At 50.5% G+C, this 135,025-nt stretch overlaps 12 protein-coding genes across 20 annotated transcripts in view; 5 read left to right on the top strand and 7 right to left on the bottom strand.

Moving 5' to 3' along the window:
- The window catches only part of C15H5orf58 (chromosome 15 C5orf58 homolog), a 2,348-nt gene extending 1,932 nt beyond the window's left edge, over positions 1-416 (top strand). The window contains exon 4 of the mRNA XM_064671369.1: positions 237-416. Within this exon, the coding sequence (XP_064527439.1) occupies positions 237-343 (107 nt within the window). The 3' untranslated portion in view covers positions 344-416. The remainder of the gene's footprint in view (positions 1-236) is intronic.
- An 853-nt stretch (positions 417-1,269) lies between these two features.
- On the bottom strand, positions 1,270-28,867 carry LCP2 (lymphocyte cytosolic protein 2). Its single transcript, XM_064671558.1, has 20 exons — positions 28,546-28,867; positions 25,767-25,829; positions 24,583-24,629; positions 18,343-18,408; positions 17,464-17,495; positions 16,679-16,713; positions 15,407-15,611; positions 15,175-15,275; positions 13,895-13,964; positions 13,611-13,694; positions 12,811-12,836; positions 12,715-12,734; positions 12,504-12,608; positions 11,589-11,630; positions 10,078-10,200; positions 7,390-7,439; positions 6,485-6,588; positions 5,574-5,651; positions 3,834-3,989; positions 1,270-3,163 (listed from the first exon to the last, which is right to left on the bottom strand). Exons 1-20 carry the CDS (start codon positions 28,621-28,623, stop codon positions 3,041-3,043), a joined length of 1,608 nt encoding a protein of 535 aa, XP_064527628.1. The 5' UTR covers positions 28,624-28,867; the 3' UTR covers positions 1,270-3,040.
- Positions 28,868-45,406: 16,539 nt separating this feature from the next.
- Positions 45,407-48,026, top strand: DND1 (DND microRNA-mediated repression inhibitor 1). 3 transcript variants are annotated; one of them, XM_064671557.1, is made up of 4 exons: positions 45,407-45,592; positions 45,724-46,185; positions 46,781-47,179; positions 47,441-48,026. In XM_064671557.1, the coding sequence occupies exons 1-4, from the start codon at positions 45,418-45,420 to the stop codon at positions 47,455-47,457; spliced, it is 1,053 nt and encodes a 350-aa protein (XP_064527627.1). In that variant the 5' UTR covers positions 45,407-45,417; the 3' UTR covers positions 47,458-48,026. The 3 variants fall into 3 exon arrangements, with proteins under 3 accessions (XP_064527627.1, XP_064527626.1, XP_064527625.1); XM_064671556.1 differs by having other exon boundaries at positions 47,438-48,026; XM_064671555.1 differs by having other exon boundaries at positions 46,781-47,190; positions 47,438-48,026.
- A 1,863-nt stretch (positions 48,027-49,889) lies between these two features.
- WDR55 (WD repeat domain 55) lies at positions 49,890-52,629 on the bottom strand. Of its 2 annotated transcripts, XM_064671552.1 has the most exons (8): positions 52,572-52,629; positions 52,349-52,494; positions 52,155-52,255; positions 51,997-52,084; positions 51,679-51,858; positions 51,497-51,596; positions 51,243-51,412; positions 49,890-50,758 (listed from the first exon to the last, which is right to left on the bottom strand). In XM_064671552.1, the coding sequence occupies exons 1-8, from the start codon at positions 52,590-52,592 to the stop codon at positions 50,434-50,436; spliced, it is 1,131 nt and encodes a 376-aa protein (XP_064527622.1). In that variant the 5' UTR covers positions 52,593-52,629; the 3' UTR covers positions 49,890-50,433. The 2 variants fall into 2 exon arrangements, with proteins under 2 accessions (XP_064527622.1, XP_064527621.1); XM_064671551.1 differs by lacking the exon at positions 52,572-52,629 and having other exon boundaries at positions 52,349-52,557.
- A 769-nt stretch (positions 52,630-53,398) lies between these two features.
- IK (IK cytokine) lies at positions 53,399-61,747 on the bottom strand. The gene is made up of 20 exons (XM_064671554.1): positions 61,631-61,747; positions 60,967-61,033; positions 60,641-60,733; positions 60,155-60,214; positions 59,454-59,621; positions 59,259-59,373; positions 59,007-59,077; positions 58,843-58,889; positions 58,466-58,629; positions 58,253-58,361; positions 57,829-57,868; positions 57,221-57,440; positions 56,870-56,888; positions 56,107-56,184; positions 55,762-55,843; positions 55,152-55,209; positions 54,828-54,916; positions 54,420-54,528; positions 53,793-53,827; positions 53,399-53,623 (listed from the first exon to the last, which is right to left on the bottom strand). The coding sequence occupies exons 1-20, from the start codon at positions 61,644-61,646 to the stop codon at positions 53,596-53,598; spliced, it is 1,668 nt and encodes a 555-aa protein (XP_064527624.1). The 5' UTR covers positions 61,647-61,747; the 3' UTR covers positions 53,399-53,595.
- Positions 61,748-61,803: 56 nt separating this feature from the next.
- On the top strand, positions 61,804-63,554 carry NDUFA2 (NADH:ubiquinone oxidoreductase subunit A2). The gene is made up of 3 exons (XM_064671553.1): positions 61,804-61,958; positions 62,083-62,189; positions 63,358-63,554. The coding sequence occupies exons 1-3, from the start codon at positions 61,855-61,857 to the stop codon at positions 63,447-63,449; spliced, it is 303 nt and encodes a 100-aa protein (XP_064527623.1). The 5' UTR covers positions 61,804-61,854; the 3' UTR covers positions 63,450-63,554.
- TMCO6 (transmembrane and coiled-coil domains 6) lies at positions 63,475-70,665 on the bottom strand. Its single transcript, XM_064671550.1, has 12 exons — positions 70,560-70,665; positions 69,592-69,716; positions 69,245-69,354; positions 68,950-69,133; positions 68,123-68,227; positions 67,513-67,598; positions 66,832-66,948; positions 66,067-66,178; positions 65,812-65,977; positions 65,637-65,731; positions 64,634-64,801; positions 63,475-63,966 (listed from the first exon to the last, which is right to left on the bottom strand). Exons 1-12 carry the CDS (start codon positions 70,639-70,641, stop codon positions 63,808-63,810), a joined length of 1,509 nt encoding a protein of 502 aa, XP_064527620.1. The 5' UTR covers positions 70,642-70,665; the 3' UTR covers positions 63,475-63,807.
- Positions 70,666-71,632: 967 nt separating this feature from the next.
- Positions 71,633-76,825, top strand: LOC135422425 (toll-like receptor 2). Its single transcript, XM_064671548.1, has 2 exons — positions 71,633-72,645; positions 73,596-76,825. The coding sequence occupies exon 2, from the start codon at positions 73,606-73,608 to the stop codon at positions 75,022-75,024; it is 1,419 nt and encodes a 472-aa protein (XP_064527618.1). The 5' UTR covers positions 71,633-72,645; positions 73,596-73,605; the 3' UTR covers positions 75,025-76,825.
- A 5,948-nt stretch (positions 76,826-82,773) lies between these two features.
- On the bottom strand, positions 82,774-84,573 carry SLC35A4 (solute carrier family 35 member A4). The gene has a single exon (XM_064671546.1). It carries the CDS (start codon positions 84,571-84,573, stop codon positions 83,644-83,646), a length of 930 nt encoding a protein of 309 aa, XP_064527616.1. The 3' UTR covers positions 82,774-83,643.
- A 55-nt stretch (positions 84,574-84,628) lies between these two features.
- On the bottom strand, positions 84,629-85,655 carry LOC135422424 (SLC35A4 upstream open reading frame protein). Its single transcript, XM_064671547.1, has 3 exons — positions 85,576-85,655; positions 85,406-85,504; positions 84,629-85,287 (listed from the first exon to the last, which is right to left on the bottom strand). The coding sequence occupies exons 1-3, from the start codon at positions 85,588-85,590 to the stop codon at positions 85,090-85,092; spliced, it is 312 nt and encodes a 103-aa protein (XP_064527617.1). The 5' UTR covers positions 85,591-85,655; the 3' UTR covers positions 84,629-85,089.
- Positions 85,656-89,851: 4,196 nt separating this feature from the next.
- On the bottom strand, positions 89,852-97,360 carry STING1 (stimulator of interferon response cGAMP interactor 1). 4 transcript variants are annotated; one of them, XM_064671542.1, is made up of 7 exons: positions 96,303-96,995; positions 95,795-96,085; positions 95,078-95,255; positions 94,134-94,242; positions 93,738-93,976; positions 91,740-91,926; positions 89,852-90,312 (listed from the first exon to the last, which is right to left on the bottom strand). In XM_064671542.1, exons 2-7 carry the CDS (start codon positions 96,037-96,039, stop codon positions 90,119-90,121), a joined length of 1,152 nt encoding a protein of 383 aa, XP_064527612.1. In that variant the 5' UTR covers positions 96,040-96,085; positions 96,303-96,995; the 3' UTR covers positions 89,852-90,118. The 4 variants fall into 4 exon arrangements, with proteins under 4 accessions (XP_064527612.1, XP_064527615.1, XP_064527613.1 ...); XM_064671545.1 differs by lacking the exon at positions 91,740-91,926 and having other exon boundaries at positions 96,303-97,275; XM_064671543.1 differs by lacking the exon at positions 96,303-96,995 and having other exon boundaries at positions 95,795-96,217.
- A 6,056-nt stretch (positions 97,361-103,416) lies between these two features.
- UBE2D2 (ubiquitin conjugating enzyme E2 D2) lies at positions 103,417-130,763 on the top strand. Of its 3 annotated transcripts, none has more exons than XM_064671539.1 (7): positions 103,417-103,882; positions 112,406-112,469; positions 117,329-117,360; positions 117,452-117,529; positions 117,621-117,726; positions 127,440-127,533; positions 129,075-130,763. In XM_064671539.1, the coding sequence occupies exons 1-7, from the start codon at positions 103,859-103,861 to the stop codon at positions 129,118-129,120; spliced, it is 444 nt and encodes a 147-aa protein (XP_064527609.1). In that variant the 5' UTR covers positions 103,417-103,858; the 3' UTR covers positions 129,121-130,763. The 3 variants fall into 3 exon arrangements, with proteins under 3 accessions (XP_064527609.1, XP_064527611.1, XP_064527610.1); XM_064671541.1 differs by lacking the exon at positions 103,417-103,882 and adding an exon at positions 104,224-104,269; XM_064671540.1 differs by lacking the exon at positions 103,417-103,882 and adding an exon at positions 104,766-104,865.
- Positions 130,764-135,025: the final 4,262 nt, after the last annotated feature.

The raw sequence follows: 135,025 nt of genomic DNA, 5'->3' as shown, positions 1-135,025 counted from the left end.
CGTCAAACCTGTCGGATAGTCAGAAGCCATTCCTTTGCAGGAACACTGGTAGTTTTCTAATACGAATAGTTCTAATTTTAATTTAAATGTCTTGAAGTAAATAAAACAAGGCGAGCCATTAAATCTGTGAATGAGTCGACAGACGAACACTTCAAAAAGTGCTTGTGTAGATGCCCTTCACTGAGCAGCTGCCATTGCCTAAACACCGTGCTGATAAACTCTCCTTTGTCTTTTAGTGGAAAGCCAGCTCCTGCTTTGTGACCTTATTCTGAATTTCAACCATCCTATAAAGGCCAAAGGCTTAAGAGAAGCTGAAGAAAAGACGTGGAGTTTGACAGATTAAACATCCATTTTCTTGTGTTGTCTTCTGTTCATACTGCTGAAGTTTCTTTTTTTTTCTTTTTCTCTTTCTTTTTCTTTTCTCTTTCTTTTTCTTTTCTCTTTCTTTTTCTTCTTCCTTTTTCTTTTTCTTTTTCTTTTTCTTTTTCTTCCTTTTTCTTTTTCTTTCTTTTTCTCTTTTTCTTTTTCTTCTCTTTTTCATTTCTTTTTCTCTCTTCTTTTTCTTTTTTTTCTTCTTCTGTTCTTCTTCTTTTTCTACCTCTTCTTCCTCTTCTGCTTCTACTCTTTCTTCTTCTTCTTTCTCCTTCTTCTTCTTTTCTTCCTCTTCCCTCAAAAGACTGAAGGTTGGACTGTACAATGATAGTATGGCTCCCTACACTCAGACTATTTTTATTTTAAACAGAAAATGTGGAATGCAAAAAGCCGCAAGCAGGTTACTGATTTTTGAGAGGGTTTTTTAGCCCACATTGCCCAAATTAAGCCCCCCAGGGCTGGAAAGACTGATGTAATTAATTAATTAATTAATTATAAAGGTCAAGAAACTGGGCATGAAGTTTTTCACATGTGGTTGTCTCCTTTTAAACAGAGACATGTTGGACAAGCACCAAAGATTTGAAATTACTACAAGTCAAGTCATTCCTCTTTTATCTCAGTTGTGCTCTGGAAAAGGGGATAAGAAACAGTTGGTGAAAGAGGAACTGCAACTGGGCATTTGAGCTGCCTTCCTCCTTCGAAAATAAGTGTCAGAGGGCAGATTACTGGAAAACCAAAAGTGCTTTTGCTTTTAGTTTCTGTAGTGACTCCCTAATGCACTTGGCTACAAAAAAAGGGCCTAAATACTCCACCCTGAACTCTTCTTGGCCCAAAATTTGAGCAGCCACTCTTTTCATGTAGTTCATTCCAACTGATATTCAATCATACTTTACTTGTGGACATCTTTGAGTGTTTGAACGTTTGGTGTATTTTTTTTTTCTTTTAGCAAATATATTTATGTGAATAATAAAACTGTGATTTATTCTCCTGGAAAAAATGTGCAGTGTTAGAATTTGTTATGGTGGTATAAATTTTGTTTCTCTTTCACTTGTGAGATGATTTAAAATTAATAAAACACAATTCCACAGGAGGTACTTCTAAGTTTCTTGATCCATTTTTTTCAAGGCAATGCAGTGGAATAAAATTACAGCCTCCAATTCACTGTCAGTGGTTATATGGGAGATGTTGTTCTGAATTTTAGCATTTTTTAAAAAACATAGATTAGAATTGATTCTCCTTTCACCAGATTAAAAAATATTGAGCCAGAAACAGCTTTTCTCAGCTGAAGAATTTTTAAAATTTTATTTTTCTTCTTTATTTCTGGACCCACGGCTGCATGGAAATGAAATTCGCTAACTTTGAACTCCGAATATTTTAGAGAGACAGATAACATTTATAAAACACATCTATTTAAACTGTTCATGAAATCTAATTGTTACGTCTGAGAAGCTCTGCAGATTTTATGGGAAGTATTTGTCTACCTTGAATTTCGATTCCAGTATTTCAAGACACAAATGGCTTTAAAGGAAAAAACATGTGAGGAATCTACCATGTCAAACCAAGGTTTGTCAGAACACAAAAGTCATCAGAAAACTGAGGCAAGGAGTTGGATAAATCCCACTTAACAAAGGTGAGGGGAAAACTCCTGGTGCTTCAATGGTCATCACTTGCAAGTTATATTTTAGATCTGGGAACATTTTCTTTTAAAAACTCAGTACAACAGAGGGCAGTGGTGTAAGAGGAACTAAGTTTAGGCTGCTGCCTGTGCTTTCTAAGAGCTTTGGGTGTGTTCTGCCAGCCAGGAATCACATGATGATGGGATAAACTCGTGGACGTGCTTCCTGTAAAATGCAATTGCTGGATTTAATCAGGAAGACACAGCCGAAGGAAGGTCCTTGTTAAAGGGGAAAAGCTTGTTCTGACTCAGGTTAGAGGATGCCAGGAGACACCTAATTCCAGCGTGTGGGATAAGGCATGGGATCCTCAGTGGTGGGGCAGAAAGTGGTGTCTGTAGGTGTGGGAGTTCTCTAGAAAACTGGGAAAAATCCAGTTTCATCCCTGAGTAACCCAGACACAAACCCCGACAGGCACCTGCACATCTGGGGTAGGAGAGATTTTTGGTGTCCCTGAAACCCGTGTGCCCTTCAGATCCAGGCTGGAGCCACAGCCTTTTCAGGGAAGTGGACACAGTTAGATTTATTGGGGAATAAATAGGCTTCTGTTGTCTTTTGTTCACTCCTCAGCTTTGACAAGGTTTGGGTCTACCTTGTATCACATGAAGAAACATAATTGCTGCTGCAGTTCTCATCCAAAAAAAAAGAGCTTACATTTTTATTCTCCTATGACAGCAGAGATTTGTGTGCATGTTTATTCCTGGATCCTCTAATTTGCTGTGGAAATAATTTCAAGAGGATATACACGTCTTGGAAAATAAAAAAATTCTCAGGTACTGTATGATTAGTGGACAGTAACAAACACATCGTAGGAAAATCACATTTAGAGCATACTGCATTTAAGGCGTAATTAAAAAATAACATAATCCTTTTTCCTTGAAATGAGGTGATTTTTAATGACTTCATGAGTTTAGTTTGCTGAAAAAGGAAGTATCTTCAAGTTTATAAACTTCACTAGGCTTTGATACAATGTGTGATCTTCATTAAGATCTTATTTAAATATGTCCTGCAGCATATTTTAACATGCACTGGTTTCTGGAACCTCTGTCTTTTCCATCAATCAGAAGAAGGGGTGTCCTTTGGAAGTGGTCAATGATATCTGCCACAGAAGAAAAATCCTGTGGGATGGAAAAAATGAGAAGGCTATGGCAAAAATGTCAGAATTATCAGTGATCAGTACAACCAAAAGGGGTTTTTTAAACTCTAAATATTTAGCAGTCTTACAAAAAGCACAGAAGGTCCAGTAAATACTGTCAGATCAACTGTTCTCCTTCCTGCCATCATCTGTAGCTCAATAACTGTGTGTACAAGCTATAATTAATTCGTGCAGTCTGTTTAATACATGATGGTGCCATTCTGCTTGATGTGATGACTGTACTTGGAAGTTCAAAGAGATAAATTCGGAGTGTTTTGGCTCAATCAGAACTGCAGTGTCAGGCTCACTGGGCTCACTGGTGCCAGTAAATCCACACAGAGCTGCTGGTGCAGCTGAGCCACCAGTCTGAGAGCACAGTAAAATTTGCTCTCAGCTCTGTATTTATTTCCCTCATCCGGTGCATTAGTGGTAAATAAACATTCCCTAACCAGGTGTGTGGATTTCTAATGGCCATATTCTAAGTTATCTCTTCATTCCCTGAGTGCAAACAGGAGAATCTGATTTTACCTCCAGCACTAACAATATTCTACCAGGAATAACTCTAAGAATTCCACCCCAGGAAAACCTGACAGTCAGGAACAAGAGAGGAGATCCCTCACAATGAAGAGAATTAGTGTGAAAACACAGAGTACCTCTTTTCCTTTTAAGCCAGTTCCCAACAGGTACAAGTGCTCTTGCTCCTGGTAGCGGATCTGGATGTTGTACACTTTGTCCCTGTACAGCACCATCAGCACATAGGGGTGAGTGACAGTTTTCCTTGAGCTGTCTCTCACCAGGAATGTTCCATCCTGAAAGGTGAAAAAATGACAGATGACAAATAGGAGTCACTCCTGGGTTTGGTCAGTGTAACAACCTCCACTAGGGCGCCCCTTCTAAGTGTTTGTTCTTTCTGAAATCTTTCTCCTTCTGCTAAGAGAAGCTGCACCGTGAGAGAGTTTGTGTCACTCAGCAAATGTGCTGTCTTGCAAATTTGCTACTTAACGCTTCCTGCCTGTTACAAAAGCAGATTTTTAGGGAAGGAAGGAAGGAAGGATGTTCTATGAGGGAGAGATTCCATTAAAGGAGGAAGTAAAATATCAAAGGCCAGCCCTGACATCACATGAACCAGAAAAGAAGTTCATTTCTGCTGAGTGCCAGTCAAGGTTCCTGTGTGGTGCATTTACAGACAGCCTAAAATACTGACAGTGGCTGTGTAATTTAGGCAAAGGCAGTGACACTGTACCACTCTCTCTCTGCTTTTCTTCATTTCAGATCTGGCTTGACAAGTCTTCCATTGAAATCCCTTTCTTAAGGGCACTGAATGTGATCCCATAAGCTGGGCCTTACTCCAAGTGATTGGGATGTTGTACATGTCACCCTCAGCTCATGGCAATAGTGGAGTAGCCACACCTCCCTCAGTGATGGAATATTATTTCATTTATATTTATAATTTTAATTTATCTCCACATGCACAGATAAGCCTGGGTTTGACCTGTCTGAATCTGTGCTTCATTTTGCTGGTCAGTATGGCCTAGGAAAGGGTGGGATCTTGTAATTCAAGCTGCCTAAATATTGGAATTTGGGACAAACTCCTCACTGATGACAGAAAACTATTTCCAGAGAACAAGTCACTCCTCCTAAGATGGGCAAGGTCAAACTGCTTTCTGGAGACACATAATTTGTTCTCTTGGATTTTGGCAAACAACAGCCTTTGTGGGTGGTTTAGACCCGGTGTGAAACTTTTCTGTGGGGAAAGGCTCAAGATGAATCCTTCACTCTGAGCACCTACATTGGTGCTGCAACCTCTCTGTTTTATTGACCTGCACTCCTCCCATGGGAGCACAAGGACACCTGGTGAAGGGGTGGGAGGATCCCCTGCATGAGAAATAAAAACACAGGTTTTTATATGAATATCATATCATTTATATCATGAAGTTGTAAGATATCCAAGTTCCAAGACCTGAACTTGGGTATCAGGGTCTCTTTTGGTGGGATAAGGGAAATGAGAAAATTCTTAAAAATTAAACCTTTTGGGGCCATTTTGTACACGAGGTTCCTTTTCTCTTTGGGCTAAGAACAAAGATCCATCACCTCTGACAGGGGATGGCTTGCAGCCAATTGGGAAAAAGGGAAAGCCCCTTTTCAGAGAAAAGAAACCTTTTTAGGTAAAGATGAATACATTAAAACTTATCTGAAAAGGGTGGGATTCTGTGAAACTATAAAATGCATGAAATTTAAACCCAAGGGGTCTTTTCCCCCGGAAACTCGGTGAGAGAAAGACCCAACACATTGAAGAAATTCTTCCTTGTTCCTTTGTTCCCAAAGTTCAGTTCCCTTTCCCTTTTTAAATTTAAGGAGAGGGATATTTCCCACCCCTGCCACTCCCAGAGTACCTTGTTGATTTTCCGAAGCGCTGCCTCTGCCTCGGGCCGGCTCACAAAGGCCACGTACCACTCGTGGTTCAGGGAGCCCTAAGGGATGGTTTGGGGGAGAGAGAAGAAAAGAGAAACTCAGCTGTCAGTGACTGAGTCTGCAATTCGAGCAACACACAGGGAAGCAGAGAGAAATCTCGGTGTGAGGGATATTTGGGTTTATGTGCAGAATCTCTGAAGGTTTCGGGGTATTTGTTACAGTCTGGTGAAGAGGCACTGAGGGATTTTAAATTATTGGCTCACTCTGATAAGTTTGAAAATATTGCAGACTATAATACATCTGCAATTAAGCCAAATAAACAGATATTTCCAAATATTTTCAGTACAATATTTTAAATGGCATTTTCTCTTTTGTCCACCTGGACGCTGGCATCCTTTGCCCTTTCTTGTTTGTTTGTTTTTAAATTAATATTTTTTTCATTTTGTAACTATCATCTGAGACCATAATGCTATAAATGCTGTGAATATAACACCTATGGTTGCCCAGCAGCGTTATGACCAGGAGTTTGTTCTCAACTTGTTCTATTTAAAGAAATGTGAAACAAAAAATGCACTTACAAAGCTGAGTTCTTTACTCATCAAACTTTTGTGGAAGGAGAACTGAATATGTAATATTATTTGAAGGCAATTGTGCCAAACAAGTAATCCAGCAAACAAGGGTTTTTCTTGTTTTGTTCTGTCAGGGGTTTGCTGTTGTTGGTTTTTTTCAGTGAAGACAAAACAAGGCGTTGAAATTTAACCCAGAAAAGAAAACTGAAAGCACTTATTGGCGACCTGAGGACGGCTACTGCCCAGAAAAACAACTCTAAAAGATGTTCCCTCTCGAAACCAGAGAATTTGCTGTGTTTAACAGCATTTGTAATGTTTTGTACCTCATCTTCCTCGGGGTTTGTTTGGTGGACAGTCTGTCTGCCGGGGATTGGCAGTGGAGGTCTCACATCAGCTGGGCCTCTCGAGGGGGATCTGCTGTTGTTGCCTTCAAAGATAGAAAAATAGAAAAAAAATGTTCAAGCCAGGAGAATAATTTCATCTGTGCAGGATCTTGGTTTTACAGGGCATGACGTGTTTGGGGTTGATTTGAAATCAGATTCAGGCTTCTCCATCAGCACCACGTTCTCTGCCTAATTTCACCCCCTGGTGCACAGACAGGGACTTTTATGAACTCTTGCATTTCCATAAAACCAGATGAACTTGAAATAGAGGCGACACCTTTTTAGTTTCTGGACCACAGTTACTCAGTTGAGAGCATCTTGGTTTCTTTAGAGACAGAAGAAACGTTGTCTCTCTGCAATCTTTGCCTTCTTAGCAATTAGAAAGTAAAAACTGTCACTGTAGGACATTGGCAGCTGTTACCATAGGTGAAAAATTACCTGCAAAACAATCAATTTCTAAATTTTCTTTATATTTTACTTGCTATTACAAGATAAATAAGCAGTGTTTTCACATGGGAAGTGTTTTCTCCCTTTTCTGAGAGCATTAGCACACCTCAGCTCTCAGTACTGTTCGCTGGACTGAAAAAGGTGGTTGTATCAAATTGTGACACTGGTTTAACCAGGCAGGGAGCCCAAGCTTTGTGGGAAAGAAAACCCAAAAGACCAAGTAAGTTGCACAAGATGCCTTTCAGGAACTTGATAGTTTTCTGTTCACAGCCCAACCAGAAACATCCACAGAAAAAAAAATATTATATATTAACTGCACTGAAACCACTGAAACCACTTTTTAACTTTCAGTCATGTTCTTACAATAAAAAAAAAAGGAAGGAATGCAGGATACAGACCTAGATGTAAGCGAGGTGGTAGTGAGCCAGTTGAAGACAGGTTTCTAGCACTGTTTAAAAAACAAAAGTAGTCAGTACAAATACATTTCTATGCAACATTTCTGTGCTCTGAACGTCTGGTTGGGACTTTGTGCCTGTTTTACAGAATGACTCGTGCAGGATGAGGAAAGTTTTCTCCTTCTTTTTGGTTTTTTAATCTTCTCTGGGTAGGTGGATCCACCTTGAACTTTACCTGGAGCTCGGATCTGGGAATAAGGAGGGAATCAGTAATGGCCACCGAGACTTTTGGATTGGGATCAATGCAGAAAAGTACTCCAGCTTGTTGAGTGTTCTCAGGGAATGACTCCTTTATTCCCCTAAAGCAGGAAGCACAGGGAACACCTTGACAGACAGCCAGGGTCACAGAGTCATATCTTTTTTGTGGCTTCTCTAAAACTATTCATCAACGTTGTTGATGAAAATGCCATTTCTCATTAATGTTGCAGGCTGGGAAGGGCCAGCAATAAAAGGAACTGGAGCATCCCACATGTGAGGAAAGGCTGAGGGAGCTGGGGCTGTTCAGCCTGGAAAAGAGAAAGCCTGGGAGGGATCCCCTTATTAAAGCTCATAAATATCTGAAAGGAGAGCCAGGCTCTGGGCAGTGGTGCCCAGTGATGAGACAGAGGCCGTGGGCACAAACTGAAACTCCAGAGGCTCCCTCTGAACGGGAAACACTTCACTGTGAGGGCAACCAAGCACTGGAGCAGGTTGCCAAGAAAGCTGAGTCGTCTCTGGTCTTGGAGACACTCAAATGCCACCTGGATGTGGCCCCCTGGTCAAGGTGACCTTGTTTGGGTTGGGGCTTGGACCAGAAGACATCCAGGGGTCCCTGCCAACCTCTGCCCACACCCAAAACTCCTCAAAACTGAGTCCCAACCTTCAGTGTTTGTTATTATTTTTGTTTCTTCAGCCTGCCCTCTTTGTCCTTTACAGTTCATGTTTCTCTTCTGCTTAAATGGGCTGTTGAAAAGGCTCTGAGATGAAAATGCTAATTATGTTTGCAGAACAAAAACACCCCATCACGGCCTGATTAATGGGAGAGAATCTGTCAAATGGGGGCCTCCACTGCAGCAGTGCTGGGCATGTTGTTTGAATATAACCAGAAGTGTTCATCATAGGAACAGTTCCATTTGCATACGACCTCGCTATTGCTACTGCAATATTTGTGCTGCTGGGGTGTCAGCAGTTCCAGAGAATGATGGCAAATTGGAGGAATTCATCAAAGAGCCATTAAAAAAAAATACAGAGATTAGAAAATGTGCCTCAGACGTGGACTCGAGGAGCCCAGTCTAACTCAGCAAAGCCTAAGATTCCCAGAATTCAGATTATCAGGAATGAAAGCTTAATTAAGGGCTCCTCCACCTAGCAAATGAAGACAGAGCAATTAAATATTTGTAGGCTGAAAACAGGAAAAAAATTTGAAGCCGGGTTCACAATTTTAAACAGGGATTATCAACCATTAGGGTAAGACTTAGTAAAGGGCTGGTGAAATTCTTTCTGATTCAATTCCAGACGACTGAGGTTGTGGGGTTTTTAGTTTTGAAATGAATCAGTGGTCACAGCTTTAGCACTTGGGCTCCTGGAGTGTGCGAGGGCCTCTTTGACCTCCACCCTGCACAGTTTTGGAGAAAACTATGGAGCATTTTTTTGTAGAAAGCCTTTTCATTCCTATGGATCCTACAGATCCATAAGGGAGAGATGTCTCAAGAATCAAAATATTTCCTTACCATAAAACTGAGAGGAATTTGGAGATATTTTGGGGATGATTTTGTGTGGAATTGGGGTGAATTTGATGGATTTTGGTGGTATATTTGTGGATTTTGGGTGACTTTTGATGGATCTTGGTGGTCTATGTGTGGATTTCCATTGATTTTGATGGATTTGAGGAATTTAGGAATATTTTGGGATATTTTGGGGGTGATTCTGTGTGGATTTGGGTCTATTTTGGGGTGCTTTAATTTTGGGGCTATTTTACTGGGATTTTGATGGAATTTGGGGGAATTTGGAGATATTCTGGGGACAATTTTTTGTGGCTTTTAGGTGATTTCCAATGGAATTTGGTGGCATGTGTGGGGATTTTCATTGATTTTGATTGATTTGAAGAATTTAGGAATATTTGGGGATCTTCTGGGATATTTTGGGGGTGATTCTGTGTGGACTTGGGTGTATTTTGGGGAACTTTAGTGTGATTTTGGGCTGTTTTACTGGGATTTTAACTGGATTTTGGGGAATTTGGGGGTATTTTGGGGATGATTTTATGAGGATTCTGGGTGACTATCGATGAATTTTGGTGATATATGTGTGGATTTGGGTCGCTTTTTGTGGGATTTCAATGGATTGGGGTTGCTTTTTGTGGGATTTTGATGGATTTGGGTTGCTTTTTGTGGGATTTCCATGGATTTGAGGAACTTTGGAATATTTTGGGATCTTCTGGGACATTTTGGGGGTGATTCTGTGCGGATTTGGGTCTATTTGGGGGTATTTCAGTGCGATTTTGGGCTGTTTTACTGGATACAGCCTAAGGGAGGAACTACTCCTCATGGTTGCCTTGGGTGCCTGAGATCCCTGTAGCTCCACACAGTGTGTTATTTGCTGGATTGCCAAGGGATTGAGATCCAAGAGGAACAACAAAACAAGGGAGAAACCAACCTTTCTGCCCCAGGCAGGTTGTTGGATCCTGGCTTGGGTGGAGGTTTGAGAGGTTTGGCTGGGAGGGAGCTGGAGCTGTAGGGGGGCAGGCACAGCTGTGGCACTGCCCTCTGGGGTGCAGCTGTGGAGAAGGGAGAGAAGGCAACTGAAATCTTGTGGGGGACAGCCTTAAACGAAGAAATTCTGTCCCATAACTGCTGCTTAATTGGGTAAACATCCCGGAGTAAACAGCCTGTAAACAGCCCGTGATGTGTCAGTCACAGGTTGTAAACTCAGATGGTCGGCTGAGCTTCAAATTGAGTCTTAAAATGAAAAATAAACTGGCACGGGCTTGAGCAACACTTACATTCCCCAACTTCTGTTTTGGATAAGCCACAGCTCAGGTGCTTTCCCTGCAGCAGAGCTGAAGGTGGTGCAGAACCAAGTGTTCTCTGTTGCATTGCTTCTAAACAGCAGATTTGAGTCAGCTTTTGAACCCCATTCCTTTGTGAGATTTCTCCCGGCAGAAAATAAAACATTTTCTTTCTGCAGTGGCCTCAGACCTGAACTTCCAGTAAGAGGGAACAGGTAACTGAGCTCTGCACAGCTCAGATTTCTCATGGAGGCTCAGAGGCTGTGATAATTCACAGAGACCTGGTCAAACCCTCTGCTTCTCTTGTGGAGTCACTTTGCCAACTTAACTCTAGAATTTAGCATTACAAATACTGTTGTTACATGAAAGAAGTTCTGCTTCTGCTCATGGAAGTGAATAACATTACACAGAGAGTGGCACCAGATACAACCTGGCTTCTGAAATGGCTCTAAAGAAACAACTCTAAGTTGTTTTGGGTTTTTTTTTAACAGAACTAAGGCAAAGAAAGACCTTAAGCTTGAAAAATCACTGTAGAAATACTTACTGTCTTCTTCTTCCTGGGGAGCCAAAAGAAAATAAACATTAGCAACATAATACAGCAGAGTTCTTAGGAGTGTTTTACAGAACAAAACAAGGATGTTGGTGGATTTTGGTTATACAAGGACTGTAACACTTGCAACACTGGACTGTAACAACTTGTTAAAGGTCTTGCATTAATTAATTAATTGTTTACAAATAAGCAATAAGTCCCATAATGGTTCTTGACCCAAAGCACTCAGAAACTCTCAGCAGGTACAAACTTTCCTCATTCCTCCAAGTGCAGGCTCTCAAGAGTTATCTGAGAGTGAAACTTTCAGGTCACCTTAAGCTGAACAAAATCCCCTAAAGCCCCAGATTTAGTGTAAGCAAAATCACTTCTCCCATGTTCTATGTATAAAAAAAAATAATCTGGTTTTATTCTTCCCTTATCTAAGATAAAGTACTCAGGGAATATGAGCTTGACACAGAAAAACTGCTTAAAAACACCTGTGTGCTGTGAAAGATGCAGGAGTGTTCTTTACAACTGATAAAAGAAACAAGGTTACCTTGTCCAGAATTATTAGTTAATACAGGCACTTAATTTTATTGGAGTCCGTATATTTTAAATATATGCTTTGAGACTACACTTACTTCATTTTTTTTGTGTGGTGGCCAACTCTGCCTGAAATGAAAACAAAACACTCATCACAGGTGGAACACTACCCATTCATTCATGTGCATCATTTTCAACTAGAATATGAATTTATAGTAAGTTTGAAAGGCCCAGTGAGTGCCAAACCTTTTTTTTTTTCCTCATAAAAATATCTAAAATTCTAATTTCAACCCTAACCTGAGGCACTATGCTTGTCCTTAGCCCAGCTTGAGTCTATCAACAAGGAAAACTGATGCATTGATTATGAGATCAGAGCTTAAAACAAGTTTTTGCAATGATGAAACATTAGTCTTCAAGTCTTGAACTCACTTCTAACACCTGGCAACATTGCTGGAGCTCAGCATTAGACTTCCAGGCTTTGTTTCTCTGCTAAATTATTCTGGCTGATTAGCAGACCTTAATTACTTTCTTCACTTGTTTTAAGCTCAGTCCCAGTGTCCAGCCCCCAGTTTATCTATAAAATGCTGGAGAATGATCTAGTTCTGCTGGAGAATGCTGGCTATTAAGAAGGAGGTTTGCAGGCTAAGTAAAGGTTTCTTTTCCTAACACTTAAAAAAACCCCAGCAATAGAACTTATGAAATAATGTTCCCTAGAGCAAGAACCTGAGCTGGTGGAAAAAACAGGGATCATGGATTTCTTTGCCCAGCTTGGCAGTGAGTCCTGCCCCGTGTGCTGGGGCTGTTTCAGACAGGACTGGAGAGAGAGGTTTTCCTGCATTCACACTTTCCTGCAGTTTAACACATCCATCAGCCAAAATCCTTAATATCCACAGCCCCTGCTGTCAGGCAGGACCTGTAAATTGTACCACCTTGTGTTGCTTGTCCATATCTTTGTTAAATTTAATTTATCCTTCATTAAATTCCAGTGAAATGAGCACTTACTTTCCAGGGCTTTGCTTCCTTAAGGGAGGGGGGTTCCCTCTTTCATATCTGTCACTTGGTGGGACAGGAGGTTTGGGCATCTTTGCCAGCTGTTCCCCCAGGGACCTAAAGCAGGAGCAAGATGATGAAATAAAGGCAAAAAGCTGCTTATTGAGAACTAACTGGGGAATATTGGCACTGAGGGGACCATTTCCAGAGGAAAAACTCTTACCTTAGCTGTGAAACCAGAGGCTGGAAAACAACAGGGAGAAGTTGAATGTGTGTCAAAACAGGCAAAAAACCTCAATAAGCACAAAAAAAATCTTACCTTTTCAGGAATGCTTGGCTTCTTCCCTGAAAATAGTAAAAGCTTACATTTAGAAAAAATGAAAGCTAATTAATCAAGCTGTCTATGAAACCTGTGAGTTTTGAACAGTTAGAAGTTAATTTTGTAAGTTGAAGCCCTCAGCCCCCTGAGATGTAAAGCAGAAAAATATTCTGGCTTTGTGAGTGATGGTAAAATTGCAATATCTCTTTTCAAAGGCATATTTAACCATTTTCAAGGTGGCATGTTTTACAATCATATTTTCTAGGGTTCAGCTTTGAATTACTGGATACTTTTCTGCCATTGTAAAACAGATGAAAGAGTTCAGACAATAAATAAAAATCATAGAGTCATATCTTCAGATTCTTTGTGTAATGTGGTTTTCAGGTCTGAAACAAATGTGATTTTTCTTTTATGTCTTACTAGTTCTCAGCATTCTTTTAAGTCTGTTTAAGTTGCAACCTTACACCCAGTAGTGTGTGCAGAGTTAGCTCTCTATTTCTCCTTTAACCTACTAAATATCTCCTTGTTCATTCACTTAAGTGTCACCCCAAACCTTTGTTGCACAGGGATCTCATCAAGTCTTTCTGTTCACCTGTCTGACCCTGGGTTGCTGTTTCCTAAATACAATTTCTCCCTCACTTTACAAGTCCTGCTCACAACATTTATTCACAGATTACCTTGCCTGGGACTGGATTAGAGTACATCTGGTTGAGCCCTGATCTTTTGCATCAATTATATACAAAGTGATAATTTTCAACAATTAAAACAATCACATTTATATGAATAAAGCCAACACTGACCTGCTGCTGGGCTCTCTCTTTCAAAGGGGGGAGCAAGGCGGTCCAGGGAGGGCTTTGTGCTTCTGTCTATAGAAGGAGCTGGGGCTAAACACAACAGCTGTGTGAGACAATGTGCTGGGATAGGTTAATATAGCTTTATTTTGTGCAGCCATGAACTGGTGTGACTTAGAATAACAAGAGAGACTTCTGTGTGAGAGTAGAAGAGAGTGGAAGTGAGGAGATGGAGGCAGGAGCTCCACAGCCCACGGGAAAAGCTTTACAAGGACAGCACCAGCTCTACTTACATTTCAAAGGCTTCATGTTCCTGTCTCTGCCCAGGTCGTTGTTGCTCGGTGGAGGAGGGAAAGCTGGCAGCTGAAACAGATAATTCACATGTGGTTAAAATGCTGTCCTCACCTTTCTGTTTTAGTTTCAGTGTGTTAACCCCAGCACACACATCTGCCCGTCCCTGTGCAGCACAGCAGATCCCAGCTCCCTGCAAAAGGACAGGAGCCAGGGGCTCTCCTGAGGAATGCCCCACGTGCTTGGCTTCTGGTTGGATGCAGAATTGCTTCCACCTGTTTTGTCTCACAAGGGATACTCCAGCGGGCTGTATTTTGGGGGAGGATGGTGTTTATTGCCAAAGGAAAGAAACAGGAGCTTCAACAGCACTGCTGTGGGTTTGCCCCTCCAGGGCAGCAGGTGTTGGGTTTGTAAATGTGTTGAAAGGAGTGGATGTGCATTTGAAGAGGAGAAACATGTAATAAGTCACTGACTGGTGACTGAGGCAGGGGGAGAATGGGCTGTTCTCTGCTCCTGGGAGAGCTGGGGTCAAACAGCATTTTGTTGTCAGCAGCCAAACCTGGATTTCTCCAGACACCTGCCTTCCAAAGCTCATCCTCAGCCTGAGTTTAGGACACTTTTGAGAGCTCAGGACACCCAATAGTCCTCTGTGTTTTCTACATATGAACTGTGTCACTGGGTCAGACCAAAAATCCTTCTATCACATCCTAGAATTACCTTGTGTACATGGTAGGTCTAATGCACATCTGTCCTGGCAAACATTGAACTTATTATAGTGCCAGCTGTCAACAGCACAAGAGCTTTCAGTTTTGAAGGATTCACAGCAGCAAAAAAAATAAAAGGAGTCAAATCTGGGTCATCAAGGTTCCCATTGTACAGTCTCTCACACTTCTATGTGGTTTTAATTCAACTGGACAACAGCTGCATGAATAGATTGGGAAGAATTAATCTTTTTCTTTATTTTACAAATATCACTAAAGAAACAGAGAGGCATCTCTTACAAATATATAATTTATATGTTAGAGACATTCACAGGTAGGTATAAATTTCCAGTGTAGGGAACACCCAAGTAATAAAATATACTACCCAAGTAATTTAACATATTTGTCCCATGAAATTGAATTTCTTGGAAAAACGGTCACCCTGGAACAGAGTTCAAATCTGTTTTGATGGCTGAAATTCTCCCTCTATGTGCAGTAGCTGATTAAAAACGGCATTACACTTGGACTTTTAAAAAGTTACTGGCATGGGAAATAGGTAAAATATTAGGAAAGGAACATACAGAAGCACCTCTTGCCCCAAATGGGGCTGGTCCTGGGGACGGGCCAGGTCTCTGGGGTGGCACTGGAGGCTGATGTGATGATCTGGTTGTTGGAGGTCTGTCTAAAGAAAACAAAAATCCCAAACTAAACACCCACACAGAGTTTGGTCATTTAATACCTATTAGATCCTTTGGGCAAAGAGCCCTTGCAAGAACCTGGATGCATTGACAGCACTTCATTTTCAGTAATTACCTATATAATCAGTGTTGCTTGGAAGTGACTTGGCAGGAAATATGACATTGTGATGAGCTTCATCGTTGTTGGATGGAGGGGGCTCGTAGCCATCACTGTCATGTTCTGCCTCTCCAGGTTCTTCTGTTGGGGATTCATAGTCAGCCTCGTCTTCCTTCTCCTGGTCTTCATCAGGGCTTTCATAGTCATCATCATCCTCATCCTCCTGGCAAATGAGCATAAAAAGTGGGGGCTGTAACAGAGCACTGAACACTCCAGGGCAGTTTCCTTGTGGCCTTTCCCTGTGGTATTTTTCCCTCTGGAGGACCTCAAGGTTTTACAACGAGTTTGAGGGGAAAAAAATCCATTGAAAGAAAATGGGGAAAGGAGGTAACACTGATATTAATGGAGGGAGCACTGAACAGCTTCAGAGAGGACACAAGTATCATTTTATAGCAGTGCAGTGGAGGGTCAGGATAAGGTGAGAGCTCACCAAAATGCACAGTGCCTTTGTTTGGGGACAAGGCTCCAGTGGAACACACGATCCAGTGTTCCCAAAAACACACTGGAGCAGCAGCTGATGCCTGTTGATGTCCATTCTTGCTGACTAACACATATTCTACAGCCTGCAAGCCAGCTTTTAAAAATGCTTCAGGAAAAATGAGATCTTTGATTTAGGTCTTGGTGTCCTCCACTGGCCAGACCCAAACCAGCTCGGTGGGACTTGCAGGAGCTCGTGAGATCACTGTGCCAGTGTGGTCAGTGCACATATCAGTGCCCACCAGAAAAAAACTCTCCATTGGTGTCTTGGCTGCAAATTTCCAGAGCCCTCTGTATTGGCACAGAGCCCAAGTGCTCTGTAGGAGAATATTTTTATCTTCCATGCTCCTAAAATAGCAGCAAATCTCCTGTGAACTGAGTAACAAGTGGTTTGGTTGGTTTTTTTTTTAAATGTCTCTCCATTTTTTAAAAAAAATTAGCACTGGTTAACTTTAGAGATCTTCATGAACCCAGCCTGTGCATCAGCAGCTGAGGTGTAATGATGTTTGCCAAAATGCCAAGAGGCAAAAGAAACTTTTGCAGTCTGCTTGGATTAAAACAAATTATTCATCAGCAGATCAACTCTAAAGAGTAAAATGGCACAGATTTGCCACTGAAAAACACAGCAACATTTCGTTTACTGGCCACCTCTTTTAAGAGCTTGAAATGGGTAAATAAAATTCGGGTGGGGTTCTCTGGGAGCTGAGCAGACAAGACATTGAACCAGGGGGGGTTGTCAGTGCCAATACTCACAAATGAAGACCAGCCCCCGTCATCCTGAGTGTACCCTGAGGAAAGAAGCAGAGCCACAGACTTCTTAGTGTGCAGAAAGATGGAATAACTCGACAAAAAAAAGGACACAAGGAACCCCAGGAGAGCTCTGAACCTCAGTAGAAGGTCATGGGGATGAGCTGGTGTTTCAAAGGCAGCCCAGCAGCCACAGAGGGTGTCAGGAATGACACTGACTGCAAACCAAGAGCAAAGTCCCCCTTGGGGGAGATGATTTCTGTGCTGGCACTTCAAGTTTGTCCTGCACTTCCAGTTCTAAATACAATTTGAAGCAGAATGCCTTCAGAATGAGCCCAGACTTCTTATTCCTCTGTTTAAGACTATTTTAGCTCTCAGAGCAGAAGGCTTTTTAATTTCAGTTTCCCTCTCCAACAGTGTGTCCTGCTGGGAGTGAGGGCAGGGGCAGAGGTGTTGGAACAGAGATATATAAACACTGATACTGAGCATTGGGTTAAAGAAAGACAGTCGGGGCATTCTCCTGTAAATGTCTCTGCTCTTGCCTTCCTTCACCACCTTTTCTTCTTAAAAGCACTTTTTCTTGTTTGTTCTCCTGTATCTACTCCTTACTTTTTTCTTAAACTCCTTTATGCTCTCATATTTCTATTTGTTGTTTTGGATTTTTGGCTCCCACCCTCACTCGCCTCGATGGACTCTGCCCTGAAAGTATTAACTTAATATTTTAAAAACTTCTTGTTTAAAATTTTTTAACACTTATTGTTGTCAGAGGCTCTCTGCCAGTACACACTTACCTGGGTTTTCAGGACTTCTTTGTGTTTGGGCCCTACAACAAAGACACAAAAAAAGTAAATTCCTTCTCTTTGCAATTCTCGAATATTTGATGCTTTTATTTTTATAATATTTAGCTACAACAATAGAATGAAGCTTATTTGGATGAGTTTAACTCTGTTCAAAATGCCAAAACCACATTATTTCATATTTCACATACAGGAACCTACTGTAACTAAACTGTCTGGAAAAGAATTCAAGTCAGAGGTCAAGTGCTTTGAAGCAAAGAGACTCAGTAAATACATTTATCAGGGGTCCAGTCCTGAAAATAGAAGCTTTCTTTACTAATTCAGATCAAGGGGTTGAAAGTCAAGTTCACAAATATTTGTGACACTGAGAAATGTTTTTATGGTTTTCAATTCTAGTTTTGGACTCCAGTTAATGGAAAGGTGTAAAATCATGTGATCAGACAATGCAAAACTATGTTATGTAGAGTGGACTTGGGTTTTCATCGTGTAGGAACACAAATTGTTCTTTTCTCATGCAATGTTCTTGCAATTTTTGCTCATTTTCTATTGCAGGAATATTCTATTCAGTGACAAGTCATTAAGAATTAAAAGTTGTAATGATGTGTGGTCTGTGAAATGCATTAATGATGATTTATTAGTGCAATAACATGTGTCTGGACTTTGTAGGCTTCCTAAAGATTGATGTGCTCGGGGTGGAAAATTGTATGAAATGTGCATGTTACTTGTTCTGGACAGGGCAGAAGCACCTGAGGTGTTCATGGGCTCAGGTTTTGCTTTTCTTCACAGCCAATATTAACTAAACAGAGCTTTATTTTAGGTAATAAAATATCTATCTGAAAGCTTTGAAAAAGAAAACCAAATTGTTTTACTTACCATTTTGAAAGGAAAGAGAGCCTCCCTTCGTTTTTGTTTATTTCTTGACTTAATTTACTTACGATTCTATTTAAAAGAAACACAAAAACGGTTTAAAAAAACTCCTCGAAACCTGTCACTTGTCAAAGCAGCCAAGTCATTTTCTCAGCTGCTTTCCCTCAGTATTTACTAAATTAAAACTAAATTGTTTATTATGTGGTAAGAACACTGACTTTACCGTCTTATTGCAAAGTAGCACCACAGCACATCCAATCGAAAAACAGACTTTTTTTACCCAGATAAAAGCCCATGTTGCTGTGCCATGTTTAAAAACCTCAAAGCCAGGAAGCCTCAGAATCTCTGGGTGTTACAGACATCAGAACACTGTTTGAAATAATGGCCATGGCATCTGTTGGATTTTGGGTGGAAAAATCAAGTAATACTTCAGGAAACAGAGCTTAGGGTTACAAAAGTAGGGATTAAATATACCCTGTGTCCTCTCTAGTCTTTTTGTGTTCCTTCCTCTGCAACCAAGTTATACTTAATCCAGGATCCCTCCAGGGCACCCCCAGCCAGCCCAGATATCTAGGATTGGGAATTCTGATATTAAACGAGTCCCTGAGAGAGTCTCTGAGGGTACAGCACAGTCATTACTGACATTCACAGGATTATCTCCACTGAGAGGACAGTAAAGAAGTTTTCCTCTATGATAATTCTGCTTCTAAGAAAGCTTATGATGAGCCATGCTCTGATTCTCAGTTCTCCTTATTTCTTTGTTTGAGGAATGTCTGACCAAGGAAGTCCTGTGACAGCCAAAGCAGACTCTTTACATACAACTGGTTAGAAATGTTGTTTAGGTCTGTCAGAGGCAGTAACTGTGGAAATAAAAGCAGTATGAAAAAAAAATCAGGAACTTAACATGTCTGTTTGCCTCAGGTTCTGAATTCTGTAAAATCCTAACTTCCTTCTTAGTGTAGAATTCTTTCCCAATGTCTCAGATTGGGTCAATCAAACCTGATATCAATATTGTAAAATATTTGTTTGTGGCCAGGCAGTTTCCACTCTATTTTGTTTTTCTTCTCCTTTTCTGACTTTTTCTGCTGCTCAGCAATAACAGTCCCCCTAGTTTTTTTCCAAATGACCTAATTTGTGCATCTTTTATGTGTAACTGCTCTTCTGGGCTGGGACAGGAGGCAGACAAGCTTTCAAGCAATGTAAGGTTAAAAACAAGCCAATAAACCCAAGCCATTTCAGGTCTGAAAAGGAGGCAGACGAGGGTGAGGAGTTGAGGATATGTACTGAAGGATCCAACTATGAAAATACAGAGGAATAATGTAGTTTGGGGTTGTTTTTTTAAGGCAGTGCTTTGCAATCTTCTGATTTGAAGCCAATATTGTCCCACTTGCCCCTTTTTAAATACACACAAGTACAAGTGTTAATAATTTCAGAAGGATTACAACTGTCTAAATCTGACCTAGCTACCCAAGTAAATTGTATAGAGCAAGAAAAATGCCAGGTTATAGACACAGGGCTCCTCTTGCTCTTCTTTGCCGTGGAACCAGCTCTGCTCTGCACCAGGAATTTCCTTGTGCTGCAGGGGATGAGGAAGTTGCTGTGTGAATAATAAATTCTGTGTGAGCCATCAGGAAACCTTCTGGGCTGAGCAGTGCTCTGTGTGCACCAGTGCTTTGGTCAAGAAGGGGATTATGGAACTTGAGTGTGGCTTGTTCTGTCTTGTAGAAGAGGTAGAGGGAGGATCTTTCATTATATTTAGGGTTTTTTAGTTCAAGAAATAAAATGAAGATCAATGCTTTTAGAGATAATAATTCTTTTAGTTCAGACTTCCCTGGATGTGAATAAGAGCTGAGTCTTTGGAAGCTTTCTGGACTAAACCTGGGCTGCCTGCTGTGGGGGTTTACACCCACTGGTTTTTGAGGAAAAGGCGATGGGAAAAACATACTCATTTTAAAAAAAAATTAATCATTTGCTACTTAAAATACAGCTTCAAGCTTATTTGAGGTGCTCCAAAGCAATGGCTCAGAGGGGTTATTAGAAGGAGGAGAATTTCAGGAGGGTGACACTTCACAAGTAACATTATTACAGGAGGCTGGGGCACTGAGTGTGTCGCCATGGGGGGAAGGAAGTACCAAAACCACAGTGCTCTCCGAGCTGTGGGAGTGGATGATGGGAGAGGATAAGGCAGCAGCACTTGCAGAAAATGTTACTCAGACTTCTCTTTCTGCCTCCTCCACCAGTTGCTAAACTTAAAACTGGCAGGAAGTTGAAGCTTAAAGAAACCCACACAGCCAGCCCCCAAAGCTGCCCTCCAAAAATGGCTTTTGTGCACTTAGCTGCAGATCCTGGTGTCAGGAGTAGGGTCCACTCTACGTGTGTTGGGATGAAGGACTTAAGATGGGTAGGAGAGATGGAATACAAAGTCCTCAGGGCCAGGAAGTTGCATAGTTACATATTGAGCCCTGTCAAGAGCTTAGTTGGTGATAAAAGTCGTTTTGGCTTTTGAGAAGAGTCTGTTGGGCAGATGCAATGTGTTACATTGGCTTTAAAACTGATTATCAGCTATGTTCTAAACCTTGCAACAACCTTTGGCATCCCAGCTGAGGGAATTTAAAAAGAGAAAACTTAAATTTTCTCATTTAAAAAGAGAAAGGCTGCACAGATTCCTTAATTTTTTTGGTTTGTACTTCGACTCTTCTGGAAGTAGCACAACTTTCAGACTGTGCAATGTTTGTAGGTTCTGAATGTGTCCCACTCAGAGCTCAGCTCACTGACTGAGCTGGCACATGCCAGGAATGCAATGATGCTCTTCCTGTCGCTGGAAATTTTCAGGAGAGCTGTGGGACATAGTTTTGAGAGCTGTGGGACATAGTTTTGAGTGCTGTGGGATACAGTTTTGAGTGCCACAGGATATAGTTTGGGTGTTATGGCCTATGGCTTTCTGAGCAAGGCTGAAAATTCCAAATCTCAGGTTGGCCAGCAGCTTGACACAGAACAGTCAAAGGGATCAACAGCCTGCCTTGACCTCCTGAAAACCTGGAAATCTTTCCTCTAAGACAGGAAACAATAGGAGTGGCAAAGACCAACTTCAGCGTTTATGTCATGTATCAACCCACCACCAGCATTGTTTTTAATTTTTAATGAGATCTTTGCTTTTTCTTCTTCATTAATTCTGACCACATTAAGTAAGGCACATTCTGTTGAATTCTGAATGAGCTTTAAAATATTTTTCAAGACTCTCATTTGTTATCCACAAGTTGAAACCTTTATGACCCTCTGTGACTGCCAATAGTGTTAATGAGCAACAGGAAAACTTTATATGTCCCTTAAGCTGTATATTGGCTTCTTGTTTCATTAGATTTATTATCAAAACATTATTAACACCCTCATGATTAAGTCTGAGTTTCATTTAAAGCTTAGGGCAGATATTCCATGCCTGCTCTGTGCAGAATATGCCATATCCTCTCCCAGTTTAACCAATATCCCTCTCACTCTTTCAGGACAAAGTGTGTTGTTTGTGAGGCTTCAGGTGTGTCTTTTAACTGAATGGTATTAAAATACTGATTTTCCTAGCAAAGTTTTCTACGAAGAGTTCAGCCCTTTTAATGGAGAATTCTAAACATTTTAAGGATTTTAATTTTCAAAGCAGTGCTTAAATCCTTTCCTTTGCTTCATTTGGTTTTTAAAAACAAGCCAAAACTTTTGTGAAGATGTGCACCCATAACAGGGCTGGTGGAGATTAACTTCCAAATTAATAAGTCTCTTAGTAATAACAGAAGACTGTGGAGTTTTTTAATTAGCTTCAGGAAATGACCTATCATACTCTGCAATGGCAACTCTTAGCTGCTTTGTCTCCTTAAAAGCCACAGAATCATCCCCAAATAATGAACTATTCAGGATCTGAGCAGCAGGTTTGCTCAAACATAATTTTCTATTGAAACCACACACCCAGCTCGGGAGGTCTGTGCAGAGGGAGGCTGTGGTTTGCAAACCTTGCATGGTTGCAGCACTGGGTTCTGTTCTCACCCCTGCAGCTCAGTCAAACCCTGCCAAAGCTACAGGAACAACCTCTTCTACAAGGACCTTTTATTCATTTCCTCACTGGCCAGCACTGGGAGTGTAACATTTGCTATTTAAATGAAGCTTTTTTTACAGAATGTGCTCAGATTTCAGCACTGCTCTTAAATATCAGGCACTGTAATTATAATATGCTGATGCTCTTTCAGCTTGTAGAAAAACTCTTCCTCCTAGTTGAGGTTTGTACTATGACAGAAAAGAAAACTGAATATGTTCTAGTGGAAATCAACAGCAAGGACTTTCTGTTTGGGTGAGAATAGGGAGGTTCTGGAGTAATGAAATTAATGGTAAAATAAATGGCAAGTTCTTCTACCCATGAATTTTTTCCTGGGGTTTTGTTTTGGGTTTTGGCAGCTTGGGGGTTTTTTTTCCCTTTTGAATTGATTTTTTGTTCATTTGTTTGTTTTTTCTTGGTGGTACTGTTGTTGTTGTTGTTGTCACTGTTGTTGGTTTGGTTGTTGTTGGTTTGGTTTTTTTTTTTTTTTGTGGGAACCAGTTCTCTTCCCTATTACAGCTCTAAAGTCTTGTTTTAAACAGTGGCTTTACATGGAGGACTCCCCATGACACCACCCTTTTTGCATGTATATTCACAATAATCTAGTGAATTTTTTTCCTTGTTTGTAAGTGTGGAGAAATCTGAGAACAGGGGTCTTAGTTCCAGAGCTTTCCTTCAGATTTAATGATTTATTTATTTATTCAGTCCCTCAAGTTGGGCACCAAGCTTCACTCTTCTTTTAAAGCTCTTATTCTTTCAAGTTCTCATTCAGAAACACAAAAAACCTCACTAGAAAAGGCTGTTCATTTTCTTTGACAAGGTAAATGGACTGGGAAAATCAAATTTTCAAAGCATTGTTGGGACAGATGAGGAGATAGGAGAAACTCCACATTAATAGATATCATTTTATCTCTTCATCTATGGCATCAATATCTCTTGTGTGTGTGGGTTTATTAGAACACCCTCTGACCACTTTTGACTCAGGAATTTGAAGGGAAATCACCAAAAGTTCTCAAAATTGTAAGCTCAAACAATAAGAACATGAGGCTATTTTGCCAAAGGACTGTTAAGGAGGGACAAAATATCAGACAATTACAAGCAATGTGCTTTACAGGAGGGTAAAATGAGTTTTTCACAATCTGGTCTCTCAGTATCAGTAACATTAAGTGTTGCTTTTAATTGACAGTGAGTTCAAAAATTCTGAGACATCAGGGCATTTTTTTTTATAACATCTGGACCCTCTTCCTAACATTTCATACCCCACCAATGCCTGTTATTGGGATATCTATTGTGTGAAAATATAGATCTGATTTTAAGAAACTTGTGATGTTTGAGGCTCTCAGGTTCAAGTCCTTGCCTATGTGATCAAAAATGAGCAACAAAGAAACAGCTATGTTGGAAAAGCTTGAATTCCCCTTTTTTTTTTAACCTCCTTGTTTCTTTAGAAGACCATGAGGAGCTCCAGGTGTCTCATGGTCAGGAACCTCCTGACCTCCAGCTTAAATATATAGCAGAGAACTCACAGCAAAATAACCCCCTTGGTTTTTTTTCACCATGAAATATCAGAAAAAAACTGATTTCTGTGTTTCTGACTATTGGCTTAATGAGATTATTGTTCTTCATTTAGTAAGTTCCATGAAACTCTGAAAGGTACTCATATGAATGGAGAACTTCCTCAAGGCCTAAAGGAGCCAAGGAAAGCTGTTTAACACCCAATCACATGTTCCAGACTGATTTATCTTGAACACCTACCTAGAGCAAAACCACATGATGAAAACCCTTTGAACTCCTCAACTCTCGTGGACTGGGCCTGACTTGTTTTTTTCCCCTTTGAGTCCAAGTCAACAGTTAAGCAGTGAACAGTTAAATCACACTTCAAAGGGAAAGCTTGCAAGAAAAGTTCAACCTTTGTGTAGTTGCTCTCAGTCAAAGAACTTATGCACAAGTTCTTTTGAACATCCCCCAGACAGCCTTTTTGTATGGTATCATCCTGCTTGAGCAGTCATGACAACACTCCTTGTATTTTGGAATATTCTGCTTTTGCTCTCAGCACACTCCAATAAACAGGTCTCTGACCAACCGCTTGCAAACCATTTGCCTGATATTTCCTGTGAGTTTTCACTGCAAACCAGCTGAAATGATTTTAAATATTGAAGTGGTTTGGCTTTACTTACGGCACTCTGAGTTTGGGAAACTTCTGAATGTCGTTTTCAGACATGTTCTGAAAAGGAAACACACGGCACACATCACAAAACTGCCCACGGAACACCCTGAGACTTACAGAAGTTTGCATATAAGAGCTCATTAATTACCATTCACATAGTATTTAAGTGACTTCAGAAGCAGATATATTGAATCCCTTCACGTCTGTGTCGTGAAATCAGGCAAGACTGTGCATGATTGCAAATTTTAAGATAGAGAACCACTGGCTGGAGTTTTGTTCTAAGATCTGTAACATCAAGACATGTAGCTGGAAAATTCCTTGGACTTCAGAGGAGCCTTGGCAGCCTAAGAAAAATCATTCTAGAAACTGGGATGGGGAGGGGGAGAGTGTTTCTTCCCCTTTGAACCATCACACAGCAGTGGGATTGGGATCACTCCCAACTGTTCCAGAGCTTTGCTGATGCTCCTGCACAGTCACCCCTCTCTTCTTCCAGCACGAGCAGCTTCACCTTTAGGGCACATTCAGGCCTTGTGAAAACTTTGGATTTAGTTGATTCAGTGTTTTGTTTAGTTAATTACAAGCTTCACAAATTCTCTTTGGAGCATGGGGGATAGTTTGGTCCTTTCCATCTTTTTTACTGGCAACAATAAGTTTCTAATCACACATCGATTCACAATGGAACAACGTTGATTTAAACCCCCTGGGTCTTTGCTTACTGGTTTTGATGCTCTTAAACTTCACTGATTTTGTGTATTGCTACAGAAGAAATCTAATTTTGTCTCCAGAGGAATGAAGGAGTGATTACAATGCAAGGCCAGTCATTCTGAACAGGCCTTTTCTTCTTTGGTATGAGAGGACAATTAACAAATGTGGGGCTTCTGTAGTTAATACTTGAAAATGTGAACTTCCTATAAAGGAAGAGATGAATTCAAGACAAGGTCATGGTTTTAAAACTTGTCAGTTTGAAAAATACTAAAAAAATATGCATATTGAACAACATGCTTGGGTTCCCAGCTTTCCATATTTAAAGCAAGATGTCTGGCTGATTTTAGCCAAAGCATTTACTTCCCAAATTTCCACCTCAGTAGCCACCTGGGATATGAGTGCTCTGTATCAGCCAATGCAAAATAAGGAGGAGACAAAACAGTCACTTGATTGGGATTTTACAGGAAGGAATTTTATAACTCCACTTACCAGAAACCTTTGTCCATTTATGCTGTGCTTCCTCACGACTTTCTCACAGTCCTTGTACTTTAGCTGTCAATGAAAAGAAGATGATTATTGCACCCCTAATTGTAAGTATCAATTGAGACACTTAAATACATGGCTGGCTTTGAGTAGATGCTTCAAGCTACCCTTTTGTGTGTTATGACCTGTCTAAATGGCTCATTTGGTTCCACAAACGTGGATTTTTATGGCAGAGATTCTTCAGTGGACTTGAGGATTTTCATCCATTTAGAAAGATGTAATTCCTCACATTTACCAACCATCTCACAGTAGCCTGGCCCCAAGAGATATTTAGAAAATGGATATTTTGGTACTGACAGGGATGAGCAGTTGCAGAAAACAAGAATTACAGCAAAAACCTGCAATACTAAAGGCCTGACCCTAGTCACAGAATTCACTGTTGTGGTTGAAAGGCCTCCAATTCCAGATGGAAATCCCACTTGTTAATCCTGGAAATTACTTATAATATTTGGGAAGCTTTTCCACGATATTGTTTTACAATAATATTTAGGACAAGGGCTGGTCATGCACAGGTTGATGATGTAGCTTTAAACATTTCCAGTAGATGTCTTAAGTTGTTTGGGTTTTTTTTTTTCTTTATTTGAACAGTAACAGCACAATATAAGAACACAACTAATATTTTTGGTCTGGCTAGAATGCATTTTTCCATTTCAAGTTGATTGGGTCCAAGGCAGAAGGAACCCAAAGAGCAGGCAGATAAAGTGATTTTTGGAGGCTTCAAGGCAGAAGAATGGCCCTTGTCCTGCCTGAAACTTTAGTTGGTGAAAGTTATGGAGGCAAATGATTCTGTGCTGCTGGGATAATTCCCCTAAAGCAGAGAACATCTTACACAGAACGTTGTCCTTTCGTAGTTCTATCCCAATTTTTCTGTTTAAGGAGTAATCTTGGTGTGAGAATGGATCCTGAAAACATCTAAACAGCAGAGAGAATATTTTTAAGAGCCAACTCTGCTAAATATTTCAGGATACAGATTAAGATTTTGTGCAGGCTGAGGACTTAAACCTGTGAGTAATTTCTTTCACACAATAAGCACTATTTCTTTAGTACAATAAGCACTATCATGGCATTGTCAGCACAAGTCTGTGCAGGGGGAGCAACTGCAACACTTGGGACTGAGACCTAAACTCATTCTTAAACGAGTTGATGGAAAATACTGTTTAGCTATTAAAAATAACCTTTGGGATATTCCAAATATGAACATTTTTGCTTTTTCTAAAAAGAAAAAAAAAAAAAAGACTTTGGAAATTATTTGAAAATTTGGGGGTTTGTTGGTTCTTCCCTCTTTTGAATGCGTGGTTTGATTTAACACAGGCTTTAAGTTAACACACCTAGAATGATGAATTAGATGTTATTATTGATAAGAATGAAGAATTTGTATTTGACAGACAGTGAGGACTTTATTCATGCCCTAATACATCACAGTATTGTCAGACAAACTCCTGGTGTGTGTGCTGGCTGAATTTTGCTCATGTGAAGGAGTAAGGCAACAATGAATTGGTGAAAATCGTGCCCTGTGTCATGAGTAAATCACGTCAGGTGATAGAAAATTGGGAGGTGATTGTCCTGTGAATATTATTCCACAATTAGCTTATTTGAGAAGGAGAAAAAAATGCTTTTTCCTCTTGGAGTTGAATCCTGGCCTTTGAGCAATTTTAGTGATATGTGTAAAGGAAATTATATGAGTTTATCAGGGGAGATCTGGTCACTTATGACAGGTGAATTAGGCTGAATTAGGGTGACATTGTTGTCTTACCCAGATCTCTTAGATGATTTAAAGCAGCTTGTGCCCTGATTCACTTCTCCAAATGTGGACTGCCAAGATTATCTCTGTCCTGGGGGGGTATCTCAATCAGTAAAAGACAGCTACTAAACAATAAATGTAACCACGTACATTCACTTATGGTAGAACTGACAGTTAACCCGTTTATCTCTGTTCAGAATATCAAGATCAGCTCTTTCAGGAAGCCACTTCCCTTCTTAATTTCTTGGAAATGGGGATATAACCCCCCTCACTGCCTCAGAGTTGTAATGTTTTTCGTATTTGTCTGAAGTTACCTGTTGATAATGATCTCATCTGTTCCATCTCCAGTTTTTGGTTTCACTTTCCTGTGCCACCAACCCCTGCCCGCTAAAATTAGGGGTTTGTAAGTAGCTGGCAGTTTTACTTCTCTGTGTTTGATCTGCTTCAGTTTTGCATTCTAGTGTCAAACCTGCCTCAGCTCCCCCAAATAAAACTCTCTTTACAGAGTTAAAGGAGCTGCTGAAAAAATAAACTTCAGGTGATCCCAAAATGAAGCCCAAAGTGTCCCAGGTTTTACAAGTCCAGCCATGGATGCCATTAGCAAAGACATTGAGGCTCATTTGTGACCTGGAGCAATTTGGGGGAAAAAAAGCTCTCTTCTGAAAATCACTGATGATGCCACAGAAAACTTGTAATCTTCACACCTTAATGCCTTCCACAGCTGTTAATGTTACACCAACAAGCAATAACATAGCTGCAAAGTGTAAAGCCACCAGTTTCTCTTATACCCAATTTAAAAAGCACTTTCAAGCTTCATTTATAGATTTCACTGCCCAGTTTGGCTCAGCTTTTTTATCTGACAGCAGTTTTGCTTTCGGTGTGGCTGCAAGCTGTGCCCGTTGTCAAAGACCTAAATCTGGCACAGGCAATGTCACAGGAGCTTCCTCCTGGGTCACATGAAGGCAAAACCCCAGTTCAACTCACCGTCCTAAAATACTCTGCCAGGTCATCCGCGTTCCAGGTCACCACGTCCGAGCGGTAGGGAACGTTCCGCAGGTCCATGCTGAGTTTTTCCTCCTCTGGGTGCTCAGAGGGGGTTCATAGCAGTGCTATCAATGAACCAGCCATGGATTCCCTCTGTGTGAGCCCTTCCAGCCTGCCCAGGAGTTCCTGGTTCTGCCAAAGTCCTGCCCTTTCTGCTTCAGGGCTCCGTTGTTAGGACGTTCCAGAGAGAGATGCTGCTGCTTCCTCTGACACAAAATGGTCTCTTCTCAGAAAAGTTGCAGCCAGTCAGCCTCACCACTTCCTTTCTCTGAGTATAAATAAGTAAACAAGGAAGCACAGCAAAGTGGTGAGAATGTTCTGCCTGTTACATATAAGTCAGCTCCTATGGACCCTGTGTGCTTGGAATTGCAAATATAAATGTTCTTGGATTTACAGACTCTGTACAGCATAAAAATATTGCTGTGTTATCTGCATAGACCTGGGTTACTCCCTGTGCAAGTTTACCCCTCCAAAGAAGAAAGTGGTCAATTAAGAGAAATTTCTAGTATTTACCTCACTATCTGAAGTGTCCAGTACATTTCTTTGATTTGTACTGCAATAAAATATTGTTGGAGTTGTACAAGAGGAATTCAGGACTCATGGAATTATGGTCAGAATTCCTTCAACTAAGGAATCACTCAGTGAAACTAAAAAAAAATAATGGACAGGTTTAGATGGCAAATTATTACATTGCCATTGTTCCAATGCTTCATTTTTCAGCTACCTCTTATGAGCATTTCTGTGCCTGAAAAAGAATCTACAAAACCATAAAATTATCAGAGGGACACGAGAGACTTTCATCTGTCATGTACAGCCAATTCAGGCACCTTCCTGTCTGGAGGTCCTTTTGGTGAGATTACACTGAGTAATTACAACAGGTCTGGTTTTTAAAAACAGAATATTCATTCTCTCTTTTCCTCTTGTGATGGTGAGAATGCTCAGATCACTACTAACAAGTGCTCCACTAGGCTGCACAAAAGGTGATAATCTGTGCCCTGTACTAGTTACAATAGGTGCATAGTCCTAAAACACTGGAAAATTTCTCTTCTTTCTATAATGATCAAAGAAATGCTTATTAGATGCTCCCTTGCTTCCAGTCCCTGAGGACCTTCTAACCCTGGATCTGTAATCTGCAACTACATTGCATATGAGTGCACATATTTGAGATTAGATCTTCATGGTATTCAAATAAGAGCTGATATAAAGTAGCTTACTTCTTTTTCTGGAGGTATTTTGGTCCCAGCTGTTCCCAGCAGTGCAGCATTTCTCAGCCACGTGACACAGCCGTGTTTTCTGGGTTCTTATCTGAAGTGATGTGAATCATCTGAGGCGTGGCCTGACAGTATCACAGAAATATCATCACCTCCAGGTCTGGGGGTGAAACAGGACTAAATGAACTCCTGTCAAAGAATCCTGAAAGGAGAAGGTGCTCTCCTGGTGCATTGTCAGCAGTGGTGAGGGGGAGGTTACACGACTCCATCTCGGACATCCCAACACATCCTCTGCATTTCAGAGAGAGACAAGTTTCTTACAGCACGGGGACAGGAAGAAGCCTGTGCTATAATTTCTAATTGTTCATTCTAATACAGTGTTTCATTACCTTTAATCTGATTTCTATCCCAAATTGTCTTAGTTTAACAAGATTACAACTCAGAAACTAAGAAACTTCGGGTGGAAGTGTGGAAAAAGGAAAAGAAACAGCTTTTTATTAACAAAATCTGAATAAACAACAAATGGTGCAATCAAAAACTTTCAGGAGAAACAAAACAAAGTCCCAATTCCCCAGGTGGGGGAGGAAACCCTTGGCAAGCTGGGGAAGGGGTGGGGGAAAGGCAGGACTGTCCCAGCAGTTCAAAAGCCGCTCTCAGCCACGTGTGCTCGCAATGAAAGAGTCTTTTTTCCCACAGGCAGACTTGAAAGCAGAATCCCTCACTCTGAGATGGGTTGGTCTCTCTCTCTCAGTTGTCCTCCACGAGAAGGAGTGTCATTTGTACTAATATAAAACTCATTAGCCTGGCCAAAATTTATTCTGGTGACGTTATAGAGGAATTGCAGCATCGTTTATTCTGATGCTGAGCAAGGAGAAAAGCAGTCACCTCTAAAGTCAATCTAGTCCAGAGAGCAGCTAACACAGAAGTTCTAACACGTGCATCTCCTCTCATTGTTTGCTTGGATCCTGTCTCTGCCCCGTGAGTACATTACAGCCACATGCACATTCCATGCAGCTTGCAAAGCCCAGCTGCACATGCACTTGAGCTTTGTCTTTCTCTGCAACTTCTTTTGCAATGTTACAAACACATCAGATGTGGTGGCCAACTTCTGAGGAAACACTTGAAACACCCCTACATTTGAATTTGCAGCGATACTCCCAGACCAGTGTAACCACTTTAAACTGCACTTCCAGCCCATGTGTGTGCTTGAAGATGCCAATGGAAAATGTTCAACTCACCATGCATGAGTGACGACCCCCAATCCCAACCAGACTGCTCTTTTCTCTTTTATTTGCTCCTCTGTTCACTCTTCTCACTTGTTTGTTATTCCTCTTTCTCTCTTCACTGCTGTTACCTCCAGAATTATCCCGTTCTCCCACATGTTCCTGTTTCCCCCTCAGCTTGGAGAGGCAATTTCAGCACAGCTGGTCCCTGAGAAAGGACATCAAGAGAGAAACAGCTGAATGTCCACAATTGTGTCAGAATGTTTAGTCAGATTTGGGTGGGAGTGTAAGGGAGGATGTCTGGGAAGCCACCACAAGTGATTTGTTTGGAGGAAGACAGGTAGACTTGAGCACTGGGGCAATTAATGAACCCCAGCCAAGCAGACAGGGCCACTGAGGGTTCCTGGGGCAGAATGTCAGGTTTGACAGGACACATGCAGAAATTTGGTGATGATAAGAGGAAATCCTAACTGTCTGCTGGGACTGATCACATGCTTTGAATCTTAGGAGTTCAATTTTATATTTCAAGAAATGAAATAGGCAGCACAAGACACATCTGTTCTATAACATAATTTGTTATATAATTCAGTTGGCAATCTCATCAAGTGGGTTTTAAACTCTTAGATTTTCAAATGCTGAGAAACACTGATATTACAGCTATTATCAGGTGCATACATTTCCACTGAGACCTTTTTTTTTGCACTCTCTTTACAAAGTTGGTGTTTTAAAGGCGTTTTATACCCTGCAGTGGCACAACCTTCACATAAAAAAATGTGTCTCCTCGACAGCAGCTGCCAATGGTACAGTTCTTCTGATGCAGTGATGGTCTGGTGACTGATGTTTGAAAATGTGAGAGTCAAACCATTTTAGGCAACGCAGGGGGGAAATTCACACTGCTCACATTCTGCTGCCTTCAAACAGCAACGATGTTTCTCAGTTTCTCTCACCTCTTTCTGGCGGTGTTCTGCCCCTGTTTTAAGTGGAGTCAAGGGCTTGCTCTGAACAGCTTTCAGAATGGTTTATTTTTCTAGAATAACTCAGGTTATGTGTCTGTTTCCCCGCTATTTGCTGTAAAAATAAGATAAGTAGTTACAGATATTCTAAAAAGAGTATTGTTTTCCCTGGTATATGACTTATTCACTCTGTTGGGGTCATAAACGGCATAATGTGTCTAGTTTGTTTAAAGATGCTGCCAAAAAATGCAGAGAACCCCCAGCAAACCTCAGCAAAGACGTCTACTGAGGAAAGACTGAACAAACCCTTTGCTCAGTGTGAGAAAGGGAAGCTGGAGATGAGGGAAGGAAAAAGGAGGCAAACTTGGTGACTCTGGGGGACAGCAATGAGCTGCTCTTGTGACCTGTGAAAGGCTGTGCTCCCAGGAAAGCTGCTGAAGCTTGAGAAGGAGGAACTGTGGACTGAGGAATTCTCCTGCCCAGAGCCTGGGCTGGTCAGTGCAGCTCAGCTCGGTTCATCCAGTGCCAGCTGTGCTGTGACACTGAAGGGGCCAAAAGCACAGCTGGAAAGGAGGTTGTGTTTTGGATACGAGACTTCTCTGCTAATACAGGATTTGCCAGGCACAGAACTCCACCAGTGAACACACTGGCTTTGGATTTGAGTGTGTGAGTTTGACAGAGTTAAGGGTGAAGATGAAGAAAGTTAAAACCACACCCCTTAGTCTGGAGTAACTGCTCCGATCCTCCCTGCCTGGCACAAAGCACAGGATTCCTCCTGCCAGCTCCAGGAAAGACTCTGCCAAGGGGGCAGTTGGCAAGACCTTGGCCCTGCAAGGCTCCAGTTACCCCCAGGGCTCTTATCCACTGGCCCAGCTCCCTTTTGCCATAAAGCTCCTGCTTTAGCTCCCAGCTGGCCCCTGGCGCTGCTGTGTCCCTCAGAATTGGGCTCTGCTGGAAATCAGCATCCCTGGGAGCTGCTATTCCCAGATGGAGCTGAAGCCCAAGGTATTCCCATTCAGTGCTTCCACAGCAAGCTTTGCCTTCCATCTGCTTTGCCTTCTTTTATTTTCTGGTGGGTTTTTTTTTTTTTTGGTATGTGTTTATTGAAGCAACCCAAAAAACCCCAAAACTGTTCTTTTGCAGCAAAGACAACTGGACAGCAATAAAAATGGCGATTTTTATTTCATCAAAGTTTTTTAAAAAGCAGTATTTCAAGTCTATCCACCTATTCTTACAGCTAAAGAAATCATGATTATTTTAACTCAGCCCGTTTTTTGATATTTTCATCAAATGAACTATGGATGCCCATGAGCAGCTTCTTGGCTCTGACATTCAGACTGTAAATGATCTTTTTATTTAAACAGGCAGTTGTTTTAACCCAAACAAAGCCAGCTCTATAGAAATTGCAGAGTTACACTGTAAACTGGTCAACAAGGTGGGATTTTGGCCATTGTACCCATCACAAGGAAGGCTTGTGGAGTGAATGTTGCAGTTGCAGGGCATCTTGTCCATAAACAAACTCAGAGTGGATTCTGATCCTAGCAGGATATTTCCAATTCTCTAAATATTTCAACAGCTTACTGACCAATGAAAAAAGCATTTGTGATTTTGCAATGCTGAGACAAAGGAAAAAAGCTCCAGCAGCTTTTATGTTGCCGTGCTCATTTCAGACCTTCACGGGTAAAGATTTTGCCAATCCCGAAAGTTTTTGAGAGCGAATTTCACAGATCAGAAAATAGATGTCTGGGAGGAAAACAAGCTGCTGGTAACCAGCATCGCCTGGGGTACAGTTTTGTTTTTAATGTTAGTTTAGTTTTCAATATTTATGTTCCTCTCTGTGACTGGCTCAGAGTTTCCAAGGAGCTGAATTCTTGAACATCCCATGCTTCTCAAATTTTCGGGGTCACCTTGTGTTCAAAATGTGTATTCATAAGTGTATTCATAATAGGAGATATTTTTTTCTCAGAAACATGGATTTTGCAGATATTTTAAATTGTACACATGTATTGTACTTATGAATGGACTTCCAGCAATCCCAGAGTTCTGCTCAAGGTCCAGTTAATTTGTTCCTCTTTAATGTTTTAACACTTTGGGTAGACTCTGATTTGTATGTGTGCTCTTCCTGTATGATCGAATTTCCAGGTGAAATATGACATTCTCGAAATGCAGAGTTGCTGTTTCTTCTTAATGATTATTCATTGCATGAAAATAATTGGTTTTGTTTCAAAATACCAGGATTTAAAACAAAAAAACATGCATGTCAATCTCAAGGGAAATTCATCGTCAATTACTAAATATTGTTTACTTTTTTGTTATGCTACGAAAGAACTAGATAAATATTTTATACTTATATTTTAGATGGTTTATTTTCCAAAGCACATGTAGAATTTTTTTACAAGAGAGAGAGGAGGCAGAGGTGGGTTTGAATCCAGGGAGAACAACTGAGCCAGAAGTGTTTTGAGAAAATGAACTGTGGTAACTGATAGAAGAAATAGAACCTTTACTCGAAGTACCCCGGAATGCCCAAACAAAGAACTTAGAGAAGTCCCAGAAAATTCGCTAGGGATGTACTCAGACAAAGAAGATGTCAACTAAATAAAGATAAAAATAAAGAACAAAATAAAATAAAGAACAAGATAAAATAAAGAACAAACGTAACAGTTTTGGGTGGTGGAACACAACGATGCTGTCCCTGCTCAAGAACTGAGGTCAAGACGATGAAGACGCCCCAGAAAGACCAAAGAAGGACTTCCAGGGGTGTAGCTATGTAAACAACCTCATGAATATGTATAAAGGAAGCCAGAATATCTATTGAATATGTAAAGAGTGTGTGTAATAAAAAGCTCTGTCCATCTGTCACTTGGCATGTTTTATTAGAAGAGCTCTCCTCCCAGTGTCCCACATAAAGAAGAATTCCATTTTTAACATCTACGAATTGGCATTAAGAAGCTTGTTTCTGGTTAAGAAGTTTGTTTCTGGTATCATTTTTGGCCTCCCAGATGGGACAGCTCTGCCTGACCTGCCATGGATCTGAGGGACCTCTGGATCTTCCTGCCAGCACCAGGACTTCCCTGGAGAAGACCAAGATCCCTGGAGCAGTCTGGGACACAGGTAAGATCCCAGCTGACAATAAGGCATTTTTTGGGGAATCCTGCCCATATAAGACGTGTGGATTTTCCAGCACATTGGGTGGGTTCTTTGGTGTTTGGCTTTGTTTTATTGATTGATATTGTTTTGCATTTGTATTTGTTTCTGTACTGTAACATTTTGGGTCTGCTGTTCAGAGACGGGTAGCGGACAATCCGAAGGGGACATTTTGAAAAAGTCCCCACTTGGCTGCATTTTAGGAAGACTGATGAACCCCCCGGGGAACAGCTACCAGGGAGAAATGAATTAAGTATTGTAATCAAAGGTAGCCATTATGGAACATTGGTTCCCACCTTAAAAACAGCATTCATTGTAACAATGTGTGTTATAATTCAAAGTGGGATGAGGTTATGGGTGCTGACATGGTTTTCACTTTGCAGAACCATCTGGAATGGCAGTAAGATTGTGGTGTGAATCCAGCCCCCTCGGACCCATTGGTGTGAGCCCTGGAAAAGGAGAATCAAGGGAAGCAGTTAAAATGTTGTTTTTCAACGCGTGGAACAGGAAAAATTTGTTCTAAGCATCTCCCTGATAAGGAGGACGAGTTAGATCTCATGGTTGGCCCCCCTCGTAGGTTGAGTGGGGGAACAGATAATCAAGATGCAGAAACCAACCTTGCAAGGGAACTGGCATGTGAAGAGGCAGATTTAGCATGTCCAGAAGAAAAGGTAGAGAGAATGTGTCAGAGAGAGAAGAGAATTTCAGTCCGGTTGCAGGAAGAACCAGAGCTAGACAAGGAGGGGTGGTAGTGGCTCCCCCTCTGTGAAATAACCCAGACTAAATGGCAAAAGCATTCAAAATGATGACTAAAACCCAGGCTCTGGACTAGAAGGATATTGATGCTGTGTTAGAGGTGTTGTTTGATAGTATAGAGAAAGAAATGGTTGTTAAAACTAGGAGGAGTTTTTTGGAAGAGCAGATTTTGATGGGTAACATACAGATTATGCTGGACACTAAAGTGGTTCACAGTGTTAGGTTTGAAAAATGCCTTTATCAGTATCCCTTTGAGTTCTGAAAGTCAAGAGCTTTTTGCTTTTGAATGGGAAAACTCAAACACAGGGAGGAAAAACCAGTTGACTTGAATGGTCTTCCCACAGGGTGGGGGGGGGTAAAAGAGCCCCACAATACTTTGGAAATCAATTGGCAAAAGAACTGGAGGACTGGACAACTCAAAATCCTGGTGGAGCCTTGTTACAGTAGGTGGATGACATTTTGACAGGCACCGAAACTAAACAGCAGCGTTGGGATCAGGCTGTGGCAGCACTGAATTCCCCCGGGATGGAGTGGATACAGGGTATCAAACCCCAGAGCGTGGGTAGCTGAGAGCACAGTAACCTACCCCGGGGTTTGGAAACCCTCCAGGGGCAACGGAAGCTGGGATGGGAACAGAAAGAAACAATCCCTCAACCACAGCCACAGAGGGGGAGAGAATTGTGGGCATTTCTCAGGATGGCTGGGAAATGTCCACCGTGGGTCTGCCATTAGGGGTTGCCAGTACAGCCACTGACAGCTCAGAAGGACTGTAAATGAACTAATTAATATGTGCTAAGAATATCTAATGAATATGTAGACAGGGTGTGTACTAGAAAGCCCTGTTCACCTGTCATTTGATTAGAGGAGCTCTTCTCCAAACCTCCAGCACGCTGAATAAAGAAAAATTCCCTTTTTAACATCTACAAATCAGTGTTAAGAAGTTTGTTTCTGTTGCTTTTCAGTAACTGGAGGCTTTTTTCTTTTTTCCTTTTTTTTTTTTTTTTTTTTTTTAATTTGTTTGTGGGGACTTTTTGTTTATTTTGATTTATTTGGGTCTGGGTTTTTTTTTTTTTTTTCTGTTCTGTACTGGCTGATGGGTCACGAACTACTTCATGTTTCAGATTTAAACTTTCAGAATTAAAATTACATCTTCCAGAGAAAGCTGAGCACTTTTTATGTGTTTCTTCCTGTCTGACTGTTATCCCCTGTATAATGTAACACATTGTGATGTTCAGACATTAGTTTCAGGTAGTTTTATTACAAGTGATTTATAAATAGCAAGGTGTGACACTGAAAGAAATGTGAAGACAGACACTGAAGTGTCTGAACCGTGTGCTCTGAAAATTTCCTACAACTGCCTATTTTTGACTGTTCTGCAGAACTCCCACTTGTTTCCCCATCCCATATCACTCTTTAATTTATCCAGGTTCAATAAAGCCTTTGAGCTCCTGGACATTTGTGTGAACCAGATATAAGACACCAAGTCTGGGAAGAAACAGAACAGCTCTTTATTATAATTGTTTGTCTTTCACCCGGTTTGGTCAGTTGGTTGAGTTTTGTTTGGTTTTGTTATGGAAGGGTGCAGATGTCACTGAGCTGAGGTTCTGGGAGCAGATTTTCTTTCTCAGTGTCCATGTACTGTTCTGTTGGACATCTCTGGGTCGTGAAGTTCTGCTGATTACAAACCTCTCACATTCAGAGAGGCAAAATGCAGAACGCCTGCTGTCTTCAACACAGGGAGCTGTTCATCCAAACACCATTTATAAGCTGCCTCTGTAAGCACATTGATTCAGAACACATTTTTTAAAGTTACCAAAATCAGGAGAGAGGCTTAATTTTGGAATTAACAAAACGTGGTAGACTATTAAGTTGGAAGCATGAAAAAATTGCCATTTAGAGCTCTGGACATGGCACATTTTCAATCTCTGAATGAGAGGGGAACTAGAGAAAGGGGATCTCCAGAATTTATTCATTTACTAATGAAACATTGAGGACTAGAAATAGGAATAAGAAAAAGACTTTTTATATGGGCAAAACCTGAAACTGTTTTATGCTTGTTCCTGAACTATTGTGCAGCAAACACACAACTTTGCGTGATCCAGAACTGATTTTGTCAAAAGTCTTGATTCTTCTACCTCCCTCTTACTGACAAATAACATGACTGAAGGGTCATGTCCAAGATGCCCTGATGGGTCACACAAACCCTGTCTCTCTGTGCTCACGTGTGTACTCTGGGTACAACTGTGCTGGCCTTGGCTTCTGGAGATGTTGCATGGGTGTGTTTTGACCCTCCAAAAAATTAATATATTAACAGTGTCAGTCAGCTCTTTGTCCCAAAAATATTCTGCCCCATTTAGTAACTTAATCAGTTGGGGGGGGGCATATAATCCTGATTACAGAGTTATTTTTTCCCCTTTAGAAAAAAACAGCTGTTGTCCAGCATCAGCTGAAAAACACTTTTTCAGTTCACTTCATTAACATCTTCATGCAATTACTAATCAGAATAAGAGCCTTAGGCAGTGCTTATGGCTCTGGGCTCAGTTCTGACAATTGAGCCTTGCCTAGACAGGCACGTGTGGTACAAACTGATGGGTCAGCACAGGGGGGAACTTGTTTTCTGCACCACCTGTTTAATGAAATTATTCTTTCAGGTGGTTTGAGAAGCAAAAAATATCTGGTTTGGTATTAAGAGATATGAACTGAAAATTTCTATGAAGGAAGTTATAAACCTTTATATAATCAGGGTGAGCATGAGGAAAAAGAGAAACTCTGCCTAATTATAATAAGATGGGGGAAATCGTGAATGTTGCAAGATTCCAAAGATGCTTTAAAATGGACGAATGGAAAATGGGAAATTCCCTTTCATGCAGTAGAATACCTGCAGCTGTTACTGTTGTCCAAATAAATATCAGAGGATTAAAATCGATACAAATATATTTATGTATTTCTCTTTTATCTCCACCCCGTGAATAAAATTGGAGATCATGCAGAAGATTCAGTCTCATTTTGCCATCTAGTGGCAACACTTCGGTTTGCTGAGATACATTTCAGAAAAGCAAGAGGGTGTTAGATAGAAGGGTAAGAGCCACTAATTTCTTGGAATAATCAGTTATTGGTCAAGATATTCAAAAGCCTAATTACATTTTATAGCAGCAGTGCACAAACAGGCACATTGCTAATGTGGATTTCCACTTGAAGGTACCATTTTTTGAGGTAATCCAGGTGTGTTTCTTCATATCTTTATGAATCTGGACCACTAGTGAATTTTTGCCTCGTGGATGTGAATCATTAATTTCCCCTTCCACTTTTTCTTGGATTTTTACCAAGATGGTGGTGTAGCTAAACATCTTACCTTTAGAAATATAAAGGACAACTCGAGGCAGACTGGCTGGACAACCTATTGTTTTCTCCCTAGGGAAAAAGGACAAAACTTTTAAACTTTTCTTTTTAAATTATTATTATAATTATAATTTTGTATTCAATTTACATTTCATTGGTATTATTTTTTTTGTGTGTGTCTGTACTTCAAGGTTTATAGTATTAATTTTTTTCCTCTTCCCATAGTTCTGTGAGATATTGTTCATTGTCTGGACCTCGAAGATCCCATGGTACTGCTTCTTCATGTTTTTCTATGAAGAAAAGCAGGAATAATAAAGCAGTCTGAAGACTTTTAGGATCACATTGATCTGCACCATCCTTTTGCCTCCTTCCAAAGTGAATCCTACAGGCTGTTTGTTGATCTCTCCTCATTGCAAGAGCTTTGAGAGCTGATCTGTTACTTGCAGGAGCTCAGCAAGGAAACACAAAAGCTGCTTTGGATTGTGTATTTCGGATTGTGGAATGTCAGAGAAGATGCAGAGCCTGTATAAGGGGCAATATGGAATAATTCAGTATAGCCCAGCAAGTGACAGTGTTGTGAAGGGTTTGGAATTGTTCTTTGAGGTCCTGGACAGTGGGGCTGAATTCCTCTGCTAGAAATAAATAACACTGTCCCTGAAGATGAGGGTAACCCAGGTTCTTGTTAATAGATCCCTTGGGTCGGATTAGAGTGAAACAGCACTGAACGACCAATCTTTATAAAAATATAAATTTATAATATATATAAATTTGTAGGGTTTATTTTAGAACAGTTTGGTTGCAGTGGAAAGCAGGTATGTAGCCACTTCGGTTATTAGCTATAGTAATGCAGCAATATAAACATATAAAAATAACGCTTAAGAACATGTATAAGGAAAAGAAAGAGGGAGGGGAAGAGTAGAAGGATCTCACCGCACGTGTACCCAGTGAGGACACTTGATCGTAGTTTCGATGTCTGTGCGTCACAGTGATGGTCACAGTCCTGATGCACCGGAGACGGGAGAAAGCCCACGAAACGCAAAGCTTAGCTCGTTAATTTACGTTTGGGTTTAGGAGGAGGGGAGGGGAGTTTTGTACTGCGCCTCACTGGCAGCACTCATGGCCCATCAAAGGGGATGATAACGGCCCTACTGCAAATACGACTGTCCTGTGTGAATGCAGCGCTCCTGGGGAGGTGAAGAGATCATCAGCACGATAAAACTGTCCCAGCTCTCACCCTCGACCCCACTACCGGCCAATTTGTTTGGAGTTTGCCGTCATCAGCCTTAACAGTTCCATGTCTCTCACACACACCCGTGCTCTTAACCCTCGTTTTAATATGCAGCAGAGATTTAGAGCAATGCACTCTCCTGCGCATCGGGAAAGTTTGACCCGCCAAAATTAGTCTCTCTTAGTAGGTACTGGAAGAAGCAGCAAGAAGCCTTCCAGCTGTCAATGCGAATAGTTTCAAACCCGGAGTATCTTTTTGGGACATTTTTATCTGGGGTCTAATGACTGGGCTGATGATCCTGTTATGACGTTCGGTGGTACTGCTGGACCTCTTGCAGGAACTCCTTGCCTTCCCCTTTGGCCCCCGCCTTGCCTTGCCTTGAGTACAAGTAGAAAAGACAGGCATGACAAAGGAGGGAAAGGCAGGGAAAGCAAGAGCAAGAGGGGAAGGAGGCAGAGGGAAAGCAAGCCCCCCAGGCCCGCCCGGGGTGGAGCGGCGCGGGAGGGCGGTGCTGTGCCCTCTCAGATCACAGGGCAGGTGTAGGGAGAGGGCGGGAGGAACAGACAAGCGGCGGCGATGGAGAGGGAGGTGAGCGCCGTCGGGGCGGCCGGGACTGCGGCGGGCGGGGGGAGCGCGGTGCGGGCACAGCTCACCCTGGGGTGACCCTTCCCGCGGGGACTGGAGCCCCCGAGTCCCAGCTGGGAGCTCAGAGGGAATGGGCTCCAGTCCCGCTCCTGGAGTCATCATATCCCACACCTTCCCCCGGGGTGAGCCGGAGCCGGCGGGGTGCCCGACAGCCCCGTTATCACCGAGTGCTGAGGGGGAGAGCCGGGTCCTGCCTCTCCCTGCGACCCCACGCAGCCGACCTCTTGGCATTCACCGTTAGCGAGCGACCCTTTCCATCCGGAGTATCTTTTTGGGACATTTTTATCTGCGGTCTAATGACTGGGCTGATGATTATGTTATGACGTTCGGTGGTGTTGCTGTACCTCTTGCAGGAACTCCTTTCCCATTCTATATCTATATTCTATCTATTCCCATTCTATTCTATATCTATATCTCCCTTCCCATTCTATATCTATAGATATATATCTATATCTATCCATCGGTTAGTTCCTAAAGCTTGTAAGAAATCACTTGTTACCGAGTTTATTTTGGTTGCTGGGACTTCAGCATCCCTGCTGTTTAATACCAGCCACATCTGTCCTTGATGGTTTTGGGGAGGTGAGGGGACCATCCATGACAGTGTAGGATGTAGACAGGAGTGGTGAGCAGGAAGTTTAATTGCGATATTACCCTGCATTCATAATTCCACTCGTTTGAGGGACTATGAAGGACTAAACAGCACTTGCTGCTGGCTGATATATTTCAGGAGCCTGGGAGGAGCATTGTGACGTGTATGCTAGTTTTTGTTGTGCAAATATAATATTAGACCACTTACCCTCCACTAATTGCAGACTGAGTAAGTAAATTCCCTTTCTTTGGTTGGAGGTTGTGTTTCACGTATTATAGTTATATTTCCCTCTGCCAAATTCATGCTATTAGGTGGAGCTCCTAAAAAGTAAAATAATACAAGTCAGGGTGGGACTAGCCCGGACCGGTTACCCCATTAAAAAGAAGGGAAAATCCACCACGCACTAATCCTGTGTTTTGTACCGCTGCTGTCAGGAGTTTCCCAAGCAAGTGGGCCACAAGGTTTAGTCAAAGTCAGAGGCACCGTTCCAATTTGGGGTAATTTTACCACAACAGATTGCACTGGTTGCAATGCTGTCCGATGTTCCCTTTTAATGGAAGGAGGAGCACCTGATGCAGGTTTTGGAAAGACAGCTCGGCTCACGGGGCTCCATGTGACTCCACACCGATTATTTAGTCGCTGAAGTGCTCTGGGGAGTCCAACATCCCACTCAGCCCCTGTAGTTTAACGATCAGTCCCTGTAGTGTCCCAGTTTAACATCAGTCCTCAGTCCCTGTAGTTTAATGCTTTGTTAAACTCCCTTTGTGATCCCTTTCTCTGATTCCATTTGCATGGGGACAATTCCACTGAATTTCTTCCACTGAATTCATCCGCACATGGCCCATTCACGAACCTCTTTACATGACAAATTAGAGCCACTATCACTTGGGATGGAATCAGGAGACCTCAGCCACTGTCTTTCCATCCTGGCCTTTGGGTATCCTGAGCAGGCCAGAGACCCCTTCTCCCCCGGGAGGGTGGATTGTGTCCTGCAGAGGGAGGGTGGATTGTGTCCTGCAGAGGGCCTGAGCGGCCCCATGGAATCCATTTGCCATGGAGATCATAAAGCTTTTCTTTTCCTGACATATAGGGGTGATGCTTTAGCAGGGTGATCTAATTATAATTCTAATCTACACTGAGGACATTCTGTGAGAACAGTGTCACAAGTTTTCCTGTTTAGGGGCCACCCTTTGCTCTGTGCAGCAAAATAAATGGCTTCTTCATCAGCATGACCACATTTCTGATGTAACCATTCTCCCAATTGATACCATTTCTGATTTAGGGAGTCTTCTGTCTTTATGTCCCTGATTTTAGTTAATCCACCAATCTTTTGATTCCAGTTTATGGCTGGTTTGTTATCCTTGGCATGGGATTTAACCCATCCTATCTTGACCAGTATTTTCCTGGCTATATTCAATAATAATTGCCAGTCTTGAGATCTCCAAATGGGAGATCTGTTTAATTCCCAATTCAGGGATTCCCACTGGCAAAGCCACTGTGTGGCTCCAGCCCAAACAGCACAGGAGCCCACAGAGATAATTTTTGCTCCGTTCTGAGCTGTTAGAAAAACTGCTCTTAACCCTCCTACTCATCCCTTCGCCTTCTTCTGCTGTTTGTTTGTGTTGATGTTTAATGCAACAGCCTTGTATTTTCATTTACCATTTACCCTTTTTGCTGAGGCATCAGTGAACCACATATCTTCTGTTGGCATCCCCTCAGCCAGGGGAGGTGCACCTAAAATTGGTGAAGGTTTAACAGGTTGCTGTAATGCCAATGGATGTGCATTTATAGTCATTTGTAATTTAGAAACTTTAGTAGGTCCTTCTGTTAATTCCATTCCTTCTGCAACTGCCTTTAGGTAGGAATTCATTTCCTGACTGTAGAGCTTTGTGCAACTCTTCTGGGGGAGCAGAGCCCTTTAAAATATATTCCAGCCAATTAAATTATCCTCTGTTTTGTACAGGCTGTTCCTGGTGTATTTTTCTAAGCTTGTTCTGCTGCTTGGACTAGAGAAGAAGGTCTCTTTTTCCATCAGAATATCTCTATTCTGTCACTTCAAATGCAGGGAAACTAAATAGTAAAGGTCTCTTTGGTCCCTCGGGCCCAGTTTAAAACAGGTCACAGGAGGTCCCACGCTCTGCAAACCCCCCTTCTGCTATAATGAGATTTTGGGGTGCACTGGTCCCAGTGATTGAGATGGTTTTTAATTCCAGTATTAGGGTCTTGACTCATGTTCTCCTCATGTTCTGAGTTCCACCATTTTCCCTTTTGTAACAGTGAGTACAGTGGGTGAGCAATGATAGAAAATCCAGGTACTCCAATATCCTAAAGTTCCCATAGGCATTGTAATTCATCAGAGAATTTAGGATTTGAACTTATTCCATGCTTTTTTAAGTGGTCAGTGACATCACTTGCCATCCTGCTGACTATTTGTTGTGAATGAGTGTTTTAAGAGTGCTTAAAGAATCACCAGCAAAAGTTTTGGCAAAAAACAGGCTTAATATAATCTAAATTTAATATAAAACAGCATGACAAAGTTTGTTGGCAACATTCACTCTACTACTTACCAGGTGGTTAAAGGACACCGAGAAAAAGCAAGCAAAAATTCAAAATTGATCAATCCAAACCAAAATAACCCCAAAAACTATCTGTGTGGAGACTGGGAGTAGGGAGAAAATGATAGAAAAGGGTAAGGATAAAAAGGAATATGGAGGATCCTGCTGTTGAGTCATAAGGTTTAAAGTAGACCCCTGTAGTCCAGGACAGCTCAAAGGGTCTCACTTTGGACCACTGTTTATAGGGCCAACAGACAGTGGGCTTTAGTCATAGGAATTTTCCATCCTGGCCCCAATTCAGGTCACTATCCTTCTTTGAAAGTTTGATAACAAAAATATTATTCCATTTCAATTGTTATTCGGGCAAGAAAAATATGTTTCCAAGTTTCCAAGGCTGTTTGTTAGACAGCACCAGTTCCTGGGAACACACAGTGTTTCTGATAAGCTCAAAAGGAGCTTATCCCAGGTGCTGTTTGTCCAGGCCAAGGCCTAATGAACATTTCTCAGGTCATAGTGTGTCCTAGCGTGGTGTCTCTAGACTCTCCTTAATGTTCTCAGAAGCCTGAGGGGATGCTGGGAGAAGAGAGTTGGCTTTCTGGGGCCCCAGTCTGGATTCTGGATTCCAGAATCATGGAATGCTTTGGGTTGGAAGGGACCTTAAAGCTCAGCTCATTCCACCCCCCTGCCATGGGCAGGGACACCTTCCACTAGCCCAGCTTGCTCCAAGCCCCGTCCAACCTGGCCTTGGACACTTCCAGGGATGGGGCAGCCACAGCTTCTCTGGGAAACCTGTGCCAGGACCTCATCACCCTCACAGGGAAGAATTTCTTCCCAATATCCAATGTAACCTACTCTCTTTCAGTTTAAATCTGCTATGGTGCAGTGGGTTACCTTGGCTCTGTGCTCCAGCTCCCTCTTGCAGCACCAGCTGCTGCCTGTGTGGCTTCCCAAGCCCTTGCAGGGCTGTAGGGGACTGTTGGTGACCTTGGGGTCTAACGAAGTTGCTGGACTGAGTCATGTGGAGCAGGCTGGGACAGGGGGCAGGGCCGTGTTGCTGTGTTGCAATGGCCGTGTTGCTCTCACCAGTTTCCTGAGAGCAGAGGGGTTCATTTTCTCCACCATGCATTGGCTGGCACCGGGTTGGCTGTTCCCTCCCTCCTGGGGTTGGGATGCTCCCAGCTGGGAGGCTGGAAACATTTCGCTCTGACAATCATCTCCCTCCTCAGAAGTGGACCAACAGCATCAACCAGGACAGAAAGACGTCCCTGCTCGCCTGGAAGAAGGAGACCGGCATCGAGCTGGTGCAGATCAACGGGCAGCGGCGCTACGGAGGGCCACCCCCAGGTACGTGAGGGGGCCTCCCCCAGGTACGTGAGGGGGCCACCCCCAGGTACGTGAGGGGGGCAGCTCAGTGCCCTGGTGCCCCGTGGGCACGGCAGCTCTCCCCACGGGCCCCCCCGGCTGTGTGCCCGCAGGCTGGGTGGGTGACCCGCCGCCCGCCGGCACCGAGGTGTACATCGGGAAGCTGCCACAGGACTTGTACGAGGACGTCCTGATCCCGCTCTTCCAGAGCGTGGGGAAGCTCTACGAGTTCCGCCTCATGATGACCTTCAGCGGCCTCAACCGGGGCTTCGCCTACGCCAAGTACAGCAGCCCCCGCGGCGCCAGGGACGCCATCGCCGCCCTCAACCACTACCCGGTGCGCCAGGGCTGCACCATCGTGGTGTGCTGGAGCACGCAGAAGCGGGAGCTGAGTGTGGACGGCCTGGCCGCCTCGGTGAGCCAGCAGGAGCTGGAGGCCACGCTGCAGAGGGCCACCCAGGGCATCCTCAGCGTCACCCTGCACGCCAGCCCCTGCCAGAGACAGGCCAAGCTCGCTGTGCTCAAGTACAGCTCGCACCAGGCTGCTGCCCTGGCCAAGAAAGCCCTGATGGAAGGTGAGTGGTGCCGTGGGATGCAGCTGGGGCTGGGCTTCCTGGTGTCCCTAAGGAAGGGTTGATCCCACCTCCAGGCTTGGCTGCAAGGTAACTTCAGCCTTGAGACACCCCTTGTGTCTTGTGGGATACCAGCTGCTCTTGGTGTGGTTGATCCCTTATATCTACAAGTCCTAGTGGTGGTGGGATGAAGAGGCTGCTGGAGGTCTTCAAAAAGTTGCCTGCTCAGAGCGGGAACATCACCAGTGCCATTCCAGGGTATCCAGAGTGTTGACCAAGTTATTAAACCCTCCCAATGGAGCTACCCTATCCCTCAGTATCCCTTAAACCCTCCTGATGGAGCTGCCCAACCCCCTCAGAGCTCCATCCCATGATTGCACTGGGACACCCTTCCCAGACATTCAACTGGGACCTTAGACCTCCAGAGTCCTGTTTTGTACCCGTTTGTGCCCCAGCTGAGAAGCATTTGACTTTGGCATCTTGCACCTTGTCCCTAAAGCCAGGCTGCCCCTAAAATCCTGGGGATCACTGCAGCAGATGCTGAGGGGTGGGATGGGGTGATGCTGGAGGGCAGGTGAGCATGTCCTGTCTCTTGCAGGGAACCTGAGGCTCAGGGGATCGGGGATGAGGGTGGAGTGGCTGCACCCTGACCTGAAGCAGAAGCTGCAGCTGTGGGAAGAGAGGGCACCAGCCAGCCAGGTGCAGGAGAACAAGAGCCTGGTAGCAGCCAAGCCACTGGCCCTGCCTCCAGCGGTGCAGAACATGTTGGACCACCTGAACACCCTGCGCAGGAGGCAATGCCTGGGGATGCCCCTGTTCCTCACTAAGTGCATCCGGGTGAACCCCAACGGGTGGCTGCAGTTCTGGTACCAGGTGCAGATCCCGGGGTACCCCATGCCCTTCAGTGGGTTCACGTGGGTCCGGCAGGATGGGCAGGGCCAGAGCAGGCACGAGGAGGCCAAGGCTGCAGTGGCGCTGCACATGCTCCGTGTCTTAGGTGAGCCTTTGGTGAGTCCTCCTGTGGTGTCTGTGCCAACCCCCCACCTTTCCCAAAGTCCCGGAGTGTCTCCTGGAAGTGTGGAGTGTGTGTCTGGGGGGAGGACTCAGCCTGGCAGGCAGGGCTGAAACACTGCCCACCCCCTGCTAGACGGGCCCCTGCTGGCTCTGAGCTCCGGGTGGGATTCCTGGTTGGAAGCAGAGGGTGCAAGAGGAGGGTTTGGGGTGAGAGCAGAGCCTGACGCTCCCCTCCCCACAGCAGAGTCCCAGCTGGCATAGGGAGCTGCTCTGCCAGAGCCACAACTGAGCCTGAGTCACCGGTGCTGCAGTGCTGCCAGTGTGTCCGAGCCCTGCCGGGGCCTCGGCCCTGTTCCAGCTTTTCTTTGGGTTTGTTTGCATTGGTTTCGGAGCTGGCTCTGGAGGATCAGGGCTGCTGTCCTGGTCCCCAGCAGCCGCCCTGTCCCCAGCCAGCTTTTGCACTGTTTTGGGCATGATGGTTTTTCTGCCCGGTTTGTCTTGTTTTACATTGGTTTATGCTGAGGTGGAGGAGCCCAGTGCATGTCCTGGAGGAGCAGCAGCTGCTTGGAAAGGCTGCCAGTGTTGGATGCCAGCACGGTGGACGTGTGGACGAGGTGAGGACAGGGCCACACAGAGGGACCATCCTGGTGCCCACGGATATTCTGTGGGCTGGAGGAGCTGCTGTCCAAGGGAGTGCCTGTGGGCTGTTTGCTGTTGCACCATGTCCAGGAAGCAGCCGTGGTCATTCCCGGCTGTCCATGAATGATTCCTCAGGACTGGGAGGTCCAGCCACATGTTGTTCATTTGGGATTAAAGAATTCTGTACCAGCTGTGTCACATCATCTTTCCCTCCCGCATCCTCGCCTCCCTGCCTGTCCAGTGTACCTTGGTGCTCTCCCCCCACAGCAGCAAGGACAGGGAAAAGGACAGGGTGGGATTTGGAGCCTCCACAGCCTGGTGGGCTGCTCATCAAACCAGACAGGGTCCCCTCACACCCCCACTTTGGGAGGGGTCCCCCGTACTGGTGCAGTCCTGGCACACAGACAGTGAGGCCAGGGGTCTCCAGGCTGAATTCCACCACTCCCCTGAGTGGGATGGGACAGGTGGCTGCTGGGGGTCCTGGCTCCCCCCTGAATCCCTCCAAGGCCCCACTCACTGCAGGATATGTGCAGTGATGGTGGGGCCAGACCCGTCCTTGAAGCCTTTCCTGCATTCCCAGCCCAGCTCCAGGCAGATGAATCCTGAATGGGGCATGAGGGTGGTGGGAGACCCAGGACACGATGGTGCTGTGCTGCTTCTCCGCAGCCCAGGAGGGACAGCAGGGGTCTGTGTCCCAGGGTGGGGTCCCAGAGCTATCCCAAGGTGTCATCTGTGTGTCCTGAGGGGTCCAGTGTCCATCCTGGAGGGTTCCATATCCATCCTGGGGGGACTCTCTGTCCTTTCTTGAGGGTCTGTGTCTGTCCCAGGGGTCCCGGATCCTCCAGGTCACCACGTTGCCAGTTCCACAGAACTAACATTTAGTGGAATGTTGAGAGAATCAATCAAGAGGCCCAACAGATTTCTGGGGCTCTGTGGCCGCCTTAAGTAACAAATTGTAACACTCTTCTGAATAATTTTATATCCTGGCTAATAGGGTAGTACCTGTATCCCCTGTGCATCCAGGGCCATATTCCAGAGCGGCAGTAAAGCAACACCTGTTCCTCCATTGGTATTAACGAGTTTCGTTTCTGATTTTCAGCTACAGCTCCCCCAGCTCCAGCAGCACCTCTGGCCTTGTCCAGTCCCATCCCAGCAGGTGCAGCCTCAGCTGCAGTCAGATTCCAGTTCTGGAGGTGGTCCTGGTCCCTCTGCCCCCAACCCTCCCCACTCACGGCACATTGTGATGCACATATGGACCTACCAAGTCCCTTTGGCAGCACCCAAGTTCCATCCTCCTTTTTTTTTGGAGACCCCCAGGATCCTCCAAGAGCCTCCTGGTGCACCCTTAGGTGCCTGTTTGTACTCCCTGGAGGTCTGTCTGGCCCTCCTGGGGCAGGACCCTCACCTGCTGAGGCAGAGCAACACCACGGGCACAAGGCGCTGGGAAGTGAAAGGCACTGGGTTTATTTGTAACAGAGAGAATGTCTAAATTAGTTAACAAGGGCTAATTGCCGCCGGGGACAGCAGGGCAGGAAAGGGAGGGACCTGTTTTGCCCAGCCCAGGCACCCCAAGGCCCCAGGTCAGCCCCTCACTCGTGAGAATTGTCCTGCCTCACCCTTCCCCCCCTCCCCCCCCATCCCAGGAGCCCCAAATACACCAGCAAACCCCAGAATTACCACCACCCCCCCCGAGCTGCATCCCCACCAGGGGTACCCAGCCATATCCCCCCATATCTCGGAGCCGCCCCATCCAGCAGGGATCTTCAATCATGACACTTTCCCCCCTAAGCCCCCTCCACTACAGACCCTCAGCCATGTCCTCCATCCCTGGGTTACCCACACCAGGGACTTTGTTGTGACCCCCTCCCCCGAGTCATTCCCACCAGGGACCCCCATCCACATCCCCCCCCCATCTCAGGGCCTCCCCATCCACCAGGAACCCCCAGCCCTGTCCCTCCCCCATATCTCAGAGCTCCCTCATCCACCAGAGACCCCCATCATGACCCTCCACCCCTTCCACCAGGGCTCACATCCTCCCCAGTCCCTCTCACCCCAGCCATGTTCCCCCCTCCCAAGGACCCCCAGCAGGTCCCTCCTATGTCAGGGACACCCCCCTTCTCTTGGGACCCTCAGCCACCCATCCTAAACTTGCCCCCCAGTCTGGGGCCATCCCCGGGGCTCCTTGCACAGGGGCCTCTAAACTCCAAAACCGCATCTGTACCAGGGAATGTTGCCCGCTGCGGGGCAACATTCCCCTGTCCTGTCCTGTCCTGTCCTGTCCTGTCCTGTCCTGTCCTGTCCTGTCCTGTCCTGTCCTGTCCTGTCCTGTCCTGTCCTGTCCTGTCCTGTCCCTGTCCCTGTCCCGTCCCGTCCCGTCCCGTCCCCTCTGCTCCTTTAAGACACCGCCCACCGCCCAACTTGAGTGGCAGCCCTCGCAGCCAATCAGAACGCCCGCGCCCCGCCCACCAACGCTGTACGGTACGCGCTTGGCCGCGCCTGTGGGCGGGCACTCCCGGAGACCGCAGATCTGATTGGCCGCGCAACGCGGAGGGGCGGGGCGGCAGCGCTGAGGGGGCGGCTCCCCCGGCGCGGGGCCATTCAGTCACTGTCGCTGTCACTGTCGTTGTCGCCTCCCCCCGCCGCCGCCTCCTCGGGCTCGTCGCGCAGGTCGGCGAAGAAATCCTCCCCGCTGCCCACCGCCTTGCTGCTGAGGGCCCGCAGCGGCCCGCCCCGCTTCTTCTTGCGGCGATAGTCGTCGACCACGAGCGAGCGCAGCGCGGACACGTCCCAGAACTTCACCTTCTGGTCGTGGGCGCTGCTGGCCAGGAGGGTCCCGCCCGGCCCCACGGCCAGCTGCTCGATGGGCTCGCCCAGGTGCTGCCCCACGCTCCCCACCACGCGGTTCGGCAGCACGTTCACGGCCCTGGCACCGCGGGACGAGGTGAGGGCCGGGCGGGGGGAAATGGGGCACCACGGGCCCATCTCTCCCCCCCCGCGACCTGTGTGCTGGGCAGGGCTGAGCCCGTCATACAGCCTCCCCATCCCCTCCCACCCCATCCCCATCCTGCACCTCCCCATCTCCATCCCACTGCCCACAATCTCTCTCCATCCCATCCCATCCCACCCCCTTCCCATCCTATCCCCATCCCATCACAACCTATCCCACCCCCAATTCCTCCCCACTCCTCCCCATCCCATCCCACCCCCCACAATCCCTCTCCATCTCATCCCACCCCCTCCCCGTCCCACCCCATCTCCATTGCAATCCCCTCACCCCATCTCCATTCCTCCCCCCTTCCCTCCCCATCCCACCCCATCTCCATCCCACCTCTCCGCAATTCCTCCCCATCCCACACCTCCCCATCCCTCTCCATCCCACCCCACCCCGTCTCTCCACTCCCCCTGACCTGATGACTCCGTCCAGGGACCCCACACACACGATGCTGTCCGTGATGGGCACCATGCAGTCGATGGACTCTGCCCTCAGCGCGAAGCGGTCGCTGGCGGCCCCAAACCCGTCCCAGTTGAAGAGGTAAATGGTGCCCTCACTGGAGCCACACGCCACTTTCCTCCCCCTCTGGGCATGTGAGGCAGAACAAGAAACTCAGAGCATGGACATGCATCCATGGGATCCTGCTCCGCGTCAGGGGACAGCGCCAACCTTCAGCAGCACCACGGACGTCAGGTCCCCGTTCTGCGGCTCCGAGAGGAGGTCAAAGCGCCGCCTCTTCACGTTGTACACGCCCAGGGTGCCATCCCCGCTGCGGAAGGGACACACTGTGAGCAGGGGACACGGCACAGGGCGCTGCCTCCAGCGGACACGGGGAGCCCGACCCCCGGTACCTGGCGGTGAGCAGGATCTTCCCGTTGCCATCCACGGCCATGGCACTGATGTATTCCTCCTGCTGCCGGGCCTCCAGGATGGCATCGCCCCTGCGCAGGTCCCACACCTTCACCGCCCCGCCGTCATCGCCCGTGGCAAAGACGTGGTGGTCGATGGGCAGCACACAGTTGAGGGCCGAGCTGCATAGAGCCCACGGTCATGGATCACACAGCGGGATAACCGCTCCCGGGGCACCGGGAACAACGCTCCGGGCTCTGCCTGCCCGCCTCCAGGAGGGAAGGGAAGGGGTCCGGGATGAGCCGCCTGTGCGGACTTACCCGTGGGCTTTGGGGAAGCGCGTTTCCAGCCGCCCCTCCTCCACCGTCAGGATGTGGATGGACTTGTCCTTGGACACGGTGAAAAGCTCTGGGGAGCCGCGTCAGTGCCCCCAGCCCCGCCGTGCCCCCCGGTGCCGCCCCACGCGCCCCGCACTCACTCTGCCCGTCCTGGGAGAACGCCACGTCCCGGCACGACTTGAGGTGATGCCCCGAGGACCAGAGCTGCCGGTTCTCCCCCTCGGTGCAGGAGTACGAGTACCTGCGGGCACGGGGAGTGCTCGCCGGGACCCGCGGGCGGTGCCGAGCGGTGCCCAGGGCCGGGACCCCTCCCCACGCCCCCGGCCCCACTCACAGGTACACATCGCCATCCACGTCCCCAGCGGCGAGCAGCGGCCGCTCTGGGTGCAGGGCGATGGCGTTGGCCGTGGCCTCGAAGCAAATGTCCTCGGGGGTTTCCCGCAGCCGCGGCTCCCGCGCCGCCGGCTCCTCCGAGGAGTCCTGGGGACAGCGGGGCCGTGGGACCGGGGCCGTGGGGCTCGGGGGCATCGGGGTCCCGCAGCCCCACGCGTGCTCACCTCCTCCATGGCGGCCGCCATGGCACCCTGTGTTTTGCATGTCCACGCCCCTCCTTTGAATAACACCGCCTCTTTGTTTATGTAGGACCGCCTGCATTCCTCCGGCGCTGCGTGGACCGGCCCCGGCCCGGCGGGACTGCGGAGTGTCACCGGTTCAGGGTGTCACCAGCTCGGGGTATCGCCAGCCCAGGCTGTGGCCGGCACCCCCCAGCGAGTTCCAGCCCGTGGGCTCTCGTGGCCCCATTTCACCAGGTCTCGCCTCCTCTGCCTCCTTTTTTTCACTGTTCACCAGTGGCAGCCCCACGGGTTCTCCAGTTCACACCACGGGCCTCCTCTCGCTGTGTCCCAGGGGCACTTTGGTTCCTTTCACAGCCCGAGGGGCCCCAGCCCAGCCAGGGGTCACCACCAACACCCCTGCCGTTGTCCAGAGGGGCCATCCCAGCTCCCTGCTGGCCCTGCATGGTGGGGACAAGCTTTGCCTGGTGCTGGCCCCATCACACCCCCCTGCCAGCTGTCAGGGCAGCTTGCACATCCCCTGCTTCAGGCCCTTCCACTTGCTGTACTCCAGTTGAAGGTCCCCTTTCCTCCCCCTGCACTGAGGCACAGGATGTTCAGCTGGGATTATTGCCCCCAGATAGGCTTAATCTGTTAATTTTATCCAGGGGTGCTCCCCCCACCCCAAAAGTCTCCCACAATAAATACCCTTAGCCAGGGTTTGCCCTGTCAGCCCCAAGAGTGCCTGGTAGGTGGAAAAGAAGTCCTGGCATCCCTGCTGCTCCAAGCCCAGCCCAGGCACCTTCTCCTGCCCACACAAACAGAGGCTCGGGCAAACTTATTGTAACTTTATTAAGGGTACAACATTTACACTGCACAGGCTCTACAGCAAAGAGTGGAGAGAGGGGAGAGCCCCCCAGCCCAGAGCAGAAAGTGGGCGGTGTGTGGGGCAAGGAAAGCACACCAGCACACTCTGGGAACAGCACCCAGCAGGATGGGCTTCCAGGAGTGGGAGGAGATGCTGGAGACATCAGTACTTGGGACGTTTCACTTCAACCCTGGAAGACAGAGAGGGGCAGGAGGGTGGTGAGGATGCAGGGCAGGCAGCTCCATCACCCTCCCATCCAGAGTTCAGCACCAGGGACCACAGTTTCACCCCACAGAAGGGTGAGGGGACCCCAAGAGGGCCCCTGCAGCTGAGCCCTGAGCAGACACAACTGTACTGACCCATCAGCCTCCAACTTCTTCCTCTTCTCGATGATCTGCAGAGAAAGCACAAAATCCCATTACCCTCAGGGAATGTGGCTGTTCACAATCTCAGCAGAGGGGCTGGAGGGTCCCAGATACACCCAGATCACTGGATCCAGCCCAGAGCGAGCTGAGCTGAGCTACAGTTGGAGCAGCTTGTTCCCCTTTTGCTCCTTGTTGGCCACCACAGACCATTTGTTCTCATCTTGTCCACCCCATCCCATACTCCTGGGGTGCCATGGCCAGCTCATCCTGCCAGGACAATCCCCAGCTCTGCCAGCTGGCAAACAGGGAGCCACCAAACATGCCCTGTCCCCTCCAAGCCCCTTTGGATGGCTCCAAACTTATAGTTTGGGCACATTCATCTTCTGCACAGCCCAGAGCAAAAAACCCCTGACTGAAGCCCCAAGTATTTGACTTGATGCTCTTGCAAGGAGCAAATCCGACTGCTCGAGAGCCGGCCCTGCTGCACACACACCCCAGCAGTGTGTGGCTGGATCAAAGAGCCATGACTGGGACAGTGAGGGCAGGACTAGCTGGGAGCTGTCCTGGGCTAGACTGGCAGCTTGTGGATAAAGTCCCCAGGCCCCAGCACCAGGCACTCACCGCGCTGATCTTCTTCCACTGCCGGTCCAGCTCTGCCTTGTCATTTGTCTCCTTGAAGCGGCGGGTTTTGCGCCCCTCAGACATCTTGATCCCGTACTGGAACGCTGCCCTGGGGAAGGAGCAGGACAGCTCAGTGCTTGCAGGGAATTCACAGCCTGCCAGAGGAAAGGATGCGTCTCCCCAGCCATAAACACACACTCCAGACCCAGCCTGGGCCCCTGAAATCAGGGCTGGAGTCCTCAAGAGTGATTCCAAGAGCAAAGACAAACCACCAGGCCCTGGACCCACAGCTCCTCCTCAGGGCCTTACCAGGGCACACCCATCTTGTTTAAGTTCCCCCAGCACCCAGGTTGGCCAGCATGGCCACCCCACCCACAGGGGGTGGCCCTTCCCAAGGGCTGCACTCACTTGGGCAGAGCCTCCTTGTTGTTCATGTACTCGCTGTACTCCTCCTGTGTGTCGAAGTCCCAGCGGCCCAGAGGCCCCTTCTTGTTACCCTGCAGGGAGAGCCCGTCATACAGTGGCTGCTGGTCAGGGCTTCTGACACAGCCCTATGTGCCCAGCCACAAGCTCAACCTCCCACCAGCCTTGGCTCTGGATCCTCTCCCTGAAAAGCTCCAGGCAGGAGACATTCAACACCCAGCTCCAGGGTTTTCTCTCTCCCATGGGATCCTCTCAGCCAGCACTAGTGCCCAGTTTGCTGGCTGCTCCTAAAGGCTGGTGACAAAATACCTGATCCATTTTGCTGTAGTCCACTTCTTCATCACTGTCCACGGCCATATCATCCATTCTGGGAAGGAAAAAGCAAGGAAAGGGTTTAGAGTGGGTCCATGGGACATAGATCAGGACTTTGAGCTGGTGGGAGCCCTGTCTTGTGGCCTCAGACCAAATGCACTCAGTTCCCGGACCAGAGAGAAGAACCCCCAGGGCTGCAAGCCCCGCAGGTGAGCTGTACCACAGAGCACTCCAGTGCTCCCAGGATGACTCTACAGGCTGAAAGCTCTTCCTCTTCCACTGAGGGAGGCCAGAGCTCCAGATGGATTACCAGAGAATTCAGCACATTCCCAGCCACTTCAGCCTCTCCCAGGCTGTGAGGAGCTGCAGCTCTGAGCAGCTACGTACAGCAGAGAGCAGCTAAGAAAAGGCCAGGTCTGCCAGAACCAAAGACTGGGGGAACATTTTAACAGTCAACTGTAACCACAGACAAGGCCAGGCCTGCTCCCCCAACAAGCAGTGAGGCTGATGTTCAAGTTCCTGCAGCCAGAGAACAGCAGCCCCCCTGCACACCCTGATCCCCTTTACACACCCCACTGCCACCCCGCAGCCTCCCACTGTTCCTTACGTGGCAGGGTAGCACTCGGCATAGCTGTTGGACATGCCAAAGAAGTCTCCCAGCTGCTTCTTGTCCTCTGGCTTCTTCAAGGTGACAATAGTTAAGGAAAGCACCACCACAAGCCCTACAGCTATAGGCTGAGCACAGCCAGCTGGAAAACCACCTCCTGCCCCAACACCGCCTAATCGGAGGGTGCAGAGCTTACGTTTGGTGTAGGAACAGCAAGGTTTGGGCAGCATTTCCCTGCTCCCAGGTGAGGAAAGACAGTCCCACAGCCATGCAGGGGCAGGGCCTGCCTGCAAGGGCAGCCTGGGCCCACACCCAGGCAGGCTGGCATGGACAGTAAAGGATATGCCTCTGCTCCTTCCCAGCCAGCAGCTCCAGCAAACTTCTCATTGATGGACTTGATGAGCTCCTTGGCTGAGCCAGGTCCTGGGGTAAAGAGAGCAGCAGGTTAAATTCAGGGGGAGGAACAGGTCACTGCAATACACACAGAGCTGGGCAGAACCTCCCTGGGACAGGGTAACAGGCAGGACAGGCTGCAAGTGAGGTAGGAGAGCAGCAGCAAACCAGTCTGGCACAGACTGGGGAGGGCTGATCCCAGGACACCTGGAATGTCAGAACGGTTGGGGTGGAAGGGACCTGAAAGACCATCTCATTCCTCCCCCTACCATGGGCAGGGACACCTTCCACTAGCCCAGCTTGCTCCAAGCCCCATCCACCTGGCCTTGGACACTTCCAGGGATGGGATATCCACAGCTTCTCTGGGCAACCTGTGCCAGGGCATCACCACCCTCACAGGGAAGAATTTCTTCCTAATATCTAGCCTAAATCATCTTTTAGTTTAAGACCATTCCCCCTTGTCCTATTACTTCTCTGCCCACAAAAAAAGCCACTCTCCCTCTTTATAATAAACTTCCTTTAGGCACTGGAAGGCTGCAATGAGCTCTGCCTGGAGCCTTCTCCCTGGAATCCTCCTCAGCTTACAGGCAGCATGAGCTCTGCTCTGCTGCCTCTGCACAGTCCACACACACAGAGGCAATTCCCTCTGTCACAGCAGTTCTGAAATCTCCAACCCTGTACAACGTCTCTCAGGTGTCCACACCACTTGACTCACCTTTGTCAATGTCTGTGGGCTGCAAAGAAGAGAGAGAGAGACACAGTGTCACCCGGGAGGGCTGAAGGCAGGTGAGTGACAGTGCTGCATGATGTGCAGCTCTGCTTTAAGACTGTTCCAAGCCTTCAGAGCTGAACTACAAACACTGCGTTTGTGCTAGTCCTGCCTCAATTGCTGAGAGACAGGACAAGCACCCAGCCACCCACCAACCTCTGGGGACAGACAGAGCTCAGCAAGAGCTGACACTGTCATGTGTAGGGGCTCCCAAAGCCCTCAGGGTGACCCCCCAGCCCCACAGCCACAACCCCCAAAGGGCTCAGGTGGGACTGTCCTTCCTGAACAGAGGCTCACCTCATCATCAGCCTTGGGCTTCTCAAAGTAGCTGTGCCTCTTCTTCTCCTCCTCCCTCTCTCGGTCCCGCTCCCTGTCTCTCTCCCGGTCCCGGTCCCGCTCTCGGTCCCGGTCGCGCTCCCGGTCCCTGTCACGCTCTCTCTCCCGGTACCTCTCCCGTTCCTTGTCCCGTGGCATCTTGGCAGTGGAGGGCACATAATCCCCAATGTCTTCAAAGATGCTACAAGTGGGAAAGAGCCTGTGGTTATGGGTGCTGCAGGACGAGAGGCCACAGTCACCTCCCTGTGACCTGGAACCTGGTAACAGAGCACAAAGCACGAGCACCGAGAGCTAGGGACAGCAGATGTGGAAGTGGCATCCACATACATCAGAGGTATTGCTGCATTTCTGTTCCCTTCTGCTGCTGCATCTCCATCTTGTGGTCCAGAGCAACAGCCCTCACCTGCCTCAAGCCCGAAATCCAAACCAGTGCTTGCCTCCAGCCTTGTCCTACAAACTGCAGGTCCAGCAGCTCCAAACTCAGCCCACTCCAAACGTGGTGGGCCAAAAAGACATTCCCTAAGGCAGAGAGCTATGACCTCACAGCCTGTGGGCAGGGTGACACTTACTTCATATCAGCTTCAGGAGGCTTCTTCTCATCCAGCTTCCCTGCAAGGACACAACAGCAGTGAGAGGCACGTCATCTGCTGCTTCCCTGTCCCCAACCCAGGTTCCAAACCCCTGGAGTGGCAAGCCTGGAGGATGTCACCACATCATATTCAGCCCCCTCAGGAAGCCATTGCATCCCTCCCCAAGAGGGGACATTTCCTAGAGAGCTAGGCCTTCATCAGGAAGTTCAGAGCAGCATGAGGCACCCTCACAGCTCTCATTTCCCAGCAGCCGGGCCTTCAGGACACAGTGCTCAGGAAGTGCTGTTCTCCAAGCCCACTGCCTCACAGAGCAAGGGAATGGCACACCCCAAAACATGTCTCATTCCCTCAGGTTGGGCTCCAAGCACTGAAGTCCTACTACTCAGTTCCCTTCAGCTCCTACCTTTGTCCTTCTTCTTGAGCTTCTTGTTGCGAGTGCCTTGCCTGAGGTAGGAGAGGATCTGCGTGAGCTTGCTGATGACAATGTCGTTGGTGGTCAGGGTGGTCTGAGCCTGAAAGGCAAATCCACGAGGAAGCATCCTGCTCCCTTGGCATGGACCCCCCCCCCAGAAAAACCTGCTCTGGCCCATTCAGACCAGTGAGGCCAGCTGGGTACCTCCATGGTGGGGCAGTCAGCCTTGCTGCGGATCAGCGTGGTCGGGATGTCGGTGTCTGCGTACTCATCGTCCAGATCCACCACGTAGGCCATCCTTCCCGGCAGGAACAGCTCGTTCCGCTCGTAGGTCTTGCTCTTGAACAGAATGCGGTAGATGTTGCGGCCTGGAGAGCAAGGGAAAGTGTGGGAGAGCAGTGGACGAGCCCATGGAGCATGTTCAGTTTATTGCCTCCTAAGCGACACACTTCCTACAGCCCTCAAATCCAGGACTCCTTCCAATGACTGAAGGTTTTCATTCCTCCATTCACCCTCCAGGATTTCTCCCACATTCACGGCACAACAAAAGGTGGGGAACAGCCACACCCACACAGTCTTACCCAGCCGGGTCTTAAATTCAATTTTGTTCTCGGGATCTTCATCTTTCCTGAATGAAAACAGAAACCAAAAGTATTAAGCCAAGCAAACGCCTCCACTGCCTCCTCCTCTCTGTGAGGCAGCTGCAAAATCCTTTTTGAGAAGTCCAAAGTCCTCAACCACTCACTTAGTCTCTTTCTGGGGCTTCTCCATCATTTCTTCCTCCTCCTTCTCCTTGCTGGCGATCTCAGCCCGTACCTGGATGTGGAGACCATCCACGCATTACAGCCACTGCCACCAGTGCCCAGACCCTTCAGCAACCCTTCCCACAAAGGGAAATCCACACTGCCAAGATCAGAGCACCTGGAACTGGAACTACCACCCTCTGCCCATGGGGGAGGGCAGGGTAGAAGAGCAGCCCAGTGGTGTCTGCGCTCACCTTCTGCAACAGCGCGAAGTCCAGACCCTTCACCAAGTGAGTGTGCTCCATGTCACCACCCAAGAACTTGGACTCCTGGATCAACTGCCTCCTCTTCTCCGCAGCAGATTTATCCCTGGGCAGTGAGAATGGAGCCAGTTAGAAGCCAGTTAAGGATCAGGCTGGCGAGCCCAGGCCCCACCACAGCTCACGTACGCCTCGGCCGTGGGCCCCACAGCTCTGTAGTTGGCCGTGGTGCTGATCAGCTCCGTCTCCTCGTAGTCCTTGTTCACTCCATCCCTCCTCTCCTTGGCTCGGTCCCGGTACTTCTCGGCCAGTTCCCTCTCGCGCTCGATCTCCTGCTGCCGCAGCTTTGCATAGTAGCTGGGGGTGGGAAACACCTCCGGGTTAAGAGTGACACGTTCATGTTTTTGGGGTCAGATAACAGCCTCTGAGGCTCCATGTGTCTGTCCTGCTCCCAACCCCCTTCCCAAACCCATAATAAACTGCCATGGGATACAATGTGCATGGAGGACACCAGGCAAGAGGGAAGTGCTGTACTGAGGCCAACTAAAGAGCAGTTCCACTCTCCCTTCCAAAGGGAAGGGGTCCAGCACAGTCCTGCTGTGCAGACAAGCCCCAAAGGACACAGTGACCACTACAGATGCCCCACCACTGCTCTCCTCTGCCAGACACCCACAGACCTCTCCTGCTTCTTCTGGAGGTGAAGCTTCACCCTCATCCTGCTGCTGCCCTCCCACAGCTGTTCCCACAAGCAGTGACAGGCCCTCAGGCTGAGCTCTTCTCCAAAGCTCCAAAATAATCCCTCTTTAAGAGCTCAACAGCTCAGAAGCTCCTTCCATGGGAGGGACACGATGTATAATGACAAGTCCTGATACAATGCTTTCCCCATTTACCTTTTCTTCTTCCTCCTGCGAGCAGCTGGATCTTCATCCTCGTTGTACTCCCGGGGCATCCTGGAAAAGAGTGAGAAAACACATGTGTATTCTGCAGAGCCACAGGGATGGCAGGTGGAGAGAACAGTCCCTCAGACACAGAACGGCACTGAGGAGCTCCAAGATGGAAAAGCACAGTCCCTCTCCCTAATTTCTCCCTAATTCCACTCTGCAGCAGGGAGAGGAGGGGAAAGCACTGATTTTCACCAAACAAAAACCAAATCTGCCTCCTGCACAAAGTGTCTTAACAGCCATGAACTTCATTCTGGTTTTGACAGCAGCCCTGACCCACGTGCTTCCCCACTTCACACACTCATCAGGAAAACCCCCTTTAGATACTCTGCTGCAGAATGCAGGGGAGGGCATGAACTGAGCATGGAGCCCCAGAGAGAAAGCAGGAAAGCAAGCCTGGATTGTCCCATGGTCCTGTGAAACAGTCCTACTCACTCATGGTGGCGAGATTTGGACGGTGGCGCAGATGTCGGCGCAGCCCGCGGGGTCATGAGGAGCTTCCTGAAGTCTTCATTGGTCAGCTTGGATCTGCAAGGGAGAGAGGCAACAGAAACCATCATTCCCAAAGAGCTTTGGTGCAGGACAGCTTCCAAGGAGGCAGTGGCTTTGCCAACAGGTCCTGTGTGGTAGAGATGGGCATGGGGTCTTAAGGATGGCGTGCACCAGCGAGTCCCAGCTTCTAGACGAGCATTGGGCTGGGGTCTCATAGTGCTGGCCCAGTCCCACCCCAGTGCTGCCCAGTGCCCCAGAGCTGTACTCACTGGTGGAAGGAGTGCGAGTCATCCACATCGTGGCCATCAGGGGCCAGGGGGTTGGAAAACGGCTCATCTGAGGAACGAGAGAGAGAGAGCTCAGACTGTGCCTACATGGCACTGACCCTCTGCCCACCCACTCGGCCCAGGAGCAGGGACGGGAGCAGTGCCCACCCGCAGCTCCGAGTGGATCCCAGCCCGCCGCCGCTTGTGCTCGGGACAAAGGCGTCCCGGTGCCACTGCGACACCCCCCGCCCCAACCCCCGCGGCTCCGCGCCCTCCCAGGGGTGTCCCATCCCCGCGCCCCCAAAAACACCCGACACCCCCGCCCCGAGCGCACCGCGGCGTCAGCCTCACCGCGCCCCCGGCCCGCGCCCCGGGGATCTCCTCAGCCCCGGAGGTCCCTTCCTGGCAGTCTCTGCACCCCGTCCCCCCGCAGGGGGGTCCCTCGCACCAGCCCCGGATCCCCCCGACCCCCCTAAAGAGTCCCCCCACTCCCGCAGCCCCGGCTGGGCCTACACCGCTCCCCCTCACACCGGGCCGCCCCGCCCCGCCCCGCGCACCGCAGCACCCCCCGCGCGAGGGCCGGGTGTCCCGTCGCGGGTGCGTCGCGGTGTTCCCGGTGTTCCCGGGTGCGTTGGTGTTCCCGGTGTTCCCAGTGTCCCGCACTCACTGTCGCGGTCCGGCATCGCTGCGCTCGCCGCTCTCTGTCCCGGCCCTGCTCCGCGTCCCCTCTGCCCTGCGCTGCCCTCCCGGCGCACCCTACGCCGCCCGCTCCCATTGGTCGGCGCTACAGTAGTGGCCGCTCCCATTGGCCGGCGCGGCGCGGCGGGTGCTGCGATTGGCCGAGGCGCCCCACGGTCCCGCCCCCCCGTGTTGTTGTGAGGGCAGAACAAGATGGCGGCAGCCGCGGTGAGGGGCATCGGGGGCGGGCTGGGCCTCAGGATGCGGGAGCTCCGCATCCACCTGTGCCAGCGCTCCGCCGGCAGCCAGGGCGTCAGGTCAGCGCGGGGACCCGGGGACAGCTGGGAATGGGGTTCGGGATGCCCTGCTGGGGGGTCTAGCTCAGCCGGGGGACCCCCGGGTTGAGCATCGGGGACCCGCCGCTCCTCCTTTCCCCCGCAGGGAGTTCATCGAGAAGCACTATGTGACCCTGAAGAAGGCGAACCCCGACTTCCCCATCCTGATCCGAGAGTGCTCTGGTGTCCAGCCCAAGCTCTGGGCGCGGTACGGTGAGTGTGGGGTGCCCGCCGGGAGGAGGCATCTGCGGGGAGCCAGAGAGTCGTGGAATCGTCATGGAATGGTTTGGGTTGGAAGGGACTTAAAGGCCATGAAACACTCAAAGGGAGGAGGTGGGTTGGGAAGGGAAAGGCATGGGAAAATGGGGATGGGGAAAATCATAGAATCACAAGACGGTTTAAGTTGGAAGGACCTTAAAAATCATCTTGTTCCACTCCCTGCCATGGGCAGGGACACCTTCCACAAGATCAGGTTGCTCCAAGCCCTGTCCAGCCTGGCCTTGGACACTTCCAGGGATGGGACAGCCACAGCTGCTCTGTGCCAGGGCCTCCCCACCCTCACAGGGAGGAATTCCTTCCCATGGGATACAGCAGTGAGGGTTCAGGGGTTACAGTGAAGGATGTTGGTGGAGAGGGAGCCCTCGGGACAGGAGAGGGATTCACTTCAGGGAAGTGGCCTGGGGGGAGGCAGAAAAGGGCCTTTGGCTCAGCAGGTAGTTTCCAGCCTGTGGCTGTGATCTCCCACCCCCACCCTTCACTGCACAAAAATTTGGCTGGTTTTCCTTTATTTACACTGGATTGTCAGTGAAACACCAAGGAAGGAGCAGAAAAGCCCCTCTGTAAAGGCTTTGTTTTATTCCAAAAACCATTTGGGCTTGACCAAAACAATTTAGAAACTGTCCTTTGAAGAGATGCAATGACTCTTTAAGCACAAATTTCCCGGTGTGAGCACACGGACCAGTGGAGTCTCTTGTCTGTGCGTGACTTTTAGGGAAGTGGAGCCCTGGGCTGGGGCTCCTGTAGGAACAGGGAGTTTTTCAGACTGTTTTACTGAGGTGCTGGTAAGCACCTTGCTGGGAGCAGGCTGAAAGATTGCTCTGGGATGTGTCTCTGCCCAGCCAAAGTTAACAAAGAGGCAGGGAAAGGTGTTTGGCTCCTTTGGCTCGTCTCCAAGGGAAAGGAGGAGAATAAGGAGAAGGTGGCAATGACAACTTGGGCACAGAGGGGGACACTGGGGAGTGGTAGATCTAAAAGGGTGCTGGTGGGAGCCTGGGCTGTGATACCAGTGGCACTGGGGAAGCCCAAGGCAGGGTTTGGGTTGCCCTGGCACCAGAAGAGGGCCAACATCCCTCCCCCATCTCACCCTTTATGTTTCCCACAGAGTTTGGGAAGGAGAAGAGCATCCCACTGAACAACCTGACGGTGGATGAAGTGGCCAAGGCCCTGGAGAGTGCTGTGAAAAGCCAAGCATGAGGACAGACAGTGAATACACACGTGCTGGAGACTTGACTGATGATCTTTAATGTCAGACATGTATCTTTAACTTATCAGTCCATAAACACAACGTGCTTACCCTGAGCTTCACGTGGTGGATGGAAGCCCAAAGGAATGGCTGATCCAGCCCTTCACACCCTCCCTGGCACCAGCAGCAGCTCAGCTCTGCTCCTCTCCAGGCTCTGGGGTGCACTGGGCTGGTGGCTCTGGGGTGGTGACAAGGACCAGCACTCCCCTGCAGCCAGAGCCCTGAGCAGCCCTCGGGAAGCTGGGCATGGGGTGGACAGACAGTTCATTCCCCCTTGGAGCGTGGGGGAGGGCAGGGAGGTGGCAAGGCCTAGGAGAAGGCAGGCAGTGTGGTGTGGCAGGGACTGGGGGCTCCCAGGGGCTGCCTGACCATGTCCAGCAGAGCCTGTGCCCGCTCCTGCAGCTCTGGGGTGTTCTGGTGCTGCTCCAGGGCCTGGTGCCCGCCTTGCCTGGTGAAATCAGCAGCAGCCTGTGCCAGAGGAGAGGGGTGAGAGCTGGCCAGGGGCTACAGCTGATCATGTCTGCCCACAGCCACCACAGCCCAGGGAGCGGGGCTGGAGGAACTCCCCAGAGCCCTCACGGACACCACATTCCCAAGCCAGGTAAATCCCACCATGCTGATGGTTGGTTGGGAAGGATCTTAAAAGACCATCTTGTTCCACCCCCTGCCATGGGCAGGGACACCTTCCACTAGCCCAGGTTGCTCCAAGCCCTGATTAACCCAGCCTTGGACACTTCCAGGGATGGGGCAGCCACAGCTTCTCTGGGCAACCTGTGCCAGGGCCTCCCCACCCTCACAGCCAAGAATTTCTTCCTGTGGTCTTCACTAAATGAAGCAACCACAGTGGAATAAAAAGAATCCACCCCTAATAACCCCAGAGGGTACAAACAACCTGCCCAAACCCCAGTCCTGGTTGATGAAAAGGATCTTCCCAGAGACACAAGAAGGGCTTCCACCTTCTGCATCACAGTTTCCCTTTGGGCAGGGAAGTGCTGAGGGATGGGGGGGTAGTGTGGTGGTGACTGAGGGCAGCATTTTTTAAATTATAATAATCATCCCCCTTCCATAATAATAACCCCCACAATAAGAATTTCCTGACCCTTTATTGTGCCCTGGAGCCCCCCCCAGCTCTCACCTGTGGGCAGTGCAGGAAGAGGAGGTGCAGCAGCTCCAGGCACTGCCCCAGGGCCTCGGGGTCGGGCAGGGCGAGGATGGGCAGGAGCAGGGGCAGGATGGGCTGTTGGAGCAGCCGCTGGCACTGGAACGGTCCCTTCTCCGCGATATTGCACAGCACGGTCAGCACCTGCACGGAGCAGGGAACACCTCGGGGGCAGATTCCTGACAGGCTGGGGAGGGCTGGGAACAACTCCCATGGCATGGAATCACAGCATGGTTTGGGTTGGAAGGGACATTAAAGGTCATCCAGTTCCACACCCATGCCATGAGCAGGGACACCTTCCACTAGCCCAGGTTGCTCCAAGCCCTGTCCAGCCTGGCCTTGGACACTTCCAGGGATGGGGCAGACACAGCTTCTCTGGGCAACCTGTGCCAGGGCCTCACTACCCTCATAGCCAGGAATTCTTTCCCAATATCCCATCTAACCCTGCCCCCTGGAAGTGCGAAGCCATTCCCCCTTGTTCTGTCCCTCCAGACCCTTGTCCAAAGTCTCTCTCCAGCTTTTTTTGTCCTGCCAGGTGCTCGCCCAAAGCCATGTGCCCACCAACCCCCTGGATTTTCAATGCTCTTTACAAGCCCTTTCCATGCCCACCCCAAAGCACTGTTTATCCCCGTGCCAAGCAGACCCAGCTGTGCCACCCACCCCTTGGCAGTGTGTCCTCCCAAGCCTTCTAAAGCTTTGGGGTCCTCCAGAGCAAGGTGTCAGCAGCCTCCCCTGGCTCACTCCAAGTTAGCATCTCCCTTGGAACTGCTCTTGTGCTGGGACAAGGCTCTGCCAGGGGTAAATACAGCTGGATTGGCTTCAGGGGAGGTGGCTGGCGACTGTCACAACAGGAGACCTTCTGCCAAGCTGTCCCTACCGCCCCATCCACCCTCCAACTCCAGCACTGTCAGGGTGGGATTCATGTTCCTGGAACTCCAGTGCTTCCCCACGGTTCCTAAGGCACGAGGTGAGGTCTTACCAACACACTGGCCATCTGGGAGCACTGCAGGAGCTGCAGCAGGGCCGGGAGCAGGTCCAGGGAGAGCAGAGCGGAGCAGAGGAAGGGACTGTCCGCTGGGGGGGCCGAGAAGGGCCGTGTCAGTAAAACTGGGGCAGGTCCCAGCAGTGCTCCGGCTGTGCCAGGGGACACTCACCCGTGAGGTTGTTCAGCAGCCACAGGCACTCCTGGACCAGGAATGGGTGCTGCTGGAGGAAGCATTGCAGGAGGAGGAACAGGGCGATGAGCAGGCGCTCATCCCGCACCTGGCAGCCCGTCTCTGCCAGCAGGTTGCTGAGACACCGCAGCACGGGGCACACGAGCTGTGACAGACAGAGCGACACACACAGCCCTTCAGCTGGACCCAGGAACAGCAATCCCGGGAACAGCCAGCACCCTGCCCGCCTCTCACCAGCTCCAGGCCCTCGGGAGCATCCTGGGGGATTTCGGAAGCCAGGTGGAGCAGGAGCGAGGTGAGGGTGGGCACAGCCCCCAGCCCCAGCAGCACGGTGTTGGATTTGTGCCTGCAAAGGGGAGGGACAGTGGGGTGGCTCTTGGAGCTTGGAGAGTGAAAACTGCCACAGCCCCTTGCCAAACAACAGGGCCCAGAAATTCAGAGCACCCTCCTGAACTACCACAGGGCTTATTTCATGTTGCAATAGCAGGGTTTTTTCTAAGCTTCCGAGAATGTTTAAAAGCCCATAAAAAACAGATTCACTGGAATTATCTGTATGGGTCTGGAAGCAACAGCCCCAACCCTTCTTTGAGTACCCCCACATTCCTTGTCTCCTGTGGCAGGCAGGGATTGCTGGCACAACCAGCCTGGATGGGTGGCACTGAGCCAAGCCCACAAGTGCGAGGATTCAGGGAGCTTGCTTTGGGAAGCGCGGGGGACAACTCCAGACATGAGGAGGAGATCTGGGGGCATTTCAGAGGACCAGAAACAGCCTCCTCAGGTTTATCACCCATTACCACCCCATAAAGGAACTCAGTGATCCTGCAAACAGCCCATGTGTGCCCAGATATGAGGGCAGGATACCCAGGATGGCAGAGGAATTGCTTTCCCAAGGGAAAAGGGCAAGAGGAGGAAATCCAGTCCCCTCACAGGACCATGAGCCTTCATGCCTCTGTTTGGCTGCCCCTGGGGAACTCAAAACAAGGAGAAAAGCACATCTACCTACAAATGATGTAGTGGAGACACCAGGCAAACTCCACGGCTGCTCCCAGCCCAGCCTTGAGGCTGAAGCACACGAGGCGAAGCATGTGCTGGGGGAGGGCAGAGTCCAGGACCTGCCTGGGGTCAGAGAGCAGACTCAATGGAGGCACAGGTAGGACAGACACTGACAGGGAGGCACTGACCCTGGACAGACACTGACAGGGAGGCACTGACCCTGGCCACTGAGCAGGGAGATGCCACACCCCGCACTGGGAGCCACATGCCCCCAGTAAACACCTGGAAGAGACTCTCAGCCAAAGGCTGCAGCCTTGGGCTCTCCCTGTCCATGGCAGGGCCTGGGGGCACTCAGGACACCTTGGCTGAGGTCATATTTTTGGCACTGAGGGCTGTCAATCTGATCTTTTCCTTCACAGGAAGAACACAGCCAGAACTTCCCTGCGAGCCCACCCTGCTCCACACTGGCTTTCACCAAAATACCAGAGCTGTCTGCTTGGATGAGGCTGAGGGAAAGGAGCCAAGCCCTGTGCCACGATCCACACCCAAACCCTCACAATTCAGGTGGGATTCTGCCCTAGATTATTAACATCACTGGGATGGGAAAGGTCCCATGTCCCCGGCACACAAATACCACACTGAGCCCCATGGCCCATCCTGCTGCAGGATTCAGAAGCTCAGACTCACGGGATGATCTCCATGGGTGATTCCTTGGCTTGGAGGAGCTGTGAGAGGACATAACCCACACCTTCCAGCACGGCCTCGTGTGGGGACTGCAATCAAACAGAACAGAGTTGATCCCTCCTGGCAAAGCCAGAGGCCCACAGTGCCAGACCCAACCCAGCAGCTGAGTCCTACTGTGCCCGGAGGAGAGGGGGCACAGAGGGCACTGGGAGGGACACAGGAACCTGTGGCCACACCAAAGCTGAGCCATCCCCCTCCCCACACTCGCTGGGCTGTGGCTGTAGGGGTCTAGGAGCCCAAACGCAGACCTGCAAAGCACTGCCCCAACCCAGGCAGAGGGGAGAGGCCTGCAGCTCCCTGTGTTACACACTGTATCAGCAAGCCACTGGGTGGGAGAGATTCAGCTGGAGAGGAGCACAAGGTGGTGAGCTGAGCCCCAAAAATGGAGTGCAGGAGAGCTCAGGAGTGACCCTCACACTTGAGGGAACAGCTCCCTGCAGAGGGGTCTGTGCCCACAGCCAGGCTGGGAGGAGGGCTGCTCACTCAGGGCTGTCAGCCAGAGAAGTTTCTCTAGGGCAGGGCAGGAGAAGTGTGGCTGAGCTGTTTCACCCACCTGGATGCAGGATGCCAGCACTGGAATGATGCCCTGAGGCAGAAGTTGCTTCCTCACAGCTTCACTTTCTACTACGAGGTTCCCCAGTGTGTACAAACACAGCTCCTGCAACACACCAGAGCAGTGACCCTGCCTGTGCTCCCCTGGGCAAAGCCCAGGTCCCACACCCTCCTCTGAGCAGGGCAGAGCTGAATTCAGACACACAGATACTGCTGGACTCTCCAGCCACCCCATTCCCAGCTGTGTCAGCTTCAGTTGGTTCTATTTCTGTCTGGCTCAGGTTGGGATCTGATCACTTCCACTTTGGAGGGCATTGAAATTGCAACAGTCAAGTCTCATCGCTGGATCCACTGGTGGTGATATCTTTCCTCTCCACTATCTACTCTTATTTTTATTTTCTTTTCCTTATATATTTTCTTAAGTGATATCTTTATACTTTTATATTGTTATATTTCTGTAGATAATAACCAAAACATCTACATACCTCCTTTGCATTGCCATCAAATTGTTCTAAAATAAAGCTGCCATATACATATAAAAATACATATTTATATATATATATATATAAACCCCAGTCATTCAGTGTCATGTCACTCTAATCCCACCCAAGGGGTCTATCATTAACAAGAACCTCAGTTACCACACCTTCAGGGGTGGGTTGTAACACTTGGGCACTGGGAACAGTTCTGCTCCAAGGGGAAGGTTGGACCAGAGGCTTTCCAAAAGGCCCCTTCCCACCAGCACTCCTATGTGAGCCAGGTTTGGCCAAGAGAGGTCAATACCAACAGTTACCAAAGGATCCTCTGGTGGCAGAACACGGATCTCACCGTGAACTCCACGCTGTGCCCCGACAGGTACGTGAGGAGGTAGGAGGTCACGGGCAGACAGGCCTCAGCCACGGTGGGGTCACTGGAGTGGGACAGCTCGTGCAGACAACGGGCTGCCTCCAGCTGCATGTCAGCCAGGCTGCTGGTGAACAGCCCCGTCAGCGTCCGGATGCTGCCGTCCAGCCTGGTGGGACCCAAAGGATGCTGTCACCTCCCACCCTGCTCTCACCCACCCAGCCACCAGGACAAAGGGCCCCTCGGGACATGGTAAGAGCCACACCAGAGCCGGGCTGACCTGACAAACTTCTGCTGAGTGTCCTCGTTCTGCAGAGCCCGGCGGAGGCGGCCGAGAGATCCCTTCCTGTCCTCCGAGCCCCTCTGCACAGCCCTGAGCAGCTCGAGGACCTGGCCACGGAATCAAAACATAGGTGAGCTTTCGGCAGTACCAGCATTAAAATTTCTTCCCATTAATCCTGGAGGCAAAGGAACCCAGGGCATAAAGATGGGCACAGAGAACCTTACTGTGTCTGGCAGCAACTCAGAAACATTCCCAAAGCCACCCCTGCCCAGCCTCCTTCACCTGCTGAGGCTGAGGAAGACCCCTGAGACCCTCATCACCACAGAGAACGTCATGTTCTTCACCTCATCCTCGGAGAGTGGGTCTGGCACGGCGTCTGCTCCATCCTGTCCCCCCTCCTCTGCCGCCCTGTCCTCCCGCAGAAGCCGCTTGCTGACCAACTGCTCCTCCCGCCGGGCTTTCCTGAGAGCTGCAATCGGATCAGGACCCGTCACCACCCACCTAGGGCAGGACGCTTTTCCATCCCACCCAAGAGCCCCTTATTCCTCCCTTAACCCAAGGAGAAACTGTTCGTTCCTCCCTGTGCAGGCCTGGGAGGGATGTGCGAATCCACAGCTGGGATAACGGGCAGGAGCGCCGGACAGAGCTGCAAGGACCAGCAGCAGGGACCCGAGGCTGCTTTTACGAAGGATCATAGAACCAGTAAGGTTGGAAAAGACCTGCAAGATCGTCAAGTCCAACCTCCAGCTCAATACCACTCTGTATTCCAGCTGAATACCCACCAGCTGAACACGGCCCAAGTACCACGTCTACTTGTTTTTTGAGAACAAGTCCAGGCATGGGGACTCCACCACTGCCCTGGGCAGCCCCTTCCAATGCCTGACCACCCTTTTGGTGATGAAATTTTCCCTAATACCCAACCTAAACATCCCCTGGTGCAATTTGAGGCCGTTTTCTCTTGTCTTGTCCTGTCGCTCGTTCCCTGGGACGAGACCCCCGTCCGGTTCCACCCTCCCGTCAGGGTGTTGTAGAGAGCGAGAAGGTCCCCCCTGAGCCTCCTTTTATCCCGTCTGAGACACGGGCGGGATCTTGGAAAACCCAAACCGCGGCAGGATGGCTGACGAAATGTGGAATTGTTGGCGGGATTCAATTTTTAAGCTGTAAAACGCTTCCCGAGCGGGCAGGACCCACCGGTGCCATCACTGCGCGCCCCGCGGGATGCGCGGCCGGACGGAGCGGGAGGGTCTAAGGGGACAAGGCTGAGCTGGGGTGTCCCTCCCACCCACGGGGGGACCCACAAACCCTCCCTGACCTGCCTCTCGCTCCCGCCGCAGGGCCCGCAGCTCCTCCGCACCGCGCCCGGCCCCGCGCCGGCCCCGCCGCCGGCCCCACATCGGGACAGAGGAGGAGGAGGAAGAGAAGGAGGAGGAGCAGGAGGAATAGGCCGTTCCCGGGGCGGTCCGGGGGCGGAGAGATGCGGAACCCGGCCCCCCAGCCCGCCCCGGGCACGGAGAGCTGTGCGTTGCCGGTGCTGGGTGGGATGTCTGTGCTGATGCCAAAAAAAGCCCAAAGATTCGCCAAAAGTGCGAACCAACGAGCCTGGGGGCCCTGGAATCTTCCACCGTGGTGGTGGTGGTGGCTGAGGGGCAGAGGAGCTCGTGCTTCCTCAGGAAAGCGTCTGGGGAATTTGCAGCTGGTGGCCAGAAGCTGACAGAGCTGCCAAAAGGGGCAGTGACAGGAGCTCAGAGGGCAGCGGTGATTTTTCCACGGTGTACACAGCAGCACTTTGATGGAATAACACAATGGTTTGGCATGGAAGGGACATTAAACTCATCTCATTCCACCCCCTGCCATGAGCCAGGACACCTTCCACCAGCCCAGGTTGCTCCAAGCCCCGTCCAACCTGGCCTTGGACACTTCCAGGGATGGGGCAGACACAGCTTCGCTGGACAACCTGTGCCAGGGCCTCCCCACCCTCATAGCCAGGAATTCTTTCCCAATATCCCATCTAACTCTGCCCTCTGTCAATGGGAAGCCATTCCCCCTTGTCCTGTCACTCCATCCCTTATCCACAGTCCCTCTCCAGCTCTCCTGGAGCCCCTTTAGGCAGTGGAAGGGGCTCTGAGGTCTCCCGGAAACTTTCTCTTCTCCAGGTGAACCCCCCCAGCTCTCCCAGCCTGGCTCCAGAGCAGAGGGGCTCCAGCCCTTGGAGCATCTCCGTGACCTCCTCTGGACTCACTCCAGCAGCTCCACATCCTTCCCGTGCAGAGGAGTTTCATGTAACCCAAGGACGGAGAAGAGGAATCATGAAATTGCAGAACTCCTCTGCACAGGAATGCCAGAGAGTGTGAGACAGGCAGCTCCAGCTCCAACTGTTGTGGCACTAATGTGTTATGCCACATTACCAACAAAAACCTGGGAATGGCAGTGTCCAACCATGCAGCTCTGTTGCCTTCCTGAAGCCCTTTCCATATCCAACACAGGCAGAGAAATCCCTGGGAAAGAAAAAAATTCCTGAGAGATCCCAGAATCCCAGAATCACTGATATTGGAAAAGACCTCCAAGATCATCAAGTCTAACCTTTGACCGATCACCACCTTCTCAACCAGACCAGAGCACTGAGTGCCACATCCAGCTGTGTCTTGAACACTTCTGGATCTTTCCAAATGCCTGGTGGTCTCCACTCTTAACCCCTCGGAGCAGGCACAGCCACCAGCTGCCAGAGGAGCACGGGGCAAGTGATACGAGTTCCTTGGCCAAGCTGTCAGCTTGCCTTGGGTGAGGGAGTGCCCTGTACAGCATGGAGCTGGTCCCGTCCCCATCCTATGTGGAACAACCCTGGGGACGGTCTGGATGCCAGCTATGGCAGTCCTGTACCCTTCTCCACTGCCAGTGGGCTCTGAGGCACAGCGATCCCAGAGCATCTGGAAGGAAAGGGCTGATCCTGAGACTGCCTTTGGGGAATCCTGACCACACTCCGCTCCGTGCCCCTTCCCAGGAAAGCGAGCAGCGCTGGCACTCGGACCACAGCCCTGCCCAGCCCGCGGGGCAGCGAAGCAGAGGTGATTCGGGCGGCTGCTGCACGGCGCACTGCTTCCCGTGGCTCAGCCGGCGCTGCCCCGTCAGGAAGTCACGCCGAGGGCGCAGGGGCAGTGCCCGGCAGCCGGTCCCGGGGTGTCCGTCGGTCCCGACCGCGTGGATCCAACCGCGGGCTGCGGGAGCGCCATCGGCGGCTGGAACACCCCCGCAGGCACCGGGGCTCATCCAGCCCGAGGCAGGGGGAGATCAGGTGCCGGAGAGAGCTGAGAACTTGGAGTGCCTGGCCCTGCCTCATCCCTGGATTTGGCAGCGGTTAGAGGAAGCAAACGTGAGGGAAGGAAACATTTCTGAGCCGGTTGGTGAGTCACTGGAAAAACTCACCCTTGATCCCGCTGCCCCCCAAAGTGAGGGGAGCTTGGTGCAGGTGCTGGAGGAGAGTTTCTCCCCGGGAGGGTGGTGCAGCCCCGCGACACAGAGAGGTATGGAGGGATCCATCCTCGGAGGATTTTGGGATGTGGCCAAAAAAAGCTGTGGCTGATCGGGGCTGGTGCCGGCACAGACCTGCTAGAAGCAGGAGGCTGTAGTGGGGACCCCCAAAGACTCCCCATGACTACAAAGCTGAGTCAGCACATTTTCAGGAGCCTTTAATCTCTGCTTGCTGCTTTTTTTTTGCAATCTGGTGACCAGATTCTCGTGTCAGCAGTGCCTGGTGCTGACAGGGACCTGTAGGGACCCTCAGAGGTCATTTTCCACCATCCCTTTGGGGGCTGGTGATGAATCAAATTACTGGCTGAGAAGAGGGAAACCATGAAGCCCTCTGTTGCAATTTCCTGCCCCAGATTAGACAGGAACAAACAGAGCTGGGGTTCTCCCATCCCATGGTCAGACTGACACATCTGGCTTCCCTGTCCGTAACTTGGCATTTCTAGTTTCTCCCGATTCCATGGCATTCCCTGGTCACTTAGGAGCAGGAGCCTGCAACAAGGCAGCCCAGGCAGGACAGTGCAGAGCCTCAGGAGCCACCCTGCTTTTGAGATGGGATGGGACCAGTGCCATTGGCTCCCTGCCACAGAGAGGGTGGCACAGGTGTAGCTCCTGGGTGTTGGCTGCTGGTCTGAGTGTTGCCCCGAGTCACGTAGCCAGTCAGGTAGCCCTCAGTAGCCAGGTGGGTGCCCATGGGGTGTGCAGAAGCAATGAGGACAGTGCCATGTCCCCAAGGGGTGGCTCTGCAGGGCAGAACGTGCCCGAGCCAGGATGGGAGTCCTGCAAGTCCCCTTCCCTGCTGTTCACTGTTCCCCCTCGTTTTCAGGTTGTTCACCATGAGTGTGGCTGTTCTGCTCCTCCTGGGGCTGGGGCTGTTGGGGGCAGAAGGCAGAAGAAACAGGTGTTACTTCAACCGCACCCAGGAGCGCTGTGTGTGCTACAACCTGACCGAGGAGACCGCGGGCAGCCTCATCCAGTGCCTCGCTGCAACTGTGGTGGAGTTTCGGGGGGGAGAGCTGGAGAAATACATAGCCTTCCCCATCAGGGACCTGGACGACTCTGCCATTGAGACTCTGGGCTCCCTCATCATCCAGAAAGTAATTATTGCTGATGTGCTGGTGCCTGAGATCCTCCTGGCCCGTGTGCTGAGGTTTTTCTCCTACACCCACGTGGAGGAGCTGGCGTTTGACAGCTGTGTTTTCCAGGGCACGGGTGACTGGCATGGAATGGATGGCCAGAGCTTGCCCATATTGTCCCTGAGCTTCAACAACGTGACATCTGCCCCGCTGATGGGCAATGAACAGGCCTTCTCCAGCCTGAGCACGTGGCTGGAGACACTGCAGGAGCTGGCTGTCACCAGCTCCAGTGTCACCAGCCTGCCCTGTGCCATTGGAAAGGTGTTCAGAGCTCTGCACACCCTGGACCTGGCACAAAACAGCCTCGGGGATGGGAGCCTGACACCTGCCTTCTGCCAGGGAGCTTTCCCTCAGCTCCAGGTGCTGAGTCTGCAGCACAACAACCTGACGTCCTACCACAGTGTGTGTGAGGGTGTGCAGCTGCTGCAGGGGCTCCAGAACCTCAATCTCAGCCAGAACAAGCTCATGGCAGACCCATCCTCCTCCTGCCAGTGGCCAGCATCCCTCCGGGTCTTTAACCTGTCCCACACTGGCTTGGAGGTAGTGCTGACACCTCTGCCTCCCAACCTGGAGGTGCTGGACATGAGCCACAACCACCTCCGTGCCGTGGACATCTCCCTCAGCTCCCTGAAGAAGCTCTTCCTGAGCCAAAACCTGCTGCAGGCCGTCCCCTCCCTCAGGAATTACCCCGTGCTGGACACCCTCCACCTGGACAACAACTCCATCGCGGAGCTGCCGTGGGACGAGGTGACGCTCCTGGGGCGCCTGCAGGACGTGACTGCGGCCAACAACCCCTTCAACTGCTCGTGCTCTGGGGCTGGGGGGCTGCAGGCACTGGCAGCTATGGGGCACCTGGGGCAGGGCTGGCCACAGGACTACACGTGCCAGTCCCCGCCAGGCTACCAGGGCTGGCGGGTGGTGGCCGTGCCGGTGTCGGTGCTGCGGTGTCACCGCGCCGCCGTGGTCGCCCCGCTCTGCGTGGCCCTGGCCCTGCTGGGCCTGGCAGGGGCCCTCTGCCTGCTCAGGGCCAAGCCCTGCCACAGGGTGAGATGTTGGAGCCTTCCCAGCAGTGCTTCCACACAGGAGCTCCAAGGGAAGGCTCACAGGCCCCCCAAGTGAGGGGCTCTCTCGGTGTCCCCAGCCCGGGCTGCCCTGGGGAATGTTATCCGGCTGTGCCTTTGCCCAGCCAGGTTTTGGGGCACCCCTCACTCAAAGCCCCGTGCCATGCTCTGTCCCAGGGCTGTACCCTCCCTTGTGGCCAGCTCCAGCTCCTCAAACCCAAACATGCCCCCATTGCCCCTGCGATGTCACCTGCCCCAGATAAGAAGAATTCAGCTCCATCATATTCCCACTGGTGGCACTCAGATGCCCCAAAACTCTCTGGGGTCTGGTGTTCCCTGCCCAGACCCCCACAACACCTTGTAGCCCCCCTTCCAGCCATCCTTGGAACCTCTGTGACCCCTCTGCTGGTCCTCCATCTCCTCACCTGGGGCTGTGCCTGGGCCAGGATGTTTGGTCTGTGAAGATGCTGCTTTGCTGCTCTTCAGCACAAGAGAAAACCCACAAAGACAGAAAAATAACTAAATTAAACACCCCCCCACACAAATGCCAACGAGGAGGAGCAGCCAAGACCTGAGATCTGGATGCACCGATGGACACATCCCTCTGGTGTGACCTTGAGGACCTTCAACCAGAAACTTTTTGTGAAAAGAGGAAAATGGGTTTATTCTGGGTTATGCAGAGAATACCTCGTAGTAAAGAGAAAATTGATTATGGGGTGCTGAGGGAGAGCAGAGGAATGCAGGACAATGGGGAATGCTTATGGGAAGGATCAAAAGGAGGGGGTGAGTGGGGAAGGGAAAGGCATGGGAAAATGGGGACTGGGGGAATCACAGGATGGTTTGGATTGGAAGGGACATTAAAGGTCATCTCATTCAACCCTCTGCCATGGGCAGGGACACCTTCCACTAGCCCAGCTTGCTTCAAGGCCCGTCCAGCCTGGCCTAGGACACTCCAGGGATGGGGCATCCACAGCTTCTCTGGGCAACCTGTGCCAGGGCCTCCCCACCCTCACAGAGAAGAGTTCCTTCCCAATATCCCATCTAACCCTGCCCTCTGACAGTGTGAAGCCATTCCCCCTTGACCTGTCCCTCCAGGCCCTTGTTAAAAGAAGGGGCTGGTTGCAGGTTGGCAGAGCTCACCTGGCCAAGCCCTGCTCTTCATCCCCTTGACCTGTCCTGCCTTCTCATTAGGGTCCTGGCTATTTTCTGGGGTGAAGTTCCTGGGTATTTTCTGTGTCCCTCCCTCTCTGCTCTGTTTGTGCACAGGTATGTGTGACCTGTGAGCAAACACGGGCTGGGCTGGCTGGGAATGGAGGAAAACCAGAATGTGGGAAGACCCAAGGCTGGGGCAGGAGGGTGGCTGAACAGGGCCTGGGGTGCAGGCACCCACAGTATTATCCTGCTGTGGCTTTGCCCAGCCAAGTTCTGGGGAACCCCTCAAAGCCCCATGCCATGCTCTGTCCCAGGGCTGCACCCTCCCAGGGGGGTTTTCCCTATGGTCAACTCCAACTGCCCAAGCCCCAACATGCCTCCAGTACTGCTCCCGATGGAGCTCCCAGTGCTGCCTGTTCCATCTGTGTCCACCTGGCATCACCCTCACACCTGAGGCACAGGTGAGGGGGGTTTTGGGGAGGCAGGGCACTGGTTGTCTTCTACATGGGGAATGGTGGCGAAGGGAGGGATCCATGTGCATCTCCTCATCGTGCCTGGTCCTGTCCAAAAGGAGGGGTGGGGCTGTCCTGGGACCTCTCTCCTGTCTCCCACCATCTGTGTTTCCACAGATCACGGAGACCCTCAGCTTTGGCATTTCCTTCTGTGCTCTCTTGCTGTGACTCATCTCCAGTAAATGTGTTTCTGTGGTTTGTGGTCTCTTCCCATGCCTAGAAAACCTTCATGACAGCTCAAGGTCCCTCATCTCCCATACATGACTTGCAGAGATGTCCCTCTTGGAGCCAGGAGCACACCAATGGTGTGAGTGGCTCCAGGCACCCACTTGCCTCCCGTGGTCCTGCTGATTCCTTGGCCAGCAGGGCTCAGCCTCTGGAACATGGTGCCTCTGGGCTGGGTCTGCCTCTGCCCATATGGCTGTGCCTGACTCCCATCAATAATGCAGGAGAACAGGATACCACCCTGTGTAACCCCATCCCCTGCCCTGGCCAAAACAGCAGCTGCTGCTGCTCCTGCTGAGGTGCCCATGGACGCTGGGGAGGTGAGTGCCATGGTGGGGGACATGCCAGGGCAGTTTGGAGGGATCTGTCCCCTGATTTTGGTGTGGTGTGGCCAGGGGCTGCCCAGCTCCCTGGGGGCTCATCCAGTGCCTGGTGGATGCTGAGTGTGTGGGGCAGGACCTGGATCATTCCCCCTCCATCCTGGGGCAGGACCTGGCTCATTCCCCCTCCATCCCAGGGCAGGACCTGGATCATTCCCCCTCCATCCTGGGACAGGACCCAGCTCATTCCCCTCTATCCCAGCAGGCCAAGCAGGATGTCAGTGTGCGAGCGGCCGTGGGACTCCACCAGGCAGCAGGTAGAGCTCAGGACAACCCAGAGCCTTCGCCTCCCACAGCAGAGAACAGGGGACTAGGGTGGTAGCCACAGCTGTGGTGGCAACTGGGACCACTGGCCACGCTGGTGGGCCTGGCCTGGGCTGATGGGGAGGGAGTGTCCTCCCCACCCTGGTGACTCTGAGCCATAGTGGGAGGGCTCACAAATGATGTGAACCCCCCCAGACTGCAAGGGGAGCAGGACAGAGTGTGGGCAGGTAGGGGTAATGCCCACCCCACCCCACACTCAGCGTTTTCAGGGCCGGGGGAGAGCTGGGCGGATGGCATTGAGGACACCCTGCAGCTCCTCTTCGCTGGGAAGGAGCCCCAGGTGAGAGTGGCAGGGACAGGGACATCCCCCAGGGACAGGGACATCCAGGGTATGGGGGGCCCTGGGGGACCAGGTGGGAGCAGGGGGTCTGTCCCACCACCTGCCTCTCCTGGGACCCTGGTGGCTGCTGAGGATTTGGGCAGGTCCTGTCTTACACCCCTGGGGGCTCCTGGGGGTTCCCACACAGCAGGGGAAGGGAGGGGGTCTTCCCTCATCCCTACCCATGCCAGGCCCTCTGTGCCACCCCTGCCATCTCCATCCCAGTGTGCCCAGTTCCTCCTTTACCTTGCACTGGTCATGCTGGGTTGGGGGAAAGCTGAACATTATCCCTTGTGCCAGGAGAGCAGCTTGGCTGTCGATGGTGTTTTCCGCCTGGATGCAGGACAGGTACTGTAAGCCCCAAGTCCTTCTGTGCCAGGGACATGCTGGCCCAAGCCATGGGCTGGGACACCCAGGGGCACTGCCAGCTCCTGGGGGGTCACAGGCACTGCTGGGACACGGGACTTGGTCCCATGGGGGGCTCTGTGGGTGTTTCTCATCCCTTCCCTGTTCCCTCTCGGTGCCGTGCCATGCCATGCCATCCATGCCGTGCTGTGCGTCCACACCATGCCATCCATACTGGGATACCTGTGCTGGGATACCTGTGCCTCATCATGTGTTGCCCTGCCCTGATCCACGCCAATGCCCTCTGTGCCATGCCATCCCTGCTCTGCTGGATATGTCTCTCCTACCAGGAGAAGGTCCTGGAGTTGGCAAGACCCCAGCTGGCCCTGGTTCCCCTTGGCTACAGCGTGTCCCTGCTGCTGTGGGACCCCCACGGCCCTGGGACACAGCTGCCCTTCCAGAGTGTCATCTGGCAGGTGAGGGTACAGGGGAGAGGTGACAGGGAGGGGTGACAGCACAGCTGGGTCACCCAACGGGTCCCAATCCTGCCTGGTGTGAGACCAACAGCTCCCAGCTTGTCCCCAGGTGATTGACACCATCTTCCAAGAACTGGAGGCCTTGGGGGATGATACACAGAGCCTTCAGACAGTCAGCCTGGTCCAGGTATGGCAGGAGCAAGGTAGGATGTCATGGAATGAGGGTCCCATTTCCTCTCTGCAGCTGCCCAGACCCTGCTGTGCCAAGGGCATGTATTACATTATATGTAATATATATTATAGTATTTATTACATACTGGCATCCAGTACCCTCATCCTGAGGAGCTGGAGATCTTTGAATCCCAGGTTTTCTCACCTCTTTCCAGGACCTGCCAGGTGTGGGAAGCCTTGGCTGCCCATGGAGTGTCTCCCAGGCTCCAGCAGCCTAGTGGGATAAGGGGAGCCCTCAAACCCCTTCCTGCCCATCTCATGGCTGGGCTTTTCCTGCCAGTCACTGATCCCTGTGGCCTGAAGGTCACTCTGTGTGACCTTGATTGGCACAGGAGTGATGCCAGCTCCTGCCACCCTGCTGGGCCTTGCCCTTTGGCTCTGGGATGCTGCCAGGGACCTGCCAAGCTCCACACAGGGCATTCCCAGGGCTCTGCCCTTCCCTGGCCCCAGGGACGGAAAAGCTGGGAGTGACTCCAGGATCAGCCCTTCTCAGCCCTCACCTGTGCACAGCCACGAGCAGCCCAGGCCCCTGGGGATTGCAGGATGCCAGCAGCCCCCTCTTCCTGCCCCCCTGCCTTTACACAGCCCCCCTTTCCAGGTCAGTACCCACGACAAAGCCTGGGACCTGCTCCATCCTGATGGCCGAGCCCTGCAAGTGATGGATGTCACACCCCTGGGCCTGTAGGTACCTGATGCCCTGTGGCTGGGCAGGTGCTCCTGAGGGGCTGGAACCCCAGTGTCGAGGGTAGGGCTGGGCAGGGAACACAATGCCCAGGGAGCACATATCCCCCAGGGCATGCAGGGGGTGGGTGCCCATGGCCCTCCTCGCTCACTCTTGTCCCTCTCTGCTTCCAGGATGGTGGAGGAGGCCACGGAAATCGCCGTGCCCGATGCCCAAGCTGCCATCAGTGCCTATGCCAGGGGGCTGGGTGCCATCCCAGCGCTGTTCCAGGGGTGTGCACGGCAGCCCCTCGCAGGCGGGCACCCGGTGCAGGGGTGAGGGCAGGGAAGGATTGAGCTGTGGGGTGCTGGGGTGGCTCTGGAAGCTCTGCTCCCACACTGGGCTCTCCCCAGGGCCGGCAGCCTCTTCACTCTCACCGTGGAGCGGGAGCTGGAGGGTGGCAGGTGCCAGCGCTCGGCCCTCAGGATCCTGGTGTCCCCAGGGGCCACGGGGCCCTGCCCCAGGCTGTACGTACCAGGGCTGAGCCGTGCCCCCCTCCAGCTCCCCATGTGCCTGCTGTGGGCTGCAGGGATTCTGTACCCGGAGGTGAAGCAGGAGAGACCCCGACACCACAGGGAGCCTGTGGCTGGGAGCCAAAGGGGTTGTCACCTCCCCTTGGGGATGTGGGCTCCCTCCCAGTGTGACCAACCCATTCTTGGGCTCCCGTGGGTCAGGGCTCAGCCTGCCTGGCACGTGGATGCCAGTGCCATCCCAGGGTGCCTCTCACTCCACGTGCAGGGAACCTGACTCGGGCTGCCAGCCCTGGATTGTGGAGCGGCTGCTGGAGGGGAACAGCCTGACCTTCCTGCTGCTGTGTGTGTCACTGCCAGGTAGCCCCTGGGACAGGGACACACTTCGGGGTGCCCCCTCCCTGATGTTTCCCCCCATCCTGCCCCATGCCTGGCACTCAGTCCCGGGAACACTTGCGGTCATTGGAAGCCAGACACCGGCTCCACTCATCCCCATCGTACCAGAAGCCCCCGTGCTGGTGTCCCCCCATGGCCCCTACCCAGGGCTTGCTGCTCTCCCAGACACCTCCAGGGAGGAGATCCTGGGAGCCCTGGGGCTGGCTGAGAGGGTGAAGGGGCTGGCCAAGACCATCTCTGCCACGCTCTGGGACCCTGCGGAGGAGATCACGGCGCGCCGGAGGGAGATCCGAGGGCTGCGGATGGAGCTCCTGGCTGGAACTGCCCTCCCAGAGCAGAGGACAGCTGTGGCCCAGCTGCGGAGAGCCCTGAGGGAGCTGCAGGTGGGGGAACACCCCTGGATCCATGTGGGACCAGGATGGCACCGATTCCCCTGCTCGGGTGAGGTCTGGGCTCCATCCTGGTGCCAAGGCCCTTGTCGGGCACTGAGGGCTGGGGCTGGGGCTGCCCAGGGGGTGAGATGGAGGGGTGGGATGTGTCCCAGCAGCTGTGCCAGGCCTGGAGGTCTGCAGCATCCCAGCGAGGACCCCCAGCTCCCTTTTCCAGGTGCTGAAGAGTCAAAGGTGGTAGAAGAAGCAGGCGGCGGCTGAGGTGCTCCAGTCTAGTGAGATGCATCAGCCCAGTGCCAAGGTGGGCAGAGGTCAGGCCAGGCCCCCTCACCCAGGGACAGCCCAGGTGCAGGAGAAGCCCTGAATCGTGGTTGTGTCCCTGTAACATCTTGTCCTGCTCCCACAGGACCATGTCTCTGCAGGGAATACAGCACCAGGCCAGCCTGGGACCCAGACCAGTGCCACCCTGGAGCCAGCAGGTCCGGAGCACGGGGCCAGACACGCATCCCACACCTGGGTGGCGGATATGTGGGCACGGAGCATGGCTCTGCAGGGTGGGAAAGGCCTCCCTCCTCCATTTCAGTGGCTTTGTTCAGCCTCCACGTCACACTCATCCTCCTCCCCTGTCCCCATGCAGGATGGGGTGACAGCGGGAGCAGCCAGGGAGGGGACAGCAGAGCTCCAGCCAGTGCAGGGCAGGAGCTGCTGGAGGAGCTGTCCCAAAGTGAAATGCCACAGCCACGGCCACGGCCTAGGGGTGACACGGTGAGTGGGAGCTCACAGGGTCCCCATGCAGCGCCTGCAGTGCTCTGCACTGGCAGCGCTGGATCTCGGTGCCATCCCAGACCGCTCCACTCTGTGCCAGGTGGGGAGCCAGTGCCAGCCATGCCCATCCCTGGAGGTCCAGCATGCCCTGGCCAGGGCACAGCGGCAGCGGCTGCGGGCTCGGCACTGCCGGCACCTCCAGCAGGAGCTCGGGGCCGGGGCTGGGCCAGCCCGGGAGCACAGCGGGGAGGTGGGCACAGCCACACCCCACCACCCTGCCCTCGGGTCTCCTGCCCTGGTGCTGCTCTCCCGAGGGCAGCTCCAGGGAGCAGGGACACCCCAGAGCTGCCCTGCCCTTGTCCCTGTCCCCCGCAGTGGGACACAGCACGCTGGCAGCAGGAGGTGGCTGTGCTGGGCCTGAGCCTGGAGGCAGCGCTGCGGGAGCGGGAGGCGGCCGAGTGGGACCTGGAGGCCCTGCTGCGGAATCACCAGCGGGAGCTGCAGGGCTGCAGGCAGCACCTGCTGCAGGTGGGCAGGGAGGGCTGGGCACTCACCTCCCGGCGGTGCCAGGGCCGTGCCAGACAGCCCGGGCATCCCGCAGGTGCTGCGGGACCAGCGGCGCCTGGCGGGGGAGCAGCGGGAGGCGCTGGAGCGCCGGCACCGGGCGCTGCTGCAGGAGCTGCTCCGGGACACGCTGGAGCTCGCCGAGCACAGCCCGCACCCGCGGGAGGCCAGACAGCGGTGCCTGGCGGATGCCACCACACAGACCCCCTGAGCCACCTCCCAGGGTGTGGGGACAGCTGGCCTGGCAGCACGAGGGTCACCAGCCCCAGCGGTTACCTGGGCACAGCCTCCCCTCTTGCCCCTCCCCTCCAGCTGCTGCTCCCTGTGGAAACGTGTCCCAGGGAGGGAAAACTGCTCTGTGCCAGGCACTTGACTGGCAATCCCCAGCTGGGACCATGTGGAATAAAGCAGGTGCCCCCACCCATGACTGTCACCAGGCTCGGACACACCCCCAGCCCCCAAACCTCTCCCAGGGGACACAGATCCCCTCCTGCAGGGAGGGCAGACACAGGACAAACACAAGAGACAGACACACGGATGCTGTCAAACTGCAGCTTTAATACCCCGGGTGGGTTCTGCCTGCCAGGAACTCGGTACAAATCCAGGAGGTGTCTCCCTTTTGGGAGCAGGTGAAACAGTTCCCATATCCCCCCTTCCCTGTCTGTTCCACACAGACACTGTGTCCAAGGAGGGGAAGCGGGACCTGAGGACAGCAGGGCTTCAGCCAGGAGCTGGGCTGGAAAACTGTGAAAGTGGGAGAGGCCCCAGGAAGCAGCACCAGGAATGGGGAAGGGGGAAGCAGCATCCATGGGAGCCAAAATGGCACCAGTGCCACTCTGGGCTGGCAGAGGGTGCTGGCAGAGCCAACCGCTGCCGGAGCATTCCCAGGCCACTGTGGTGTGGAGAAGCAGCTTGAGGACATGGGACACAGAATCCCAGAATCACTGAGGTTGGAAAAGACCTCCAAGATCATCGAGGCCAACCTGTGACTGATCACCACCTTGTCAACCAGACCAGAGCACTGAGTGCCACATCCAGTCATTTCTTGGACACCTCCAGGGATGGGGACTCCACCACCTCCCTGGGCAGTCCCTTCCAATGTTTAATCACCCTTTCTGGGAAGAAATTCTTCCTGATGTCCAACATAAACCTCCCCTGGCACAGCTTGAGACTATGAGACACCCACACAGGGCTCAGGACCCACCCTGAGGCTGGGCACACCTGATCCCATGGGAACCCTGTGGCACTAAGCTTGGCCAGGCTGGAGCAGGGCCCAGCTTCCCCCTGGAAGCAGGGACAGGGCACTCCTTGCTGGGGGGGCCTTGGAGCTGTGCAGGCGCCCAGCAGCAACCATCCCAACCCTGAGAAAGGGCTGGGGCTGCCTGGACACGCAGGAGGGAGGCAGTGGCTACGTGACTCCGTAGTAGAGGTGCACAGCGAGGCCGATGCACGCCACGGCCACGAAGAAGAGCAGGGTGAGCTGCAGGTCAAACAGGGCGACGGAGAGCAGGGCGTTGACCAGGATGGAGCAGGAGATGATGAAGAGCCTGGTGATGTTGCTGCTGTGCTTCATCACCACCGACATGATGAGGCCGTTGAGGGCCTGGCCGAGCACCACCAGCAGCACCCACGGGGAGAAGCCCCGCAGGAACCCGCCCTCGGCGCCGCTCCACAGGGAGCCCGCCAGGTTGAGCAGGACCCCGAAGAAGTAGAGGAAGACGTTCTGGAGGCCGAGGGGCAGCGGCTGCGCCTTCAGGATGGCTTCAGTGTAGACAGCAGACAGGCCTGAGATGAGGCAGTACACGCAGAGCAGCACCAGCCCCACGGGCGTGACGTGCAGGTGTGTCCCACCGGGAGCACCGTGCCCCCGGAGCCCCCCCCAGCTGTAGCACACCCCGGCCCCCAGCAGCAGCAGCAGGGCCAGCCAGCGGCGCGGGCCCAGGCGCCGGCGCAGCAGGAGGCTGTGGAGCAGCGCCGTGCTCAGGATCTTCAGGTTGCTGAGCACCTGGAAGGTGCTGGGGTCCATGAAGAGCTGCATGTGCACCACCAGGTTGTTGTTGGCGGCGTAGAGCAGGGCCGAGAGGGCGAAGGGCGCGGCGTGGTGCCAGGACGCGGCGGGCGCCGGTGGCTCCCCCAGCAGGGACAGCAGGGACAGTGCCAGCTTGGTGAGCTCCACCAGCACCACCACCGACGTGGAGCTGAAGGGGATGGCCCCGTCCACCTTGCACAGGGTCAGGAGGGGGGCGTGGGAGCCGTAGATGGCCACAGACAGCAGCAGCATCAGCGCCCACAGCCCCCTCCGGAGCGGCCCCTCGGCAGCATTCCCAAGCATTCCCATTTCCAGCTGTCAGTGCAGACAGGCCAGACAAGACTGTCACCCTGCAACACCGAAGAAGAGACCAAATAACCAAGGATTTAATGAGGCTGACTCGGGCAGGATGTTCCCTGCTACATTTGTAGTGCAGGAGGAGACCTGGGCACTGTCTCTCCTTAGGAGGAGAACTACAAAGCCTTTCTGGGGAGCCACACAGAGCACGTTCGTGGGTGGCAGGGCACAGCAGGTGGCAGGGCACAGCAGCCCCTCAGTCCACATGGGGGAGGTGAGGGTGAGAGGAAAAGGCAGCTGGCAGCCCCTCGGGGCCCCCTTGTGGGTTAGTAGAGTGCTCACCACAGCCGTGATGCCCCGTGCACACCCATCACAGCCCCTGAGTGCCGCAGTGCTGTGATGTAAAGCCCTTTTCCAGGGAAAAGAAGGGTGCGGGTGACGTGCCTCCGGGAGCCCCGGGTCTGCTCTGTGCCCGCTGCCCGAGGAGCACCGTTCCCGCAGTCCCTGCTGCCTCCGGGCTCCTCCGCGCTAGTCCCGACCTTTTTTCAGCGCGTTCACATAATCCCGAATCGTCTTCTCGACGTTGGGCACGGCGTAGTTCTGGGCGGCGTAAATTCCAGTGCAGGTGCCGGCCACGAAGCCGAGGACGGCGGAAAACCGGAGCTTGGCCACCACGTACCCCGCCAGGAAGCCTTTGAGGAAGGGTGATGCCAGCAGGGATCCGTCCTGCGGGGTGGGGGAAGGCACAGTGAGGCGAGATGTCGGGGGAGACACAGGGCGGGTTGTTTTTCCCCAGAGTTTGTTTTCGCCCCCTCAGAGGGAGCGCCGCGAACCCGCGCGTTACCTGCCCCACGCCGGCCTGCACCTCGTCCTCCACCCTGCGCTGCAGGCTCTCCAGCTGCCCCTTGAGGAAGGCGAGGTCCTTGAGCTTGGGCAGCGAGTCCTGCGGGAGACACAGAGATGATTCCCAGCCCTGCCGGGGAAGACCCCTCAGCCCCGGTCCGCCCCACTCACCTTATCGTCCGCCATCTTGGCGCCGCCGCCAGCCGCCGCCCATTGGCTGTCGCGGGGCACACGTGACACTTCCGCCTCTCTGCCCCGTCGCTGATTGGCTGATAGGGGACACGTGACACCTCCCTTTCCCGCCCTGCCGGCCGTGCCCGCCGTTGATTGGGAGGCGCGGGATCACGTGGCTCTTCTTCCCCCGCCCTCCCGCCCGGCGCCATCTTGAGGCACCTCCCCCTGAAGGACTCAGCCGGGGCCGTCCTTACCCGACCCCCCGCGACATGGGGGGCTCCGGGGCTGCCTCGGGGAGGGATAGTGGAGCTCGCAGCCGCACCTCGCTGCGGTCGGGGCACCCCAGGGGGTGCCTGGGGATGGAAGGGCGTCTCTCACCTTCCCAGGGCTCCCCCTCTGTGGGGGACACGGCGGGGGCGCTCAAGGGGGTGTAAATTCCCTTTTACCTCGGAGGAGATCAAGGCAGAGTTGGTGTTTATTAGAGGGCGTTTACTGGAGAGGTTCAAGGCCTGGTTGGATAAGGCTTGGAGCAACCTGCTCTAGTGGAAGGTGTCCCTGCCCGTGGCAGGGGGGGTTGGAACTGGAGGGACTTTGAGGTCCTTTCCAACGTCAGCTTTATCTTGGAGACCCTCTTGTTGAGCCTCGAGGTGCGGGAAGTGATGTAAATTGCTTAGGCAGAAGTAATGGTTAATGGAATGTTATATAAGGGTTAGTGGAATGTTGAGAGCTCTGTAATGAGTCAAAAAAGCCCTTTCAGTGGTGACCCTGCAACATATAATGGCTTTAAATTATTTATTAGGTAGCCAAGGAGGTGCTTGGCACAGTTTAATTAAAACCAGGGATTTTGCAGGTTATGTGTGTGTTACCCTTGTCGGTCCTACAGCAGCACCCACGCGGCTCTGAAGGTTTCTGGGCTGTCAGGCAACTCTGCAGCTTCATTTAGATACATTCCCGGGGTGTATTATCCTGCTCCCACTGAGCACTGGGAAGAGAGAAGCAAAGGGAGTGGGGAGGCAGTGACAGGTGCAGCCCAAAGCAGAAACATTAATATTAATAAAATGAATATAAATATTAATTAGTAGCCAGTTCAGGTCCAAGCACTGCTGAAGGCTGAGTGCTGAGCTGCTGTTTCCTTGCTTTGCAGATTCCAAATTTTGTCCACAGGCAGTTGTGGACTAGAACCTTCCAGTTCCTCAGCCACTTTTCAAGCAGGATTTTTACTACATGAAAGGTAAAAATAAAATAAAATAAACTGATGCAAGTGCAAAGGCCTTTTTTTGGACCACAACCACAACACTTGAGAAGTGCCACTTAGTGCAAGGCTGACTAGGAAAATTTGGATATCAGTAAAAAACAACACCTGAGGGCAGCAGAGCCCTGGGAACACTCCCTGCTCTCCTCTCCAGAGGTTTAGCCCGTTCCCAGCCCTGCTGGAGGGAGGTGCAGCCCTGCTGAACCTGGCTCAGCTAATCCTGGCTGTGACCCTCCCTCCCTGCTCCACCGGGATGGGGATGGCCCTGGGACGTGCCCAGCTCACCCTGCTGGGGTGTGGTGGCATTGCTGCTCCCTGTGGCTCAGGGGTGGATCTGCCTCCAACCTGGGAGTCCTGAGTCAGGTTAGAGCTAAAACTGAGCTATTTGTGCTGCTGGGGAGCTCAGGGGGAACCTGGTTATGCTGTGTTTGCCAGCTTGGGCAGTGAGCTGCCACTCCTGAGGTTTGGTTTTCCTGCCTCTGATCCTGCAGCTCCCTCTGCCAGCAGAGCCTTTCACCTTGGCCCTGGCTGTGCCCTTGAGCAGTGGCAGGAGCTGAGCCTTTGCTGGCAGCTCTGCTGCTGCTGGAACAAGGCTGTGCTGTCACATTTCCTCTGGGCTGGTGCCTGTCTTTCAGCCTGTCCCCTGCTAACATGGCCTCAGCTTATCAGCACTTCCAGCCCAGCAAGATAAGGAGCTTCCCCATGGGAAGGGAGCAGGGCACCAGGGAGGACACGGAGTGAGGATTCCCGGTGGGCTGGGAGGTGTGAGCCCCTGGGGCTGTGCTGGCTTTGCTGCCCACGTGGCCATCCCCATGTTGCTGAGCTCAGCCCTGATCCTAGACATTCCCCTTGGATCTCAGCAGGTGCTCCCAGTGTTTGCTCCATGCCCTTGGGAACGCTGCTCAGGTGATCAGGACCCACACCCCAGTGTTCTCCCTGCTCCCAGGGTGTCTCCTACCATGAGCAGGAGGTCCCTCACCTGCTGTCCTGTCTCCCTCTCCCCCAGCAAAGACCCCTGTCCCTCCTGCAAACCCGCTGGCTCTTCACAGTGGCCTTTGCTGTCCCAACCCTCCCTTCACAGCCCTCTCATCTGCCGTTTTTGGCTGCTGCACAGATGCAGCGCAACAGAGATTAGGCTGCAGATTAAGGTTTTACTGCATCCTGAAATGGGTTCCAATTCCCACTCCCAGCAGGGCCAGTGTGCAGCCAAATCTCCTCTGAAAGCTCACTGGGCTGGAGCTGGGGAGAGGCATCTCCCACCGTGTCCTGCCACGTGGGTGGAAGATGGAGGAGCCCTGACATTCTGCACATATAGCCCTGATAGATGCACTGCTGAGGCACCTGGAATTCTGTGTTCAATTCTGGGCCCCTCACTTCAAGGAAGACATTGAGAGGCTGAAGAGTGTCCAGGGAAGGGTCTGGAGCACCAGGAGTGGCTGAGGGAACTGGGGGGGCTCAGCCTGGACAAAAGGAGGCTCAGAGGGACCTTCTCACTCTCTGCAACTCCCTGAGGGGACAGTGGAGCCAGGTGGGGTTCAGGCTCTGCTTCCAGGGAACAAGGGACAGGACAAGGGGAAATGGCCTCAAGCTGCACTGGGGGAGGTTCAGGTTGGACATTGGGAAGAATTTCTTCTCCAAAAGGGTGGTCAGGCATTGGAACAGGCTGCCCAGGGAGGTGGTGGAGTCACTGTCCCTGGAAATGTTCAAAAAACATGTGGATGTGGCACCTGGGGACAGGGGTTAGTGGTGGGCTCGGCAGTGCTGGGGGAATGATTGGACTCAATGATCTTGGAGGTCTTTTCCAACCTTAATGATTCCATGATTCTGTGACTCTAAAAGGAGCTGGGCAGCCAAGGGCAGGAGCAGAGCTGTAGTCTCAACCCCAGCCTGCACCCACCAGCCCTTCCCATCAGCATCTCCCCACCCTGAGTGAATCTGCCACACTTTCCCCTTGGCTTGGAGTGACAGGGAAACCCAGTGCCCTGCTGTGATCCTGACAGCCATGCCTGGCTCTGCCCTCCTTCCCTAGCAGGGCAGCTGGCTTAGCTGGAGGCACACAGTATCCACACAGAGGCAGCAGCATCTCCCAGGATGCTTTTGTGTGTCTGGCTCCAGGCAAAGCTGAGAGTGGAGCCAGGAGGGAGCCAGGCCCAGCACTGTCACCATCCCCAGCCAGGTCACCTCCTTGGGGTCCCTGGGCTCCCCAGTCCCCCAGGGTCTCCGTGCCTGGCCCATCCCAGAGGATGGTCACAGCTGTGTCACATTCTTGGTGCTGGAAGTCCAGGCTGAGGGCAGGCACCTGGGACCTGCCAAGGGACCTCATCCTTTGCCAAAGCCCTGGGAAGGACCAAAGGGTAGGATGTTGCAACATCAGAGGGTAACAAGCCAACTGAGCTGCCTCCTACCCCTCTGCCCTCCCGGGGCAGAACTGGCCACCGAGACCCTCCTCCCGCTCTTGGCAGAAGGGGAAGCTGAGGATGGAGCAGTGGGTTCTCCCTGCTCTGTGTCCTTGCCAAGCTGTACCACGGCACAGCTCTGCCACTGTCTGTGGCAGCACGGCCTGATTTCCTCTTGTCCCGGCTCCACACCCCGGGTGGGTGGAACGCGAGGATGTTTGTGTGGGGCTGTGCAGTGGGTCCATCAGGGTACCCTGGAAGTCCCACACACGCTCCTTGTGCCAGCAGGAGCCACGTGATGGGTCAGGTCACACTGGCTGGATGTGTCTGTGCTGGGATTTCCAAAGCCACACCACAGTGTACCACAGAATCATGGAATACCTTGAGCTGGAAGGGACCCACAAGGGTCATCAGTCCAACTCCTGCTTTTGCCCAGGACACCCTGACAATCCCACTCTGTCCCTGAGAGCATTGTCCAAACACTCCTTGAGCTCTGGCAGCCTTGGGGCCGTGACCACTGCCCTGGGGAGCCTGTTCAGTGCCCAACCACCCTGTGGGGGTAGAACCTTTCCCTATCCAAGGGCAAATCATGCCCAAGATTTAGGAGGCTGCAACTCATCCCAGAGAAAAACGCTTTATATAACACAAATCAAAGCAGATATAAAAGAAATAATACACCAACAGATGAATATGTGAGCTGCACACAACAGAAAAAACAGGAAGCATGTCACAGGGCTGTGGCCTGAGTCAGCTGCTCCAGTAACCACGGCACACAGGAGGTCTGGGTGGGAGTTGGGGGGTCTTTGCCATGGACAGCACGTGTTGGAAGGGGAAGGGGGTTGGGGAAGATGGAGCAGAGCCCCGAGGCAGCACTGAGGGGCTGGGCAGGGGGTCAGAAGCCGTCACTCCTCAGCGGCTGGGGCAGGTCTGACACACTGATCTGCAGGTTGAGCTCTGCTGAGTCCAGGGCTGTGGATGGGGTGGGTGGGGGGGTCTCCTCGTGCACAGCAAACTCCTCCTGGTGCTGCTGCCGCAAGTGCCACAGGATCTCTCTGGACAAGAAGTGGGTCTCTTCTTCTCCTGGCTCTGGAACAGAAGAAAGACAAATCCCACCTTCACCAGTCAGCCCCAGGCAGGGGTTTGGGCAGGGAGCAGAGTCTGGGAGATGCCCCAAAATATGCAGAATTTCCTGCACAGTCAAAATACAGCCTTTACTTCCCATTTTCAGCACGGCAGAAGGAAGAAATTAAACCACAAAGTGCAGGGAAGAGAGTAAAATTACAGGCACTATGTGCTGGATTCCTAGTAATGCTTGTTGTGATGGGAACTGCCTCACTGGATTGGAAATGCTCCTCCCCATCAGAGAGAGCACTGAGATCCCTCTGAAAAACAAGCAACATTCATTTCAGCAAGATGCTGATCTCATCTGGCAGAGGTGGGGAGATGGGGGATGAAAGGAAGATGGGAAGGAGGGAAAGCCTCGCTCCCTGCCATCCCCTGTCAGGAGGAATGGCACTGAGCCAGCACACACTTGTCCCACTGCTGGGGAGGGCTCGGCAGCCCCAGCCACTTCTCCCAGGAACATCAGCAGGGAAGGGAGCTGCTCCTACCCCTGGATGTCTGCTGGTTTTAATCCTTGAGGAAGTGTTCTTATTGTCTCAGGGGTAGACAGCTCGTCCCAGTGCTTTTGGGGACTTCAACAGGGCTGACTAGCGCTGCCAGCACCCTCCACGCTCCTCAGACCCACAGCAAAAAGTCCTTAGAATCAATCATGGAATATCCTGGGTTGGAAGGACCCACAAGGACCATCAGTCCAACTCCTGGCCCTGCACAGGACACCCCAACAATCCCACCCTGTCCTTGAGAGTGTTGTCCAAACCCTCCTGGAGCTCTGGCAGCCTTGGGGCTGTGCCCTCTGCCCTGGGGAACCTATTCAGTGCCCAACCACCCTCTGGGGGAAGGACCTTTTCCTGAGATCCAACCTGACCCTGCCCTGACCCAGCTCCAGCCATTCCCCTGGGTCCTGTCACTGGTCACACAGAGCAGAGATGGAGCTGCCCCTCATGAGGAAGCTGCAGACCCTGGTAAGCTCTGACCTCAGTCTCCTCTCCAACTGAACAATCCAAGTGTCCCCAGCCACTCCTTGTATGGCCCCTCCAGACCCTTTCCCATCCTCATGTCCCTCCTTTGGACGCTCTCTACCAGCTTTAGATCTTTCTCATACTGTGGTGCCCAAAACTGCCCCCAGCACTCGAGGTGAGGCTGCCCCAGGGCGGGGCAGAGCAGGACAATCCCCTCCCTCACCCCGCCGGTGATGATGTGTTGGGGGATGTTCCCGTTCCCTGTGAGGCAGCCCCTCCCTCCCATGGCAGCAGGGACCCCCATGGCCCCCTGAGAGGGGAGATCAGCCGAGCTCTGCTCAAACCTTGCCTGCTTTCTCCTGTTTGTCCTGATCTGAGGTCACCCAAGGCCTGGCAGAGCAAGTGCTGGACACCCCAACCCTTCTTACTCACCCTCGTAGGCAATGAGCCGGTAGGTCCCTGCACACTCCTTGGAGCTCTGCAGGATCTCCTCCAAGGTCCTGTAGAAAAGCTTGGCCTGCTCCAGGCGCTCCTCCCGGCTGAAGGCAGCACACTCATCCTGGGACATGGCGTAGAGGGACTGCAGGGGGGTGGCATATTCCACTGCACAGTGCCAGAGCTGCAGGGATGGCAGGAAAAGACATGGGGACAGGAGGACCTGGGAGAGGGCTGTTGAGAGAACTTGCTCTGGGCAGAGCCCTCAGGACCCCTGGACAGCTCCTTGGCCTGCCCTGCACTGGTGCTGTGTGCTGGAACACTGGGACAGGGACACTGGGTCTGGTCCCAGTGTCCCCCTGGGACATTGTGCAGAGCAGGGAAAGAGCAACTGGCCTGGCAGGTCCAGGTGGGCTCAGGTGTGCCTCTGCCCACAAGGTGCAGCCACTGGCTTTGCCAGGGCTCCCAAGAGCAGACTGGAGAGTGATTTTCCCCGGGGAATTTGGTCCCCTGCAGAGACACCCCTTGCCTGTGATCACACCTTCTTGGTGGCTTTTCTGCCAAACAAAGGGCAGTGGAGAGGCAGCACCAATCTCTGCTCTGTGTGACCAGTGACAGGACTTGAGGGAACGGCTGGAGCCGTGCCAGGGGAGGTTTAGGTTGGATCTCAGGAAAAGGTTCTTTCCCCAGAGGGTGGTTGGGCACTGAACAGGCTCCCCAGGGCAGTGGGCACAGCCCCAAGGATACTAGAGCTCAAGGAGCATTTGGAAAACACTCTGAGGCACATGGTAGGATTGTTGGGGTGTCCTGTGCAGGGCCAGGAGTTGGACTGGATGATCCTTGTGGGTCCCTTCCAGCTCAGGATAATCCATGATTCCGTGATTCTAAGTCTGAGCATCCTAATGGAGAGCAGGAGGGCAGAGAAGAGGATAAACACTGGGAAGATGGATGCACAGCTGGAGGGAGGCTGATCAAACAAACAAGGAGAGATTTGTTAAGGCCAAAAACATTCCAACGAGGAGCAGGGTTACCAGTAGGTCTTCCACTGGGTAAACTGGGAAGTTTAATAAACTTAGAAGGAAGAGGGGTGGGATTCCCAGGTAAAGGCGGAGTAGCAGGAAGCTCCTGGCCTTGGCAGTGTGTCCTGGAGCAGGTGCCAGGGGTGTTGTGTTGCTATGAGAGACTGGGCAGGAAGCTGAGGGGCAGATTTTAGTGGGAACATGCAATGGGCCAGGCCAGGTCCAGGCTCGGAGCTGCTGTTGCTCCCAGGAGGCTGGGTGACTCAGCAGGGCCTGGCAGATGGAACACTGGGAAGATCCCACTGCTGGCTGTATTTTCTCCAGAGCAGGGTCAGGAGGAGGCTCTGTGGTCCCTCAGACAGGGCTCTCAAAGCAGCAGCTCAGAGCTCTGCCCCCCTCAAAGGGCAGATCAGGGGCACCCAGGTGAGGAGCATCGCTCTGCCCTCACCTCCATCCACAGCCAGGGTGGGACCAGGGTATTCCATCCCCCAAGGGTGCAAGGGCACAGCCCATCTGCCTGGAGATGTGGAAGGAGAGGGATGCAATGTGAGACAGAGGGATTTAGGGCTCACCAGCCTGGAAAAGAGGTGACTGGGGGAAAGGGAGGGAGCCAAACAATGACTCACACAGACATTTCCAAGCAGCTCTTCACAGCACAAGGAAACACTCATTCACCCCCTGGGAACTGATGCTCTGTAGCCCACATCTGCTTTTTTCTCCTCAGTTTTCTGGACTTAAATCAACTCCAGGAGGGGTTAAGCGAGCCCAGCATCCCTGCAAGGGCTGATCCTGGGAGGAGGCAGCCAGGAGGAAGGGGTGAAGGAGCAGGACCTCTCCATCCCATGGAAGCCTGCTGAAAGCTGGGAGTATCTAATAGGAGAGGGAACACTGGCCTGCCTTTACAGCCACTTCTGGGCTGGGATCTGAGGCCAGGAAGACCTTTGGGATGATGGTCCCAACGCTGCTCTCACTATACCTGGTTTTCTTCATCCCTGATTGCATAGAGGCTGTGTTTGTAGACCCTCTTTTTGGTGCCAGCTCGGGCCATGGTGGTTTCACTGAGGTCTGTCAGGTACTGGATGTTGCTGTCAGCTTTCTCCAGGTCATCATAGACATCACAGCTCAGAGGGATCAAGATGTGGAGCTTCCAAGTCTTCCTGCACACCAGCAGGTTGGGGTTGGCGCTGCTGAATTCCTCCATGGACTTTTTCACCCCTGGTGGAAGAGAACATCAGGCAGAGGGGCCTGGTGTGAGTACAGCTGCCTTCTGCCTTGCTCCCCATCTCCCTGCTAGCACTGTAAAAGTGGGAGGATTGTTATTAGGAGCTATTTCTATCTGTAGGCACGAGAATGCAGGGAAACAGCTACGTACGTGGCAGGACTATTTTTAGGTACCCCACATAATAGGACCAGGCCAGCCCATGGGCGACGTTCTGCTTGGACCTCTCGGACATCTCAGACACCTCCACTGCTGAGGGCTTCTGTGAGGGAAGGACAGACAGACCAGGGGATGAAAGAGCCACCTGGGCCCTTCCATGACAGTCAGTTCTCCACAGCGATTGGAGAACTCCAGTGAGGTCTGGAGAGTGAGCAACCCCCACTGCCCCCTTCCAGCACCACACTGGGCAGTGGGGCAGAGCCCCTGACAGCCCCCCACAGCCCCTGCTGGGAGGGAGGGGGGCTGGGGTGAGCTGGGCACTTTCCTGGCTGCACCCTCCATTGGGATCATGTGTCCCAGTGCAACTTGTGCATCTGCCCAGTGCTCCCAGCATGGGAGAGGAGACATCCCAGTGATATCAGGATTCCCAGCGGCCCCTGCCAGCTCTGTGTGTTCATTTAGGTGGAGATAGGTGGCCAAAGCCCCCTGTGTGAACTCCCTCCCCTTCCAGCACTGCAGAGGCACAGCAGAGCCTTCCCAAAGCTACAGAGGCACATGGAGCTTGGCTCTGCCTCCACAGTATACTGGTAATTAACCCTCTGGACAGCACACACAGGGTGTGCTTTCCCCACAAGTGCCAGCTTGACTGACAGATGTAAAATACCCCCATTTTTTGTGTCAGGGGGTCTCTGCCAGCCCCCTGGAGTGGCTGTGCTCATTAGGAGGCAGCATGGCACTCATGCCAAAGCATGTGGCAGCATGGGGCCAGGGAGATCAGCTCTGCAGGGCTGAGCTGAGGGTGTTCCTCCCACTGCCAGGCTGCCTGTGGGTGGACTGGGTGTGCAGGGGCCGCGCAGAGCTGGGGCCGTGCCCCCAGGGCTGCTCAGCACTGAAGGGCTCCCAGGAAACCAGCCAGGCTGGAGGTGCTGGAGCCTTACCTGGAGCCCCAGGGCGAGGATGAGGAGCTGGCACAGGCTGGCCAGGCCGAGTTGGAGGCCGAGGGGCTGCCCATCCCCAGGGAGAGCCACGTAGGCTGAGGCGCAGAGGAGCAGCATGGACCCGTGCCAGCGTGGGGGGAAGCACGTGCTCAGGGCCCGCCAGAAGCTGCCGTGGTGCCTGGGTGGGAGAGGGAGACAGGAGTCAGGCTGGTGGCCACCCACCCAGCATCTGCAGCCCACAGGGCACTGGATGATTCCACCTCCCAGCCAGTGCCACCAATCTTACAGGGCAGTACAGAGCCAGGGAGCCCTGGGGGACCCTGCCCAGTGCACCCCAGGAGAGGGCTTGGGTCCCTTGCAGCACCCCTGGGACTCAGAGGGAGCAGATGGCATGTCACCCTGGACAGCAGAGGGACACAGCAGCCCCCTGCCCTGCAGTACTGGGTGGTGGGGAAAGGCTGGGGCCGAGATCTGTTCCCCAGGGAAAGGGCACACGAGGGAGGGGAGAGATCCATACACGTACGGGGGAGATGGGCAGGCGGGAGAGGGGGAGAGGAGGAGAGGGAGGAAGAGATGAGAGAGGCAGGAGGGTGATGGAGGGCACAGCACAGCGTTGCCACAGAGAGCAAACCCACAACACCCGGAGGGTGCAATGCCCTTGTCTGCAGGGCGGTCCCAGGAGTTTGGCAGACAGACCCGCCCCCCCCAATGGCTCACCTGGACTGCAGGTGGAAGATCTCCTCCGCCAGGTAGCAGGCGCCCTTGAGCAGCGCCCCGATCTGCAGGGTGGCGAAGTGGAAGGTGAGGCTGCGGGCGGCGGGCACGAGGGGCTCCCCGGCCAGGCAGAGCGCGGCCGCGCACAGCGCCAGCAGCAGGTACACGGCGCGCTGGGCGCGCCCGCCCCGCGCCCGCGGGATCTGCGGGGCACGGGGGTGGCTCGGCCGCCGCCACTCGCGGGACATCCGCGCCACACACGGGGGTCGGCCCCGGCTCGTCCCCAGCGCAGCGCTGCGGGGAGAGGGCGAGAGCGGGTCAGGCGCGGTGCATCCAGCGCTCCCCGGGAGCCCCGGAGCGCGCAACCCTTCGCACGCCGCTGGGGAGGTTCCCCTGCGCTTCCCGCCCTCGGGGATGTCCCCCGGCACCAAACGGGCTCGGCAGAGCCGAGCCTGGCTGGCCACCCCGCTCCCAAACCGGTGCCAGCCCTCCCTGCTCCGCTGGCACTCACCGGAGCAGTTCCCAGCTCCCAGCGCGGGCCGTGCTGGGTTTCCTGGGCTGCGGGTTAAGGGACTCTGCGCTCCGCCCGGACAGCTGTGGCTCCCCTCGGAGGTGCTGCAGACACAGACCCGGAGGCTTTTGAAGCTCCCACGCCCAGAAAAGTGAAAATGAAAGGAGCTGTGGCAGCAGTGGGCAGTTTGCAGAGCGCGCCAGAGGCCTCCCACGCAGGGCACGGGCGAGGTCTCAGCCCACTGGGAATCCAGGCACTGGGGAGCTCCAGGTGGATGTGGCAGGTTTCGATATCCGTGAGTTTATTCCTCCTGGAAAGCCCCAAAGTATCTGCCAGGACAGTCTGAGATGAACTGGAATGAGGAAGGAAACCGGAATCTCTTGAGATTAATTTATTAAGGGCAGCAGATCTCAGAGATTGTGTTGATTCAGCACAGCAGGTTGCCAGGGGCAAAACAGAATGAAACTCCTTCTAGGAGAGCGTGACTCTGTGCCTTGGATCACCCCACCCCACACACCTCCAGGAGATGCCAGCTTGGGAAGCAGTGCCTATGAGTGCTGGCAACACCACAGGGGCTTCCTGCAGCCAGGGATGCCCTCAAGCCTCCCAGTTCCTTGGTTCTAGTGGTGGAGTCTGCAGCGGTGAGGCATTCCCATCCTGGAGGAAAATGGATTAGGGGACACATACATAGGAGCGGGTGGGATGCACTCAAGGATGCTGAGGGAGGTGAACAATGCCCTGACAAGGCTCCTCTCTGATCTCTTTGGAAGGTTGCAGCAATCGGGATGTTCCTGGTGAGTGGGAGAGGGCAAACCTCACATCCAGCTCCAGCAGGTGAACCACAGCCTGCCCAACGTCACCTCTGTCCCTGGGAAGGTGAGGGAGTAAATCCTCCCAGCAATCAGTGCCAAGCACCCAAAGGATGAGAAGAGCACAGTCAGCAGGAATTTACAAAGGACACGTCACACCTGACCAACCTGACTACCTGGAATGGCAGGAAAACTGGCTGTGAGGATGAGGGAGCACTTTCACTTCAGCAAAACCCTTAGCATGGTCACCTGCAGCCTCCATGGAGCCAAACCAGGTGGAGGTTTAGTTGGGCACAGAAGCTGACACTTTGTAAAGCAGTCTACAAACACTGCTGACCTCACTGAGATCAGTAGGATGCTGTGAATCTGCCTGAAATTCTGAGCCCTGCCCTCTGGAGACCCACAGGCTGCTCTGCATGAGGTGCCTTAGGTGTGAGGGGGATTAATCCCTTCATACCCCAGGAGCTGGGGCAGCCAATGTGGGGGCTGAAGGTGATCAGAGCAGGTGCTGGATGCTCATGGAATGTCCCCAGCCAAAAGCCAGGCCAGGAACACCCTGTTTTCCCTGGCATCCCCTGGGTGAAGGCAGGCAGCAGCACGACAGAGCCAGCTCTTCAGGATGGGCACAGCAGCAGTGCTTCCTTCCTTTAATCCCCTTTTTTTCTGTTGCCCTGCAAGAGCAGGTAGAGCTGCTGGCTCCACCCCAAGGGCAGGGTGCCCAGTGACAGCTTTTCACTGGGGATACCTGCAGGGATGGGGTTCTGATGCCAGGCTGGTGTCAAAAGTGGCTTTGGTCCCTTTTTTTCAGTCCCCTGGCTAAAAAGTGCTGCAGTTGGTGTTTTTAGTGCTGCAGTTGCACCAACAGTGTCCCCCAGAGGTCCTGTGTGATGGGGCTGCTTTATTGACACAGAATAGCAAAAATAAAGTGCTCTGCAATACTGTGTGTGAGCCAGGCCAGTCTCTGGTGCAGTGAGGAGCCACCGTGTGCTGGGTAAAATCTGGTGGCAGCAGGACCTGCTTCCTCCAGCTCCCAAGCACACGTCGTGTCTCACTCACTCAGCCAAGCAGTTTCCTAGAATCAGGAATATCCTGACTTGGAAAGGACCCACAAGGATCATCAGTGTTGGGTGGAGAAACCATTTTTGCTCATTTTGGAACTGTCACGGGCTGGTGTTGGTCGGGTGTCACTGCTCTTGTGCTGGGAGGGACATGAACCAGCCCTTTCCTCCTCCCCGAATCACTGATGGCTTCAGACCTCAGCCACCTTTTTCTTGGGCTGGAGCATCTCAGATGCTCCATTTTCTTTGAAAATAAGCTTTTCAAAATGCCTTAAATAGCTCCTCCAGGTCCCATGACTGTCCCCTGCACTGCTGAGTCCATACCTCAAGTCCTGGAGTCAGTTCTGGGCCCTCACAAGAAGGACATTGAGGGGCTGGAGCGTGTCTAGAGAAGGGCAATGGAGCTGAGGAAGGGTCTGGAAAACCAGGAGCAGCTGAGGGAGCGGGGGGGGGGCTCAGCCTGAAGAAAAGGAGGCTCAGGGGTGACCTTCTCCCTCTCTATAACTCCCTGACAGGAGGGTGTCCTGAGAATGTGGGGACAAAGACTTCAGGGCTTGCCCAAAGCTGCCAGCACTGATTTCTGCCCCAAAAGCTCCTGCTGTTTCTCTTTGAGGAGGTTTAACCATTCCATGACTGCCCTGTCATTGTTTATTTAAAAAATAAAAATAAAAAAGCCCAACCCCCCCAATCTTGGCTTTATTTAAAGAATAAAAGTTTTCACACTTTCTCAGACCAACTCATGTTTAAACACATTTAACTGAGAACAAGAGCAAGTCACTTCACAAGTTACTTCTGTTAAGTTTAAAAATTGTGACAGTCCAATCATTTCATAGTAAGACTCATCTATTTGAGTCACCTAGAATTTCAAAACTAATATGGGAATGGTTCCATGTACTTTCTTCCTGGTTGTGATGTCCCAGGTTCCACTGACACAAACTCCGCAGGACTGGGACAAGATTAAAAAGAGCATTTCCAGGGCACTTCCCCCTGGGTTGAAACCCCACAGAAGGAGCTCCTTGACAAGTGTTCCTGTGGATACTGATCCATCTGGTCTCCTGATGGAGGGGACAATGGTTGCCCTGGCATCTGGATACAGCCAAGCCTGGGAGTGGCAGCAGGAGAGGGACAAGCTGTGGTTGATGTGGAGTCTCCTCGTGACACACACGGCAACTTGGGTATGGAAGCTCAGAAGTTCCTTTCAGAAATGCTTTGAACTGAATTCCCTTTGGGACCAAGAGGCTTTTAGCTGTCAGCCTGGCTAACCTATCTCAGGATCTTTAAGGCTCTGCTCCAGAACTTCCATGGTTCAGCCTGGAAAAGAGAAGGTTCTGGGGAGACCTTGGAGCCCCTCCAGTGCCTCAAGGAGCTCCAGGATAGCTGGAGAGGGACTTTGGACAAGGGCCTGGAATAACAGGACAAGGGGGAATGGCTTCCCACTGCCAGAGGGCAGGGTTAGATGGGATGTGGGGAAGGAATTCTTGGCTGTGAGGGTGGTGAGGTCCTGGCACAGGTTGCCCAGAGAAGCTGTGGCTGCCCCATCCCTGGAAGTGTCCAAGGCCAGGTTGAACAGCTCTTGGAGCAACCTGGAATAGTGGAAGGTGTCCCTGCCCATGGCAGGGGGTGGAATGAGTTGAGCTTTATTGTGCCTTCCAATCCAAACCAGTGCATGATTCCATGACTGGGGTGGTACTGCTGGGCAGCTGTGCAGAGCTGGGCAGAGCTGGGCAGAGCTGCTCCTGGACCATTTTTCAGGGAGGTTTTTTTTCTTTGAACCTTGCTCAACATTATGTGTGTGCCCAACACTGGGGTTTTTTTCTTTCCCGGCTGTGTTTCCCTCTTTTAGACTGACCTTTCTCCAACTTCTAAGAAAGGTCTCAAAGGTTACCAAAGCCTAAAAAACCAGATTTAGCCAGCTCAGCTGGGAAGTTTGTGTTCCTTTAAATTCTTGTGCCTTTCCTAATCACTTAGAGGTTTTTTCCCCTAATACATCACTGCAACCTGACCCTGCGGAGCAGAGCTGTTCAGAGGGAGATGAAGGAAAGGCTCATGGAGACAGGAGTCATCTGAGGACAAGGCAGGACTCAGAGAACTCCCCCAGTGATGCTCTGCTGTTTGGGAGCAGGAGGTGTTGGCACGGGATGGTGTTGGCAGGCACAGGGAGCAGAGCCCTCAGTGCTTCCCTTTGGAATAGGAGCCAAGAGCACAGTGGTGTCCCTGGGATGAGAGACCATTGTACCCACAGGGGCTGCAGGACCTGTTCCCTCCCTGGGAGACAGAAGGCAGGAATCTGCAGGAGGAATGTCTCCTAAAATGCCATGGGGGGATGTGTGAGGGGCAGCACGAACAGCAAAGTGAGACAACATTTACCTCACCAACAAGGACTGTGGGCAGCAGGGGAGGGGAGATTCTGCCTCTCTGCACCCTCAGGGGAGACCCCCCTGCAGAGCTGCCCCAGCCCTGGGGAACAACAGAAGGAGGACGTGGAGCTGCTGGAGAGAGTCCAGAGGAGGCCACAGAGATGCTTCAAGGGCTGGAGCCCCTCTGCTCTGGAGCCAGGCTGGGAGAGCTGGGGGGGTTCACCTGGAGAAGAGAAGGCTCCAGGGAGAGCTGAGAGCCCCTTCCAGGGCCTAAAGGGGCTCCAGGAAAGCTGGAGAGGGACTGAGGACAAGGGATGGAGGGACAGGACACAGGGAATGGCTTCCCATTGACAGCAGGAAGGGTTAGATGGGATATTGGGAAGGAATTCCTGGCTGTGAGGGTGGTGACGCCCTGGCACAGGTTGTCCAGAGGAGCTGTGGTTGCCCCATCCCTGGAAGTGTCCAAGGCCAGGTTGGATGGGGCTCGGAGCAACCTGGAATAGTGGAAGGTGTCCCTGCCCATGGCAGGGGGTAGAATCAGAGGAGCTTTAAGGTCCCTTCCAGCCCAAACCATCCTGGATTCTAAGATTCTATGAAATCTCATTCCTGGGTGTCACAGGTCTGACCTTGTGAAAAAACATTATGAAAATGACTTTCCTGCTCCTGTTTCTCATCTCTTGGAAAAATTCACATCCAGCTGGCAACAAATAGCAGCTCATCATTTTCCCTGCTACCAGAAGCACAACAAAACTATTTGCCCGTCTCTTTTTGGAGATGAAATCCAACACTTTTCCTGAGAATACAGGAAAAAGGTTACTTTAATCTTGGCTGATGTGAAGTTCTTAGAGCTGTGACTTGAAGGTACTTGGAAAACTTCCCCAGGAATGGGAGAAGGTTGTTTCCAAAGACATTACTGAGGAAGGAGAAGACTCCCTTGTGCTGGGACATCAGATCAATGAGCTGTGCAGGGTTGTCTGGAGTTCAGGAATCAAGGGGTATCCAATAACCCAAAAGGCAACAGGAAGGAGGGAAAAAAGCCACAAAATGACCCAAAGTAGTTGAAAAAAAAAAAAAAAACAACCCACTGACAAATAAAACCCACCCAAAAAGCCATTTTTATGAATCTGTGGTTTATTTCTGCCATACCAAATGTGAAGGAGGAAAGATAAATTAATTCAAAACATGCCCTTTGCTAAAGACACCAGAAAGCTTGGACTGTTGCAGGAGGCTGGTCCCAGGGGGAGCAGCACCAGGGACCCTCCAGTCCCAGCCCCTGCCATGGGCAGGGACACCTTCCACTAGCCCAGGTTGCTCCAACCTGGCCTTGGACACTTCCAGGGATGGGGCAGCCACAGCTTCTCTGGGCAACCTGTGCCAGGGCCTCACCACCCTCACAGGAAACAATTTCTTCCAAATATCTAACCTAAATTTCCCCTCTTTCCATTTTTACCCATTATTTCTTGTCCTATCACTATGTTATTTACCTCTAAAATCTCCTGTTTAAGCCATTTCTGCCTCTCTGCCAAGAGGTGCAGGGGAGGTGTGGGATAGAAAAGAGCAGTGGCAATCAACCCTGCTGCAGTGTGAGGGGAGAAGAAGACAGGCAATAACAGCAAATTGTGGCAAAATTCAATAAAAACTCTAGTCACACAAGAGAAAAATCTGTGTGAGACCAGGCCTTCCTGTAACGGGACAAATCTGTTGCCTTCTTGGAAAGTGTTATGACTTCCAACCGTGGTTAGAAATGCTGCTGGCACTTTTTTCCCTTGTCTCAGGAGCAGCACTGCCGACTTGGAAGGGCCGTGGCATCACCAGGCACTGCCCCCAAAGCTGAGACAGAGGGGAAGACTCAATTTGCCCCAGCCACATGAACTGGGACCCAGAACCCCTCCGTGTGCCAGGCTGATCCCACAGCGTGGGCAGCAGGGGATGGGGGATTCCTCTGGGACCCCCCCCTGCAGAGCTGCCTCCAGCTCTGGGGAACAACAGCACAAGGACGTGGAGCTGCTGGAGCACATCCAGAGGGGAACACGGAGGTGCTCCGAGGGCTGGAGCCCCTCTGCTCTGGAGCCAGGCTGGGAGAGCTGGGGGGGTTCACCTGGAGAAGAGAAGGCTCCAGGGAGAGCTGAGAGCCCCTGGCAGGGCCTAAAGGGGCTCCAGGGGAGCTGGAGAGGGACTGGGGACAAGGGATGGAGGGACAGGACAAGGGGGAATGGCTTCACAGTGTAAGGGAGTAGGTTTAGATTAAATATTTGGAAGAAATTGTTCCCTGTGAGGTGGTGATGCCCTGGCACAGGTCGCCCAGAGAAGCTGCGGCTGCCCCATCCCTGGAAGTGTCCAAGACCAGACTGGAACAACTTGGGCTAGTGGAAGGTGTCTCTGCCCATGGCAGGGGGTTGGAACGCGATGGAACTTCAAGACCCCTTTCCAACCCAGGCCATTCCACGGATCTCTAATATTGTGCCCTCGTGTCGTCCCTGAACTAAACACACAGCATGTGCCATCCCCAAGCCACTCCCCAGGTTGCTGCCGGGCGGGGTGTCCCGTCCCGTCCCGACCCCGGTCCCGACCCCGATCCCGTCCCGTCCCGTCCCGTCCCGTCCCCGACCCCGTCCCCGACCCCGACCCCGACCCCGACCCCGATCCCGTCCCAGTCCCCTCAGGCCGCTCCCGGCCCTGCCGGGACTTCTTCCCGTCCGCTGCTCTCGCGAGACAACGCCGTCGGTGCGTCACGCGCCCCGCGCGCGCGCTCTGCGCTTCTCTCTCCTCCGTCCAGCCTGCCGCCGTATCCTTCCGCGCGCTCCCCCTCCCCCTTCTGGAGAGTTCTGCACGGCGGTGCCGCACGACAAATAGTTCCCCGCCGCTCCCCCTCCTCCCCTCCACACGCCCCTCTCCCAGCCCCTCCTCCTCCCGCCGGTGCCGCTCCGACCTCCCCCTTCTGCCCCATTCCCCCCCCTCCGCGCCGGTAACCGGCAGCGCGGCCCGTGGAGGGGGGGGAAGCGGAGGCGGCGGAGTGATCCGCGGCAGGCGACGCGGAGGCAGCGCATAAAGCGGCGGTGGCGGAGGGAGAGGAGGAGCTGCGGCACCGCTGAGCCCGCGGCCGCCACCGCCCCGACACCGGCTCGGCCCCGGCCCCGCCGCCCCCGGGGGGCCCCGGTCCCCTCCCTCCCCTCCGCTCTCTCCGTCCGTCCGTCCCCTCCCCGTCCCCTTCCCGCCCCGCGCCGCCGCCACCTCCGCGCTGCTCCTCCTCCTCCCCCCTCCCCTCGCAAATAGTCCCGCGGGCCGCCCCCTCCCTCCGCCCGCGCCCCTCCTGCCGCCGCCTCGCGCACACAATGGCGCTGAAGAGAATCCACAAGGTAAGGGCCGCACGGCCCGGCCCGGCCCGGCCCCGCGCGGCCCCGCACCGCCCGCCTTACATAACCCCGCCGGGGCCCCGGGGCTGCCGCTCCGGCGGGGGGGTCGGGCCGGGCCGCCCCGCGCGGGCTCGGGCCAGGCGGCAGCGCGGGGGCCGCTCCCGCTTTGTTCGAGGGGGGCCCGGCCCGGGCCCCTCCGGAGCAACGTGGCCCCCCGGGGCGGGGCGGGGGCCGCGAGGGGGCGCCGGTAGCGGGGCCGGGCCGGGCCGGGCCGGGGGTGGTGCGGGCCCGGCGGCCGCTGCGGCCCCGCGGGGCCCGGCCCGGCCCTTCCCCGCGCTGGAAGTTCCGCCGGGGCCCGTCCCAGCGCTCCGGATCGCGGCCCCGAGCACGGTAAAGCTGTCACACGGCGCTCTGGTTTAGCTCTTCTAATGGAGCTGTGCTACCGCCTGAGTCATCCCGCAGGCTCCGAGGGGAAGCTACAGCCTTGCCTTCCCCTCCCCGGAACCCTGCTCCGTGCCCTGGCCTTTTGGGAAAACGCTGCTGCCCAGCTCCCCTGCTGTCTTAAAAGTGTTTGCTTGATCATCAGTGTCTTTTACCAGGAAAAAAAAAAATACTCGAGGGTTATTGGAGTCCAATTGCATTTCTTTAGTGAATTTGGATCCTTTTCCCAGCGAAATGTGTAGCTGTCAGTTTGGAGTCTGTATACAAGGGTCAGGTGTAGAAAATACCTGTCCCACGGTGTTTCTGCTCTCAGTGACTACCTAAATCTAATTTTTGTCTAGAACCAGCTGCCAACCCCCCAGCACCCACTTAAGCTCAGATTGTAGCCCTGTTTGGTTTTCTGTGTGCTGTCGGGTCTGTGTTAACATCTCTGCTTTGCTCGTAGGTTACCTTGGAGGCTTTGTGAAGCTTCATGATCAGGTTAAAGCTCAGGTGGAGAAGAAAATGGAAGAGAGCTTGAAGCCTTGCTTTTGCTCGTGGAATAGGTAGCACTTGGAAGGGGAGGATTTGGAGTGTGGTTTTAGGGTGTTGGATTTTCCAGCTGAGGGTCCGGGACTGAGTTACATAAGGAAGTTGTGCTCCAGCTGAGTGCTGCTTGTCTGCAGTGTTCTGTCCCTTACTTTAGGGACCCCCGGGGTCCTGTGAGGAGTGTTCCACAGTGTTTGTGGGCTCACAGGTGTTTGGGAATACTTCTTCCTCCTCGGGAGTGGGTCGATAGACCTGGGAGATATGGCAGTGGATGCTGACCAGGGTAAATGTGGCTGGGGGACACACTGGGCTGTTATGGGGACAGTGAATCCCCTGTCAGGTAACTCGGGAAAGCTGCTTGGTTGTAGTTCAGTGCGAGCTGAGGGTCAGGAGTCAACGCTCTGAGAGCACTTGTGTTTCCAGACTGGTTTGTGACAGGAGAGGAGCTGGATGTGTTGAGTCTTTGTTAACCTTGGATGCTTGTGGACTGACTCTTCCTGCTGCTTTTCAAGGATTAAGAACCCCGAGGGATAATGAGGACTGTGTAGAGTTATGAGAGTCTTCAAAGTGACGAAGCAGTGCTGTGTGAGCTCTGCAAAGCACCAAGAGTTTCAGTGGAGTGAGTGTGGTGATGGCTGTGGAGGTGATGGGGCTGGAGGCAGCATTTCCAGCAGAAAACCTGTGTGGGGGTAGATAAACTTGCCTGTTGTAGCAGCCCAGGTGCTTTAAAAGTTGGCTGGGAGTGGAGCTCCAGGCTGGAAGGAGCACTCTGAGTTGCTGTGGGTGTCTGGCCTTGACTGCTCCAGTAATCATGGCTGGTTGTTTACGCTCTGGCTATTTTAAACCCCGTGGAGAGCTCTCCTATCATCATCTCCGGGTTGTTCTGGGCTCTGGGAGTGTGTGGTGGCCATCCCTGTCAGGATAACGAGGGGACAGACAGCTTCTGACCTTTGCTGTTGCAGCTTGTGGCAAGAGCAGGAGCCTGCAGAGTGTGGATCGAGTAGGAATAATCCCTGTGGAGTCGAGCACGGAGACGGGATGGGAGGGAAAGCTGCTGCTCTGGCTTTTTTTTGAGGGTGGTATCAGTCATGATATATCAGTGTGCAGGGCTTGGTCTGGCCATTGGACCTTGCTCTTGGCAGTTTTGGTTTTATACTGAACCACAAAGGCCTTTCTGTGACGCTTTTTCCAAAATTTTTGTGTCCTCGGATAACATAGGGATGAGAACTTGGAAAGGAGGAGAAAATCCCGAGAGTAAACCTTTGATACAGTGTTACCTGAAATGGCCTCTTGCATGTTGAGCTGCTCTGGGCTGGAAGAGGGGGCCAGAACAAGGAGTTTACACCGGGTGAACAGCATTGTTGCTGGTGTGTGAGGCAGCAGAGGAACCTGCAGGGTCTGCCCCAGCCTGTCCCTGTGGCACAGTTGCTCTTGGGATTGTCCAGAGGCTCGTGCTGGGATAACGTGTGTGCATGGAGCAGCAGCTGTTCTCTGAGCAGATGCTCCAAAACAGCTCAGCCTGGGTGAGACCTGCTCTCAGATTGCTGCCTGTGTTACTCACTGCAGTATTTTGGGCAGTGGGGCTGCAGATTCTTGTTTGGGTGCCTTTACTGGCTCACAGGCCTGAAAGTTGAAATCCTTTCTTGTAGACATGTTTGGGGTGTAAGCAGGGCTGCCAGGCAGAGTCCCTGGGATAACAGTGAAGTGCAGCAATGTAATTGTTGTTTGTACATGACAATTATCTGTCTTATCATGGGTAAATTCATAAGAAATGCAGAGTGAAGCAATCCAGGGGCAGGATGGGAGGGATACAGGAGGGCCAGAGTGAATGGCTTCCATTTTAAGGTTTAAGCCGAAGCACTTTGGATTCAGCCACGTCCCCATCTGTGTTGCTTATCTGTAGGGAATGCAATACCTATAACTGGATAACTAGGGCAGTGTTTGGAGTTGTTTGAATGGGAGAGCAAGGGAAAGGTTAGCTCATTGTCTTCCCTGGGCTCCCCTGTGTGATCGGCGGGTGAGGGGGAAGGGAAGGCAGCAGCTGTGCCTGAGCCCTGCTCAAGTAAAGCATTTTCTGTAGCAGAGGAGTGGTGGATTACTGTTGCTTGTACTGTAGAGGCCCAAAAACCAAGTAATGCTTCACAGAACTCTGACTTCCGTTAGTTCCTGCTCAGCTGTGGAGGAGGGTGGTGGTAGTTGCTGTAGTCCTGGAGTCCAGAGCTGCCCGACCTCTGGGGATGCTTAGGCATCACTTCTGCCAAAATGAGCCCTGCCTGTGGGTGGGATGTGAGGTCAGTGGTGCAGTTGGTGTGCTGAGTTGTAGTTGTGCTACCTGTGCTGAGCAAACTCGGTGTTATTTCAGTGCTCCCAGTTCTGTACAGCAGCCAGTGGGAGCAACTGGGTTCTTCCGTTGGGCCTCGCTGTGTGTGTGGAGCTGCCAGCACAGCCCATCTGTGTTGGAGAGCTTGTGTACAGGGAAGGCTGGGAGGCTTCTGTTAGCTGGAGAGGTGTTTTGATACTCAGACTCTACCCCAGGAGGAAGTTATACATTGCTTTGGTCTTCTTCCTGTGCAGGCTTTGAAAAAAATAAAGAAGGAAAGGTGACAGTTATATCAGAGTGTGTTTATAACACTTACCTTGGTTATTGCTGTGGTCGTGAGTCTTTTCATGCTGCTCAGTTGCCTTCTGACTTCTCCAGTCTTGGAAGGAGTCAAAGTTGGAGGATCTGAGCCACTGCAAGCATTGCAAAAGGAGTTTCTGTCAAAAGGGAAGGATTAAAATGCTGCTGTTAATCAGGATAGCGGCATTAGAATGGCAGATGCTCGGGAATCGTAGTCTGCAGGCAGGAGAGCCCCTATGGATGTGGCAGGGAATTGGTGGCCTGACCTTGGTGCACACGTGAGAGCACTGCCTGGTGCTGCTGGGGGAGAGGAGCTGAGGGAAGTGCCAGGTGGAGCCAGGCTCTGGCACCTGGCAGGGAGGTGCTGCTGGTCCAGGGAAGGTGCAGAGGCTGTTCCCACCCTCCTGCCCCGTGGGTCCTGCACAGGGACTGGCACTGCCCTCTGTGGTCCTGAGGTGAGGCTGGGTGTGATCGATTTGACTTTGGCCCTGATTCCCTATTGCTTGGCTCTGCTCTGTTGGGAGCTGGGAACAATTCATGGCTAAGTGGCTGCGAGTTCCTTTTTGGTTACATAAGTCAGGATTTTGTAACATCACCCTACACTGCCTGTTGAAGGGTTCGGGGGCTTGGGGCAAGTAGACTTGCTAAAGGCAGATGGAAAGCTTGTTTCCCTCACAGCAGCAACCTGAGGCAGAAATTAGGTTTATAATCAAGCTAATGATGCGATCCCTGAGTAAAATAGAATGTGAAAGCAGCTCAAACTGGAGCAGGGTGGAAAGCCCATGGAGTCCAAGCTAAGAGGACTTTGGAAAATCTAGAGGGATACATCTAGTGTGTTGGAGTGGATTTAAGGAGCTCTGCTATATACCAAATAAAATTGCTGGAGCTGACTGCTAAAGGGTGCTGACTTTTTACTCACCTGATTGGCTTCTTGAGGTTGCCAGTTAGGTTGGTTATTCTTACTGAAGGCTGTATTAGCATTAACTTAATCCTTAAAACTAGTCTTCTGGCCAGAGCAGGTTTTACCAGGAATGTGTTAGACTGGGGAGGGATTTGTTGTCTAGAGGAATAAATTTGAACTTCTCTAACAAATGTCTTTGGAGCTTACAATTATAACTTGAAACATGTGCAGGGTTAAACTTTGAGACCTAAACCACTTGGGTTTGGTAGTTCTTTGAAAGCTTCTTGTGCAGTTTCTGAACTCCTGGATTGAGGTGTGTTTTCAAGGCAGTGTACAAGCTCCTGGGAAATGGGAGAGCTGTAGGAGGGGAGGGATGGAGGGTAGTGTGGGGCTGAGCAAGGCTGGTGGCACTGGTTTGCCTGTGAGCCCCGAGGCCTCGCTGGCAACTGATGCCTTTCATGAAGCACAGCTGGGGGGGTCTGTGGCATAAACACACTCCATCTCCCTTAAAATGCTTTCATGGAACCCCTGAGTAGGATTTGGTTTGTTGGGAACTTTGGAGCACATTTAAATCTCATTTTGGAGCCTAAACATCAGTTTCTTGTGTGACTTTTATAGTTTTTAGGGTATGTCCTTCATGGATTTAATTGTAGTAGTTGCATTCAACTTGGCCTTTGGGCAGGACACCTTGAACCTTGCTTTGTGCTGTGCTTCCACTTCCTCATTTTTGCTGAGGGACTCATTAATAGCTGTGAGATGGGTCAGGTTAATGGTAGGATGGACAGCAGTGGGCCCAGCCCTGGGGGTGTTTTGCTGTAGGGGAGGTGGCAGAAACTTTAAATTCTGTAGGATGCCTTCAGCTGGAAACCCAGCTCGGGGTGAGGCAGCCTCTGGGAGCTGAGTAACTCAAACTGGAATTTGATCTAAAGGCTGCTTGAGCCTTCACTTGTAAGCTCCTAAAGCAAAACCTTCTTTGTGTGCTTAAGGACCAGAAACTGTCTGGAGTGGGAACTGGCTTCAGATTTTGTTTTAATATCAGTGTGGTCAAGATCAGGCTTGATCACTGACCAGCCAGACTTCCTGGATCACAGGGGAATAGAACAGTTTGGGATCAGATCTGTGGAAGTTTGTAGATGGTACCAGACTGTAACTGAACCCACCACGTGCTACGAGCTCCAGTTTTATGGGAACTCTGGAGTCATTTGTTCCGAGTTACACAAACCAGCTGGTTCTCAGTCTCCCTCAGCAACAACATCTGGAAGCAAAGGCCTTGCTGGGTCGAGTGTTGTGCTTTTGCAGTGCCTTGGGAACTGCTCAGGAGCCTGCAAAAGGCAAAGTAACCTCTGGGACAGGTTTGGCTCTGCAGCAGCCATGGGTGCTCCTCTGTGTGTGCCTGGATAGATGCAGCTCCATTCCTGTCCTTAAACTTGGCTCTGCAGCTCTGACCAGGGAGTAGTGGGAGTCTTCGAAGCAGCTGGAAGGGAATGGTGTGTTAAAGGGATTATCCATGCCCTGCCAGGAAATCCATTTTGCCTCTCTGGTGGGCAGAGGCAGCTGGTGCCTGCACTCCAGAGGGGTCTTAAACTTCCTCATTGCTCTCCAAGCTGTTGTTCTACAAAATATGGGAGGTTTTGTGTTGCAGGGGCTTGAAATGGGAGTTGGTGCTGAACTTTTCTAGGCACAAGGAGCTTACACATTGCTTTTTACACGGGCCTTTTAATCTGTGATGTTTCACTCCGTGAATTTGTAGAGCAGAACCTGAAATGCCACCTTGTCACTGAGACAAGTGGTACAAGTGCTTGTTGTAAGTCATGGCTTTCCACTGAGATAATACCCAGGGCACCAAAGTATTCCTTTCTAGCTGGAACTGGAGATGTAGAAAATGAAACAGTATTTTGATGAGAAATGGAGCTGCTACTACCTGAACTTGACTGCTGCCTCTGTTGGAGAGTTACCTTGTGGTCCCACTGTTGAATCCAGTGTGGTGAAGCCCTTGGTGCATTTGGGCAGCAGGATACAGGGGGAATGTCAGGGCAGCTTTATGTGTATTCTACTAACTGGTGGAGTGTGTGCCCAAGCTCCTGTTTGTAACCATTTCCCCTGTATAGTAGGGAAGCTGCATGTTGTGTGTTCATAAATATAATCCATGGTGGGCTGTGGTCCTACCTGGAGAATGTGAATTCTTACAGTTGTGCCTTCCTAGTTTAGTGTATGCTTTGTACTGATGTATGAAACAGGATGAGAAGTGGCAAGGAATATTTTTTAATGAGTGTGTTTGTGATTTTGAATACCATAGCATTAAATTGTCTTTTCCAGAAAATTAGAGTCCAGTAGCATTTGGAAGTGGACTGTGTTCTATACAACTTTAGGAAGAGTAGGTGTATGCCTGTTTTTAAGTTTTCATGTGGAGACTCCCTTCATTGGCTGGACTGACCCTGAGGAAGGTGTGTGTAGTGTCTGCACCTTCCTGTGCTGCCCTGGTGGTGCAGGGTGTCTCTGGCTTGCTGCTGCTGGAGCAACTCCAAAGGGCTTTCAGAGATGGCACATGGAGCACTGGAGATGTTCTCTCCACCTTCAGGATGGAGGAGGCTCTTGAGCAGGTGCTGTGTGTGCAGTGCCTGTTCCTGCCCCAGTCTGTTCTGAACCACAAAGTGGAAGAAGCTCAGCAGGAGCTCCACAAAAGCTCCCATAGACTGGTGAGTCAGGAGATTTCCAGCTGGGCTCTTCAGCAGTTGGGAGCTTCTGAGAGCTGAACCAAACTCAGGGAATGTGAAGCTTTGGATCTGCACTGCATCCAGAGGGGGAAACCCAGAGATTTACCTGTTTGATGTATGGCAGCATTCCGGGGTTGTAACTGGAGAGGGTTTGCTTAGTGATGGCCTCCCAGTTCCTGGGAAGTAGAAGCTGGAATTCCCAGAGATCATCTGTTCAAGAGCTTAATCACTCACTGCCTGTAAATAACAAAAGGCCTTTAAGTGACAAACCTCTTCCACTCCTGCTATCAGCTTGTCTTAAACATTGTCCTTCAATGTTTTGTCTGCCAAAAGCCTGGTATGGAAACTTCACTGTGGACTGTTGCTGGGAGGTGAAAAGCTGAACGAACAACGGGGACAGCATGGAAGTGTTTCCTGAGCACTAGATTTAGTTGTAATCCTTGTCTGGTGTGTGTTCAGCTTTCTAGACTGAGCTAGGACAGAAAAAAGCTGATATGTGTGGGCCTATCATGCAAAGCAGGTCAGTGGCTGAGCCAGAAATGGGGCAGGTAAAGTTTGTCTTTAAAGTTTTACTCTATTTTCACTTCCCAGTAAACATCCACTTCCTGAGAAAATGGCTAATGTGAGTTGCTGGTAACAGTAATTCTCTGAACTGTGCTAAAATGTTGCTTCAAATTGAAGCTTGGTATAATTCAGGAGTACTGTGAATTACTCAGCCCACTCAGACTCATAATGGGATTTTTTTCAGAGGAAAATTTGACTGACACAGCCACTGAAAAGTGAGGGTTTCCATTCAGGTCTGTAGGTAGGGAAGGCCTTGTGTTTTATTCCATTTCCCCCTGCCCTGTGGTCAGTGATGTGTTTGTGTGGAGGCAAACCAGCCCCAGGTTACTGGAGCTGTGTGTGCTGCAGGCAGGCTGTGGAGGTGATAAACTGGATCACTGTAGCTGGAGCAGTCTGGGAACTGTTACAATAGAGGGGATAAAATAAGGCTGATACAGAGAGTTGTTGGATTGAGGCCACCTTATCTCCCTGTGACCTGGGGACAGTGGAGGATATAATGCCTCAGTAATGCTGGGACAGTGCAGGCAAACCCAACAGACCCTGTGACATGGTGAGATTGCTGTGACTCCGGGTCTGGGCAGCCTGGACAGGTCACTGAGGCAGGTGCCAAACGTGGCTCCTGTGTTGAAGATGCAGCTTTACTTTCCAAAATCCTGGCTGTTAGTTTTGTGGCGCTGCCAGAGTTGCCACCAGCAGCTTTTTAGCAATAACATGGTTGTTTTTGAAACGAAATGAACTGAACTCTTCCTGTTTTGTAGGAGTTGAACGATCTGGCACGTGATCCTCCAGCACAGTGTTCAGCAGGGCCTGTTGGGGATGACAGTAAGTATCCTGCTCTCAGCAGACACCTGCACTCTGCCACTTCTTTCCTTCTAAAACAGGTTGTCCAGCACTTCAGCAAGGAGAACCCTTCTATTTCTTCTGGTTAGAGTACTAGATACTGCTCTCCATCCTGATATGAAATTTGTTGCTCTTCTGTATCCCTTTAACACCTTCCTTGTGTATCACTGATGCTGCTCCCACTCTGTTAATTGGACAACTCGATGCATATCTTAAGTTACACCTTTTGAGTTAAGTGTTCTGGAATTCTGGATGGAGTTAGGAAACCTCAGTAGCTCTGTGGCCAAACCAGCAAGCACCTGCCCACAGCTTTCTGCACTTGGATATCTAAACTGTACATGGTGCAGTCATGTGTTCTTGTAGGACTAAAACAATCTACTCCCAGGACTCCTGCTAGTACAGCAAGGTCAGGGTTAGCTCTGTTTTACACAGCAGTTAGGTAACACTGCCTTTTTTTTTTTTTTTTTTTTTTGAAGAGGGTTATATGTAGACCTTGAGGTTGAGAGGTTAAAATGTGGTTGGAAGGAAAATGTTGACAAATTACAACTTGAATCATGAAGTAATGTTGGTTGGGTTTGGTTTGGTTTTTTGAATTTATAGGCAGGATTTCAAGCAATTTCACTCGGTTTGGAATCCTTCTTGTGGCTTTCTCAATAAGCAAAACCAGAATGTCTAAACTCTGCTGTCATGACTAACCTGTGGCCTGACTGGGACATGGGTGCTTAGGTATGAGGGAGGAGGTGCAGGAGAAGCATCCTTAAATCATACACTTCATCAGGAACCTAGTGACAGTAAAAGGGGGAATAACTTCAGACTGAGAGTAAGTTTTGGTTGGATATTGGGAAGAAATCCTTCCCTGTGAGGGTGGGGAGGCCCTGGCACAGGTTGCCCAGAGCAGCTGTGGCTGCCCCTGGATCCCTGGGAGTGTCCAAGGCCAGGTTGGACGGGGCTTGAAGCAACCTGGGCTGGTGGAAGGTGTCCCTGCCCGTGGCAGGGGGTGCAAAAATACGAGCTCCTTGTGCTCCCTTCCAACCCAAACCATTCTGACTCTGTGTTTGTAACCTGTGCCCAGATCAGTGTGCCCTGCCAGCTCCTGGTAAGGGACAGCCTCAGACAATCTCTTTGGCCTCCACATCAGCTGGTGTTTGCTGTGCCAGGCTGCTCTCCCGAGGTGTGATTTGCAGTTGTTCTGTCCTTTTGAAGCTCGAGGAGGTGTGTTAAGCAGGAAAAAAGCAGCTCTTTAAAATCCTACCCTGATTTTTTTTATCTAATGTTGATTTATAGTAAGAAGATCTCCTGTCATCTTGTGCCTGTATTTTGGCCCAGGGAGGGGAGGACAAGATACATCGTGTGACTTGACTTCAGGCTGTTTATGTGGCTGGTTCTTACCTTAGTTGTAAGTGGTGTTCCCCAGTCTGCTTTGATTAGAATCATGGAATATCCTGAGCTGGAAGGGACCCACAAGGATCATCCAGTCCAACTCCTGACCCTGCCCAGGACACCCCAACAATCCTACCCTGTCCCTGAGAGCGTTGTCCAAACCCTCCTGGAGCTCTGGCAGTCTTGGGGCTGTGACACTGCCCTGGGGAGCCTGGGCAGGGCCCAACCACCCTCTGGGGAAAGAACCTTTTCCTAAGATCCAACCTAAACCTCCCCTGACACAGCTCCAGGCCATTATTAGCTGTGAATAAGGCACCTTAACTGATGCCCTGTACATTATGGTGGTTTTCTGTGAGAGGCCTTTAACCTGCAGCAGTTCTGCAGGTTGTACCATCTTCTTAATTTTCACCAGAAAGTCTAAAATTATACTCGACTATTTTTTTAATAGCACCATCAAACTCTTGTCATAGCTTAGGTGAGCAAGATCAGTAGGATGTTTGCAGTGAGACAAGAACACTTGCAAATCCAGTTTTTCAACGTGGTCTCTCACTGATATACTGTCAGCAAAGCTTCCAAGCTCCTAAGAGAGGGGATATTTAAGTAGGGAAACCCTCCAGCTGTTTGCTGAGAGCTCTGAGCTCAGGTATCCTTTCTGAAAGGAAAAAATTAGCCACCAAGATCTTTCTGAATAATTTCTGAACCATTCAGCAGTTCTGAAGTGTATAGAAACTTCCACATTCCTACAGAAATGTAGGGCTAGATTAAAAAAAACCCACTTGAAACCTGAGAATGAAAATACTGAAATTAGTGGGGGTGTTACTGTTCAGCAGAACTGTCAAACAAGTGGAAGCTCGGCTTGGTTTTGAGAGTGTTTAGCAGTAGGGTCAAGCTTTTAGTGACTTCACAACTTATTTCTGCTTTCCAAATAGTATTTCAAAGAGGTTTGTAGTTTCATGGAAAAGAAATGACTAAGATGGAGAGCCAGGCTGAGGCTTTTATTCCCTTAAATTAGCGAGTGCGATTTGTGCCCCGATAAACTGCTCTGTGGTTTCCAGAGCCTTATCAAAGGTGATGACGATTGTCTGGCAGAGAAGGTGGAAAGTTACTGCTGAGCACAGAAAGCTTTAAATTACTAAAAGTTCTTCTTGTGCCACCTTTCTGAAGGACCTCTGATGAAAGACTTTAGTTGTTGAGAGCAACAGTTCGGGGGTGTGTAAGTGGATAGCAGTGGCAGCAGCAGCAAAGTGCCTTCTCCCAAATCCCTGTGCCCCAGGTGTGCCTGGGCTGCCTTGTCAGAGTGACATTTCCTGATGTTCAGGACATGCTGTACTTGCAAAGTGCTCTCCTGTGGCTACTTCAGCTGATACAAACTGTCCCCAGCTATAAGTGTCTCATCCCTGTAGTTCATAAACTTTGGGAAGTGAAGAGCTTTTCCTGCCTCGTTAACTGTAGGAATGGGATTTTCTTGGCAATGTAGTTTTAGCCCTTTTCCACCCACCTCTGGCCTGTGTTTTGGAAATGTGCTTGGGACTGGATGACATTGGTGTGCTTCCAGTGGCTTAGCTATTCCAGACATGTACCTGTGCTTACCTACTGAAAGTCAGCAGCCCCCTTACTTTGTAAATACCTTTTTATGGGTGATTTCAAAGGAAAGAATCAATTGGAATAAGCTCTGTATGTCAAATCCATCTTGTCGTTCATCAGACTTGTCCTGGATATTGTGAGGATCTAAAGCTTAGGTTAAACAAGCTCTTTGCTTGAGTCTGGGGTTGGAGCTTTCAAAAAGTTAAGATTCACTGTGGAAATGTTTTTGTTTCTGGTTTCTTGTTGGGCTTAAGACAATAGATGGTTATTTGAACTTCTCTTTTCAGTGGTGCCTGTGTGCACTCCAGTGAATCTCATCAGCATCTACTGGTGCCTGTGAGATTTTTGGTGGTTTTGCTGTGACTGGCCACAATCTTCCCTATGGGGTTCCTGCTGCCCCTTTGTCCTCTGCTCCAGGTTTCTCCCTATCACCTGCAGCTGGACAGGCACTTCCTGGGAAACTGGCTGAACCCCTTGAAAGGGGGGGAATGCCACATGTGGATATGTGATCTGCTGTCTCTGTTTCCTGGCTCTGCATTGAATGTAGTTTCTCAAAGGCTGCTGCATCCAAGCTCCTGAGAGAGGAGATATTTAAGTAGGGAAATCCATTTATGGGCTGAGGGCTCTAAGCTCAGGTATCCTTTCTAAAAGGAAAAAAATCAGCTGCCAAGATCTTTCTGAATCATTTCTGAGCTGTTCACCAGTGCTGAACTGTATAGAAACTTCCACATTCCTATAGAAATGTAAGACCAGATTAAAACAAACCTGCTCCAACCCAACACTCATTTCCTCTGTCCTTGCAGGGCTGTTCCCACTTTGCCTTTTTCCTTCTTCCTTGTATGACATCATTCCCAGCTGTAATGCCTGTACCACGTGTAATTAAAAACTGCTCATGCTAGATTAGAACAGGTAGTACCACTCCTAACTTCTGGCCCAGGTAGTCTTGACAGCTGTAGACACCACACATCTTGTGTCTGGAAGGCTTCCCTAGCAACAACTGGAGTCACCTCCAGCTTCCCAGTCTGAAGGTACCATGTAGCTGACATCCATGCTGAGGGGAGCTTCCATGGTCCTGTTTCCCAAATAATTTGTGCTCCTTGCCCAGGCACTGGAGGCTTTGGAGATGCAGGAACTCCAAGAACTCCCTAACGTGCCTCATACAGATTATCAACTTGGATTGTTTTCCTTTCCAGCATGACAACATTCTTCACGAGTCCTCTGTATGACCAGATTTATGTTCTCTTGGACAGATGCATATGAGTGAGGTTTAACTTTAGTCCACTTAACCTAAAATGTGTCCTAGCACATTCTGGTCCTGAGTCTGGAGCAGACTGTTGCTCCTGCATTCTCTTAAGACATTGCTTTCTGCTGCTTTAATGAAATCTTGAGGCCTCTGTGGAGAGACTAAGCTCAAAAGTTCAGTGAGGATAGCACTGGCTTAAATTACCTCTGTACATGTGGTGTACACAGAGCTGGGGCTTGTTCTCTGTGTGACCAGGGCTCTGAGAGGAGAGCAGGTATGAGCTCATCGTGTACCTTTTGTTCTCACAGGGCAGTCGTGGAAACTTGGTTCAGCTGCTTCATTAGAAACTGCAGAGCTTAAACTCACAGTTCTGAGTCTGAAAAGTTGCCTAGGACTGTCTGGATTTCTATTGTCACAGGATTTTTGCAGGGCATATGTGTGGTACCACAGCAATCCTGGGCTGTGGAGCATTGAGTACTTTGCCCTGTGTCTGTTTAATTCCTTGGCTCCCTTCCCTGCAGCCTTTCAGAAGGCTTTGTTTTGAAAATAGACTTTTCTGTGCTGCCTTGTCTGGAAGAAAGTAAGATCATTACTTGAGCTTCTCCAAACTGAAGTAAATCTCTCTCTCTTTCAGTGTTCCATTGGCAAGCTACAATAATGGGACCAGTAAGTATGAGAGAATTGATGCTCGTGGCTTTTTATGATGGGTTGTCTTGTAATAACTCCTCAAGCTGCAATGATTCTTTCTCATTAACAGAACGACAGTCCCTATCAAGGTGGAGTATTTTTCTTGACAATTCACTTCCCAACAGATTATCCCTTCAAACCACCTAAGGTGAGTGGCTTCTACCATAAATCCATCCATTACCATGTGGTCTGATGTATATATTTGTGAGCCTACACTGAAAATTTTCCTTCTTCTGCAGGTTGCATTTACAACAAGAATCTATCATCCAAATATTAACAGTAATGGCAGCATTTGTCTTGATATTCTACGGTCACAGTGGTCCCCAGCACTAACTATTTCAAAAGGTACCTCCAATGCTCATTTTAATGTTACTCTGCTGAAATGAAGTACTGATTTGGGATGTAAAAACCGCTGCATTCCTGCTGGCATCAACCATTTCTGTGGTCACTGCTTCAGTCGTGTGACCCTGCATGGAGCTGGCAGCCAATTCCTGAGTGTAGGATGCTCGGGACATCCATCTTCCCTGGGGCACAGGGACACTCCTCAGCTTTGCCAGTGGATCAGATAAGTCCTGCTGCACTGAGTACACACTTCTGCCACCTCACCTCAGAGTCTGAACACTGACACTAGGCTTAATTTTATATATTTTTACTTAATGATAGTGAAAGACTATGAAAATAATGTTCAGAATACACACCAAGTAAAATATGTAAGGGAGCAGCTGTAGTTTTTAAGAAGTTATAAACTTGTCTAATTGTTTGTCATCTTAAAAGACCCTTTTTCAAGGAAACATCATAACTCCGTGTTGGCAGCTTTTAAACAAAGCTTTCAATGACATGCACTGCTAAAGCATGTTATAAAACTTAACTAGCTTGCAGTATCTTGACTTTTTTTAGCTAAAAATATCTTGGACCCTGTGAACTGAGTTAGTGGTTAGCTTGGAATGTATCCTTTGCCTGGTAAAGCAATATTCATATTTATTATAAATATGAGGCTTTAAATGCTTGAAAGAAAACCCAGGTTGGAATTTTATTGATTTTTCTGGCTAATGAAACTATAGATTTATAAACTGTAGATCAAGTTTGTAGGTCTAGCCATGGCTATTTAGGAATATTTTGAATCTGCCCTGTGCATGGACCATGCCTTGACTCCTCTGTTTTGTAGCTTCACACTGTCCTTGTGCTCAAACACTGCAGTTGCCACATTGATGACATTATCCTTCACATCATGTCTCTGCTCTGAGGCTTTCCTGTCCCCTCTCCTTCTCCCCAACTCCCTGTGATGTTTCTGGGCAGTTTTTGATTTAGGCAGGTGATTTCTGGTACATCCCTTGGACATCATCATTGTCTCTCTTTCCCTGAACCCACAGAAGTTCCCACCTTCTCTGTCCAGCTAAAGGCATTTGTAGAAACAGTTGGAAAGGCAAAACAGTATCTCCTTGTCTCTTGTCAGAAGTGAATTTGCTCGTGCACGAGGCTGAAAGTCTTTGTTGTGAGTTGAAAGAACTGAAGAAATGGTGTCAGTAAAGGGAAAATGATTGTCAGGTTGCTGTAATTTCCTTACAAGTGCTCTCAGTCAGTACTGGCTGCTCCTGGAAGCACCAAGTTAGCACCAAGCACTGACATCTGTTCTGGTTTGATTTAATTGCTGTATAACTGGGCAGAATGTGTGTTGTTTTAGGGAGTCTAAAGTGGCCATATGGGCAGTGGGGTGATAGACAGCATGCTTGAAAATACTGGGAGATAGACTGGAATTGGGACAGTTGGGAAAAGATGGGGCAAGAATTCAAGAGACTGGTTAAGGGCAGCAGTGGACTGAAAATACATCCTAATGTTAATTTTGCTGCCCAAATACATTTGCAGTATGCTTTAACATCTCCTCCTGTTTTCTGCTTTGGACTCCTTTTTTTTCTTACCCTTTTATACTGTATCCTCCTGGCTCAGCTGGAGTTCTGTGGGATCAGGGTGGCTGTTCTGTGCCACTGTGTCCCTTCCACTGCCCCCTGTGAGTGCCTGCTGGGGTCAGGGGGCTCTGTAATGCTGATCATTTCTCACTCACTGAAGAGGAGTTCACTCAGTGCCCAAACTCTGCTGCACATGCACAGCATCCATACAGCTCTAACCTGGCAGAAAACCTTGTTCCCAGTTCCCTTGGGGTACATTTATTGAAGGAATTAAAGCAGCAAAGCAAATTCTTATAGGTGACTTTATAGAAACTGGGAGTACTTTCCTCAGAATCACAGAAAGCAGAGCTCAGCTTCAGAAGCAAAGAGCTGATGGTCCCATCTTGAACAAGTGTAAAGAAATTGCACAAAGGCAACTTGAGTCTTTTAGGGCTGAAATCTTGTGTTCAGTCAGGTTAGAATGTGTCATGACAGACTTTGGGGCTGTTGCAGCTCTCTAGTGACTGATCAGCCTTATCAAAGAATGGATGTGTTCCTAGCAGGAAAAGCTGTTGGATTAGGTAGTTTAGAGTGAGTAACAAGACTTAAGATATTCAGCAATAAGCTCACATCCCTTCCAAAGCAGCAATTTAGTATTTGTGTTGTAGGTTTCTTAGAGTATTTCCTAAATTGTGCCACCTTTTAATTGGGATGCTACTGGGAGCAAACTGAATTTAAAATCTGTAAGCAGATAACTGGAGCACAGCTGAAAAAAAAAAATGTGCTTTCTACTGATTGAGAAATCTGGAAAGACTAGAAACAGTCCTTCTAGGAAAAAGCTTATCATGCATAGCTTCCTCCTGAGGCAGCTGGGAGGCAGCACTGTCAGCAGCTTGGATGGGTTTGGTGTTATGTTGCAGTTAATGTGTGGTACATGAACGTGCTTTACACCTTAACCTCCAAGGAGGGAGGGGAAGGGGTGTGCAGTGACTTCCTTTGGATTTAAAGTGCCACTTTTTGGTGAAAAGGCAGTGATAAATCTTGTCAGTGGTAGTTAATCATCTCAGTTTGCTGGTAAAGGGTCTTGGCCCCTCACACTCTGGAGCCCTCTGTAAGCAACTTGATAAAGTGATTGTGGCTATGACTGGCATTTTGGGGTTTTGTTCTGTCCCTCCTAGAATTGTTAAAACAGCTTCTGAAGACTTGGGGGAACAACAGTGAGTGTCTCAGTAGAACAGCTAGTTTGCTTGTATTAGTAATTCTTTACTCAGTGTTCCTTAAAGAATACCTATTGGAGAATAAATCATCTCAAAATACAGTCTTAACCACACCTTGGTGGGCAATTTGAACTACAAGGCTTAAGTAGAATGTGTAGGCTTAAATTAAAAACATTATCTCCAAGTCTGTACAAATAGGAATCCCTGTTGCCTGAAACAGGAGAATGAAGTATTTAAACATGATTACAGCTGTTCCCAGCCACTTTTGGGGGGGAAAAAACCCACACTTTCTCTTAAACTTGGCAAGGGGATGTGCAAGAGTTGATCATGAAGTACTTTTGCAGTGAAAGTCAGGCAGCTCACTCTGTCCTGTCCCACTTCTCCCCATGTGTTGTAACTAGTGACTCATGGAGCCTGTTTGAGTGTGCTGGAGGGGCAGTGAGGAACTTCAGCCTCAGTCATGGCAGAGTTCAGCTCTGCTGTCCAAACTTCCATGCCCAGTGTGCTGTGGATTTTCTGTGCTGCTGCTCTTCAAGAATTGCTTAACAGAGACTTACTGTGTGGGATTTCCCAAGTACCCAGTGACCTAAATGAACTGGACCTTCACAGGGCAGTCTTAAAAATTGGGAACCTGGTTTCTGATCGTCTTCTTGGTGCTTTAATTTGCCTGTTGTAGCACTTACCCACATAACTGGGTGGCTTTGTCACAGAGCATGGCTGTGACATGATGTGCTGAGTTGGGGTTGTAAGGGAAATGCCCATTTTTGCTTTTCAACTCTCAAAACTGTAGTTTAACCACTTGTGCAGCTTCCCAGATGTTGCTCCAAGGAAGTTTGTACTAGGAGGAGTGTGGCTTGCAGGTTGAGGGATGTGATCCTTCCCCTCTGCTTAGCACTGGTGAGGCTGAATCTGGAGCACATATCCAGTGCTGGGCTCCCCAGAACAAGGAGGTCATGGATGTACTGGAGAGAGCCCAGTGAAGGGCCATGAATGCCATGGAGGGACTGGAGCATCTCCCATTATGAGGCAGGCTGGGAGCTGGGACTGTTCAGCCTGGAAGAGAAGGCTTGGGGGAATCTTATCAGTGTCTGTAAATACTTGAAGGGAGGGTACAGAGGTGACAGAACCAGACTGTTCTCAGTGGTGCCCAGTGACAAAGCACAAACTGAAGCACAGGAGGGTCCCTCTGAACAGCAGGAAACACTTTGTGTTTTGTTTTTACTGTGAGAATGCTGAGCACCAGCACAGGTTGCCTTGGGAGGTTGTGGGATCTCCTGCCTTTTAAGATACTCAAAAGCCACCTGGACACAGTCATGGCCAACCTGCCTTAGGTGGCCCTGCTTGAGCCAGGGGGCTGGACAAAATGATCTCCAGAGATCCTTTTCAACCTCAACCAGTCTGTGGTACACTGGGCAACACTTAACTTTTCTTCTTTTGTCACCAGAAATTGTTGAACTGACTTAGCAGGAGTTCAAGTTGCTTTGAAGCCAGAAGTTTAAACTGCTCAGATTTAAAGGTACACTTCCTGTAGGGCTGGGGAAGAGGCTGGAGGAGTTGGAAGTGGGACTGTGGTTAAGAAATAGGTTTGAACTGGAGCAGAGTCTGAAGCTACTTTAATTTTATTTGGGTGCATCTTGCCTGTTCACAGCCAGGAGCCACTCTTTTGAAACTGTTGGATCAGTGGTGTTTTCAGCGTGTTTAAAGTTAAAAGCTTAATGTTTGTCAGTGCTGATAAAACTCTTTGACAGCTGTGTGCCTCAAAAGTTTCAAGAGTCTGGGGCCTGAAACTCCAAAGCAGTGATTGTATAGGAGAATGCTCCCTCCAGGAATCAGGTTGCTTCCTGATTTTGAGGAATAGAGGTGGAAGTAGCAGTGGGCCTTGATGTGGAGGCTGCCAGGCATCAGTGAAGGAGCTGGTGAGAGAAGCAGGACAGCTGGATGAACCCCCCAACACGGAATTCAGAATTCCTCAGCAGTGTTGTGTCCAAGGCTCATATTTCTGCTGGCAGAGGTGTTTCACAATCAGTTAAACCTGAGCTGACAAACTGTTAGTTTCATATTCAGAGACTTTGCTGGATCAGGAGGCACAGCACTGTCTCCTGGTCTCCAGGAGGTGACAAATGGCTTTCCACAGAAAGACCTTATGGGCACAGTGTTCATCACTCCCCTGGGACAGCAGGTGGGGTGGGCTGCTGCCATTGCTGGGAACTGCTGATGGCCAGGAATCAATGCTTCCCTGTGTTATCCAACTGTTCCATGTCAGTGCATGACCTTTTTGATTATAAGGTGATCCTGAGACTCCTGTGTGACTCCAGCCAAGACAGAGAGCTGAGTAAGTGTCATCCTGCTGTCCTGACAGTCTGGCATGCAGAGCAACCATCTCAGCACTTTCTTGGTACTCTGCACCAACAAAGGGTTTGTTAAATAGTCTCTGTGCTTGCTTAGAGATGGACCCTTGCTCCTGGGTGGATTCTAAATTGGCTCCTCTTTGGAGAGCAGTAACTGCACCAAGCAGCTGTTGGATCAGAACACACCAGTCGTTTCTTCTGGATAGCTTCATTACCTTGGAAAAATTGGTGCTTTTCATCTCCCTGCTGTGATTCAGCTGGAGATTCCATTGCTCCTCAGTTGCTTTTCCTTACCCTGAAGTGTCCCATGGATGAGTGCTTTACTGGAGCAGGTTTGTTTGGAATTCCTGCTAGACTTAAACAGCAGTATCTGTAGTGGCTGGTACTCTGTCAGGGATGGCTGGAGTGGTGGATATTAGACCAGTCAGGCTTTGCAGACAAAGTGAATCATCTGGGGGTTGTGTTTGGAAGATGAGGAAGTGGAGATCAGCTGCTTTTAAGAGCCTCTTCACCTCTGAGTTCCAGGAACTTTAACATGCCTCTTAAATTTGGATGAGCCAATAGATGTTCCAGTAGGGCTTTAAATTGTGTTCCACACTGCTCATTTGGCTACTGCTGGAAGGACCTGTGGAGAGCTGTTGTCATGGGTTGTCCTGAGCTGCTTCCTGGCACAGGAACCTCAGCCACGGAATTTACAAGTGGAATTTGCATCTTACCCACCCCCTTCAGTCTGAGGTGGGGCAGAAGCAGGAAGGTGAAGTTGCTCATTGGGGTGGGTGAGCTGGCCTGGGAGGTGTGAGAGCACAGCAGCTGCTGAGGAGGGGAGGTGGATCATGCTGTGCTGAACTGTAGCTGATCCTGCTGACAAGCTGTCCATGGCAGGATTTTCTGCCTGGAGAGATTGTGCTTGAACTTCAGAGTGTTTTGTGCTTTGTGAAGGCAAGTCTTGCAGTGGGAACTTGGATGCCAGTTGTGCTCTGTTACACTGTAGACTGTATTCTGCATGTTACTCAAGCAGTCTAATATTAACTCTTCAGTGATCATTCTGCCTGATGAAGGTGCATTTCTCTCACTGCTCTGTGGGGAAGCTAAGCCCAGTTTTAGAACCACTTTGTTGTCAGCCTGTTTGCTTGATGAGTTTGGTTCTCCCAGTCCCTTAGTGTTGAGAAGTACTTGGTCTGTGCTAGTTCCTGGCAGCAGGAACCACACTGAAGAGTAGATTTTATTTGTTGTCTGCAGAGATAGATAGGGAGCAGAGCTGAAAGGTTGGAGGTCAGTAGGCTGCCTGGTGAGTGAAATAAAACAAAGCAAACCCAATTTTGGAGTGAAAGGGAGCTTTAAACTGATAGTGGTTCTGAGTTGCTTAATGTTCTGCTGCAGACTGGGCAACTCTGACAGCTAGGAGTGAAGAGATGAGAAATAATTCTGTACAGAGTTGTTTCAAGGGAGGAACCCTTTGAATCAATGGTAAGTAAAGTTTATTATGCAGTTACTGACAAAAATCCAGACTTGAATTCAAGGAGTACACACTTGTGGTACATCCCTTCCAGTGGGAGACTCCAAGGGATGCTGTCAAGCTGATAATGCTTTGCCTATGGTCATGCAGGATGTGTAGGACAAGGTGTAAAAATGTCACCTGCCTTGTGTAGTTATTCAGCTTGATTCTGTGGTTACAGAACTTTTTGGGAACTTTTTTATTGTCTCCTACCAATAGAGTAGTCATTTGAGTAGTAAATGTCAAGGCTTTGCTGTGGAGCTCATTGCTGTAATACTTGATTGCAGAGGAGGGTGGTCTGGTGAGTCTCTAATTCCATAGTGTTGGTTTAATTAGTTACTCTGATACACAACTGACATATTTGATTGCTTTCTCTTTACCCTTGCACTTGAAACTTGGAGAAGGTGCCTTTTCCAAGGGGTTTTTCCATAGTGGTCTGGAGGCTCCTTATGTTGGTTGGTCTAAAAGGTGTGTATGTGCAATGTTCTAGTGGAAAATAGTGGAAAACCTCAAGAGAAACTTCCTGAATTGATATGGACAGACAGCTGGGTTCAGCAGGATATTAAAATTACACTAATTTAGATAACTGGTTAAAAATGCTCTTCTTGCTGGGGCTGTACAGATAAAAATGGAATGATGTGAAGTCACCAGCAAGAACAAGTGTAATGAGAATAGTTTGGATTAATGAAGACTTAAAAAAATTAAACAAAGCAGATGAATGTGGCAGTGCAGCTTGAAGCCAAATGATTGGGTCCATTTTTATTCAGTGTTTTTTGAGTGATGCTGAAAAGTGAACTGCTCAGTGTTGGGAAAGGGGGTGTTAGGGTGGGTTGAGAGCACTGGCCAGGCCTACAGTGTGGTTCTGAGCCACTGTGTTCTGAAAAGTCCTTGGTTTTTAAAGGCTGTGGTAAGATAAAACTTGAGAGAATAGTTACAATAGTTGAGCAGAAAACTTGGGTTGGATTTCCTGCTGTTTCTGGTGAAGGCAGGGGACAGGTTTGAGGTGTCTCACTCATCCTACAGCTGAAGAAACTCAAATGATCAGGACAGTGGAGTCTGACAGACAGAAAGGAATGAACTACAGGAGAATTGCTGGACAAACAGCTGTTTTGAGGCTAAACTGACTGGGAGCAGCTGGATGTGTCAAAGAGTTCCCATTACTGAACACTTTACTCAGTGTATGTGGGGGAAAGGAGCTGGTGCTGGAGCTGTACTACAGGTGCTAAATGTGCTCTGTCCCTTGCTGAGGGACAGCACTTCAGGACTAGTTGCTTCTACATGCCTCCCTCACACTCTGAAGCTGTGTTCTGAGAGGGAGCTCAATAAATAGCCCAAATGCCAGTTATAGTAGAGGATAATTAAGCCCTTAACTCTCTCACAGGTGTACAGTAGAAAATTGGGAATAGGAGGAAGAGGTTGCTCTTTGTTCTGAACCAGAAATATGTTCACTTAAATCAAGGCCACTTTATTACCACACTTTCCCTAAATGCTTTGAACTTGGAATTGAGAACTGATTAGTGAAGGGTCTACAGAATCAGGGGGGAAACTGAACTAAGTGGTTTTCTGTGTTCTTGGTGCTCATACCACCAAGCAGCACACTCAGTTCAGACGTAGGGAAGCTTTCACTTTTGTCCCACTTGGAAAAAAACCTCTTCTCCATTTCCAATGAATATCACACCTGTTAACCTCTTCTCTCTGGAGGGTGGCGAGGCCCTGGCACAGGTTGCCCAAAGAAGCTGTGGCTGCCCCATCCCTGGAAGTGTCCAAGGCCAGGTTGGATGGGGCTTGGAGCTGGGCTAGTGGAAGGTGTCCCTGCCTGTGGCAGGGGGTGGAACGAGCTGAGCTTTAAGGTCCTTTCTAACCCAAGTCATTCTGTGATCTTTTTTGTGGCCTGTGTTTTAACCTGTCTTAACTCCTTTGTTGTTTTTATGGAGCTGTGTGCTGTTTCCTTTCATTTTTCATGGATAGCTGCCTCGTGCAAGTGATAGAAATTGGAGCAGATTTGTGTTTTAGTGTCTTCAGACTCCTCACTCTTGTCATCTCCAACTTGCTCGGAGGCTGCACTGTGACAACTCCGCGTCGCTGCAATTGGTGAAGGGACATATGGAGTGGCACTGTTTGATCCAAACAGGCGGAGAGAAGGGAATGTTTGGCATTTCTGGGAGGGGGGCAAGATGTCCCTGCCGTGCCTGGCGTAGTGTTGTCCCAATATGCTTTGCTTGTAACTCCCTGCCTTCTCCTCTCCTCTCTGGTGTGAATGTAGGAATGTCCGTGTGCTATTTGTGGCTTTGCAGCAGTCTCCTGGCTCCTTGTATGGATGAGGTTGTCACTCAGCTGAGCAGGATGTGGCCTCTGGGGTATAGGCACTATATATTTATAGTGAAACACTCAAGTTCTAGGGCTCTGGGGTTGGGAACAGTGCAGGGAGCTGGGTGTTCTTGGGTCATTTTGAATATTACACTACACTTACTCCATCTCAATCTTCCTTATGCTTGGAAAATAATTGGGTAAAGCTTCTTAGTTCTCTGCAAGACTGGTGTATTTTTAAACAGATCTTCAAGGCCAGGTTGGATGGGACTTGGAGCAACCTGGTCTAGTGGAAGGTGTCCCTGCCCATGGCAGGGAGTTGGAATGAGATGAGCTTTTAAGTCCCTTCCAACCCAAACCAGTCTGTGATTCTTAAGTAGCTGTGAACAGCCCTTTCTTAATTCATCTCATCTGGACTTGTCTGCTGTTTGACTTTTGATTAGTGCTGCTCCAGGTCATTTAACAGTGAGGTGTCTGGTGTAGGGAAAAGCTGAATTTCAGGTGCAAAAGCAGGGAAGTCTTCCCAGAATGCTCTCACATGTGGGTTCAGAGAGACATGGCTGCTGCTGGACACACCTATCCAGGAGGGTATTCCTTGTGACAGTGTGGTCAGGTGAAGTTGTATAGTTCACTGGTAAGGAATTCTGTTCAGAATCACTCAGCTGATGTACCTGGGATTACTGCTCCTTGGGAATTTTAAATAAATGCTGCTGATGCTACTGGCTGGAGGGGAAGGAAGGGTATGGGCTGACCTGTGCAGGTGTCCTCAGCTGCACTGAAACTAATTGTGTCTCTTTTCTCTCCCCAGTACTTTTGTCCATCTGTTCTCTGTTGTGTGATCCCAATCCAGATGATCCTTTAGTGCCTGAGATTGCACGGATCTACAAAACAGATAGAGAAAAGTAAGTATGGAAGCCAAAAAAACGTGGAATATGACAGGGCAGAATCCACACTTACACAGTAAAGAGGAACTGAAAGGCCCCTTTTCTTGGAAAAGAGTGAAAAAAGGCAAATCAAAGCTCTAACTGTGGTCTTTTTAGGGGTGTTTTTGTTTTTCACCGAGATCTGTGATGCCACTCTCTGAGCTGCTTTAATCCCACATAGCCAGCAGAGGGAGAGCAAGTTACTCCAACGGGAGAATATTCCATGGCAGCTCTGGGTCTGGAATCATACAAAGAAATAACAAAAACTCCCTGTTTTCTCCTTCACTTGACAGCACAAGGGAAGAACAAGTGGTGTAGAGGTTGGGGTAGGAAGACTCCCAAGCTTCTGTACAGAGAAGCTTTAGTGCTAATGAGCACTTTAACAGCTTAATGACCATTGTAAACACTTCCTACCTCTCTGTTCCTTCCCAGATCTGGTCAGGGAAGGGAAAATGATCCACAAATTTGCTTTGTCTACTGCATGCTTGAGGAGCAGTGTTAGAGAAGTTCATGCATCCTGTTTTTGAGAGCTGCAAGAGCAGCAGCACCTGTTTGGAGATGCAGTGAACACTGACTGTCTGCACTTGAAGTATGCAGGACTCCTCTTTTTTTGTTTGGTTGGTTTTTTTTCCAAAAATAGGGAAACAAATTTTTGGGCTTAACCATAAGGACTTGCTGCTTGAGTAGTCTCTGAGCAGTGATGGGAAGGAGAGAGTTAGGAGTGGATTTTCAGATTCTTTAAGCTAAAGAATATTGTCTATGGACTAAATTCCAACACAAACCAACTTGGTGTGCATAACTATAGGAAAATTCTGGCTGTAAGTATCTTATTCTTTTAATTCTGTAGAATAAGAACAACTGGTTGTCAGAGAGAAGCTTTTATCAGTGCAGTTAATCATAACTGCTTTGTTTTACACAAGTATCCTGAGCTTCCTCTGGCTGTGAAGGGTATTTGGGTGCAAAAGCCACGGGGCGGTTGGGAATTGTTGTGCCTTCAGAACAAAAACAATTCTGATGAACAAATCACTGTGTCCTGACAGTCATCAAAAAATGACAGTCAAATATGTAGCAAGGAACAGGGCTGCTGGGGTTGGGCAGATGAGTCAATGGCAGGTATTGGGTTTAACTTAGAAGGGAGGAGATGGCAGGGACACACGAATCTATTCCAGAATGTCCAAATGAAACCTTGCAGTAAGTTTTCCCAGGGGTTAGGGGAGGCACAGGTAAAGCCTTCCTGAGAATCCTTTCCCCTCAGCCCTTTCCTTGCTCTGTTTTATGGCTCCAGTCACAAAGATCTTGTACTCCTGTTGTAAACATGACCAGGTGTTTCTTTTCCATGAAGCACCCTGGGCTTTCTTGTTCCCCCTGTTTGCTTTGTGTTTAATTTTGCTCTTAAATGTTACAAATTGTTGATAGTGTACTGTAGAGAGTGTGAGTTCATGCCATGTGTAGACTAGACTGCTGGAGCTGGAATACTGTGCAGATGCCACGTTAAGTAAATCCTCTTTTTATACATACAGGTACAACAGAATAGCTCGGGAATGGACTCAGAAGTATGCGATGTAATTAAAGAAATTATTGGATAACCTCTACAAATAAAGATAGGGGAACTCTGAAAGAGAAAGTCCTTTTGATTTCCATTTGACTGCTTTCTATGAGCCCACGCCTCATCTTCCCCTGTGCACATGTTTACCTGATACAGCAGTGCTGCGTGTTGTACATACTTGGAACAACAAACTAGAAATACTGTATTTCCCCGTACCAACATTGACTCCTAGCAGAGAAGTGTGTGTGTGAAAAGCTGGTTCTTCAGTCATAACTTTGTGAGCCTAAAAGCATTCCTTGCTGAGTTAAAATTGGGTAATCAGATGGGAATGGGAAGAGTCCTGGTGGTTCTCAGATTTTTTTTTTTTTTAGGGACAGTGTTGCTGATCCATGAAGGATTTTAAGTGGAATCCTTTTAAACTCATAACAGTTATGAAAAGCAAGGTGAAGAACTTGAAACTGTTTCTGTATTCATTTTATTCTGAAGGACCTACACCTTAGGTAAATGTTACGACCAATGAGAAACTGTACCCACATCCTGTGTTTAAGGTCTAAGTTTAACCGGTCACCATTTAAATGGATTGGAGCTATTAGTGCATCAAGTGATGTTGATTTGTTTCAACTCTCTCCCTCCCTTCATACTTTTTTTGGTTTGTATGTGGTTTCTCAGTTAATACCTAGCTAATAGCTCTTATTTTTTCTTAAGTTTTTTAACTGCTTAGGTCTTTCTGGATGTAAGGGTAAAAAAAAAAAAAATCCATTTGACAGAAAACTTGTGTGTATTTAAAGACCCAACTGCTCCCCTGGAGCTTGTACGTTCAAGAATGATTAATCTGTGTAATAAACTGATTACTACAGTCATTACATATAACTTTGTGTGAATAGGCTTTTAATTTTCAGAGCAGTTTGTTACAGGCTTAAACTAACGGTGGATTTCTCTTAAAAAAACAAAAACAAACCAACTTTTGGGTTGAAGTCGTGAAGCAGTTTGGTTTGCATCACACAAGGCACCTGAAGAGGCAAACAGGAGCTTGAGCACTTAGATGAAATCAGGATGTGTAGTGTGCCAGGAACTTGACTGTTAAACCAAATAAGCAGTTTACTAAATGCGAATCAGAGTGACATTTTACAAAGCCTGATGGTATTACTCCCACTTGCATGGGACCTAACACAATGCATATGTACTGTAGGTAAGTGAAACCTTATGTAACTAAAAAAAAAAATGGATGTAAAAGGGTAAAAAAATGAAAAAAAACAACCTACCAAACACATCAGCACAAACTTTCATAAAATGTAGCTTTTACATAATTACTTTGCACTAAACATTTGCAAATGTTCATACAGTTTTAAATTGTACTTGTATGTGTCTTTTTTTTTTTTTTTTTTTTTTTTGGAACAAAGTCTTCACTTGAATCTAGTGAAAAAAAAAAAAATGTAGTTTGAAACTTTTCTTTGTATACAAGTGTATTTGCCAGCATCGTTGGTGTGACAGTAGGTGAGTCTGCAAGTTTATCTCCTCTTAGTAGAATTGTAACCCAAGCCATCGGGCAGGAGAGGCTGGAGCCGCTGGCTCTCCGGCCACAGGGTCTGTCCCAGCCATTCCCAAATGCATCTTGACACTCTTGCACAAACGAGGAATAAATGTCCACTGCTTTTGGTCTAAACCTGTCCCGCTTGTCTCATCTCTCGGTGTGTCCGCAGTGCTGCAGGAGGTGTGGCCCTCGTGCAGGGAGCTGTGGCCCTCTCCAGAGGCACCAGGAACGCTGCTCTCCTGGCCTGGGGACAGAGTGGCTTCGCTGGAAAAGGCATGGAGCACGTGTGTCCTGGCTGAGGGGTGACAGCTACAGGGGAGGGGGAGAGATTGGTGTGCAGGGCTGTGAGCCTCCCTCAACTCTTGGCACTTATCCACAGGGTGTTGGTGTCTGGAATGCTGGGAAGGCAGGGTGTGACTGGATAACACCTGTGGCACTGTCAAACCTGGAGTGCAAGCTGGTGGCTGGGTTTGTGTCAGCCTTGCCTTTACTGGCCTGTTGTAATGTGCAGGCTGTGCTCCTGCTGGACCCTCAGCAAACACCTCAGTGGGGGAGTTTCACAGTTTATCACAGAATATTCTCAGTTGGAAGGGACCCCCAGGGATCACTGAGTCCAACTCTTAAGTGAATGGCCCATGCAGGGATGAAACCTTGTCATTATTAGCAGCGTGCTCTGACCAACTGAGCTACTCTTAGGGTTGCCCTCCCCTGGTTTTCCATGGGGTCACAGAAAGACAAGGGAGGAGCTTTGGGGGGATTCTCTTTACCTGCTTTGCAATGGAGCCTCCCAAGAATGATTTTTTTGAGACAGATCTGGTTGGCTTTGGGCATTGGAAGTTGCTGAAAAAGATCATAGGCCTGTATGGGGGGAGAGAGAAAGGAGCAGTGACAACTGAGAGAGCTGAGGGAGATGGTTTCCCTTTCTGGTGGAGCAGAAGTCACATCCACGAGGTGACAGGACATTAATAAGCCATACATGCATTGAAATAGTCCTGAGTCTGTAACAGCTGCAGCTTGGATGATCCATTAACACATCTGCTCCTGTTGGGATGCAGTGAAGTGCTCAGGCAGTTCAGACTTTTTTTGCTGTTGGCACGACCACAGTTGTGTAGTAAAAGCAAGTCTGGTGATGTTTGAGCAGGGAGGATGTGCTCTGTCCCTTGTGTGGGATGACCACTCGTTTGGGAGGGTTGTACTGTGAACTAGATGAAGGAGCCTTTTTTTTTTTCCTAGCTTTAACTGAAAGCCTGACCCAGCTTAGCTATTTTTGGGACTAGAAACCTGCTCCTTTGAAGCTGTACACTGAGTATGTTCCAGTGTCAAACAGCACAGGAGGCCACGGGCTCTGGATGTTACCTTTCTAGGAACACTGAGCTTGTCATGTCATCAACCTCTTGCATCCCTGTCCAGTTTTTAAACTTTCATTTAGTATTTTAAGTTGCCTGTTTCCCTTTGCATGGCTTTCTTTGCACTGCGGATTCTGTAGATTGTTCATGGGATTCCCTTTTTTCTTTACATGTGCTAAGGAAATGTGTTTTATTAAAAAGTACTGAGTTGCTTAGATCCCCCCAGCTCTGGCAGCAGAGCTGGAACACTGTGCCTGGATACATCCTTGAGCTCATCAGTGCCCATCCACTGCATGGAGTGACCCAGAGGAGGAACATGATCCCATGTATTTTGGAACTGCTCCTAGTTCAGTGCTGAGTTGGCTTAAAACATTCCCATGGCTCAAAGCCCAACCTCCCTGGACCTGCAGATTGGGATGGAGCTGATCCTGGGCAGTACTGGAGACCTGATTACTGTGCTTGAAACACCAGCTTGTCCTTCAGCAGGATGTGCTGCTGCATTTCTGTCACAGCTTTTTGGCAAGGCAAGAGGGGGTTTTTTTAAAAAATATTTTTAGTTATTATCATGCTTTCCCAATGCTTCCAAGTAAGCTGCATTCTGAAATGTCCTTGGACTCTTCTGTTCAGTCTGCATCCATTAACTGATGTAGCAAAAACAGCAGGGCTGAGTTGGAAATGATCTTGTGTCCCTGGTGTGCTCAGCAAACTGTTCCCTGTCCTGGGCCTGTGACTTTCCTGGTGGTTTTCCTGGCTGCAGACAGCAATGCCTGGCTGCATTTTTGGATGGTCTCAGTCATCCTCAGCAGCAAAACAGCTCTAGACCTGTTCTTGTTCCCAGCTCTGCTGTACAGGAGGAGATCAGGAGCCTAAAGGAAGGATAATGGGAAACTTTGCCCAGTTAAAGGTGGATTTTCTTTGTGCCCTGAGCAGCAAATGCTGGGGAGAGCAAGGCAGGAGACCTGGGCATGTGGGAGGTGCAGAAGAAAGCTGCTCCAATGAGTTACAATTATAAAACCAGGACAACAAACCACTTCTGAATGTGCTCAGTGCTCCCACTCCAGGTGGAGGAGCCCTTGGGTCAGGCTCCAGGCATGTCCAGGCAGAGCTTGGAAGTTACCTCCTGGGACAGTAAAAGCCCGAAGGTGTGTCTGAGTGGAAGGAAGGCTGTCCTTGATAAATACAGAACCTTGGAGCAATCTTCTCATCCACTCAGCACTGGGGAAGCCTCCCTCCCTCTCCTGCAGGTAGCTGGAATGGAGCTTCATTCCCTGCTGCCTTCCATTCCTGGGCTCTTTGGGTAGGCTTGGAGCAAGTCCGTGCTCAGAGCTGGAAATCTCAGTTGGTTGGGTTTGGCAGAAGCAGTTTCCAACAGGGAATGCACAGGGACAAGAGCACTGAGGGTGCCTGATGGAAGGTTAAAAGCAGGACAAATCCTGCTCCCTAGCTTTTGGGAAGCATGGAGACCAGCCCCTGTGTGAGTGACGGCGCTCAGAGACTCCAGGAGGGATCCCTGCAGCTGCCCCTGCCCTCCCCTGGAAGTGTGTGTGACTAGATCTGTGCTAACACTGCCTGTACTCTTGTATCGTGTTGCAATTTGATCATTAAATAATTCCCTCAAAATCACTGTGGCTTAATGGCTTTTTTTTTCTTTTTAACCCATTTATTTTGGCTCGTGCTGCTTCCTTCCCTCTTGTGGCTGCTCTCTCCCTTCCCCCTGATGCTCCAGTCCTGTGCTGTCCCTCTCTCAACCATCTCCAGTCACCTTCATCTTGGCTCTTTTAGCTCCCTACAAAGCCTGGCTCGCTCTGGCCACGGGCAGGGCTTTGTGGGTGACCTGGAGTGGCCTTGGTGGTCAGTGTGCCTGCATCTTCATGCAGAAATATGTATGCTCTCACCAAACCCACACTGTCCCCTTCCTTCTTGGAACTCGTGACTTAAAAGCAGGTTTGCTGGTGCTTTGATTTCCACATGAGCTGCTTCCAGCACCTCAGTCCCTGATCCAGAGGGTTCACTGCTGTGTGAATCTGGGATCAGGCTCTGGAGCGAGAGCACAAGGTGTTTGTGGTGCTGGAGAGAGCCAGAGCTGTCTTGGCTCTTCAGGGGTTCCCACAACTCATGGCTTACTCTTCCTCTGATCTGGCACCCACAGGATCTATTTTATTGTTTCTGCCTCTCAGTGTCTCCCCTGCTCCTGCCCTGGGTGAGAATGTTTACTTTTTATTGTTTACAGTCAGGTGAAACCATCTCAGGGCGAGTGGGAGCTGGATATATTTACCATTCTTGTCTTTTCACAAGCAAAGCCATTTGTTGCTCAGCTCTAAATGTTTCTTTGGGTTGAAAGAGCACGTTGTGGGATGTAGATAAAAGTTTGCATTTTGAATAACCGGTGAACTCCTGTTCATTCCCTCCCTGGAAGTGTCCAAGGCCAGGTTGGACGGGGCTTGGAACAACCTGGGGTAGTGGAAGGTGTCCCTGCTCATGGCCGGGGGTGGAACTGGATGAGCTTTAAGGTCCCTTTTAGTCCAAACCAGTCTGATTCTGTGAACTTGGATGACTGGGAATGGCATCCGTGGTTAGAGCTGGTATCAAACCAGAACTGCTGCTGAACTTCTACCCTGGTGTGTGATGAGTGGGAGAGAAACTTGTTCTTAGCTGATGGTAAACACAGAGGGAGCAGCTTCCAAAGCCTGATGGGATCAGTCTGTGCCCTGGTGCCCTGCCTGGACATGACCACCTGCTTTGCTTCTCCTCCTTTGGGGTCTTGTCAGGAGTGAATTTAATCTGCACAGGCTGAACATTTTTTAGAGCTTTTTTCTTGCTGGTCTTTGACATGTTTTTTTTTTCAAAAGACAACCTAATTTTAGGGTTATATGAGTGCTGTATTTTTGGTTGAGAGGGGTTGGTTTGGGGGTTCTTTTTGTTTGGTTTTTTTTTTTATTAAATACTGACTTATGTGGCATCCACCATACATTGGCACTGATAAGATGCCCAAACAGCCCCTGTGTCCTCTCAGGTGTGGAGAGAGTGTAAAGCATCGTGTCAGAGTTG

This window comes from Pseudopipra pipra, chromosome 15, assembly GCF_036250125.1.
Source record: "Pseudopipra pipra isolate bDixPip1 chromosome 15, bDixPip1.hap1, whole genome shotgun sequence".
NCBI classification, from domain to species: Eukaryota; Metazoa; Chordata; class Aves; order Passeriformes; family Pipridae; genus Pseudopipra; species Pseudopipra pipra.
This window is presented reverse-complemented; position numbering and strand designations above follow the sequence as displayed.

Bases quoted from the DNA above. Each gene is read 5' to 3' on its own strand.
- TMCO6 (XM_064671550.1), bottom strand. From the start codon at position 70,641: ATGTGGGGCCGGCGGCGGGGCCGGCGCGGGGCCGGGCGCGGTGCGGAG. The intron at 69,355-69,591 runs GTGAAGAACATG...TTCCGTGGCCAG, and splicing joins ACCCACTCTCCGAGGATGAG to GTCCTCGAGCTGCTCAGGGC. The intron at 67,599-68,122 runs GTGGGTGAAACA...GTTTGATTGCAG, and splicing joins TGCTGGCATCCTGCATCCAG to TCCCCACACGAGGCCGTGCT.
- NDUFA2 (XM_064671553.1), top strand. From the start codon at position 61,855: ATGGCGGCAGCCGCGGTGAGGGGCATCGGGGGCGGGCTGGGCCTCAGG. The intron at 61,959-62,082 runs GTCAGCGCGGGG...TTTCCCCCGCAG, and splicing joins GCCGGCAGCCAGGGCGTCAG to GGAGTTCATCGAGAAGCACT. The intron at 62,190-63,357 runs GTGAGTGTGGGG...TGTTTCCCACAG, and splicing joins CAAGCTCTGGGCGCGGTACG to AGTTTGGGAAGGAGAAGAGC.
- SLC35A4 (XM_064671546.1), bottom strand. From the start codon at position 84,573: ATGGGAATGCTTGGGAATGCTGCCGAGGGGCCGCTCCGGAGGGGGCTG.
- STING1 (XM_064671542.1), bottom strand. From the start codon at position 96,039: ATGTCCCGCGAGTGGCGGCGGCCGAGCCACCCCCGTGCCCCGCAGATC. The intron at 91,927-93,737 runs GTATAGTGAGAG...CCATCCCTGCAG, and splicing joins TCAGGGATGAAGAAAACCAG to CTCTGGCACTGTGCAGTGGA. The intron at 90,313-91,739 runs GTGAGTAAGAAG...CTTCTGTTCCAG, and splicing joins CCGGCTCATTGCCTACGAGG to AGCCAGGAGAAGAAGAGACC.
- LOC135422425 (XM_064671548.1), top strand. From the start codon at position 73,606: ATGAGTGTGGCTGTTCTGCTCCTCCTGGGGCTGGGGCTGTTGGGGGCA.
- WDR55 (XM_064671551.1), bottom strand. From the start codon at position 52,542: ATGCCCCCGAGCCCCACGGCCCCGGTCCCACGGCCCCGCTGTCCCCAG. The intron at 51,413-51,496 runs GTTGGCGCTGTC...TCACATGCCCAG, and splicing joins CGTCCGTGGTGCTGCTGAAG to AGGGGGAGGAAAGTGGCGTG. The intron at 50,759-51,242 runs GTCAGGGGGAGT...CCGCGGTGCCAG, and splicing joins TCCCTGGACGGAGTCATCAG to GGCCGTGAACGTGCTGCCGA.
- LCP2 (XM_064671558.1), bottom strand. From the start codon at position 28,623: ATGGACCTGCGGAACGTTCCCTACCGCTCGGACGTGGTGACCTGGAAC. The intron at 13,965-15,174 runs GTATGTTCCTTT...TATCTGTTTCAG, and splicing joins TTGGGGCAAGAGGTGCTTCT to CTGCCAGCTTTCCCTCCTCC. The intron at 3,164-3,833 runs GTACTCTGTGTT...TCCATCCCACAG, and splicing joins CTGGCTTAAAAGGAAAAGAG to GATTTTTCTTCTGTGGCAGA.
- IK (XM_064671554.1), bottom strand. The intron at 57,441-57,828 runs GTAAGTGTCACC...TCCCACTTGTAG, and splicing joins CCTCCTGAAGCTGATATGAA to CATCTTTGAAGACATTGGGG. The intron at 55,844-56,106 runs CATATCCTTTAC...TAACTATTGTCA, and splicing joins TGGCTGGGAAGGAGCAGAGG to CCTTGAAGAAGCCAGAGGAC.
- UBE2D2 (XM_064671539.1), top strand. From the start codon at position 103,859: ATGGCGCTGAAGAGAATCCACAAG. The intron at 117,530-117,620 runs GTGAGTGGCTTC...CTTCTTCTGCAG, and splicing joins ATCCCTTCAAACCACCTAAG to GTTGCATTTACAACAAGAAT. The intron at 127,534-129,074 runs GTAAGTATGGAA...TTATACATACAG, and splicing joins TACAAAACAGATAGAGAAAA to GTACAACAGAATAGCTCGGG.
- DND1 (XM_064671555.1), top strand. From the start codon at position 45,418: ATGCTCCCAGCTGGGAGGCTGGAAACATTTCGCTCTGACAATCATCTC. The intron at 46,186-46,780 runs GTGAGTGGTGCC...TGTCTCTTGCAG, and splicing joins CAAGAAAGCCCTGATGGAAG to GGAACCTGAGGCTCAGGGGA. The intron at 47,191-47,437 runs GTGAGTCCTCCT...CCCTCCCCACAG, and splicing joins GTGTCTTAGGTGAGCCTTTG to CAGAGTCCCAGCTGGCATAG.
- LOC135422424 (XM_064671547.1), bottom strand. The intron at 85,288-85,405 runs GTAACGCGCGGG...CCCACCCCGCAG, and splicing joins TGCAGGCCGGCGTGGGGCAG to GACGGATCCCTGCTGGCATC.